The sequence below is a fragment of the Thalia democratica genome, chromosome 4, assembly GCF_965202585.1.
Source record: "Thalia democratica chromosome 4, ktThaDemo2.hap1.1, whole genome shotgun sequence".
Lineage (NCBI taxonomy): Eukaryota > Metazoa > Chordata > Thaliacea > Salpida > Salpidae > Thalia > Thalia democratica.
The window spans coordinates 49697829-49822385 of NC_139168.1; the positions used below are offsets into that span (position 1 = coordinate 49697829).

The window sequence follows — 124557 nt, forward strand, 5'->3', positions numbered from 1 at the left end:
GAAACATATATTCTCCTTAATTTTTTAACTCATTTATAATATTTAAATCTATAAAATGTAGAAATTATTTTTTTTGAAAAATAAAACTTTTATTTAGAAAACACCTTTTTTTTTTGTTCTTCATCTTAAATTTATTTCCTAACATTTTCAAATTAAAAGTAACATTCAAAGTCTTTTAAACTATAAAAGGAACGTTTTCTGAAGATCTGAGGTCTCTAGCTCAAAAAATGAAGAAGATATATTTTTAGTGTTTTTTTTTAATTTCTGATAAAGTTGACAATGAACAAATTGTGGTCCATACGTATGAGTTTTTTTACAAAAACATCTACATCTCTAAAGCTAATTAATCTTTTTTAATTTTATAAAAAATAACTTATAATTTATACTTTTAGATTTAATACAAGAATCAATGTTAAATTTAGTATAAAAAATGTTGGACACCCCTATGCCCTCAACACAGAGTATTTATTAGATATTCAAACCTAGTCAAAGTTTTTTAATCAAAAAACTTTTGTTCACGAATGTTTGAACTTATGTTGACGAATGTACAGAATATTTATGATTTAGTCGGAGCGACCAAATCAGATTATCAATAACAGAGGATGAATATATTTAGACGAAAGTAGTTTTGTGAAACTTTCACAAATTAAGCTGTTGGATTGTATATAAATTAATTCAGTTATTCTTATGCTAAGTTAACTAATTAGGTAAAGATAATTTTCTATTTAGCTTCAATTAAACAAAACTATTATTATACTTATTATACAATTATATATCATAATAAATTATATACATAGTTGCAAATGTTTTTTTAAGATTTTCTCCAGGTTTTTAGAAATACACATTTTTGGGTCTATTTTTAGTTTAAAGTTAAGTTTAAGCTAAAAATTGTCAAAAATAGTATAAAAACATTAAAAAGGCACTGTAAAGCTAATTTAAACGTGTTTTTTGATAAAAAAAAATTTTGATTGAAATTTTTTTATTCTATATGACAGATTTTTTGTGTCAAATCGAAACTTTACTAATGAACATGTTATATAGTTAAAAGTTTCAGGTTTTCTTTTCAAAATTTCTCAAACTCCAGGTTCTTTTTGCTACCCTGATTTTTAGAATAAAACTAAAGTCAAGGTAAAAAACTAACTTTAATAGTATAAAACTATTGAAAAGATACTGTAAAGCTACTTTAAATGTATTTTATAAAAAATTAAGTCATATACGATACAAAAACTATTGTATCTGATAGACTTTTGGTATCTTAATATAATTTCATTATTGTGCGTGTAAAAATTGTTTAAAACTTCAGTCTTTTTTCAAAATTACTCAAATTCCAGTTTTTTTTTTTTGCTTAAATTGTCGAACTTCAGGTCTTTTTGGTAGCCCTGCATTTTTACATAAATTTTATATCGTTAGTATCTGTTAATTTAATGTTTGATTAAAATGTAATTATAAGGAAATAAATTATCTAAAAACAGAATCACAACAATATTTTAAAAATATTACTAAATTTATTTCGCCTAAACAAAGAAAACAATATTTAAAAGCCGACAAAAATTACAATACTTCTTTAATCTAAATGTTTAGTGCAAGTGTGTCACCAAAAAGTGTTGATCTTTATACCATTTCCACTTTTCAGGTCATGAATTTGCATAAAAAAAATATGAAAAAAGAAGTACTTGCGTAAAGCTATTCTTTATTTTGAATATCTAATATAGCTTTGTTGAAAAGTTCAACTACTTGTTCTTTAGTAGGAAACTTAAGCCTACGTGGTGGTCCCTTCTTTAAACCAGTCCAAAAGCACATATCTAAAAAACAAAGTGAAACTTACTACTTTGAAAATTTCAAACATTACTATCAAAACTTTTAGATAAATGTGATATCAATATTAACAATAATATTTAATTTTAAGACATACTATGTTCAAAAAAAGATGTGCTTTGTTGATAGCTAAACAACACTTTTTTAGATAAAAGAAAGTTTTAAAATAACAGTAAATCAATAAAAGTTTAAATAACTTTTTTGGGGTAAAAATTTTAATAAAAAATGTTAACAAATTCATTGCATTGTTTTATTAAGTAGAAAATATTTTTTAATACACACTTATCAACTACTGCTGTGTTTAACTTAGCTATAAAATATAATTATAACATGTATAAAAGGTAGATAATGGATACGTCATAATGAGTTTAATAAAAAATGTGGAATAGATACTGCTTAGAACTAAACTTCTAAACAGTATTTATTCAACATTAAAAAATATATATTATTTTTGAGATTCAAATATATATTTTGATGATGACAATTTTTTTTTATCTATATGATAGATTTTATGTGTCAAATCGAAATTTTACTACTTAACATGTTAAAAATTCCAGGTTTTTTTTTTCACAATTTCTAAGATTCCAGGTTTTTTAGCCTAAATTGTCAAATTCCAGGTTTCAAGGTTTTTTGGCAACCCTGTTTAAAATTAAGTTTAAGGTAAGAAACTGTGTTAAATAGTATAAAAACATTGAAAAGATACTGTAAAGCTACTTTAAATGTGCATTTTAACGAAAAAAATTTCGATGATAAGAAAATAAAATGTCTATATGATAGATTCTTTGTGTCAAGCCGAAATTTTACAACTCAACATGTTTAAATTGATATAGATTCCAGCTTTTTCCAGTTTTTTTTTATATCTTAAATTCAAGGTTTTTTGTAACCGTGTCATTTCTAACCAATCACTTCTAACCCAATCATTCCTAACCCGATCGTTTTCAACTCGATAACTTCAAACCTGATTATGTATTATCAGACCTTTTCTGACTTAATAATTTATACCCCGATCATTTCTAACAAGATCATTTCTAACCCGATCATTTCTAACCAGATCATTTCTTACCCAATAACTTCAAACCCGATCATTTCTAATCAAATCATTTCTCACTCAGACAGTAATGTTTTATTTTATTTCTTTAATTATAATTTATTTATAAACAAAATAAACTTAACAAAAAAAAATTATTGAAATTTAAGTTTTCTGTCTTTAACAAAACTTAGTGTTTATGCGTATCTATTAGAAACATATTTTCAATATTAATTTCATTTCAAGTTAATTATTAAACATTAATAAAAATGTTGAAATATTTTTCTAACATGCTACACAAACTATGAACCACACAAAGATCTCTAAATATTTTTTTTTAGTTTCCGTAACATTTAAAAAATATTTATCTGGCATTTTTTTTTTGTTACTTTGTAACAAAAATATTGTTGATTATAAGTGAACTTAGATTTTTTTTTGAGGAAGTGAGAAAACAGTAAGAAAATACAAAAACTGAAAAACCAAAAATGGTATAATAAATATTAAACTTGAATAAACATTAAGTTTATACAAAAACAAAGACTATTGTAATTAATTCACGGAAAAATACTGAAAAAAAAGTAAAACTTTTTTTTATTGAGATATGCTAGACAGACTAAAAAAATCAAAAATGTCCGACTTTTTCTATGGGCTCATTACCAACCCAAAAAACTCAAAATCAAAAAAAAAGTAATTTGTTTCAGCTGTATTATTGAGCTATTAAATTCTGCACAAATATACTTTAAGATCAAAGAAACTGTTGAGTGTTGAAATTCTTTTGTGAAGATAAACATCTCAAAATTTCTCTTAAAATGATTGTCTTATTTAATAAACTGTTTGAATTTTTTTTTTAATTCTGCTTTGTAGGGTTCTCAAAGTAAGCTTTTATAACTCTATTTAAGTTAAATTTTCTTCTTAATTACAAAGCTAGAATAATTCTAACCCTAACTTAAAAGTTTTTCTTAAGTTAAACCTTTACAAATGTTATAGTCAGATACAAAGATTTTTATATTACAGTCTATAAGCTATGACATGGTTGCCACTGATCAAGCTGAGAAAAATTTCCTGACTTTTCCTGACATTTTACCAAAATTTTCCGGACTTTTTTAAATCAACAATCTTAAATTAAACTTATTCTAAAATACATAATCTAACACTTGAAATTATATAAAGCTTTCAATCTAATTTTAATACAGGTTAAAAACAACAGTTTTTGCCGAATTCTATCATCTAATTTCCAGTACATCACTTAAACCATCTGTGTATGATTGATGTTTGTAATAAACAGCTCTATCAGCAAAATACTTGTATTATTACCTTATAAACACAGCTTGTCTGAAAAAAGACACATTTTTAAAGCATTTCCTAGCATAAATGTATCTAGATAAACAAACGACATATAAGGAACTTTTACAATTAAAACCTTGATTCTAAAATTATGCTAGATAAACTTTTGTGTATATATCACAGTTTCACTATGGAATTGTCCTTGCTACAGATCATCAATACTAAAAAGTTTATAAAATCTGCTTGTTCAAGTAGAGTATTTGTTTAATATGTTAATAGAAATTTTTTGCAGTTTTATAAAGGATATTTTACGGATATTATTTATGATATTAAATATTTTTGTAAATTTCTAGGAAAATTTCGGAATTTTTTTCTGACTTTAATAGACTTTTAATTAATTTTTACCATTTGAAGGCTTTGGAAAAGAAAGAACTTTGTAAATTTAAACTAAAAAAATCTGACTTTTTTTTATAATTTTATCAAATTTCCTGACTTTTCCTGACTTTTTTTCAAAACCCCCCATTTTTTCCTGACTTTTCATGACTTTTGTCATTTTTTAAATTTTTTCCTGACTTTTCCTGATTTCCTGACTTTTCCTGACCGAGTGGCAACCCTGCTATGATGTAAGTCTAGTACAAGCATTGTAAAGTTGTTGACTAATCTGTTACTACTTTGTAGTCAGTTTATTTCCATTTTCAGATTAAAAACTCGCACAAATTGTTCTACAGCTTACACAGAACTATTTAGATAATGGAACTAAAACAAAAATTAGTCAAACCTGTACTTTTTTTTTATTTATAAAATTTTTTATAATTTTTAGATTTACCCTTTCTAAATAAAGCCTATAAACAGGATTTTCATTTAACAAACCGAAAAAGCATGTAAAGTCGGCTGACCGTCTAACTTTTATTTCATTAATAAATATCAACCTAGACCTAGAGCGAAAAAATCAATGACACTTAAACAGACTTGTTTGTTAATACAACACGTGCGAGAATGATCAAATCTCGTCTAGTTTATTTTTTTAAACTTTCAGTTAAGTTTTATGAAAAGTATTATCATTTGGGTCACTTTATTTGTTCTAAGTACATCTAAATTAAAACTTATGTTGATATATTTACTATTTTATATTTACTTTATCTAAAACAGTTTTAAAAAATGTAAGCAAAAACTAAATACCAACAAAAAAAGAACTTTATAAAAATTAAAAACAGTTATAGTTAAAATAATTATAATTACTAACAAAAGATCGTAAAAACTCTTTTTTATAAAGTAATGTAATTTTTAAAAATAAATATATCAACTTAAGTTCTAAATTTTAATTTAGCTACAAGATTAGCTTCCCACTATGATTTGAAGAACTTTCTTTTTTATTGTAATTGAAAATTTGTATTTTTTTAGCTTTTTGATTTTAAAACAATTTTAAAACACTTTCTTTTAATTTTATAAGTTTCATATAGCTTTAATTTTTAATATTAATAGGGTTGCTATTCTCTGAGGCAAAATAGTCAGCCTGAATCGGTCTGAGTTTATGAAACATTTTTCTTTTAATATTATGAGGGAAAAAAAGAAAAAAAAATCAAGTTTAAATACCTATATATATATATATTAAAAAAACAAAAGAAGTTAATAAAGATTTATTTTTTAGGAAAAAATAAATGAAGACAAAAAGCTAACCAAAAGTTTAGAAAAATTCTCAAAACTACCTAAAGTTTAAGATAAACCAAACTAGCCTGAATTGGCTGGATTTTAATTTATTTCAAACTACATCTATTGTCAGGAGTAGCCTGGGTATGTGCAACCCTAATATTAATTACAGTGAGTAAAAAACTATTTTATAAGTTCTTACCTAATAAACTTGAATCTTTCATAAACAAACTTTCTAGAAAATCTATAAAACTTTTATACATTTCAACAAAGACAGACTTAAAATTAATGGGGTACTTCAAAAAATGTATTAAATATGGTTATCATAACAAACCAATATACAATACTTACCTTTTTCTCCAGGCTTTACAATAAAAAGCTCAAAGGACTTGCTTCTTGGTTTGGTAGTGTTAATTAAAACTTCAATTGCTGGGTCTATTTCTTGCACAGCTTCAGCAGCCAATTTTGCTGCTTTTTTATAGACATGTCAAGATTTGCTGTAAGAATTATAACCTTATTTAAATATTTCTGTAAAAATAAAATTAAAATATTTACTTATAATTTCTGTAATTAAAAAATTTTTTTAACTGTGTTAAATTTGTAACAACAATTTTCATACTTTGTAAACGTTTGATCATACAATATAATCAACTCTCATTTTAAGTAAATGTACAAGGCTGAAACTGTGACATTATAAATATGGAAAAATTGTCACAAAATACTATCATAAACAAGTTTATTTGTAAGTAAAATTTAGTGCTTTTTCTTAAAACTTTAATTATACAATGAATAAACTTATAAAATATGGGAGCCCTACCTGGTGTAAAATCTAGTTACAAACTTGATAATATATCTATTTACTGGTGTTTAATCCCAAAAAAAAAATTATAAATAACTTTCTGTTTTTTTTTCAGTTTATCTAGTTCCTTTAAGAATTTCTGATTTTATAAGATATATTTTTTTTAAGTACAAGTTTTAATACTTTGCAGCAATTGGCTTTTAATATGTTAGGTAAATATTTATTTAATATATAATTCAATACTTTAATCTTTATACAAAGGTTATTTGAAACTGTAATTATGTAAGCAACCAGTAAATTGCACGTTTACAAACTATTATTAAGCGCTTGATTCAAAAATTTATCTAAACTGTTTTGGATTTTATTTACATTTAATTTTGTTTCCTTTCATAATATATCTCTGATTATATCAAAAAACAATTTTAATATTTTATTTTAGTTTTTATACAACTTGTTTTTTGTATATAGTGTTTTAAAACAAGATAGTTAATTTTAAAGTCTTTTTTCTAAACTTTTTTTAAAACTATCATCAAAGACTTTTATTTTTTAGTTTTAAACAAAACAATTTGTAAAAGTTTTAGTTTGAACTAATAATAAACACACTTTTTAAAAAACAAGTTGTGTTAAAATAAATATTTGAACAAAATTAATTATTTTTTTTGCAAAATTAGAGGTATAATATCAAATTAAATAAAATAAGTATATTAAATGTAAAAAAGCATGAGTGAACCTTTGTATTAAGCATATAATTTGGTTTATAATTGTATTGAGATATTTACTGGTTGCTTACATAACTACAATTTTTTTTTTAACTAATATTTTACTTTTTTTTTAACTAATATTTTACAATAAATATTTACCCATGAAAAGCTTATTACTGCAAAAGAAGTCTTTGAAGATAATTCTAATATAAAAAAATGTAGATAACATTTTTAAGTGGACTAATTAACTTCATAAATTGGTAAAAATTTTGACTGTACGGTTTGTCACATGTTTGTCTAATGTTTAAAAAATTGGGTCAATTATTGCAGAATTTTCAATAACTTTTCAAAAAATAACTGTAAATAACTCTAGGCTTTTCCTTTAAATTACAAAGTTTACAACTTTCCATGTTTTTTTTTTCAAATTTACCTTTTTTTTGTAAAGATTGTGATTTGAACATGTCTGTTTGTTATAGATGTAGTTTAGCTTGTAAAGACTCAGAAAATTGTTTAACTTGTTTTTTATGTAATAGAAAATGTCATTTTAAATGTACAACTAGTAAAAATGTTCTGTACCAATTTAAAAGCAATAGTTTTAGATTTTATTGTGATCTATGTGAAAAATCTGTTTTTCCATTTCAGAATGTTGATGATCTTGACTATGATTGCTTTAATAAACCTATTAAGATGAATATTAGTAGAAAAGATGACCAATATTTAGACTTAAATTAAGTGAATTTTGGAAAAGAAAATACTATTAGTGTTGTTTACATGAATATTAGAAGCATAAATGCAAATCTACATAAAATTGAGGAATTTTTGAATTTAGTGAAAAATCTACCTGATATAATCTGTGTTTGTGAAACTTGGTTGACTAGTCTGAGACCTTTTATGGGTAAACTGCATGGGTATGATTTTGTAAATAAACTGTCTAATAGTAATCAATCTGGTGGTGTTGCATTTTTTGTAAGAGCTTGTCACTCTTATGAGGTTGTAGAAGGTATATCATTTAAACAGTGTGATGTAGATGATTTGTGGATCTCTATTAAACTTGGAAACAATAAATATCTTATACTTGGTAATGTGTACAGACACCCAAGCTCTACATTTAATACTTTTAAAGAAAATTTTGTTAAAGTTTTAGATAAATTAAATGAAAAGAAAAGAGATTTTATAATTGGTGGTGATGTAAATATAAACTTATTTAGTAGAGATCAGCGTACTTGTGACTATTTGAATTGTGTTTCTAGTGCTGGTGCTAAACAATTTGTTGATTCCCCAACTAGACTTTCTTCTGATTGCTCCTCTAGTTCTTTAATTGACCATGTTTATTCTAGTTTTGGGCGTGAGAAGCTAAATGTTAATGTTGTAGATTATGATATATCTGACCATATGACTGTTGTTTGTGAAATTAAATGTTTAATGAATAAAAATGAATTGTGTTATCAAAAATCAGTTCAAGATTTCAGTAAGTTTGATGTTGGAGTTTTTTTAAATGATCTTAGAAGGAACTTGGGTAAATTGAAAATGAGTATAACAAAAGGTGAGGATATAAATGAGTGTTGGAATGAGTTTGAGAGTGTGTTTGGTAGCACAGTGTTTTATCATGCACCAATTAAAATTTTAAATAAAAAAGATCAAAAACTAAAAGCTAAACCTTGGATTTCAAAGGGGATTATTGTTTCAATTAAAAAGAAAAATCTAATGTTTAAGTCTGCCATCAAAGATAAAACTAAAAAATTTTCAATAACATTCAAAAAATATAGAAATATTCTGAATCGAGTTATTGAACGATCTAAAATACTTTACTTTAAACAGGTTGTAAACAAAAACAAAACAAACAGTAAAAAGTTGTGGAAAATAATTAACAATATTGTTGCTACTAAACCTATCTCTCATTCAAAAATCAATGTTGTGCTTGATGTGCATGGTAATGTTGTTGTTGAACCAAAAAAAATTGGTAATGTTATGAATAAAAATTTTGTGTCAATTGCTGATGATTTAATAAAAAAAAGAACACATGTTGCTTGTGATTATGATAAGTTTTCAATAGGTTCTGTAAAAAATGGTTTTGTTTTTAAGAATATATCAGCGAGCGAAATTGAAAATTATATTAAAACAATGAACCCTAACAAGAGTGTGCGTTCAGATGTCCCTAGTATTCGTTTTGTGAAGCTTAGTGCAAAAATAATTTCTCCCTATCTTTCTATGTTGTATAATAGTTGTGTTGAGTATGGTGTGTTTCCTAATTCTCTTAAACATGCTGAGGTAGTGCCGATTTATAAAAATGGTAAAAAAAACAATGTAAATAATTATAGACCTATTTCTCTTTTGTCTCCTTTTTCTAAAATTTTTGAGTCATTGGTGTGTGAGAGACTGAGTGATTATTTTCTGTCAAATAATTTACTGCACTGCAAACAATATGGGTTTAGAAAAAATAGTACGACTGAGTTAGCAGTAAATCAGATTGTTGAGGAACTAATTGAGGCTGGTGAAAAAAAAAGGTAAATTGTTCTGTTTTTTTGGATCTTGCTAAAGCTTTTAACACTGTTAACCATAAAATTCTAATATCAAAACTTAAATGTTATAATATAAAATGCTCAATGTTAAATTTTATTGAAAGTTATTTAAAAGATAGAAGTCAGTCTACTGTTGTAAATAATGTTGTTTCTGAGCGTGAAATTTTGAATGTTGGGATACCTCAGGGTTCCTGTTTTGGTCCACTGTTGTTTCTTGTATATATAAATGACATATTTTCAGCTACAAATATTAAATTGAGATTGTTTGCAGACGATGCTTGTCTGAGTTATCAACATTGTGATATTGACCATGTTAATGTTGTTATAAATATGGAGTTGAAGAAAATTGATGAATGGCTGTGTAAAAATAGATTGTTTATTAATTATTCAAAGACTAAGTTTTTGCTGTTTAATAGAACTGCAAAAAAGAATGAATTCAGTGTTAAGGTAAATGGTTTTGTGATTGAGCAGAGTGAAAATATTAAATACTTAGGTGTGGTATTAGACAATAATTTAAATTGGAAGGCACATTTAAAGTACCTTAAGTCTAAGCTTTCAAGAAGTTGTTTTATGATGTCAAAATTAAGATATTATTTGGATACGAGTACTTTGAAAATGGTGTATTATAGTTTGTTTTATCCTCATATCCTGTATTGTATATCTGTTTGGGGTGGTGCTGCTAGTTGTCATTTGAAACCAATTGTTTGTATGCAAAAAAGAATTGTAAGATATGTTTGTCGCGTACCTGCACTGACTCCTACAAATTCATTGTTTTTAAAAACTGGTATACTGAAATTTAATGACGTGTTTAATTTGCAAGTTTGTAAGTTGATGCTGAATACTTTGAGAGGATTTGAGGTTGACCACAGTTGTTTTACTCCAGTAAGTATGGTTCATACACACTATACAAGACATTCAAAAAATAATAATTTTGTTATTGAAAGACCTAGAACACAACTTGGCCTAAACTCCTTCAAGTATTTGGGCCCTAAGTTGTGGTCTAGTGTTCCAGAAATTTTTAAAAACCTAAAAAAAGATCAGTTTAAATATAGTTACAAAAAATTCTTGTTGAGCCAGTATACTGAGTAGGTTTAGAGTGCTGTGGTTGAATATTTTGTGTTGCATGCAGATTTTGATTAATTGCTTTTGGTTGTTATTTTTATCTGTTTCTCTTATTATACGTATGGTCAATTTTGTTTGTGTCTACTCTGATCATGATTGGCTGGTTTTGGTCTGTTGATGGGTATTGTATGGTTGTGCGTGATTGTTTTTTTTTTCTGCTACTATCCAGTTTTTATTATATTTTTGTTATATTTATTTGTTAGCTGTATATATTAATTATTATTGCATAAATATAATTTTTTTCTTTTTTTTTTTTTTTTTCTTACTTTTATTAGACTAACTAAAATTAATTCCACCAATAAAGTTTCAGAAACTACATTTTTCTTAATAGTTTTTGTTTAATTTTTACATATTTATTTTTATTTTTTTTCTAATTTAGCTTAATTTTTAGATTTTTTTTTTTTCTGAGTACCATTTCAGTAAATTAGTTAATTATCAAGCTTTAAGATAGTTATTTAATGCTAATGTATTCATTATAATACTAGTTTTATGCATTTGCTCAACAGCTGATTGTGAGTTCACTTTGGTGGCGGTGATCACATGATTGGATTGTTGGTGTGATTTTTTTTGTTGTAGCGCCGGTGAACACTTACTTGGGGATTTGAGCTTCATGATTTTCCCACACTTTGTGGTTTTTAGTGTTGAGATTTTAGCCTTGTGAGTGTTCTCCAAATGGCGTGTCACCAAGGGCTTTTTATTTGTTTAAAAGATAGTTTTTTGTTTATTTTATTTTTGGATAGTTAAAGTTAAATATTAATGGGGCAGGTAAAATTACATATGATGTAACACACTCACTTTTCCCCAGAAAACGTTTATCTTTGCAAGGGGTAGAGTTTGAGACTGATGTTTTTTTACCATAAAAAAAAAAAAAAAAAAAAAATTCAAGGTTTAGTGGCGTGGCCACTCTGTCTCATATAACAAAACTACTTTGAATTCTGTTAGCTGAGTAAAAAATTGATAACATTTAAACTAAATTAAACTTGTTTTTTAAACTTATGCTTAACAAATATTTTCATGCTATTTTTAAAAAATTTAAGTTTAAATAAATTACTTTTGAAAACTTACCAATGCTCTATTTTGAGTATTTTTTCACTTGTAAATTTACATTTCTTAACAGTAACTTCAGTAGCCGGATCTTTAGAAACCTCTCTACTTTTGTCCTCCTTTGTTTTCCTTTTCCTCAAATTTGGCATCCCTGTAGAGAAGTGTTAGAAGAAAATAAGTTTTAATAGCTTTGTAACAAAATTTGAAAAACAGTTATGCTTGACTAACTAAGTTCAAATTCAACATTAGTAAAACTGTCAAGTTTTAAGAAAAAATAATGTAAATGGTATATGCAGCTATTATTGTATTAATTTTTATGTTAAAAAAACATCAGTCTCAAACTCCACTCTTTGCAACGATAAAATTTTCAACGGGTAAAAAGGAGTGTGTTACATCATGTTTAATTTTACCTGTTATAATTCAAATTCTCGTAGTGTTGGTTTTACTTTTTTGAAAAATTGTTAAATAAAAATCAAAGCTTATTTCAAAAAAAAACATGATATTTATTTTCAAACTCTGTATTTTTATTTTTTTTTTGTTGGAAAAATAACGTCATATTTCAAAGTTATTTAATTATTTCTCATAACCATTCATTAAAAAAATCATTAATTAATAATTCACTTGCAGTAACAATAAAAGACAGTAGCGATTAGCGATACGTTTAATTTGCATTTATTATTTAATCTTCAGAACTAAAACCTATAGCAGGGTAGAGGGTGTCAATTTTGCACGGCTTTATTTTTGCATTTAAAGTACTCTTGATTTTATAATATTTTTAACTTCCTAGACAAGACATTAAAAGCTATCCCTGCCGTGGTGTGCGACTCGCTCGATAACCGAAAAAAATTTTTGTACACCAGGTCCTAAGACCAAATAATTTGAGCGTCTTTTTTTTGTCGTTCAATAAAGTATATATATGAGTTCAATTGATAATTAACAATAACGTCAACAAAATGACTAAATTTACATATATTTTTTGGACTTAATACTTACAAAAACTAAGTATTAAGTTTTTCTATTAACTTATTTAGTTTTTTTTTTTCGCTATTTTTGTTTATAAATTCATTTATATAAGTAAAAATTTATAAACTAAATTATTTATTTATTGAAATTTCTTTAAATTTATTCTAGTTTTTTTTTTAATTAAAGCAAGTAAAATTTTGTTTAGAATCTTTTTTTAGGCAGGTGTTGTTTATTAATTGAATTTTCTTAAAAAATTTGTCAGCTGTAATTGCTAAAAAAAAACTAATATAAAAATGTTTTAATTTAATTTTGTGATTATTTACTATAAAGAACTTAATGTATATTTTTATGTCTTATTATTTCTATATGTTAAGTTTTTATTTTAAGATTTTACCCTAAAGTTTTCAATAATTTAATTTTTAATGTTTTCCTTAGGTGCATAATATTTAACTGCCGCAGTTTATATTTCAACTGTGTTTTTTTAACAATTAAAAGTTAATATGAATGAGTTTCTATTTTTCGATAAGACTCGATATTTTTAACTTAGTTGTTAAATTTAGAATTTTTTAGCAATTCAATATTTTGAATTTTTCTTTCTTTAGAGTTTAAGTTTTGAGAGTTAAAATATTTTTAGCTTATTGTAAGTTTAAAATAAGTTTAGTGTACGACTCGATGACCGAAAGGTCCTTTTGATCACTAGGTTTTTAAACCATATTTTTTTGAGCATTTTTGTTTTTTTTTAGTTGTGTTTAATAAACTTATTAACATAACCACTCTTCTAAAAAACTAAGTTTATTGAGCAAAAAGATACAAAGGCTAACATTTTGCATTTAGTATATGTAAGGTTTATCTCATATTTTTCTTTTTTAATGGAAACTTATATATATTATCTAATTTATTTTATATTTTATGGATAGTAAATAATAGCGGCGGCGAGTGGTTTTTTTTAGAGGGCGTGGTGCTGAAAGTATACAAAAACTTTTAAACCCCTAAATTTGATGACTTTTTAAACTAATTTAGTAAAAAAATTACAACAATTAGATAAAAGTATTAAAATTACAACAAATCGTTTGTAAACAAAAGTTTATTTGAAAAATAACAACTTTAACAGCTTTATAATATTATGGTAATTTTATAAATAAATTAGGTGGAGCATCTGCACTAATGCTCCACCCCACAACGCGACACCCATGTAAATAATATTAATTTTAACATTTGAGACATTTTATTTTAAACTAACAGTAGATTTGAACTTATTTAAAATAAAAAAATATATATACTCAAATTGATTTTTATTGCAACTACTTAACTTTTGAAAAAATTAAAATGTGTTAACTTTTATGTTAAACTTTTGAAGTAAAAGTCTATTATAAGGCTACTAAAATAAATTTTTCCCTTCGTTTTTAGAAGTTTACGTTTGTTTAAAACATTTATACTATAATTTATACACTAGACTGTAAGTTAAGCTTAAACTTTCAACACACTTCAAACTTGTTTACTTTTAATTTCTACACTTTTCATCAACTTTTTTTCGAAATAAAGCTGAATTTTTTTTTAAAACTTTTGTCTGTAATTTGTGCAGGGCCTTAAACTTAAAGTTATAGATCTGTACTTTAACACTGTCCTGGACAAGACCATAGTGTACAACTGTATCCATAGTGTATGACTCGATAACTGTTTTTTTTTTTCTTCCATCAAATACTTGGACTAAACTTTTTGAGCGCTTTTTTTTGTCGTTTAATAAATAATAGTTATTTAACAGTTTTGGTTTAGATAGTTTATTGATATGAAGTATTTGTTTCTAGTTAATTTGTGTAAAATATTAGGAATTTATTAGTTAACTTGTGTGTGTGATGTGCGGCTTTTAGTCTGATATGAATAGCATTAGTTATTAGTTTTATAATAATAAATTTAATTTATCAAAAATTGTTTTAACGTTTTTTAATTAAATCAAACTTAAGGCTTTGATAAAAACTTAATTAAAAAAGAAACCCAAATTGTGTAAACAAAAAGACTTTGATTATACTGTTTCTTTATTTTCATAAACTGTTTTATAAGTTGTTACGTATGTTTTGTTAACTTTTTAGTAGCATTTTAATTAAAAGTACTTATGTATTTTTAATTACTCTTTGCTCTATTGTTATTACTTTTACATTGATTACACTTTCACTATATAAGCTAGATTTGAAACTTTATTTTTATTGCTTAGTAAACAACTAAGTTAAGCATGAAAAACATATTGTTATAAAGTTTGAGCTTTGTTTATTTTTGAAATAAATTATTGAAATTTCAAATAAATGTTTAATTTTCTCAAAAGTAAAAACTTTATAGCAACTTTATTATTACGAAAGTTGCACAATTCAATAAGAGAAACTTTTTATTCAAAATTTGCCAATCAAAAGTTTAAAAAAAAAACTGCTTTTGAATGATTTTACAACTCGAAGAGTTTCATTTTTTACTTTTGTAACTTTTGACTAAATCCTATATTGAATTTACTTTACAACATTAGAAAATCCTTAGTTTTATTTTTATTTTTCACCAAGTTGTAAAGTAATTGTTCACGTTTCCTATTATTTTGTTTATAACAACATAATTAAATTTTTATCTAAATTGTTTTAAGTGGAACTGTTTGACTACGTAATTTGTTTGTATATCACTAAATAATTTAATCTATCATTAAGAAAAGTTAATTACTAATTTTTATTAGTACTTTACTTTTAGTTTCTTGTGTATAACATATTTTGTTATTCATGTTAACTTCACAATATATATCAAAATATTAACATTGCCAATAAAAACAATACTTGGTTTATATTTAGATCATTTTACTATAAATTAAAGAGTTTCCTTTTAAGACTTTGAATTCTGTTTTACTCGTATTTTCAAATTGTTTAAAGTAAAAAAAGAATAATGTACCTGAGAAATTTTAGACAGTTATGTAGTAGGCAGCTATGTAGTTTTAGAAATTGTATTACTAAAAGCTATCACAAAAAATACTCTATTACTACAGTAGTCTATCATTTGATTTTGAAAATTCTTGTAAAATATTATATAAAAAATTAGTAGTTTAATGCACAATACAGTAAAGTTTTTTTATTTATCAAAGCTAGTTGTTTTGATATCAAACTAAACTAATAGTATTATGGAGTAAAAATATAATATCATATATTTGGCGTTAAGAATGAAAATGAAAGTATTTTACAGTAAATTTTAATTTCGTTTCTTTAAATAATAAACTTCAACAAATTTTAGTTTTCTGTAAAAATGATTCATATAAGATTTATTTATTTAAAGAAACGTATGAAATTATGTGTTTATAATAATTTAACGTTGAGAACAAATTAATTTTTCTAGAGTTCATAGGTTTTTTATCTATTGCACTTTAATAAAACTGGTTTCGCTAACAAAACATGTTTTTTTTTAAATAAAAATTATAGAGGTCTTTTGATAAAATCTATTTATTTTCTATATACTGTACTACTGCTTAATAATTTTTTCTATATCATTTTGAAATTTTTATTTTATTACATTATGAATTATAGAAACTTTTGACTTAATTACTTTAAGTTAAGTTCAAGCTTTTTATTAAACCGTCATGTAAATTATCGTCAAACTATTTTTCAATAAACAGTAAAAGATATTTTAACAAACTAAATTGAATATTATATGTAATCAGTAATTTACTTTTAAAAAAAGTTAGTCTAAAACATTAAGCTTAAACTACACACTTAAAGGATTTTAAACAAGTTGTACATTTAATTTATTAAAATTAAGTTCTTCATGTAATCTAATATATTATTGTAGTTTTTTTTAATTTTAAAGTCTTAATTTTAAGTAGGTAACTGTTTACGTGTACTAATGGACCACTTTGTTTTCAATAAGTAGAAAAAATAATTCTAAGTTTTTTCTTTCATCTGTATAATCTTTGTAATACCTAATCTTTGTCATTCAATATTTTGTTTGTTTGTTTCCTTTGAAATTATTTATACATTTATGCAAGGTAAAACGGATTATTCAACAGTATGCTCGTTGTAAAGAAATACAATTCGGATTTCCTAAAGCTATATTTAAGTTATGTAAACACACAAATAAATAATAAACAGAAACCCAACTCGTTCACTTAATAGCTAGCTTCCTTTTTCTAAACTTCCCTATATCATATTATTTATAAAAAAAAGGAGAATTTCTTCGACAATATTTCAAAGCTGAAAGTTTACTTTTTATACGAAGCATTAAGTTAAACAAAAATTTGTTTAAAGTTGATTGAACATAAACAAAAGTTGTTATTTATTTTCTAATTTATCACTACGTATTATTTAACGTAAACATATTTAACTTTATCTATTGTTTTATTCGTTTGTTAAAATGTATTATAAGATATAAAAATTGTTTTGTTATTGATTTGGTTTAAATATTTTTTAGATTTCTTAAATTTTATTTTATTAAAAATATAAGTTTTATTGTATACTACTTATCATAAAAATGTTAAACATTTTTAGAACAAAAAATACTATAATTCGTAGTATTACACGCTACTTAGTTGAAAATAAAATACTTATTTGTTATTTAACAAAATTAATAGGTTACTAATTTTTTAAAAGTTTAACCTCTTTACTACCTTTTTATTCTTATTTTTCTCATAAAAACTTAGTTTTAATTTTAAAGCACAGCTTTAAAGGTTCTACTTTAATTAAAATCAACAAGCGAAGCAGCTAAACAAAATTTATCTATTTAATAGTTTTAATTTAAACGCTAAATCAAGTAAATACTATTTCAGACAGTATTTTCAACCAACACCCATTAATAAAAGTTATGATTGTTAAAACAATCGGTAGTTTGGAAATATATTGTGTAAATTTTAATTAGTTGAAAACTAAGATAAAAGTATTTAAAACTCTAAGTTATCGTGTAAGAACTAGACTACATAAAAAGTGATAAGATGTAAAATCGACGCATAAGTTTCGTCCTATTTTGGTATTATTTTAGTTTTAGTGATTGTCAACGCAAACAACTTTCAGCCCTAAACTAAAATAGATCATTCTAACAAATAGTGGCTTAAGTAACGAATAGATTCTATTCTTAACAACACTTAACCTTTTAAAGTGGCTTATCATTTATATTAACTGAACATTAATACATTAAAAGTTCTAAACAAACATAAAACTTGCAATACGCTTATAATATCGTATTAAACAATCAATGATTAATTATGATAGTCTAAAACTTGCAAGCCTTTCAATGAACACAATCAAATTAATTAAAATTTATAAATTTTAAACTAAATATTTTGAAATACAATCAATAAACTTACTAATACAAGTAAAAACCAGTAATAGTTTAAAAACTAGTTGTTATGTTATTTCAACTATTCCTTATTGAAAGAAACTCAAAAATAATTGTTAAAAAAAAATTATTTAAACTGATACCTCTAGAAAAAGCCTTTATAATAAAATACAATTATAAAAATGACTTATAAAAAATAAATTTTTTTGCAGTAATTACATACGAAAACAAAGAGTCTTATTATTTAGATCATCTACTAATCCCTTATCTTTTATATCACACTTATACTTTTTATAGATGTATATAACTAATATTTTTCAACAAGATACTATAAAAAAAGTACATTGATATATCAAAAAATATGTTTAAAAAGCATCTTAGACTACTAGTTCACTAAATAACACTTATGGCCTAGTAAGCTTTTCAAGATAAACAAGGATATAACGTACACAAAGCCTTAAAACTCCTAAAGTTGAAACTATCGTCATTTTGTTTACATATAAACACACATAATCTTGTTTTATAGTACGCAGCACCAATATCATAACAGTTTCTTTTATTTTCTTGCCAGTAATTTATGAGTCCGTTTTTGACAGGAATCTGGCTTGATTTAAAAAACCGTTTTGATCTAATGAAAGTGTTGACAAAACACAAGATTTTAAGAACGTAAAAACTGTTCATACAGTAACATTTTTCATGACTACTACTTTTTGTTAAAACACGTGCCTAAAGTTTGCTTTTACTTTTAATTGATATATTCGTTAAATGATTTGGTCGAAAGTTACAGTAATTTTTGTATATATTTTAGCAAAAACTGTATTTTTTCGGTTGAAAATAAAGTTTTACATCTAAAAGACTTTAGCTTTTTACACCAAATCTTTTAATTGGCTACAACAAGTTTTTACAATTTATGATAAAGTGTTCAACAGTTTTATAAAATATAATATAAACATAAAAAATATCTGAATACAATAACAGAAAAGCTTTAAAGTCTTAAAAGATTACAAATGGGACGTGTATAATTTCTGTAAGTAATAAATCATAAACAGCAATAACACATTGCAAAAATTTAAAGATAAGTTCTTAGAAAGTTGTAAACACTTTACAATTTTAATAAATAAACTATAAAACAACAAAAATTAAAAGTTGTATATAGGCAGAAGCTTATGCAATACTATCTATTTAAAATTTAGTACACGTTTTAAAAACAAACTTCTGACTTTTTAATGTTTGTTTGTTTTTAACAAAAGCTAAATGAGTGCTTTAAATAAATGACTAACAACTTAAAAAAATGTATACAACTGTGAAATTAAAGTGATATAAAATAGTAATGTTAAAATTCGGTTGTAATTATTAGTTTTGCAATGTTTTAAAAACATTATTACTAACTTTTAGTAGTAGTAAAAATCACAATGTTCACAACCAATAAATGTATTTTTTCAGAAATTGAGTCTTTTTTTTATCAATTAAAATAACAAAAATTACCAAAAATATACAATCAAATTGTTTTTTCTTTGATAGTAAAATCTAGAGGTTTAGCAGTTTTTAGTCTTAACTTACCGTTGGGGGCATATGAGAGCAATATTAAAAAAGCTTGAAAAAAAAGAGAGGAAACACTGCCAATTTTGTAAAAAAAAGTTTAAGGGTATATTACCGTGTAAATTTTAGATAGATCTACTATTCCTGATGAGTCTAGGTAAATACATAGTTTATTTAAATCGTAGTTGGTGAAAACTAATAAAGGTAGGCCTTAGACTAATTAACTATAAATATGGTTATTTTAAATGTATAGTTTATAAGTCTGTATTTGAAAAGTAGTTTTGGTTTATATGAAGTGTTCAGACAAAAAACCTATCTTTTAAAAAGCGTTTAAATTAAGTTTTTTATACATAAATAAGTAGAATTAGTCAGCACAATGATAAATATTTTTTAAGAAAGTGACAGTTTATTTTCATTTACTCAGGTACTTTCCAAATTTAAAAACATTATTACATGTTACTTAGCTGTTTTTACTTAACACTTTTACTTTATTATAAAAAAAACTTATAGTACTGATGAACATTAAAAAAACACGAGCATAATAACTTAACATTTGATTAAAACAGTTCCGCCAAAAGTTGTTAAAGGTGCTTTCGTTGTTTATATACAAAAACAGAAAAGTTTTGCAATTTTTTTAAATCATTTAAACTAGTTTTTAAATTAAATAATATAAAATTAAATGTTAAAATCTTCATCTTGAATCGATTCCTCTGCTAATTTTTTTAGCCATATACTTAAACTAGCATTTACTTCTATTTTAATAGTATATTCAATAATTTGTATTGTAAAATGTCTTTAAAAACATTAGTTGTTTGCATACATTATAGATAGTGCTTTGAAAAATAAATAAACTTAGTAAAACATAATACTTACAAAAAATTGTTAATTGTTAATAATAATACTTAAAATTAATAAAAATTAAATACATAGAATGTTAATAGACCTATAAACATGTTTTACAAAACTTGACATTACTAAATTATTATAACTTTTACTATCAAAGGTCAATTTAAAAAAATAACCTTATCAAGGGTTGCGAATTTTCTCAAATGAAAAACTAAACTTTGAAGCACGTTTTCTTGTAAACGTAACTTTGTAAAGCTGTTGACAGATGCGCAATTTAAATTTTAAGGTTTAGCTTTTGTTTCACTACAAGAAAATAACAATTTAGTTCTGTTTCACTCTTATAAACATTACTTTTATAATTACGGTAACTAACTTTTTAGGTTACAAACTTATCAAAAAATACTTCATTTGTCAAGTACAAACACTGAGAAAAGTGAAAGCTTCTTAAAAATGATACAAGCAACAGAGCAACATCGAAACCAGTTTTTTGACGCAACTCGACATTCTTACCCTTCAAGCGCTTACATGCAACATTCGCATAGTCCTGTAGTTCAGTTGCAGTCAACAAGCAACCATGGAAGCCAGCTTAACCAATTTTACAACCACATGGCAATGAACCATGCCGACTTTAATGGTATGTTATCTCAAAAGTACCAACAGTTTTCTTCTTTTAATAACAACGGCCATGCCTCAACGGCAAACAACATGTCAGCAGTGCAAATGACGGCGGGGTTTACAGGTTCAGCCACTGGAAGTATAAACTATCCAGCAACTGCAGGGTACCCTGTCATATCTAATGGAATACAAGGTAGAGGTGCGATTAATCACAACATGGCAATTATGCACTACAACCACCAGCAGCATGAGTACAATCGTCGAATGGCTGTGAAAGCAATGTGCAATAAGCCGCCGCTCAGCTACATATCGCTAATAACTCACGCGCTAGAACAATCTCCTACAAAGATGTTAACACTTAGCGAAATTTACAATTGGATTATGAACATGTACCCCTATTATAAAAATGGGCAACAGCGTTGGCAGAACTCTATTAGACACAGTTTGTCGTTTAACGACTGTTTTGTTAAAGTTCCTCGAAGTGCTGACAAGCCAGGAAAAGGGTCTTACTGGACTTTGCATCCAGACGCTGACAACATGTTTGAAAATGGTTGCCATTTGCGTCGAACAAAGCGATTTAAAGCCGATCGTAAGCAAGCTTTAAATAAAGTGAAATCTAGAATTGCTCCATACACTAGTCGAGAGAGTCCTCATACTTCTGTTGGTGGATCTTCACCTTCTTCAAACGAAAACGATCAAATAAGTGTTACTTCTCAAAGTAACCAGAGTGAAACACAACAAGTACCTAAAATTACAGATACGCATAATAATTCGGCTAGCCCACAAATGCAACATGCTTCTAACATGTCAGGATATAGTTTTGAGTCAGAAACCCATAATAAAGATCAAGTTCCAGTAGACATATCTGAAGAAAATTCAAAAAGCCTCTCTACCCAAAGTGTTTCACGTAATGGTCAGTTTAACAATGACATTAAATTTTCAATTCAAAATATTATGCACCAAGAAACAGCACAAAACTGTCCAATTAAAAGCTTAGGTAGCAGTTCAAACTATGCTATAAAACCAAATTTGCGTAGAAATTCACCTAACGTTAGTTATGACACTAATCGAAGAGTTGCAACTACTTCTGCTGCTGAGGTAGGTTTAATTACTAAAGATAAGTTTAAAAACACATCGGCAAGTAAATTATTTGTTGAAGATGTAATGTCTAATTGCAGTCATAGATACGAAGCAGCAACAAGTTCTGGTTATGAGTATGCCTTTCATGGAAATATACAAGGGCGATTTGGACATGAACTATACAGCAGCCACTCGACCGATAACGTTATAGAAAATAACACTTTGCCGTCAGTTTCAGCTACCTACTGTGGACAAAACTACAATCAACATTATACAAATGTTAGAAATCTCAACCAAGAAATTAGTGGTGAGACAGTTCAAAACAACCTTGAGTCTTATGGGCACAACAGTCTTCAGCAATGACGAATCGAAATGCGTTAGAAATAGTTACTAACTCATAATAAACAATCAAGTAGTTTAAAATTAAGAAACGCTCAAAAACTTACTTACATAAAAATTTTGTTGTCAGCTTAATACTTTTATATCTTTAATTTATAAAACTAAAAGTTTGCCACAAGAATATTTGAATCAAAAAAAATTAGAGAAATATTTTTTACTTAATTTTTTCAGAAGAATACATGTGTAATAGCTAGCTTTAAAATGCTGCCACAAAATACTTAAACGAAAAACTTTAAACCGTTTAGATAACCATGACGGCTGGTTTACTTGGTTAAAATGTTTGAGCTTCTTACCATTAAAGTTACTTTTGTAAGCATGCAGACTTTTTTTTTTGATTTTTTAAGTTGCGCTGTTTTTTTAATAACAATGTTAGTAATTTTACTTACAATATAATTTTATTACCTGTATATTATTTGGTTCATGAAATAATACTTGCTGCTCGATTTATTAAAACTCAGACCTTTTTGATTATTAATTTAAGAAAAAAGTATTTAAAATTTTTTTATATCAACATGTGTGTAGTTTTTTTTTTTGACTATATTATAAACAAATGTATTTAAAATTGTTGTTTAATAAATAATTTTAAATTAAAAAGAATATTAGTTAGAATTCGTATCAGTTGTTTGTTTCATATAATTAATCACCTCTAGCAAAAAGTGTTTCATTTGTAAAATGCTTTAAAATTACTGCTGAATTTTTCGTTCCTTTTCATAATAAATGTTCCTAGAAATCTATTAAAAAATATTCTAATCAAATACTAGTTAAGCTTAGTTCATATATTTAGAAGAAAATCTAGCACATTATACTACAATAAAAAATTAACTGTTGCTATGAAAAAAAAAATTATAAGTGTAATAGCGCCATTTTAAATTAAACTTTCATTAGCTTTACTACTTTGCGAATTTTTCAGTGATAATGCCTTTATATAAAAAGAAATTTAATATTAGGCTCAGTGTCTTGAAATTTAATAGTAAAATCAAATAGATAAAAAATAATGAATACATTCTTTCAAATATTTATTTTACAAACTAAGTTTCGGTCAAAGACCTCGTCAGTGCTTAAATAAATCTTATTCAAACAGAATAAGTTAAAAAATATATTGTAAATGGAATTCTTAATTTAGTAAAATAAAGTAAAAATTCAGTTTTTAAAACTTGCTAAATTTATTAAAAAAAAAGCTTAGACATTAATAAAATAAAACATGGTATGTATATTTAAGTATGTTTACACTTTATTGTTAAATTTGGAGAAGATACTGTTTATATCTAATAAAAACATCATTTGAAGGTTGCAAAATACAAATATATAGTATTCTAAGTTTATAAGTTTAATAGTTTTATCGGAACTGAAGACTAAAGCGTATTAAACAAATCAAATAATTAAATACAAGGTTTTTTCAAAAAGAAATGAATAAGTAAAATGTAGCAAATGCCCTGAGATCTTATTTCTTTTATTTACAACTTATATTAAAGATGTTAACAAAAAATTAGTTGGCAAATTTGTAAAGAATTTAAAGTACTTTTATCCGATATATAAAAGTTTTAAAGAGAACTTTTTATATAGAAAAGTAATTTAACAACTAACCATGCTTAGCTTTTAACTTTCAGTTTTACATTTTAAGCTGTCTGAATGTTTAAACTGTTCTATTTTTTTTTAATTTAGTTATTTTTCTATTGTGATATTATAATTTATAATATGTGCTAATACATGCGAATGATAGTAAAAACTAAGTTAATTAGAAAATTTTGATTTAATGCCATAACTTTTTATTAATTTTTTTTTCTGACTATAGATATGTTTGATACTTAGAATGTTTAGTACGCAGAAACAAGTTTCGAAGTAAATAAACAAAAAAAAGTTAAAAAATATGCGAACTGTTTTTGTCGTACTCATCTTTGATGATTACAGATCAAATAGTTGTTGGTGGTGTGAATGTACAGTGTACACTTAACTTTTCTATCTTTTGCACACTCTTGTTGGTCGTATAGACCCTGGGTGACGACAAAACTGCAGCTGATCTTGGGTGGGCTAAACTCTATTCATTAGCAATGAGCCATGCTTTTAACTGTTATTAACTCTGGCTTCCTCGTGACGTAACTTTATTTGTAAAAATTAAAACCAAAAACACTTTGCTTTGTAATTGCTACTTTAAATACAAATTTTGTTTAGATGTAAATTTAAACAACACAACAACCGAAGAGCATAAAGCTTGTCAAGTATGGTTATATGAAAAATTAAGTTAAAATCATTGTCTGAAAGCAACGATTCTTTGAAATAGTATTTCAGAATAACTGCTTTTGTAAGAAAAGGTTAAAATTTAGTTAAAAGTATACTAGAAAGGTTTCTACAAAGCTTTAGAAGAGAAACTTATTGCTTTTTGCTGACTAAAAAATAAAAACGATTTTGCTTTGAAGTTTAAAATTTAATCCATCAAGTTATGACGTTGTTCTTTATCAAAAGTAGTTTCAGGTAGTCATGACATTTTAACCTTCAATAATTACAAGTATGTGATTCAAGACTAGTCTTAAACTACTAAACTTTTTATCAAAAATCGAATTTAAACAGTTTTCAGTACGAATAGTAAGCATTTTACGATTAAAACAACTGTAGTGATATGATTTCTAGGGATTTATATTACAACCAAACAAATTTGTACTTCAAATAACTCAAAGCAATTTCATTTTCAAACATATTTTGCGAAGTTTGACGAGGGCTCTCATGTGACGTCATTAAAACTAAAAAGACTAAAATTTGTTCTACAACTACCAGTGCATCATCCACTTTCTTTTTTAATGAGCCCTTCAAGCTTATATCTATTGTGATGTCACCACCAAAAAACTTTACATCGATTTCTATCATAAAACTGTAATGTACTTTGTGTTTTCAAACTAAGTCAAAACAAATATATCTAATTTTTTTAAATACATAATCTCTTTACTACAACAAAAAAAAAGAGAATTCAATACCCTTTACTTGGGCCTTTAAAAGTATAAAAATTTCTAATAACATAATGTACCTTTTATTAAACTTTCAAATGACTTTGTTCAAAATATTTAATTTAAACTTTTATTTAAATCTAAGAAACAAAGAATATTTAGATATAAGGGACTATAAGACTCAAAAAGGTGTTTTCAGTATGTTAGGTCATTTTATAAAGTTTGGATAAAAAACACTAATGTAATAGTTTCGATTAAAATTATAATAACTTTTTATTTAATTTAGCATATAGAAGATCTTTGTTTGTGTTTTAAACGTATTTACTTATTATATTTATAATGCAATTGCTGCAATTAAAAAAACACTTTGGTAATACCTACAATAATTTTCTGAACTACAAACACATTTTAACTTTCATTTTCGTAGTTTAGTCAAAAACTAGTTAAAGTGCTTTCAATGGTGCTTACTTGGGGAAAATAAAACTATTTATCCCATACTGTAGGTTTTTAATCAACAAATATAAATCAGCTTTTTGTTTCTTTAACATTGTTGAATTGTTTGCTTGTTTTATTTTTTTAAGTAATCTGGTAATACTAAAGTACTAATATCTAGAATTATTAAAAATAAAAAGTTTTACTTTGTAGTATATATATATATATATCTAAATTTTTTATCTTATACTTGATGACTGTTTAAAAACTTCTTTATATTAATAATTTTAAAGAAAAAAAATTTAAACTTACTACCTGATGTAATCGAATTTTTTTTGTACTTTTCCCAAAATAAAATTTCTTATAGCTTTAACTAAGGTATTTTACTTAAAGATAGTACGGTTATAAGTTTTTCTAATACAATTCTTTAAATTGATTAATACTTTTAGTTGTTGTTTATTACATATTAAGTAATATTTTTTCAGTTTAATATCATTATAAAAGATTTATTCTATAAGGAAACTAAGGTTTAATTATTATAATTTTTGATAATCAACGTATAAATTAATTGAAATATATTGAAAAAACTGTTATTCGCTTATAAAATTGACAGATATAAAGCTAGATTTTGCATGGCTGAACGAGCAGAAAGTATCTATCAAAATCACATTACACCTGCACTCTTGAGTTAGACTGTAAGATTCGCTTTAGCTGAACTTAAGCGTTTAATTTTTGAGGCAATCGTTGCGTGGGGTATGGATAAAATTTATCAAAATCATTAGTATATTTTTTATAGTAATTTATATAGCTAGGTCTAATTTGATAAACTATACCTCTAATACTTTATTTTCATGACTGACAGCTAAAATATGTTTGTAAATTTAAAACCCGTCTTTATTTTTTTTGTTAAAATGCTTCATAAGTTTACAATACTAGTCTTTTAAAACTATTTCACAATGTTAAAATACTGTTTTGAAGTTTTTAGATTTTAATACTCGACAAATTTATTTAACAACTTATAACAAACTTTAAATAAACTCGATATCTAATTTTTATCTGAAAAATTTATAAGTTTTGTTTTTTAAAGTATAAAAAAAGCAGAAACTTTTTTCAATCAATAAGGATCAGTGCTAATAAATTAGTGCAACTTTATGTACATGTACTAAAGTACATACATATTTGAAAAAAAAGAGTGCGTTAAACTCTTTTGTATGACTTTATATAGTAAATAATGTTATCATTATTATTATTATTTTTAGATTTTTTTATATCTTAAAAAATTAATATATTGTTTATAAAATTTCAATGCACAGCTTATTGGTATAAAATGATAAAATTGTTCATGTAAGTAGAAATAGTTAATTAGTAATAATATTAAAATTCCCAGCTTTAATTTTCACTTTTTACCTTAAATTGATAATTTTTTAAATCACAGTCCATACATAAAAAAATTATAAGAAAAAAAAAATTAAAAAGTAAATACATCATTTGTTCAGCTAACGAGCAATAATAAAAACTAAAAAAAATCTTGCTCACTAAGTTACGTAGAAAAGTATGCATTTTTGTATAAAGATAAAAGTCTAATTATAAAACTTTTAAATCTAAAGTTATTTTAATTTATTAACAAGACTTTTTCTGTGAATAAAAGTGTAAAATTAAAAGTTAGAATACATTAGCGCTATAAAAGCTTTGCTTAAGTGTAAAGTTCTGATGAGTTTTACTAATACACAATTATAAATACTTATGATCTATTGAATTTGATAAAACTTATAAACAACTTTACCAATTAATAAAAGTTAAGAGAAATTTATTTACAAGTATATTACGCAAGCGTTATTCTTATTAAAAAACAAAGCACTTCTACATCTAAAAAATATATTTAGGTTTGAAATATTTGTTAAAACAATTTTTTTGAAGTGTTTAATAATTATATTTTAATTTCGAAACTTCTTAATGACAGAAAAAAACAACAAATTAAATAAGAAACAATTCTAAGGACAAATTATTCATAGACATCGAAGTTTTCAAGTGTATGCGTTGAAATGTGTTAAGTTTTTGTTTGTATAGTAATTTTTTATGTATAGTCATGTTTTCCATCTCCCTATTATTTACAAAAAATGTCAGTTCTAATAGTTTCATATTTAGATATTTATGTTAAAAGTACTTTTATAACTGTTTTACAACTTAAATCTAAAATACAATTATTCAAAGTATTAAAAACGCTCTGAAGACTATTTTATTGAAAACTTACGAATGTACTAATAAAAAAAAACTTTATAGTAGAAAATTAAATTATATCAATGAATGATATAATTTAAATAATTATAGTGATTTTAAATTGTAACTCTATTGCTTAAAAATAATTGTTAATAGCTTTTAAAAAATTCTATAATCAAATAAAGATTAACCAAGAGTTAACTGCTTTATAAAAATAATTTGTGTTTATATTGCAGCAAGATTTAGAAAAACTAATAGTTTTGAATATTATAAAAAATTTTTTGAGTTAAGACTACTAATAGTGACTAATTTTCAAAACAAAAATATAAATCAACAACTATCTTTTGCGCAAGCTTTCTTCATTACACATTTTAGTCGTTACACCTTAAGTTTTAAAAAATTACTCGTTAATCTATGTGAAATTTTTTATTTAAACCTGAAGTCAAAACTGACTTGAATGTTTAACATTTCAAAGCTATAAAAATTCAAAAACTACCATGTATATAACTTCTAACATATTTATTATTAATTTATTTGAATAAAAAATGTATTTTTAAATTTGCATACTTTGGATATTGTGATAGACTTGTTTTCATTTACACATATCCAGCAAATATATAAAACTCTTCAGCGTAAGCTAATTTTAATCGTAGATTATCTACAGTTTTTTATTTAATAAATCAAAGTAAAAAGTAAAAATAACTTTAAGAACTTTTATACATAGAACAAACTACATTATAGACATTCGACGGTTTGTAAGTTAAAAAAAAAGTATTCAAATTTATAAACATTTAGGTAAAAAAGTTTTTTTAAAGATTTCGAAAACTAAAATTCTTTCAAGCGCTCATACAAACGTCACAGTAGTCAATATTTCAATGAAGGTATGACAAACGAAGAGATGCTATCACACTGGAAACTGATGATCGATCGTTATAACACCTAATGGTCCTTTGTCCGAGCCTATAGCACTCGTTATACTTCTTCCTTTGAGTTTAGATAGTGACAATTTGGCAAACAGGCGACGTTCGAGGACAAACACAGCCACCAGCCACCCACGAAGAGCTAAAACGGGCCTAACAAAACCACCAAAAAGATGTTGTGCAATAATCAATCAACAATAAGCTTTCATTTGCAAACATGAGTACGTCACAATACCTTTAAAAGGAGAACTTGCCCCAAACCATGTCAATATGAGCGATGCTTTTTGTGAGCACGTTTCGGTAATCTTGTAAAATCGCAGCTTTTCTTACACATAAGACGGATTTTAGTGTTGATTCAATTTTTTTTTCAATATTTAGTTATTTTTAACTTTGGTTAAAGAATCAATCATTTTCGGATTAGAAATTTTTATAGCTACGTTTTTATTTTAAGTTTTCTCAATTATCATAATTTATGTAAGTATTTACTTATTGTAGTTATTAAAAAGTAATAGAGTATAATTTTCGAAGTATATAAACATGCGTTTATGAATATTATGGTATGTTATTATTAATATTGTACATAGTAATATTTTTTACATACTTATGGTTCAATATTTTAATAAAAAAAAAATATTTTTTTGGTATTAAATTTCTAAAAAACTTTTTCAGTTTAGTTTATGTAAATAATATTGTTTTATAAACATTATTTTTTTATTTGAAATAAATAAAATTCATTATATGTCAAGTACTCGTAAAACAAAATATTTACTTTTAAGAATAATTAACAAAATAAGTCGAAATTGGAACAAAAACAACGGTTTCATTTGTGCACCCGCACATAACGTTTGAATCTGATCAAATGAACACACACAATAGCTTTAAAGATCGCCAAATTTCTAATTAAAATCGCTCGCAACACTGAAAGAGATGCTAAGTCGGCGATGTGTAAAAAAAGAAAAAAAAAACATATTAATAGGATGATGAAACAGTGCTAATGCCGGTTTAAACTACGCACAAAAAAACCATACTATTAAAACCGTAGTGGCTACTGCATCTACTTCGAACAACAAAACTTTGTCTTGTTCGGTGTTTTTCGTTAACTCACTGCAAATTTTAATTTGTACGCAAAAGGTATAATTGCCATGTTTTAGCGCGCCCTTCAACCTCTTGCTTTGTTAGGACAGTTTTCGTGCCAGATATTTCTGCCACGCGCACTGACAATCACTTGAACTTTTTTTTCAGCACGTTTGACGAGCAGCAGATGATAAAAGATTTTTTGACTAATCTCATTTTAGAACACTTTTAACTATCAGTTCAAATTATGGAAATTTCAATTTGATAAGTGATTGTTTTTATAATAGATTTAAATTAGATTTCTTTAGTATTACAGAGGAGTTTTTTTTGTACATGATTTTAATGTAAAATTATTAAAAAAAAAGTTTAACTCAAATCTCTCTGTTTCATATTTCTTTAAAAACATACTCGTTAAAATAATTTCTATTTAATTAAGAGAAATAGACCTTTATTTTAAATATGATGTTTTTATTACTTAAAAAAAAACATAAAATCTTAATATGATTTTTTTTCAAATAAAAACAAAATTAAAACAAAACACTAAAAACCAATTTCATACTAACAAACTCTTAAGTGGTAGTTTTTATCTTCAAATACTGAAGGGTCAGGTTTCTTTTAAATCAGTATTTTTTTAAAGTTTATCCACAAACATAAAGTATCTAAAGTATTTTAAGGTATCAAATTAAAATTGTTTTACTTTTTTTTTTAAGTGCTTTACTTTAATGTTTTAAAATAAAATTTACCTTAGTTTAATTCAGTATTATAAAACTAAACATTTCTTTTTATTTTAACTTAAATTTTCGAATATCTTAAAATATTTTCAACACGTCGTGTTTTTAAGAATCTAAACTTATATTAAAATTTTGTACTTTTAAAGATTTAACTACTATGCTTTTATTGAAATCCTAGAAAATCATTAGATTCTTAAAAACTTATATTTAATTCAGAGTACTAAAATCTATTTACTAAAACTAAAATGATGGCTTCATTTTAAAAATATATTTTCTTAAATTTAAAACAAGATATCTAAAATATTAATTTTAGTCTTAATTTAAGTTAGAGCTATGTAACATGACTTGGTGTAATTTCTTATGGAATACTTTGAAGTTTATAAAACTAAGTACAGAAAAAGCGAGATTAGTCTTTAAAAAACAAATAAATTTCGGTTTAATTGAAAATTATAAACATTAAAAAGTCGTGTTCAACTATTTATAAGATAGAAAAACAAAATTAATATTGTATAATAAAGTTCTTCTGAAACTCTTTTTAACACAATTTGAGTTATTACAGCACTTTTAACAATAAGTTTTGATAGTGCATTATCAAATAGATAATATAAGTTTGACGTGCAGAAGTATGTATTATGCTTTGCAAACTTTTCAAATATAAACCACTTATAAAAACTATTAACCATTTGTTAGGATGTATAACTGTGTATATATCTTTTGTTATGTAATGAAGTTAAAGTTATGGTAATAGCAAAAAATTTTAAAATATGTCTAACCTTTTGCTATGCAGATAATTTTTTAAAGTCAACTTAAGTTTTAGCCCAAACACCAAACCTTTTCTTTGTTTTGACGATCAGTAATCTAGCCACTGGTGTCTAATTTGAGGACCACCAAGAATACAGGTGGCTGTATTGTAGCTTGCACGTGCACTTAATACTAGCTAATACTTTTGTTTAAACCCTTTACTAATACCAGGCACCAACGTTTGACAACATCGACATGTTGGCAATGCGTAAAACATTCATCGTTTATTTTAAAATGCTACAAAACTACTTAAACAATTTTTGTTTTTAAATACTTTTTATTTATTTTATGCATACCATAATATTTCAACGTAATAACCTTATGAATAGATTTTATTTTTTTAGTAAGTCAATCTATCTTTTCAATTCTTTATGATTTACTAATTTATTAGTATAATTTCATTTTTTAAGAGTACTATTTGATCATATTTATCGTATGTGTATTAACTTTTATACGTATAAATAAGACAAAAAATATTCAGCTATCATGGAATAAAGTTTTTCACGCAATTTAACGAACACAAAATTTAAAGAGCAAAAAACAACTCTTCTGTTTTAATTAAAATTACGTTGAAGAGTTGAATAGAAGCAGTTCAAATTTCGACCATTTTACTTATACACTGAAAAATTTCTACTTTAAAATGATAGTCTAATACCAATCCAAATATTTTTTTTTCTTTTTAATATTTAAATTCAAGAATTTAAACTATATATATATGTATATGTAGAATAACAAGTTTCTATTACAATCTTTTTATAAATTAATTATTGCGTTTATTAATTATTGCTTATTTTTATACAAAAAATCAAAATTAAAACTATATTGTTTAAAATTTAATCTGTAGTAAGCATAAACATATTCTCATATAATACCAAAGCATTTAGCAATATATTTTTTCAATTTGTCGTTGTTAAATAAAAAAAGTGATAATTGCAAAGTTAGTTTATTTTAAGTTATTTTTTATAATATGTAATACTTGTTACTTACTAGTGAAATGTTGATACAAAAAGTTTAATTAAGGTAAAAAAAACTACTAGTACTTTTTTGAAATTTTTTTAGAGACTTAAATTTTTTCAGCATATTATGTTTAGTTTATTTAAAAGAAATGTTTGTAATGTTTTAAAATTAATTCATATATATTTTTTATTTTGACAAAAACTGAAAGTATCTTAAACAGAAGCTAATTTTTTTTCAATTATTTGTTTGAACTAAATAGGGGGTAGAATTAACCTAAAAAATATTTTTCATGTTTTCCTATAGTAAAATTTTACATTTGGATGATCTGTTTTGAAAATAAAACACATTTAAATTAATCAAAATTCAACGAGTAATCAATGTAAATACTTCTTTGTTGTTCTACGTTTAACACTTGAATGAAAATTGGCAACAAAAAGGTTAACTTATTTAGCGAGTTAATTGTCGGCTATCAGTAGCATTATGTGTGCTTTTTATATATTCTATCAAACAAAATAAAAACTTTCTTTAGAAGTTTAAGTATCTAATAAGCTTGTTAACTTGATTTATAAATAACCTAAAACTGAGAAAAAATGTTTTCTTCAAGTATTATGTATTCAAATGTTTATGTTTTAAAGAAAATTGAACTAACTTAACAAAAGATAGTTATTGCATATCTTTGTATGTAATATTTTACTAAAAAAAGTTTTTTTTTTTATTGTAATAAAATATGTATAATTTGTTTATAATAAAAATTCAGCTTTAGTTTATATTATTGTTTTCATTAAAAGTTCAGAACATTTTTGTCCATTCTTTATTTTTTTAATATTAAATTTTTATCTTAATAAATTGTGTATAAACTTAGCATAGTTTAAAACTTATTTATTGCACATGCATTAGTTCATTTTAGCACTCACTTATTGAGTCTACTTGGTTGAGTGACATCGTCGGAGTTACGGATCTTAAATCTACGTGATAGTACTTGATATTAAAATCTAGTTTTATAATTTTGAGAAAAAGCTTTGCACCATCTATCTCAGAAATTTAGTTTTAATATTTTATTTTATGTTTTTGTTTTCTATGTTCAGTCTTAAACAGGTTTATTTAATAGTGATTCTTTTAATTAAAATATAATATTTTGTTATAATATTATTTTATGAACAACTTGAACTTTTTAACAAATGATTTTAAGTAATTTTGTTTATCAGTTACCACTAACCTAATCAAAATTACTCAACTATGTTTTCAGTTTTCTAAACGCAATAATATTGTATATATAAGTAGACAAACAAAAATCTTAAAGGCAAGTGTAATAGATTTTATTTAGCGTTGTAATATATTTTTAGGCTTTTTAACTAAATATTTTTAACATATCATTAAAAATTCTCATAATGAATATATCCACTAAGAAAAAGGTTAGTTATTTGAAATAAGAATTTTAGTGTTAAAATTAAGTTAAAAAACAAACATAGAAACAGAATGAAAGTTTGTTGTGTCAACCAACTACGCAACAGCCGTTTAAAAAGGCCGACTGCTTAATTTGCCAGCAACGTTCCTGATAATTGGATAGTTTTCGGACCAGTGGACACGTCTTGCCGTTGATTGCTGTGTGTTAGTCGTCATCTTTAGGGACTTCTTTGTTGTTTTGAGGCATACCGCTGAAAGTTTGTAAGCTAGATTTGCTTTTTGTTTAACAGCAAACAAACAACAGCTTTAATTAACTGAATATTATGTTCTAGTATTTCAAGCGATTCATGCTCAAAAGTTGTAGCTTAAAACCTTATAACTTAAGAAAAAAAACCGTAATATAATAATTGTTTGAAATATACAAACTTTTTTAAAAATAAGTTTTATAACGCATGATTATTTTTAAAACTAATAAGTTTAGATATCTTATGTAGTTTTTGTTTTTGCATAACTTTTTTTTCTGATTATCTTAATATGAAAAAAAAACTATTGGTTTTTATTATAAATCATGTATTTTATTTTTAACAAAAAGTATACTTCTTCACCGATTAGTTTTGTTTTCAACATTTGTGAAAACTATTTTTTTACGAAATACTTGGCCGTGAAAACTTTATACAACTAAGTATTAAATCAGTAAGAGTTCATAAAACTAACCTTATATATTTTGTATACACATATCTACAACTTTAAATGTATTTTTTTAACTTTTGTACCTATAACAAAACCTTTTTTTGTTTTTTGTGACACTTTATGAAATCAATCTTAAAAGAAAGATGAAGTATATATAACAGTTATGATTTGGAAAATGTTGTTACTTCTTTATTTAAGTAAAAATTTAAAAAATATTGCAGAATATTTAGGACTCTTATTTTAGAGTTCCACTTAATTTAATCCTTTTGCAGAAGACAAATATGCCTTACGCATTTATTAAAACTTTTTTCCTTGATTATTCAAATGTTTTCATTCGTAGCGTTTTAAGCTGATTACTTAAAAAAAGCACTAACTTAATATTAAATAAAAAGTTTTGAAAAGACTTAAAGTTAATTTTTTAATTTAAGCCGTAGTTTCACGCACTCTAAAACCAGTGCATTTACATATTATAAAAAAAAAAAAGCAAAAAAATTAACTTCTACAAAAGTGTAAAATTTGTACTAGCTTTCTTACCGATTTAAAAATAAATAATTTTAAAGTTATAGTTATTTAAATTTAGATTTACTTCTACAAACCTAAACATTTATACCTCACTAAAACCCTTGCTAAGACAGTTAATCTAAAAAGAAGTGTATTATCATTTTACTTTTGTTTTTGCACTTTTAGTGTCGTATTTAAGTACTACTTGTCGTATTTAAGCATAACTTGAATAAAGTAGTCTTCAGTATATCGTTTTTTATAAAACAGACTTGAACTTATATAGTTTTTAGATATAAAATTGAAGGTTTAAACTAGAATTATTGATATAACACTAAAAATTTACTTGAGAGCCGTGATACGCCCTTAGTCGGAATAAAGTTTTAACACAAAAACATCTGTGGTATATTTATAAACAATATACACAAATTTTGAAGTATAAGGTTTATGCAAAACCAAATTTTATACCAAACTACCCACGTTAGGTGGTTAACGGTAATATAAAAAATATAAAATGTACTTTTATAGTCAAAACTGTTGGTTCATTTAAAATAGCGTTCAATAAAACTTAAACAAAACTTCTTATTTTTGTATAGTCCTACTGATATCCGTTTCATTTAAAAATTGTTTAAATATAATTAATAAACTAAAATTTTAGATCTATGTACAAGTTGACAATATCTTTATTTAGTAAGTACTGAAAAATAAAGTAATTTAAGTAAGCATTATAATTGTTTTTTAAGTTTAAACTAATTTTCTGTTAATTATTTTTGGTCCGAATTTCTTAATTAAGTATATTTTCTTTACGTTAGTAAAACTTAATTTTTTAAAGGCAGTCAAGTATAAAAATAATGTTGTTACTTTAACACTATCAGCCTTTTAATTTACTGTATAGCTGTGACTTTATAAGTAATTTTCATACTTATTTTTAATAAAACTGTCTTTTAAAGTTTTTCGACAAATATAATTAAAAGCTTTTAATGAATAACTTTTATGTTATGAATCATAAATAGTAATTTAGTTGTACAACTTTTTGAAATGAAGTGATATAGTTAGTTTTAAAGTCTACTTTTATCACTTTTTGAAAAATTAATTAGTTTTATAAAGTAGTATTAATTAAGGTATTAATTCTTTATTTTAAGCTTTAGATAGGTATATGTTTTGATAAAAAAATAGCATTTTTTTTTAAAGTTCGTAAAATTTTTACCTGCATCTTAAATTTGTCTTGAAATTAGTACTTTAAATTTTTTTAAGACTTTTTAAAAGGCATGTTAAACAATCTTATAACAAAATATTTCTACAGGTGTTATAAAAAAATCCTTTTTATATTTAGTTTTCTTCTTTATATTTGTCTTTGTTAGTAATAAGTAGTTTAACATTAAAACCAAATCTTTCTACACTGGTATCAACGTCAATTTTGGTTATTTGTTTATTTAACCAGTGTAATAAAAAAATAACTTTAAAGTTTTTTCAATCATATATATTTTCCAATTTCTATTAACTTTTTTTGATTTTTGTTATATCTTTAACAATAACTGATAAAAAACTATAAATTTGTTTTTTAATAATAACAACAATTTTCACAATACTTTTTTTTTATTCAACTGACAACTTTTTCTCTGTTTTAAACAACTAACACATTTCTATGAAGTTCTGAAAAAATAAGTAATGCAAAAGAATAAACGATAAAGAAGATAAATATGTGTATTTACTAAATATAAGCCATAATTATTATAGATTTACTAATGGTAATTACAATATTTTTTTAATCAGTGTAAACAAAAGTAAATTTATAAGCATCAACAAACTTAAGTTGTAGTTAAATGAAAAGTAATTCTTTTTGCAATACTTATTTTTTCAAAACTCCGTTGAAATGTGTTAGTTGTTTAAAACAGAGAAAAAGTTGTCAGTTGAATAAAAAAAAGTTCTGTGCATATTGTTTGCACGACAATTAAAATTTCGAAAATTCAAAATCTTAAATAGTTGTTTAAAAGGCCACAACTCAAAAAGTAATAAATATATCTTTCAAATTAAAAAAGCTCTTGTAGATCTAGTTGATACGTACAATATTTTTTTTTGTTTTTGAAATGTTTTCAATAATTTTTGAGATATTGGTTAAAAACAGTTTTAAAACATTGTAGTTCTTAGTATTTTTTAATTATAATTAGAAAAATACTTTTTGCAAATATTCTTTTCTATCCTAACGTTACTAATTAGTATTACAACCGCTTTTTTTCAAATATGTGTTACTTATTTGTTGTAGACCTTTAAATACTTTTTTAATAAATTGAATTGTCGAAATTGGAATTGTCATGAGACCGTGCATATTGTTGCTAATATTGTATTTTCCAACGAAATTGTTTCGTTAAGGTCTTTATTAATAAACTATTAGCAAGTATTTTTATATTATTTATATTTTTTTCTACTAAATGAATTTTATTTGGAAATGATGGCATTAGATAACCTGACTTGAATTTGTTTTAATTCTAAAAATTTAGTCTCTTACTGTACAAACACTTTTCAAAGTTTCGTTTTAAACAAAATTTAGTATTCGTTTAAATAGTTTTTAAAGAAAAAAGACATCAAAGATAAACGTTTTTTAAACAGTTTTTAAATTAATGTTCTTAAAATTTAACTAATAACACATGTTTTCTAAGGATTATTGTATTCATTTTTGATAATTATTAAAGGTTTAAAAGAAGTTTATAATTATAAAAATTCTTAATATAACTCATTTTATAAAAAATAAATACACCTGATTTAAAAACTTTTTTAATATTTCGATAATTTTTGCTTTTGTCATGTTAAAAAAATTGCTTTTAAGATTCTTCTGACAATATCAGTTTAGAAGAAGTTAGAATTTTTTTTAGATAACAGAATGAATCTAAGGTTTTCAAACAAAAATCTCAGTATATTTTAGGTTTCTGAAAAATAGAGAACAATTTAAAAAAAATAAGTAAGTGATTATAAAGTGTTTTAATAAGCGATTATATAGAAAAAAACATTTTTTGTTTTAGGTTTTTATACTCTAAAAGTACTTTAGAGTTGAATCGTTAATTAATGACAAAAGTTAATTAGTTTATTATTTTTATCACAGTTTAAAAAAAGTTGTAAAAAAAACTATAAATTTCTTAAGCTGTTTTTAATAACTGATAATAGATATAGGAAACAAAAAAAACATCTTTTTTGATTAATTTTATTTACACAACTTGTTCTACTTTTTTATTTAAAACGATAAAAAATAATAATAAATAACTTTTTTATATCCAATCAATTATCAAGAAAATAATAATTAGATATATTAAAACTTTTATGAATCTTTTTATTCAAACGCTTTATATAATTTTATTTATGAAACCACTTTTATATATGTATATGCTTTCATTGAACCACAAATGAAATCGCTCAAAAAGTTTGGTCTGAGGATCTGATGTGCGAAAGAACCTTTCGGTTATTAAGTCGTACATCACATTATTTTACAGCCTATTAAGAGAAAACAAAAATTAACTTTTTAAGTTTTAAACTTAATCAAATAAAGCAAACGATAAAAAAAAAACTAAAACTAACTAAGAATAATACTTAGACATAGATATATTCGTAAATAATGTAATAAATTTAAACATTCAGAACAAGTATGAGTAACAATTTTTTTTAAATTATTCGTTGTTAAATGCACATATATGCATAAATTATATATAAACAAGTTTTTTTTTTAAGCAAGTCCCTAATTACTACGGTATGGGCAACATCTAATTAATTACATGATTTTTTCGTTACGCGTAGGTAGACGTTTTGTCGTGTAGAAGATAACAAGATTAGCTGGTTTAGATGGTTAAATTAATCCGAAATAATTTTCTACTCTTTAAATTGTATCTCTACTTTAACTTAAATAACTTAAAATGTTTTATAAAGAACGAAAAGAACAAAAATCTTTTATTTTAGAATTTCTGAAGTTTTGTAAGTTTACAACTACATTTATTTTAAACTTCATATACATTTAACTTAAAAAAAAAGACTCGAAAAAACTTCTTCAGAATTATTTGTTGGTTGATAATTATCAACGTTATTTATTCTTGGTTTTAGCACAAAAAGTTGTTAAATTTTGTTGGTACTTTTAAAAAATAGTATATAATACAAAAAAACATTAAACTTTGTAATTAAACTTTAATACCAAACTACTTACTTACAGCATACTTACTAAAGATAAAAAAATATTTTATACAACTAATAATACATCTTAAAATCTTAGGTTTTTGTTTTACTTTAAAATACTATAAGTTTATGCTATATATAGTATACAAGTTAAACAGGTTTAAGGTTATTTTTATTTAAAAAAGGCATTATAACCTAAATACTATATGTAGCGTAAACAATCAGTTTTTGTGTTGATATGTTATTAGACTTGTTTACATTTTTTAAACTTGTTTGAAAATGTTTTAGATATTTTTGAATTATATGAAAAGCTGCCAAATCTGCTCCGTATATCTTTTGCAGATTAGGAGTTGGGAATTACCGAATGAAGTCCAAGTACTTTAACAAACGTTTATTTTTAATTCTGAATACTGCAAAATCAACTTATTTTTGATAGAACTGGAACTTCTTTGGATTAAGAATTATATTTACTTCTCCAGGTTTTGACAAGAAATTTGTTGTTTACAACCAGTGACACTCTAACTCAGAATCATAAACACAGTGTCGTCTAAACATCTTTTATTCTCTCAAAAACAGATAAGATAGCAGCAAAACGACGATCTTAGGCATCACCAGACTATACAAAATCTTCGGGGGCTCTAGTTTACAACACAAACTATAAAACGGAGTGATAAATGTTGTAAGATGTTTAAAACTTTCTCTCAGGAAACTCCATGATACCTGTTCCAAGTATCTGTAACAGTTTTGAACGTTCCTTTTGGAATTCTGAGTGCTAATTTAAACGGAGTTTCGAAAGCACATTTCTCCCTCTTGCAATACTTGTTAAGGGGTGAGAGATCTACAGTTCTTCTAGGTGATTGGTCTTGTTTCCTGGTGACAACCATACCATGACACCAAATTACAGGCTCACCAAATAGGACACCCAACTTCTTATCCCTGATGAGATCTGCTTTAACCTAATTTTGTCAATAAATTAAAACACGTGCTGGATTTTGAAAAACACGAGGTTTAACATTATCCTACAAATGGATTTCAAGTGGAGGTCCACTAATTTAATTGAGTTTGTAAGGACATATATTAAGTGTAGATGCTGCATATTTTTGTAGAAGCCACGCCCGCATTTTACTAACATTTGCACTTGTAGCCTTGAATGAAAGCTTGCTTGGTTTGTCTGAAACTTCGCTGCTTGATGGGTAATTGCAGGTTTCATCATGCGAGTTCAGTTTAATTTAATTTTTCTCATTTAAGTTTGCAAAAACTTAGAAGACTGTTAAGGCATCTGAGAACTATTAGTGGTAAAATATATATTGATAGTTAGGAGGCCAATGATTGTTTCAAACAAGAGAAAAAACCAAGTCACTGAGTCACAGACATATATAGTATTTTGGAGATGATTACCCCATTCTTTAGAAACGGTCCATTATATAAACTTAATCACTTTTCATAGAGCCAACTAGAAGGGTTTTGAAATGATTTATTAAGAAAATGCGTTTTAAAAAAAACGGAACAGACCTTTAATATAAACAATAAAAATGATTTTTATCTTCAGCTAGTACGGTTTGTTTTAAATAGCACTTTGTTAAACAATGATACAAAAGTTATACAAAAAAAAAAAAAAAACACTCTTTGACGTAATTATTAAATATTCTATAGTATATATAGTTTATTGAACGATAAAAACGCTCAAAACATTTAGTCCTAGGACTTGGTGCACGAAGAACCTTTCAGTTATCGGTAGTACAAAATTTATAGTACAAATATTCAGTGCAAAAATTAAGCTTTTATCTAAACAAACAACTAAAATTCACTAAACTATAACTAAGTGATTATGAAATACTTAAAGTTTTGCTCTATTTTAATAGGAGGTTTTTCATATGTCGACAAGACGATATGAATTCTTTCTCTTATTTAAGCAACCCTCTTTTTTAACGCATACACAACGGCCGTTGATTCTTTTAAGCACAGCCTATAAATAAGTTTATTACCATCTGCTATTGGGTGTGCTCTTTTTATTATCTCCAAAGTTATTCTAAAATCAATGTTTTTGCGATTTAGGTCACAAACGTATTTTGAAAGCTCAGTATCTTTTTTATAAACACCACCTTTAAAAGATTTTTAATGTTTAACAAATCGGAAACTGAACTTACTTGAACATAGGCCGATGTAGAATTTCTTTTCAAAGTCACAGTTAACTTATGCCTTGTAAATAATGTTCTCCGAAAAGCAATTATCCCCTTTTAATTTATATTTGCAGTCACCAGCGCAATTACATTGATTCTGGATTAGATTATTCTTATTTGAGATCCTTTGATTATGTAAATTAATTAATCACTCCTAACATAATTAATATAATTATATAAACACTAAAATGAGCTACAGTTGAATATTTTACACTACACTTTTGTTTTTTATTTTAAAAGCTAGCGCTGTAAAATCACTTACGTATGTCGATTGTAACTAGTTTAAAAAAGTATAAATTGATTAAAGTAAACTTTTTAAACTGTTAGTCTATAATATTTTTATTTCAGTACAAGTAAAGATCTACATAGTTAACTACCTACGCACTTTAGTGGCCAAGTATTCCCATTGTCCAGGTTATAGTTATTATTTTTTTCAAACATTTCTTTTTAAACAAAATTGATTTTATATCATTGAAACTTGAAGTATAAAGTATATATTTTAAACTAGACCAAATTCAATCAGTTAACAATTTAAAAAACTACAATCGCTTCGCTTTTGCTTTTATTAATCGCTCACAAATTTATTAAAACTAGTTATGTATAAGACATTTATTGCATACTTACGCAGTATCTAAAAATTACAACAATAGGGATCGTTTGTGTTAATGAACTTTGTAATTGATTTATCTACTATAACATTTATTAAAATAAGCTAAAGTAGTGTTAAGAAAAAAATGTTCTTATACTTAGAAAAGTTAGCTTAAGTTTATAAAGACTAGCTTGAGTCAGCCTTGATGTTTGGTTTAGAAAGAAAAAAGTTTTTATTCCTAACTTTTTTCATTTAGGTTTAGACCAAGGGTCTTGAACTACAGCCCATGCGCCACACTAGACCCGCCAAGAAAATATATTCTACTTGCGATATATCTTTAAGTTAAAACAATTTTTTGATAAAAAACCAAACTAATTTTCTATACTGAACATTATAAAGTTTTTATTAATTTTATTTTGACTGTTACTGAAGTAGATGTTATTTAATGATTTTATTGAAAAATTTATTAATATTCAGATAACGCAACAGACTTTAAAAATTAATTTACTTACTTATAAAAAACTAACAAATCGTGCTCAAAAGACCTATAGTTAAATTAAAGTTTGTGAACACTTTAAAACTATTCCAGACATATGAGGTAAAAATAGTTGTATTTGCAAAAACCTTAAAAACTAATATTTAAATAGGCAAAAAATATCATAAACTAGATAAAAGCTTTACACCTGCTATTGCCTAGTGTTTCAAATAAGAATGTGTATCTTATTACTGCGTCTGAACAGATATCTTTTCTTAAAACAGTTTTGATAAACTTGCTAAAAACTTCTTTTTAAGCTTATTCTGACATCTTTTAATTACTAAATACTTTTAAAATAAAGTAAATGTAACAAATATATTTAAATGTTTAAGCAATGACAAAAGTTTTTAATTTAATTACTTATTAAGGTTGCTACTCTATTAAGCAAAACAAAAAAAGAACCTGAGTTACATACAACTAGTCTGATTAATACTGAGTCAAGAATATCAAAAAAATTAAGTAGTAAAAGTCAAACACTCGAAAACTTTACACTTAATCAAGTTTGAATACTTAAAAGTATCATAACAGTAACAAAAAGACTCTAAATTTATAAACTAAAAACGTAAAAAAAATAAAAAACTGTTTGAGATATAAGATAAACATTCAAACAAGTCCAAGTTTTTCAAAAATATCAAAATACCCTGAGTTTTTAAAAACTTTCGAATTAACATGAGGGTGCGGGAACTTTGAGTTATGTATTGTATTTAAATTTTCATTTTTAAATTTGATTAAAAGTGCATACCAAAATTGTGTTTTTAAAATAGTTATTAGTAAAATCCTTACAATTAATGAAACATAGTAATCAAGTGTTATTTTGAGATTCAAGTCCCACGAATTCTATTTTTTTTAATGTTATGAAGGGGTTAAAATCTCGTTGAGAACATATTTTAAGTTCTATCGTACAAGCTAGTTACATGACAACTTAAATTCAAACAAGACAAAAACTGACAATTAAAACTCTCCAAAAAATGTTTAACAGGCCATATCTCAAAAAGTGTTAAATATTTAAAAAAAATAAGAAAAGCGGTTGTAGATCTATTTAATAAAAATCTGATATCAAAAAATAAAATAAATATAATTAACAGAGTTTAAAAAATTACTATACTTTAACGGTTGTTTTGTCATATCTCTTAAAAAAAAAACTTTGCAAAAAAAAGGTCTGTAGGCATTAATTAGTTCTACATGCATTCTTTTTATTTTTTTCAAATATATTTAACTTTTTGAGTTATGGCCCTTTAACTTTTTTTTGAAATTTGAATTGTCGTGCACGCGTATAGGCTAAACTTATTACAAGCTTATTATTATAATTCTATTTTCACTAGACAAAACTGTAAATACTTTCCAATAGTTTTATTTTCTCTCGTCACTCAATAAATTATCTAATCGTGATATGATTTTTAAGAAATAATTTGGTTGTTTTAAATTTATAAAGCTTTACATTTAAAATAAATTTGTAAAACAAAGTTTTTAAGTCTATTTAGCTATTCTATATTTCCTTGTATTTAATCTATTTAAATTGATAATGTAGGTCAGGCCTACAGCACCAAACACTCTAAGCGTTTGGATGTTAAAAAAATTAACAATAAAAACAAGAGGAGCTTTAGCTCTTTATCTAAAAGTAATTCCTAAACACAGGCCACTGTTTAACAATTATTCTAAATTTTATTTTTTATTAGTAAATAGTTTGGAAATTTTTCAAACCAACACTAAATTATTAAATTCAAAACTACTTTCCTAATCATACAAGATTTTTAAATGCTTTAATACTTATACTTTTTGAAAATACTGTTAAGACAGTTATTTAAAGATTATTCTAAGCTTTATTCATTTAGAAGTAAGCATATTTTAAATTCTTTAAATCAAAACAAAGTGGTAGCTACATTAACAAACACTAAATACTTCAATGTAACAACTATTTTCCTAACTAAAGCAAGTTCTTAAAATGATTTAAATACTTGTACTTTTTAAATTATATTATATAAAGTTGTAGATAAAAATATTTAACAGTTATTACAAGTTTTGTTAAATTACTAGTAAACACTTAGTAATTTTTTTTAAACCAAAACAAAGTGTTTGCTACAATAACAAATTTTTTCGTATGTATATCATTTAAAGGTTTTTAGCATTTGGTCAAGTATACCATAAGTTTACTAATTAAACAAATCAGTAGGTTTTTAAGGGTTTCCTTTTATGAATCAAAGTCAAGTAGAACCCAAGAAGTTTAAGGCTTGTTTGGTCCTTGAATGAATAATTTACAATCAATAAGTGTTGCACATAACTGAAAATTAAACATTTTTAACCGGCATTTATAAGTTTAAATAAAGTTATTCAAATTAAAAACAAAAAATATTCACAACTTTATTCTTCTGTATATTGCTTTAAAGGTGACCCATAAAGTTTAAATATTTATAGCATTTCCTAAAATAGGATACCCAAAAAATTACTAGGTGTTTTTATAGGTTTGGTAGGTCTTTCTATGGGTTCCCTAGTTGTAGCAGCAAAATTTTTGCAAAAACTGCTAAACTTTTTCTTTTTATCTATAGTTAAAACATATAAACACTTTGGAATTTTTTACTTCTCTAAACAAAACAATGTGGTTGCTACATTTACAAAACATAAATTTATAACTATTTTCTTAATCTAAGCAAGTTATAAAAATTCTTAAAAGTTTTAATATATTGAATACTTTTACACAAATTAAAATTAAAAAATTTTAGTAGGCATATTCAATTTTTTTTAAACTTAAACATAACAAAAAAAATTATAATTATTTTCTTCTTTTTATTATCAGAAAGGAAACCCATAAAGTTAAAAGCTTAACATCATTTGTTAAATTAAGGAACCAATAACTTAACAAATTATATACTTGCAAAAATGATGTCATGTGAAAACAAAATTAAATAACTTTACTAATTGTTTTCTGAAAAGACCGCACCAAAATAAAATAATAATACAAAAAAGTTCTAAAAAGCACGTCACGTGGATTAAAATTGATTAATTAAAAAAAAAAAAGACACCAATAAAGACCTTCGGTAGGTCCTTTTATGGGTTTCCTTTTGGTGCAACTGGGAAACCCATAAAAAGACCGACCCAGTTTGAGATCAAACTAATCACTACGTTTTTTATTATGATCAGTCTAATATAAAACAGTGACGTATTTTTATGTCTTATTTATTTTTTAGACTATTTTTATGAAGCTTATTAATTTAAGTAGGTCTTTAATTAAATCTAAACAAAAGTTTTTAATTAAAAGTACCAAAAAACAAATCTAGTAATAGACAAGACAACAAACTGGATCCGTGGTGTGGGTAGGTGTCAAATTTGCACGAGGGGACAAAATTGCACGAAGATACTTTTGTACGGATTGAATTATATTTTATAATTTTTTTATTAATTTTAACTTTTTTTTTTTTAGTTTTTTTTTTACTATCACTGTTACCCCTAACCCTTACCCTCGGTCGGTAGCTTTTTTTATTTTAAATTAACTTATTTTTATTTATTAATCTTTGTTTTTTATAATAATTTTTATTAGTTATTTTATTTTTACTACCACTGTTACCCCTATCCCTTACTTACCCTCGGTTAGTAACTTTTTTTCTGTTTTTATTTTTACTCTCGTGCAAAAATGACCCTCCGTGCAAAATTGACCCTTGGTGCAAAATTGTCTTCGTGTAATTTGACTCGTTCCCCCTTGGTTATGTCTCGATAATCAAAAGGGTTTTTTCGTACACCAGGTCCTTAGACCAAACTTTTTGAGCGTTATTTTCTCTTTCACTAAATAATACAGCATATTTTTCTAGGAATGCTAAGTGATTAATTTCTTAAATTAGTTAAAATAAACTTTTTTTCAGTTTTCATTTACTTTACTCAAGATATTAATAAAGTAAAAACTAGTTTAATTACAACCTGTTAAGAATCATTTAACTGTTTACATGGTTTGCAAATGAGTGGCAATTAAAACTTTGTAAAATTAAAAAACAGCAATTAAACTTTTTTTATTGACTATAAGCGAGTTAAATTTTTTGTTTTAAATTCCTGTTTATTAAAAAAACACTACTTTAGCAGTTTATGAAATACTAATTATTTATCTATCAACCGTTTAATTACAAAACCTATTCTTTTCATAAATCATTTTAAATATAATTAATATACACAAACATATTATACTTAAACAATGGTAACTTTTACTTTGTTTAACATAAACAAGTAAAAATAGACATTAGACTAAAAAAAAATTGTTATATTTTAATAGTTTAATATAGAACAAAAAGTTTTAGAAATAAAAATTGTCATCAAGCTATTGAAAAAGAATTCGGTTTAACTTATGGATAAAAAGCAATATACTTTTGAGAATTAAAAAATAAACTTCTACAAACATTTTATACATATTTTTCTAAAAATATATTGCACCAGATATTTTCATACTAGGCCAAAAGCTAGTTATAAGCTCAAAGAAAAATGTTTTAATTAAACTTATTGTTCAAAAAATTAGTTTTTACATTATATAATATATCAAAAAAAAGTTGTGTCAGAAGTTACAACCGATGCCAGCTTAAACTCTGAATTTTGCATTAGGCATGCGTACAATCTTTGTGGTAGTACTTGTGAAAAACTGCTTGGATTTCGCGATTTACATCGAAGAATAAATTCTTTACCGGCTGGGCTTGGAAACGGGTTGACTCTTGGAAAAGGTAAATCAGCTTCTCCTTTACTTTCAAAAATTTTTTCAAGTTTTTCTTGTTCCTGAACAAGAAAATACTTACGCAAAATTTTTCCAATTTTTCCCTGTGCTGCACCATCCAAGTGAATTTCAGGCTGTTCAAGCAAGTTGCGGATGAAGGAGGATAGCTCTTCATTATCACCAATCTCTTTGAATTTGTGCTTCAAAGAACGAGCCCTCTCAACCATAGTCTCAGCGAATCCGATCATCCGTATCAAGTCATTAACACTGCCGCTTCCATTCGCAGAATTATTGTTACTCCAATTCCGCATTAAACTTGCACATTTTTCTTTTGCTTGGTCGCACAGAAGTGGAAGGCTTGGTATAACGTCACCAAGTTCGTCGCAGTTTAAACGAAGAGTAATCAGCGCATCGTGAATACAAATTGGAGTGACTAATCGCGCCACATCGCACGGCCTCAAGTTATTAAGGTAATGTAGAACTTTTTCAGCTTCTTTAGTGTCATCAAATAAGCGCTTCTGTTTTCGCGCCGGAACGCTCGGAGAATTCTCCCAAGTTGTTACCCACAAATTATCAGATATTTTCATTCTGCAGCTCAGTTCGTTATTTTCAAAATCGCGTGGCGAGTACCACCGGACGAAATCTTCTAAAACACAATCCGGGTTGGCAGCCTTAAAACTCGACATGTCGGACTGTAAACTCAAGCTTTGCATTTTGGCCCGCACCTTGGATCCTTCTTGTGTGTCTCCCAAGTTGGAAAATATTTCAGCTTGTTCTTCTAACTGATCCTCAGTAAGAAACGCATGATCCTGGCATATTGGAACGTACAGTGATTTTGCGGGGTTTTTAAAAAGTTTAGCATCTCCAAGTTTCTTCAAACGTCCTTCTGGCATAATTGTTATATTTTTTTGACTAATTGATATATTTGAACTTGTTTCATCTACAACTTCATTGCACTCAACTTCAGTCTGTTGCACGCCATCAACGGTTATAGAACTTATTGTATCTTCTAATGTTTTGTGATAAAAATTTTTTAAATCAGAAATTCCGTCGTCAGATTTGGTTGGCAAGACATCTGGTTTTGAAGCTTCTGTGCTGTTTTTACTATTTGAAACAATACCTTCATCTGATATTTCGTCAAAGTTACCATCATCACACTCAAAAAATTCATCCGAGTCAGATTCTGACATTTTATTATCTAAAACATTGCACAGCTGCTCTTTTTCTGCTTGTACTTGAACATTTTCTTTGTATTCGGTTTCAATTACTATTTCTTTTTTTTCAGCTAAATTTGATTTATTTTCAGGTTTTTCTTCAAGTTTTGTTGTACAACTACTCTCAAGAGCTTTACATTGTTTGTTTTCATTTAATTCTTTTTCAACAATGTCTTCACTACGACATATTTCTTCATCTATCTCCTTATCATTGCCTAAATTTTACTTGTTAAGTTCTTTTTTAACTTTTAATAATACAAAAAATATAGTGATAAAATATTTCAATTGTCTTTTTTTAATAAAATCAATAAATTTTCTAACCTAAAATAGAAGTTGAATAAACAGAAGCAAACGATATACAACATCAGAAATTTAAAATTGATCATAAGCATATAACAATATAAATTTTATTATCTTAATACTATATGTGAAGTTAAACTAAGCCAGTTAATACTCATTTTGTTTGAAAAGCAAGTAAAAAAGAAATAAAATCCATTTTTAAACACCTCAAAGAATATGAAATATAACAATAACATTAAGTATTATATGCATACTAATTAAAACTCTAATAGTAAGTTCATCAACCGTTTTATTTGTATTAGAGTAATAAATACAAAATCATTACAATAGCAATTTTCTTAATTTAAAAAAGTATAATATTTGTTACAAGTTTAAAAATATAGTCTTACAAAACTAATTAGTTTAAATTTATAAGTTAAAAGCTATGATTTCCTCTAATTCTAATAAAGCTTCAAAACTCTTACAAATAACTGTTATTCAAAAATGGTACACTTTTAGAAACGGTTAATTTGATTACAAAGCTTAGAGAAATATTTTGTTTGAAACAGAGATCCGAAAATTTACAAATTTCTCATGTATACCAAGTACAAAAACGTTTGTTTGTTTTATAGAGTATAAAATGTCATGCTCCAGTTTATGGCAACACGCTCAAAGCTAATCTGGCAACTATAGTTCAAAGCATTAAACAAGTTTTCATTAAGAAATTATTCAAAATAGGTAAAAGAAATTCAACCAAAGATTTAAAGAAAATTTAAATCCTTTTTTTTTTTTTAATATTTGACGGTTTAATCACAACACAGTAAACCTGTATTTATTACAACAGGAGTAACACCTGGTTAGCAAAAATCGCTCAACATAACCTACTTCTAATTAAAACAATCTTCTTTTCAAAAATTGATATTAAAATTTAGTTCTAAAATCATTTATTTAAAAATTTATAATTAATCTTATTTTTACCTTTTTCCCTTTCTTTTTTTCTCCATATACAACAGTTAAGCATTTGAAGCTTTTGATTTATTAAACAACTTCTGTGATCAGGACCATCCACACCAAGACCTGGAACACATCGTCCATTGTCTAGCCTGATTCGCAACTCTAACATAACTTCATGCCACAACTGTGCCAACGCCCAAATTCCACCGTGGCATAAATTGAGAACGGACACAAGTGTGGCTAACCTGTAAAATTTAATTGACATGAACTATTCTAACATTTATAAAATAACAGTCGGAACTACTTTTTCAAATAAACCTACTTATAAGGCAAAAGTATTAGAAAAACCATAAATGTTAATAATAATAAATTTAAATATGTAATATTGCTGAACACGAGAATGTATAAAAATTTACCTGTATGTAAAACTTCCTCTAGGAGCAGATTTCAACTCAGAACATAAGTCTATATTTGTTAGAGTTTTCTCCACTTGTTCAGGTGAGAATAAAAAACTTAAGAAGGAATGGATTACACTACGTGGAATTCTTTCTCCATTTGCTGTAATACGACCCAATGTATTTGCCCCTTTCTTTAGAAAGTTCGAAGAGTGGTTGTAAACTTTTGAAATTCCTTCTGCCAGTCGAGGTGATACAAGACCTGTAAAACAAAAAATCCAGAAAATAATAATTGTTCTGCAATCACAGCTCTACAGAGGTATATTTGTTGAATTAAATATATTATTGGTAGTCGAAGTAATGATTTTTTTCATATTGGGCATACAACTGTAAGATATTTTGACAGTAATTTTGACGAAAATTCAAATTACTAACTTTAGAAAAAACAATTATTATGATATTGATATGACAAAATTCAAAAACACACCTATCAAATACGTGTTATCGTGCACACAAAACTTGTTCCCTAGAGTTGCTACTAAGTGAAATCAAACAGATCAAGTTACTATTAAACAAAAACGGTTACCCACAAGAGCTAGTTTTAACAAAACAATTCATTTACATTTTAAAAATTTGGACAGAATAAAGACAATAGGACCGAAAAATGTGTAGTAACTTAAAAAGTTCCATTCATTAATAAAAGCTCAGAGATTTTAGAAAAGAAAATTAGACAATTAATAAGAAATACTTATTATGCAGCAAACCCTAGAATTGTTTTCACCTCTATGCCACTATTAACACAAGGTGGTAAGGATCCAGTACCAAACTTAAATAAAATTATAGTAATATACCAATACACCTGCTGTTGTACAGCAAGTTATATTGGATTAACGACAAGACATCTAAGGAAAAGAATAAAAGAGCATTACCAAAAAGTGTAGAGAATTTTTGCTTTTCAGATAAGAAGGATGATATACCGGTCAAGGTTATAAACGCATCTAAACGTTCATCTATTGCAAAGTTAATAATTCAACTAGTGCAAACAGTTATAACATAAATAGATTTAAAATTATTAAAATTTGTAGTAATGTTTTCGATTTGATTAAATTAGAAGCCATTTGTATTTTTTTAAGATAATAAACAATGAACTTTATCGCAAGATCATCAACAACAGCATCCGAGACAATTCTACGACCGGTTTTGTCTTTATTAGGATTCATCAGGCAGGAATAGTTGAAAGAAACCGCTATTGTGATCTTAAACAAGCGGGCTTAAGTACAAAGTACTGAAGTGACCGTTTGTGGGTAAAGTTGAAAAAATGACATAGCTAAATCATTCACAGCCCAACGTCTCAGACATTGTCAGCTTATTGTGAGATTATAGTCTGCGCTCGTTTGATCAGTTTTAGCCAGTATTCATTTCGGCCATCATCAACAAAGTTGAGATATTATATGCCATCGATAGTAAACAATGAACTTTACCGCAAGATCGACAACAACAGCAAACGAGCGCAGACTATAATCTCACAATAAGCTGAAAATGTCTGAGACGTTGGGCTGTGAATGATTTAGCTATGTCATTTTTTCAACTTTACCCACAAACGGTCACTTCAGTACTTTGTACTTAAGCCCGCTTGTTTAAGATCACAATAGCGGTTTCTTTCAACTATTCCTGCCTGATGAATAGTAGTATCCATAGTAGTACATAGTAAAGATTTTGAGATAATATTTCGGTTAAAAAAAAATGTAGGATAACAAAAATTGTTAACCTTACCTGGTAAAACCTTATCAAATTTTGTTGTATTTTCAGTTAGTTTTTCTAAAGCATGCCCAACATCTTGAACATCATTTTGACTAGACCTTGTAAAATGTGCCATTAAATCTTTCATTGTGTCTAAGCTATCGTACACTTTAACCAACTCTCCCAACGAGTACTCAAGCAGGCAAGGAAAATCATCTGCATACCTATAACAATATAACAATTATATCATAGAATAAAAGTATTGACTATGAAAAATACATCTATGCGCTTTTAATTGGCTGACTTTTGTAAGAGCTAAAAACTTTTGAGGAGTTTGTTGTAAACTTTAGAGAAGATGAAGTACTTTAGAAAATAGCAGATCAATTTTTTTACAAGCTAACAATCAATATAAAATATTTTCTACAAGTAAAATTCCTTAATCATGTCACCTAGTTTTAAACTAACCAAGTAAATTGAATTTTAAACTTTTTAATGTTTAAAATAAACCTTTACTCAGTATTTAATACTAATACAAATGATAAATAATCTTCAATAATGTATGTTTGAAGTGATTATAACAATTGATACTATATAATAAATCACCATACTATTTTGTAACTGTTTTAGTTTAACAATTCGAAATATTAAAAACACTGTGCCAAAGATATGCATAATTTTAAATTTTTGAGAAAGAATTTATTCTAAAACTATAAACAGCTAAAAAAATTAATATTCTCTAAGCATTCTAAAAACAATTTTCCCAGTTCCCAAAATAGCTTATTCGAAGGACTAATATCTTTCCAATACGTATGTATCGACGTTTTCTTTCAAATACGCGTTAGTTACATTTCGTTTCGCGTTTAAGATCATTATATGAAGTTCAAAAGAAGTAGGTATCAAAGTTAATAACAATCGACTGAAAATAACGAGCATCTAATATCAAGCAACTAGTTGCGAGCATCAAGAATATCTAATAGCGAGTATTGTTCGTCTAAATCGATAGTATTTTATAGAACTTTACGATTGTTATTATTTATTCATAACTTGTGTAGTTATTTAAAAAGTTTTTTTAGACTTGTTGTAATAAATATAATAATAATAAGTACATCGATTCTTAGTGTATTTTAATTTATAACTTAGGGAAAAGTTACTTTTAGTAAGACCAATATTTGTAACTTAAGCATTGTAAGCTAAAAGTAAGTAAACCACATAATTTAGCTTTAGTGCTTGGAGACCACGTATTTAAGACCTAAGTATACTTAAGACCATAAACATAATCATAAATATATCTATCTGGTTATAACTAGTGATGTACCGGACTCACTATCCGGATCCGGCCGGATATTGCTTTTTTTTGTCTGATATCCGGATCCGGCCGGACTCTAATTTGAAAAAAAGTCCGGATCCGGTTCCGGCCGGATTCTAATTTGAAAAAAAAAGTCCGGATCCGGTTCCGGCCGGATTCTAATTTGAAAAAAAAGTCCGGATCCGGTTCCGGCCGGATTCTGATTTGAAAAAAAAGTCCGGATCCGGGTCCGGCCGGACCCGAAATTGTGGGTCCGGTACATCACTAGTTATAACACGTCTCAAAAATAGCATATAAATGCTAAAACTCTTGTTATTAAAACCATATAAACCAGATTTATATATTAAATCCGTTTAGATACATTGATGATATATGTAATTTAATTTACTTTTCATGTCTTTTTATTCAGTTTTAAGAAAAAAAAAATAAATAAAACAGATATTTTTAACTAGAATAGTGGCAACAATGGAGTTTCGTGTATTTATATTTTATACTTAATCATGATTTCACAAAATGGACAGTATTTGGCAGATTTTGGCTATCAAGGGGCAATTACTGGTAAGAAAGTGAAAATTAAACAGTTAAAAAACTAGTTAAGGGGCGATATATAACGACAGAACAATTATTTTTCTTAATCTATGCAAATGGAGGATCAAGAGAATAATTGAGTATAATTCAAAAAGCTTAAAGTGATCTACAGGATCCTTAGATTCGGATATCGCTTTTTTGGATTCAGATTCGGATCCTAGATTCAAAATGAGATTCGGATCTAGATCCCGCCAGATTTTAAATTTTAGGATCCGGTAGATCACTTTAAGCTTTTTGAATTAAACTCAATTATTTGTCAAAAGTTAAATGAAATGTAAAAATGTTTGTAAGAATATTAAAATTAAAATTGAGTAGGACGTAAAACATACCAGGTTATAAAAAAGCAAGCAGTTTAACTTTTGATACGAATGTAAGTATATATAAAGTTAATAATGCTATTTTTCCACTTGCGGCTACTTGTGTGTTGAACTTAGATTTTGCTTTTTTGATTAGCATTGAATCTAAATTATAAAGTTCACTTCGAACACACCTCTAAAAAGTTATTCTCAATGTTTGAGTTTTAACTCGGTAAAATTCATGCAAGTGATCGAAAATGGCACTAAAATACAGCAAATCTTTGAAGCATTTGTCCCAATATCTTTACTACGTAGGAGATGCTCTGGCCTACAGTGCAGGTAAACTTGAGTCTAATATTTGTGAATATTAGTATTCGAACTCTTTTTTAGTAATAATGCTTGTGGTGACATTACTGCTAATGCTAAACCGCGGTGAAGGTTTTCTGCTAGGTAACTTAGCTGGGAACAGGTCAAAGTTGCACGGAGACAAAATTGCATGAGGGGACTAAATTGCACCATAGGTCAATTTTGCACGATAACAATTTTTCACGGAGGGCCATTTTTGCACGAGAGAAAAAAAAAATCTTAAAAATAATTCAAAAAAAAAAAGTTACTGAACAAGGGTTAGGGGTAACAGTGAAAGTAAAAAAAAAAAGAATTAAAATTAATAAAGAAATAAAAATTAATAAAAAAACTCAACCCGTGCAAGAATGTCTCCGTGCAAAAGTGACCCTTCTTGCAATTTAGTCCACTCGTGCAAAAGTGTCTTCGTGCAATTTTTTCCCCTAGTGCAAATTCGATTTTTACCCAACTTAGCTACATCTAGGCTAGAGATGGGCTTATAAGTAGGGTCCATTTTCTAGGCTTATATTTGAATTCAAATATGTGAAAATACTTAAATACAATGAAAATGTTTAATATCAAATTTATTGCAGTAAAGCAGCTAGAAAAATTGGGTAGCTGTCAAATTTGCACGAGCGTACAAAATTGCACGAGTGCACAAAGATACTTATGCACGAAGAAAAAACTGCACGCAGATATTTTTGCACGAGCAGACAATTTTGAACGGAGACACTTTTGCACAGGTTGAATTTTAATATATATTTTTTTTATAATTTTTTTTTCTATTGTTTTTTTTATAATAATTTTTATTGTTATTTTTTATTTTTACTATCACTGTTACCCCCTTACACTCGGTCAGTAACTTTTTTATCTTTATTTTTTATTTTTTAATTATCTTTTAGTTATTTTCCTACTTTTTTTTAAATTTCATTTTGTATTTTTTACTCTCGTGCAAAATTGAACCTTGGTGCGAAATCATCTTCGTGCAATTTTGTGCACTCATGCGATTTTGTTCTCGTGCAATTTAGTCCCCTCGTGCAATTTAGTTACCTCGTACAGTTTTGTCTTCGTGCAATTTAGACCGCTCCTATAAAAATCAGTACAAATTGTTAAAACCCTAAAAAAATTGGCAATTAAACAAATATAAAAATCAGCAATACAACAATAACTTAAATTAATATGAACCATAAACAATTTGAAATTTAAAAATGTTATCTAGTTCAAACTCAAAACTGTGTGACCAAAACAGAGCTGGGACTGAACTGCAGTTGTACCAACAAGTCAATCCAGAATAAACTACTAAACAAACTGATCAGTACCAATATCACAACTGGTTGACAAATTAACAGAAGGACTCAATACCAATGGTTGGGAGTCAATAACCAATGAAGAATTATATCAATAAAAAAACATTTTTATTGTTAACTTACAAAAATACAAATACACTGGTATTATCTTTTCACTGTCACTTATAATGAAACAATCGTCTACGTATCTTACGTACTTACACCTTGAATTAAAATGACCTGAATTTATTATGGGTCATTTGGAATATAAAATATTACCTGTATTTAATTCAAGATGTAAGTACGTAAGATACGTAGACGATTGTTTCATTATTAGTGACAATGAAGAAGTTAGCTCTTTATTATTTAAGAAATTAAATTTCCTACATGGTGCTATCTAGTTCACAAATGAAACTGAAGTAAATAATCAAATATCATTTTTGGATGTCTTGAGCAAAAGAAAGGATAATAAATTTATCACGTCGGTATTCAGAAAACTTTCGTTCACGGGTCAATATCTTAATTTCCAACCTTGTTTTAATAAGAGTTAATTAAAACTTTATTCCACAGAGCTAAGAAAATATGTCTCCAGAAGTTTTTGAGATCGAACTTAATGTTATTAAAGAAATGCTAATAGAGAACGGATATCCTAATCCTTAAATTGATAGAGTTTTTGAAAATGAAATTAATAGACTAAATTACACAAAGTCTTACGGTCTCTGAGAAGTGTCAAGCTCTTTTAATTTTGCCCTATGCAAGTGAAAAATCAACTCAGATTGAAAAAAACATAAAGAAGTTAACGGAAAAAGTATACCGTGCTGCCAAGCCTAGGGTTATTTTTACATCAAGTTCGGTTTTGAGTCCCAAATGTAAAGACCTAATATCTAAAAAACATAAAAGTTGCGTGGTTTACACGTTTGAATCGGTCAAACCTCTAAGCACCTTGAAACCATAATTAAAGAACACATTCCAAAGTGTGTTAGTGATCATATTAGCAATCAACCAAAGACAATTAGTATAGAACTTCAAATGCAATGAAAAGATCTTCAATATCAGAACATTTAACTAAAAATCCTAATTGTGGAAAAAGTTACAGTGAAATGAAATTTAGAATATTAAGAAGTTGTAATAATTTTTATGACCTGATCAAAATTGAAGCCATATACATTCATTTAAATAAACCAAAATTATGTAAGCAGAAAGAATTTGATTAATCGTTATCCTTCTTTAGTTAATTAGAGTTCTCATGTAATGTTTAATTGTTTGTTTGAAATTTTGATTACTTTTTTGTTTTGCTTGATTAACTAATATCTGATGCAATTATTAGGCAATATAAATTAAATATTTTCTTTATTTTGTAACAATTGTAGCACAGTGATGAAAATGTTGAATTATATTTGTGTTTAGTAAAAGACCTTGTTTATTTTTACAAAGTATAATAGCAGAATAATGTTTAAAATAATATTTTCTCATAGCAATGCCATTAAGCTACAAAGAAACCTATTCTTGTTTTTTCAAGTTGTGATGAAGAAATAAAAGTTTTACGACGGTTTTTGGAAGCAATCGATACCGATTTTGTTTGTACAAGTTACCAGCTAGTAAAAATAACCTTTCAGAATAAACAAAAGATGGTGGTGTCGAAAGATAACTTCTTTCAAACCTGGCAAGATGTGTGTTTTTTTTTTCTTGTTTGAGTTCCACCAAGACAAGACTTCAACTTCTTCAGCAGATAAAATTTCTTCAAAAAAAAAATCTTGCTCAATTTCCTGATCAACTAAATCTTGTTGCTCACTTTCGTGAGTGTTAGCATTTCTTTCCGATTTAAATGTAGAACAGAACGGCATAAAAAAATTGGGAATTTTGTAATTGAGCTTTAGGCTTATTAGGCGGTACTAGGGGAATTTGACAACCTTGACCAGTCTCACAACAACTATGATTTTTTTTGCTTGCGTTTCAGTAGCTTTACAACCTTCTGTTTGAGATTAGCAGGGAAAAAGTCAAGTCGATACCTTGGATCAACAGCTGTTGTGAGTAAAAACAAATCATTATCATGAAGGTTTATTCGTGTGATGTTATTAGTAGCATAACAACTTCTTTCAAAAGCCTCTTCTATATTTTCTGCCAAGGATGTAGAACTACTTTGATCGAGACCTGGTAGATTATTAGCTTTATGATTAAAAAACTTTTTTAAGACTGCTGCATGCGGGATTACACTTGACAGCAATGCGTTGTTTTCATTACACTTATGCGTTACTATGTAAAAAGGTTCGAGCAGTTCATTAAGGAGGCTAACAAGTTTCCATTCATCAGCTGTAAGAATATTTTCGGGTTTAAATTTGTTGTTAGCCACGTAGTTCTGGACACTTGTTTTTAATTTTTCCAATCTGTTTAGCATTAGGTAGGTTGAGTTCCACCTTGTTTCAACATCTTGCACAGTAAGAAGGCTTTTTGCATTGACACTTATGAACCTAAAGTAACCTTGATTTTTTTTAGTTTCTCGCACGCTGTAGAAGAATGGTTAAAGTGGCCCATAGTTTGATGGGCCTTGGCTATTAACACACTTATGTTACTTTTTTAAAACAGTGAATCTTTAATTATCAGTTGAAGCGTGTGAATGAAACAGGGTGCTGAAGAGCATTCTAACATCAACATACCAGCCTTCATGTTAAATACATGAAATTCTCGTTTATGTTTTCACAAACATTAAAGCCAGTGTGAGAATCTTCTACTTCCTTACAAGCTCGGTGTTTATACTCAAAGCTTTCATTTAACCAATGCGCTGTTAAAGAAAGATATTGTGTCTTTGCCTTCGAATTCGCCCATATGTCCTTTGTAAATGACAAAAACGAAGCTTCTGAAAACACAGTTTGTATTTTTATCTTTAAACTTTCATAAGTCTGAGGAAGCATTGTATCAGTGAAGTACTTAGTGATAAAAATTAAGTAACCTGGCTCTAAAGCAGCCAACAGGTCTTTGGAACCTTGATCGCTAGTAATTGAAAATGGTTGGTTGTCCATAGCAATCACGTTCATAACTTTTTTATGAATTTTTATCGTTTATTTTCCATTGTTTAACAGGGTGATAACTCTCAATAGTAGCTCGGTTCATTGCTGCTAGCTTCCTTTGTTTTGGAGTTGGGGACGAACTATCGCTGACCGCTTTATTAGATGATGGTATAATTTTCTAGCGTATGAAATTTCTCTTGGATGTTTTGAATTCAAATACTTTAGTAAAAAAGAAGTGCTGTCAGATTAGGATTACCTTTTTTAAGCAGTTTATTGCAAAGACCGCAAATGATACAACAAGGGTCTTCCACAATTACGTTGAAAAATTTTCATGCAATTGACATTTTTATTAAGGAGAAATAAACTATGTAACTGTTAGAAATTAATAAAAATAAAAATAATATGATTGTTCTTATATTTCTATAGGGTTGCCCTTCTTTTGGCAATGAAACTGTACTGAATCTTCTTGAGTTTTATCAAATACCTTAAAATGCTTTTCAAAATTATTAAAACTTAAAAACTTATTAAGCCTTAAAACTTTTCAAAACTATTAAAATCAAAGTTTTTATCAAAAAATATGGTTATAAAAAATTGAGTTATAAGAAATTGAAATCAATTAAATCAGGGTTTCCCAAACTTTTTTCAAAGGGCCCCTTAAAAGAAATTTAGAAAAACCATGGCCCCCTTCAACAAGATTACTCAAAAACTACCATAAAAAATACCCAAGACCTTTTTTTTTGCTCTTCATCAGCAACTCCAGAATATCTAGTGTAAGTTTCATAACTACCATAAAAAACAACTAAAACTTTTTTTTTTGTTCTTTATCAGCAACTTCAGAATATCTAGTGTAAGTTTCAAAACTACTACAAAATCACTTAAGACCTTTGTTTTTTGATCTTCATCAGTAACTCCAGAATATCTAGTGTAAGTTTCAAATTATGACCTCATGCCCCCCCCCCCCCTGTGGCTCCTTTACTGCTCATGGCCCAACCTTTGGCGCCTTTGCTGCTCATGGCCCCCTGAATTTTGTCACTTGGACCATTTTGGGAAACCCTGAACTAAATCTTACTTAAATTAATATCTCGAGTATATTTTTTTCTGAAACTTTAAAATTTCTTAAACTTACAAAACTATCCTTAATTACCCTGACTGTGTGTAAACCCTGTTTCTATGTACTTATTAAGAAAGCCAAATCACATCTCCCTTAATTTATTTTAACGGAACTTAAAAAATATTTTTTACTCCAAAACTTTGTCAAACTTGCATCAAAAGTAGATTAGATAATGTTCAAAACTGAGATGAGAACTTAATAACTTTTTGATAAACTACTGTACTGCATTTTTATAACAAATGATTAATTAACTAAAGCTTAATTAGTCTGTTTCACCTGACTAATTTGATATACATTAAATATTCAAACCACAATAATATAAGTATATAAAACTGAAAGAAGCTGATCGCGAAAAACAAAGTCTTTCCAAACTAACTGGATCCAACTAAATATCAGCTTGGATCCGGCCGGATCTGGTTCCTAGCAAAAGATGGTCGGTTCAAGGTCTTGGATCTGGTAGATTACTATGTGACCTGGATTGAAGGTATATATATATTTTTTTCCTATATATTTTTTTAATTTACCATGTTATTGTGTCGTTTTAGGAATAAAAAGATCAGTTTTAATCAGTATGATTTTATAAGTAATTATATAATGCATATTTGTTATTTGTAAGTTTGTATTGTATTACATTAGAAGCAACTTAAATCTTTAGGATTCCAATTATTAAAATTATCGGTTTCGGATCCGGCCGGATCCAACATTCAAAATGAGTAGTAGTACTGCATTAGAAGCAACTTAAATCTTTAGGATTCCAACTATTAAAATACTTGGATTCGGAAATGGCCGGATCCTAATTTCGAAATAAGATTCGGATCGGGAACCGGCCGAATCAAAAATTTTTGGATTTAGTAAATCACTACTTTATAATATATTTTTCGTATATAATAGAAATTTTGTTACTTTACATGTTAAAACAGTTTAAAATTCCAGGTTTCTCAGGATTTTAGTAATTTTGTTCATAATTTTAGGTTTTCAGGTTAATATTTGCCTAAATTGTCAAATTAAATGTTTTTTGGCAACCCTGTAAAACATTTAAACTTTTGGTAACTAATGAATAATCTTATACATATTCCTAAAAATTGTATAAAACTTTGTAAATCTAACCTCAATCTCACAGACCATTCATGGGCAACAAGCGCATCAAATCCCCTTGCAACATCATTGTCATGAATTGCAGCATGACTTGTGGAGTTCCAGGTTGCATTTAATTGTAGTTGTGAAATTGGATCTTCAACACAACCATTGGCTATCTGACTAAAATTTGATGCCATTTCATTGAAATCTTGCTTTACAGGCCATTTTTTATCCTTTCCCCAATTAGTAAGAGTATAAGCAACCCTGGAAAGCAGCGTTAGTTGTAAATTTAGAATTTTTATACTACCAAACTAAAAAAAACTAGAAGTTAGCTTTTTATAATTTTCGTATAAAAAGCATCAAGTATTTTTTTACTTTATCTCATATAAACAGCTACATATTTAACTAAATAAGAACTTTAATGTCTAATAAATGAAATTATCAAAACTACAATATCTTAAAGACTCAAACAGAGTATTAAAACACAATAAAAAAAATTAAATAAATATAACGGTAAATATAGTTTAGTTGCAGATTTTTGTGCAAAAAAAATTGTAGTTTGTTTAAAATCTATTTCACACATTAAATTTTTTTGTCTCTGATTAGAAAGTTCATAGTATCAACTATTCGCGGTCAGTTATTTCATTTTTTAAATTTTATCAGTAAATATTTTCTTATGATATCTAACCTACATAACTTTATAACATAATTTTACAAACTTAAGTCATTAGTACTCAATATCTTCAACAATTAAATTTATTTACAAGTATAATAATAGTTAAAGCAAAATATAAATAAAATCAAAACAAAACAAATTATACAGTAATCTTCCTTTGTTGTACCAACATATTTTTCTGTGTGTTAACGAATCAACACACTTCAACTGGGTTCAGTAAAAAAATAATTACTTTAATGTAAGAATAGAAGCATAAAATAAAGTATGTGTATACATGTTTTCATTAAAATTAATATAAAATAATTTCTACAGATTTTTACAAGTTAGTAAAATTTAATTAAGTATTTTACCTATTATTTACTATTAACCTGTAAAAATCTGTAGAAATTATTTTATTTTAATTTTAACGAAAACATGTATACACCTACTTTATTTTATGCTTCTATTCTTACATTACAGTATTTATATTTTTACAGAACCCAGTTGAAGTGTGTTGATTTGCTAATACACAGAAACATATGTTGGTACAATAAAGGAAGATTACTGTATAATTTGTTTTTATTTATATTCCAGTGAACTTGTTTCACTAGGATCTTTTGTTAGCAAACGATTAAACCTATATTTTGAACAGTTAAATCAAAATATAGAATAAAAACGTGTTTTACAAACAAATTAAATGCTAATGCATTATTTTAAAAACACTGTTATCAAAACAGACAGAAACATTTTAATTTTTTTAGCTAAATATCAAACTAGCTTGATTGATAGCACCCCGTTATCCCTATGTTTGATTTTAAGAAGTTACAAAACTAGGACCATACTTTAATATATTTATACTAGAACTAAAACTAAGTACTTTAAAACTTAAATAGTTTGGTTTTAGTACTGGATTTAACTAGAAATCTAAACATAAGTCACTCATTTAAAAATGGTTTATTAATTAATTTCATTTAGCGCGTCATCAGAATAATCTTGCTAAAAAGTGATAATAATATAGTGTAAATTTAGATATACACAATGATTTTGAAATGTCTTGCTAAAAATAGTTACTTCATAAAGTATAAAAGCCTGTTTAAAAGGTTTAATTTAGAGTTAAGTTACACTTTGCTGGTATGAAGTTATCTATAAGACAAATTGTTAAAAGAAACATAGATTTTAGAAATTTTATTTGAAACTAAAATAAATAAAAAGTTCATTACAAAAAACGACAAAAATAATACTAAAAACACGCTATTTATAAAGTTTTAAACTGTAAAAATCTCTTTGTTTGCAAATTTTCTGCTCGCGAATTCTAATAAACAAAGATTCTAGAACCGAAAAATGGTAAGATTTTCTTGCTCTGGATAGAATTTTGAACCTATTATCCAGGTAGTTCTCCGCACAACTAAGGTTTTCAGGAAGTGTTCATGGATAGATGATTGTTCACCTTTTGGCTTAACGCGGCCATTAAAAATACCTTTTTAGCTTTTTCGTAACATGCTGCTCTCGCTTGACGTGAAAACGTTGATATGTTCGACCTACGTATTCATTTCCGCAATGACATTATAGGTAGGTGTGGCATCTTTCACAATTCCATTAAGCGAGCGGTTGATGTAGTACACAACATGTAGCAATATAAAATTCCGATATAAGGAAGGCGGAGGTAGACTGGGCAAGGATGTAGGCCGAAAAAGGGTAAGCGGTTCATTTTGGACTGAGTTGTCTTAATTGTCTTCTTGATGACTGTTGCAGGGTAACTTAATGAGAAAAACTTTGTAAATAGTGTCAAATTATAAATCCAAACAGTCGGCCGTGCAAATTTTAATAGCTCTGTTGGTTATGCATTGTATGTTTTTATTTAAAACTTAACAATTGAAGTTATTCTTTTTATACCAGGTTTTATAAACAGTTTATACTGTTCTTATACTTTTGTATTTAACTATGCAAGGGAATATGATTCAATTTTTTGAAAAAAAGTTAAAAGGAAGTGCAAGCAACAAACTTTAGTTAAGTAGAATCAATCGTAGCTCACCATTTGAGTAAATGTAGTAGTTCAACACAAACAAAACAAATTTTAATATTGATGCTCTTATATTTTTATAACATGACTATTTAGTTGTATTATTTTTATTATAACTCAGTAAGTGCTTATCATATACTTTTTGATACTATAGGTATATTATTTTAGCTCACTTTAAAGGTATAATATAATGGGCAGATGTCAAATTTGCCCGAGTTGAGAAAACTGCACGAACACTTTTGCACTAAGGGTCATTTTTGCACGAGTTGAGTTTTTTACTTATTTTTATTTTTTAATAAACTAATTTTTTTTTTACTATCACTGTTACCCCTAACCCTTACCCTCGATCAGTAAAATTTGTTTTTTTTATTAACTAATTTTTTTAATTTTTCATTATTTGTTTTGCTTTACTATCACTGTTACCCTTAACCCTTAGCCTCTGTTGGTAGCTTTTTTTTCAATTAATTTATTTTTATTTATTTTTCTTATTTTTTTGAATAATGATTTTTATTAGTTATTCTCTTAATCGTATTCTTACTATCACTGTTACCCATTACCCTTGGTCAGTAGCTTTTTTTTTTTAAATTTATTATTTAGTTTTTTTTTTGTTTTTTTTCTGTTTTTTTACTCTCGTGCAAAAATAACCCTCCGTGCAAAATTGATCCTTCTTGAAATTTTGTCCCCTCCTGTAACTTTATATCCTCGTGCAAATTTGTCATTGTGCAAAACTATCTTTATGCATAATTGACCTTTCGTGCAGTTTTGTCTTCGTGCATTTCTGACTCGTTCCTAATATAATAACGTCGTTTGAGTGATATAAATATAATAATAGTTTTTACCTTTTAAGTCGCTAACAAATTTAAGTATTCACTATGTATTTAGAAAACAGATAATAACTAGAAATAATTATTAAGAAAACATTATGTAATTAGTTAATAATAAGAATTAAACTAATGATGCGTAGCTTTGTTACTACAGTTTGAATAAATAAATAAAATAATAAGTGTGTAAATAAAAACTGCATTAAACTAATATACTTAAAAATTAAATGCTTACCTTGCGGATATTTTAATATCGTCAGGATTAAAACTTGCCAAGTTTTTTAGTTTAGTTTTAAACACCTGAACAAGGCCTGATAACGACGAGTATTGAGGCGGAGTTCGTTTCAAGCTTGCTACTTCAAAATTGCTTCTGATACCTTGACTTAAAGCAGATCCTAAAAGTAATACACTCTCTTATTAGATAAAAAAAAACCATTAGACTAAACAACATTTAAGAGCAGGAAAAATGACAAGAATAACCAAAAACACGTGAATGCAAAGGGATTATCAAAAGAAGTAAAAACTTTAAGAAACAAAACAGAAATACGAATTGGAAGGGAGAAAAAAAGATTTTTGTACAGAATTTTTGTAATGCACAATATTACGTAATACTGTTTTTTGTTTTTTTGTATAACTTTTGCATCTATGTTTAGCAAAAGGCTTTTTATTTTAAATTTAGCTGGCTGATGATTAAGGCGTCTAGTCTAATGAAACACGTATAACCAGTATTTTTTAAATCTTATTTTTCTAATAAATTATTTAAAAGCCCTTCAAGTGGGCTCAGTAGAAGGTGTTCAAATCTAAATAATAACCTTATTTAATATATAATATATTGAAATGTACGATTTAAAAAATACTGGAACATATGTTTCATAAAGACAAAAAAGATTGTTTTTAATCTTCAGCCAGTTCAAATTTAAAATAAAAAGCACTTTGGTAAACAAAGATGCAAAAGTTTACAAAAAACAAAAACAATATGACGTTAGAATTGGACATTGTACATCACAAAAATTCAGTACAAAAATTGATCTACCATCTAACTAATCAAACAACTAAAATCTACAAAAACAACAGTTAAGTGACTATAAATACTTCAAAATTTGTTGTACTCTAAGAGGAGCTTTTTCATATGTCAACAAGGCTGAAGATTAAAGACAATCTTTTTTTGTCTTTATGAAACATATGTTCCAGTATTTTTAAAATCGTACATCTTAATAAATTATTTAAAAGCCCTTCAAGTGGGCTCAGTAGAAAGTGTTCAAATTTAAATAATAACCTTATTTTATATATATATATATATATATATTAAAGGTTTTATAAAAAGTTCTGGTCGATAGTGCTCAAAAAATTAAATTGGAGCTAAATTTTCTAAACTTTCCTAAAATGCATAAATTAACAGCTACAGCGTATTATTTTCAAATTCAGCTAATGGTACAATAAACTGTATCATTACTACGTCACAACTATTATAAAATTTTCAAAATCTAAATTTCTGTTTACTATCATAATAAACTGTAACTTACTGAGGAGGACATGAAATTTTAAATTTAATGTGTGAGACAGCTGTATAAATTATAGTTTTTATACAATTAGATAAATAAATATATATATATATAAAATTAAAAAACACAAAATAAACTTTTGCTTGGGACAGCTGTTTCTGCGTTTAATACGCGTCTTCAGCCAAGTTTTATTCGATGAAAAGCAAACTTGTAAGTACAGCAATAAAATTATACAAAATTAGGTATTACGTAATAATAGATAGTTGATTTTAGACAAAATTATTAACATAGTTTTTAGATAAATTGTTTACGATAATGTATGCAGCCAGTTTGTAATTCGTTTCTTTTGTTTAGAGATTCTGATTTATTAACTTTTAAAATTTCGATTTTTTCCGCATTACACAATTTACATCCGTTTTTTAAACTATATTTATTTTTCGTGCTTGTTAATATTTCCCACTGAATTTTAAAATTAACTTCGTTATTTTTAGTTTCCAAATGTACTGCGATAATGTTGTCGTATTTTTATGTTTTCGTGTTTGAAGCTGTACTTGTGCTTTGTGTAGCGATTCTTGAACGATAGTCCAGTCGAGCCAACATAAAACTTGGTCTGGTTTTCAGTTATGACAATCCCTTTTTAGATAATATTTTCCATTAGGCAACTTCCATTTACCGGGCATTCTTGTTTTTTCCAGTCACACATTCGCCTCTTTTTGTCCTGCGTGTCTAACATCGTTCGATTGTGTGCCATTATAAATTCTTTTATGTTTGGCATGCAGGAATAGGACACTTTTAGTAATTGCCGGTCAGAGAACATTATTTACAAGGCAACAGTTAACACTGACCTTAGAAAGAAGTTCTACATCGGTTTATGCTCCACTCAATTCAGTTTTCGGTATGCTAACCATAAAAAATCCTTTAAAGGTGGTGTATACGAAAATGAAACTGAGCTTTCGAAGTATGTTTGCGGCCTTAAGCGCAAAAACATTGATTTTAAATTAACCTGGGAGTTGATAAAAAGAGCACAGCCAATCGCAGATAGTAACAACGCTGTTTGTAGGCTGTGCTTAAAAGAATCAACAGCCGTTATGTATGCCTTAAAAAAGGAAGGTTGTTTAAGTAAGAGGAGTGAACTCATATCGTCTTGTCGACATATGAAAAAGCTCCTTTTAAAATACAACAAATTTGAAGTATTTTATAGTCAATTAACTGTTGTTTTCGTTAATTTTAGTTGTTTGATTAATTAGATGGTAGATCGATTTTTGTACTGAATATTTGTAATGTACAATGTTCAATTCCTACGTCATATTGCTTTTGTTTTTTTGTAAACGTTTGCATCTTTGTTTACCAAAGTGCTTTTTATTTTAAATTTGAACTGGCTGAAGATTAGAGACAATCTTTTTTGTCTTTATGAAACATATGTTCCAGCATTTTTTAAGTCGTCATTTCAATAAATTTTTTAAAAGCCCTTCAAGTGGGCTCAGTAGAAGGTGTTTAAGTTTGAATATTAACCTTATTTTATATATATATATATATATATATATATATATATATATATATATATATATATATATATATATATATTAAAGGTTTTATAAAAATTTCTGGTCGATAGTGCTCGACAAATTAAATTGGAGCTAAATATTTATCTAATTATATAAAAACTATAATTTATACAGCTGTTTCACACATGAAATGTAAAATTTCATGTGCTCCTCAGTAAGTTCCAGTTTATTATAATAGTAAACAGAAATTTAGATTTTGAAATTTTTTATAATAATTGTGAAGTAATAATGGTACAGTTTGTAGTACGATTAGCTGAACTTGAAATAATATGCTGTGATTGTTAATTTATGCTTTTTAGGAAAGTTTAGAAAGGTTATTTTGGAAAAGTGTTTTAAGCTAACATTTTTCTAACAGTTTAAAAAAAAATTTCTAATAGCTTAAAAAAATATATTTAGATACAAATCTAACGTTGTAGTGTTATTTTACACAAGAGTATTTTATAAACTTTATTTAGTGATACAAATTTTGGTTTACAAAGCAAATGTACTAATAATTTTACTAAAATGAAATTAGAGCTGTTTATGCTCACATTAATAATTTAAGTAGTAAAAAAAAGTTTTATCACGTAGTTTCATTTGTTAGTTAAGCAATTTTGTTACAGTTAGATATCTAATTTGTCTCTAATTTGATTACATTTTACATTTGGTTTTAAAACTTATTCTTATTGTAATGTAGTAAAAATAGTCGATACCTCAATTTAGATATACACAGGTTTATTAAAACATAACATTTTAATTATATTTGGATTAGTTAAAGTCTAAATTAACAACGGCTTGTGGTAGAATAAGTTATAAAGTAAAAAAAAAAAAGGTAGAATATAGTTAGAATAAAAATAAATCAGATGGTAAATAATCTGGAATTGATATTGATTGGATGAAAATTCGTATTTTTATAAGTACACGCTAATATAGTATACTATAACTCTTAACTTACCAAATATAAACCACCAGTTTTAAGCTTGCATGTTTTAATTTTATCGTTTTACTTAAGTTGATACGTTAATAGTTTCTTACTTCAAATTTTAATTTGCCTTTAGGTGGCAAGTTCAAATCATCAATTTGTGAAAAAGTCAAAATTAGGAGTTTTGTTTTTTTAACCATGATCCAAAAAACAAAATTTTACAACCATATTCACAACCGTATAACATACTTTTAACTTTTACTTTCTTGAACTTAATATTAGTTTTTAAAACTGTTTAAACTAATTCTTAATCATTATACAACAATCTTGATCCCTTACCTTATTTAATGATGGTTGCAAATAATAATTTTTTTTATGACTTCTTTAAGCTTTTATTATTTCAAGTAAAACAGTATTGAAAAACAAGTCTAACTATTTTATTCTTAAGTTAAAAAAATGTGAAAATACCTTTAAGCTCTTGCTTTATCTAAAGTGCTTTTGTAGACAAAATAATTTTGTTTACAGATTAAGTAATCTTAGCATTTAAAAATTAATTTAACTAAAAATTATTGAAGTAAACTTCAAAAAAACTAAATGAACAATGTTCAACATAAAACTTCATTGAAAATATACTGACCCAGTGACAACCATAACTTTAAGTCTTTTATTTTGAAATTTTCTAACTAGTATACAAGTATTAATCTACAAACTAAAAATTCAAACAAAAAATACTATTTTTAGAAAAACAAATCTTTTTTTTTACATTCAACAAATTAAATTAATTTCAATTTTACTTATTTTGTTAGTTTTTTAAAAAATTTTATGTTTTAAATTTTGTTTACTCAACAAACCTACATACAAACGATGCCAGCTTTCTTTAACTTGCATAAATAACGGAACATCACATGAAGTGTTGTGTAATGCAGTATTTACTGAACCCATCAAAAGATTTATCTTGGTGTAATTTATGGATTCATTCTTTTCTGAAGGTTGAAGGACCATAAAGCACCGTAAGCCATACCACCTACAACATTAACATTTAATCTAAATATCGACTACAACAAAAATTAAATTATGAATTAAAAGAGATTCTATGATTAAGACCATGACGAAAAATATATTTTTACTTTAAGTATAACATAATAAAATTAGCATACTATATTTACATATGAAGAAAATAAGTTTTAAATAAAAAAAGAAACAAGGTGTACGTTTATAATTTAAGAGAGAAAAATAAAATACTCCTAATCAAAAAGGATCAAGTATATAAAACAGTAATAATATATTCTTAGTTTCCTTGGTTATAATTTTCAATTTTTTTTATATATGTTATGTCTGTTTTAGTAATTAACCATTTTTTAACCAAATTAAGAACTTAAGGCCCGTTTTATAATAATGCTTTAATCTTTCATAAAAGATTAAGTGTTAGTTTTTCTAAAAAAAAGTCCAACCCCAATATAATATAGTTTATGCTAGCATTTTAAAATAAACAAACTTAAATTTCTTCATTTATTAGAAAATTAAACACAGTCTTTTAATTATTAAATAAATTATTTAAACATTCACCTTACAATATCAAAAACAAATTAAACTAGCTAAAATTATCAAACTAGTCATTTCATGTTTGTCAACAAATTAAAAAATATATACATATTGCATTGGTAATGGCAACTCTATTTAATAGAGAGTTAGGCAGAAAATATAACTAACATTTTTAATATCTTAGTATGTTTATTAAAAGCAGCCAAATTTAACCTGGCTAAACAATGGGCTCTTGGTGGAAAATCATTATCAATATTCATCATATCATCAGCATACTGAGGTAAAATTTTTTCATCATCTAAATCATCTGTTTGGTACTGTTCAGTGTTCTCTCTTTGCTTTAATCTATGAAGTGTTAGCTGAAACGCAACTGATGCAAACCTTTAAAGAAAAATGTTTTAGTAATTTGTTTTATTTACAAAAAATAGTTATTAAAAACAAATTAATAGAATTTTTTAACGCTTAAAAATTATATTTAAATGATTTTTTAAAATACTGATATAGCTACAAAAGAGAGAAATATTTTTTTTTTTTATATTACATAAAAAAACATATTTTACTATTAATAAGTTGATATTACAAAAAAAAAACTTTTCACAAACTTTACAACTGAGGTCTTAACTTCCCAATCTCCAGTAGCAAGTTCATTTTTTAAAAGTGGAATAAACTTAATGTAGTGATTTAATTGCCATTCTCCAACAATTTCTTCAATTTGTGCTGAGAATCGTTCCCAGTCTGTAACAGTTGTGAAATCTGTTATTTCAAATACTTCCTCATCTTGCTGAGTTGGATCATAAGAGGAAGATGATGATGTAGATATTTGGCTAGCTGTGAGAGCCTGAGATTTGTACAAAATTTCTTAGTTAAATGACAATAAAAAAGGTACTACTATAAGGATATAATAAAAAAATAGATACACATATACTTAAATAAGTTCATTGAAAAACTTAAAACACTCAGCTTATTTCTATGGGTAAGTTTAAAAAAAACTATTCTTTTTACTGGACTTTTCTTTAACTACAGTTTTTATTAAAATTATTTACAGGGTTGCCACTGGAGTCAAAAAAATTACACTGAATGATCTTAAACTTTCCTGAGTCAAACTGATATTTTTTTCTAAATTCTTTAAAAAAAAAAATTTCTAGCTCAAACCACTTGTACCTCTTAATCATTCTTCTTTTACGTAACAAAGAGAAAAGCCTAATATATATGCTTCTATATATAAACAATGAACTTTACCGCAAGATCAACAACAGCATCGGAGACAATCCTACGACCGGTTTTGTCCTTATTAGGACTCATCAGGCAGGAATAGTCGCAAGAAACTGCTATTGTGATCTTAAACAAGCGGGCTTAAGTACAAAGTAATGAAGCGACCATTTGTGGGTAAAGTTGAAAAAACTTCTATATAACAGTTTAATAAAATAATGTGAAATATTGTTTTTAAAGGTTTAACATTTAAATTTTAAATCTATTTAACTGGTTATTTAAAGCTTGTTAATAACTTAATGTAAGTATGGTAGTAAATTAGATTTACAATAAAACACAATTTAAATTTTTTTTTTTTTTAGAGTAGCTAAGGGCTAGCCACAAAACTAAAAAAAATAAACAGGCATTTCAAAATCAAGTTGTTGAACAAATTTGGATATATAAACCAAATATTGAAACTACATCAACTAAATCTCAGTTAATATCTACAGATCTTCTTGAATTTTTAAAAAATCTTAAAACTATCTTGAGTTTTTTATAAAGCATCAAAAATATCCTGAGTAAGCATTAGATTAAAAAAATCATAAAATCCTGAGTTTTAAAGGTTTCGAAATATGTGGCAACACTATAAGTAATGTATCTAAACTTTTGAGGAACTAAAAATAACATTTGAAATAAAATTTGGATAGATTTTTAACTTCTATATTTATCTACTTTTAAGTCTTATCAAACCATCTGGGCAAAATTATTTTTTATGTACATTTGGACCACATAATAAAAACCGGGGTACTATAACTTAAAGTGCAGCAGTTGTTCAACAAAATTTAGAACTTTTCATGGATTTTTTTATTCTTATACTATTCCAAAGCTAGTTTACTATTTCCAAAGTGGCAGCACAAACAAGTTAGAATATTCATAAACTAAAGATTAATGTTTTTTTTTTCAAAACTGGTTCAATAAAGCAGCATATGAAGTATATATTTTTTTTTATATAGATAAACATAATAATATTCTTTTAATACTAGATTTAAAAGGCATCATCTTTATTATAAGTTTAAATACTTTTTAAATATTAAGTTAACTTTCCTTAGAACTTTAAAAAAAACTTATAAAAAGCTATGAGATATTTTATAAGTATATATTTGAACAGCTTTTTTCCGGTGCATAACTTACTAAAAATAATTCTCGGCGATTGGGCAACATTTGTTTGTCCTGAGTGTGTTAAAAAATAATAAAACGGACAATTTTTCAGTCTTAGTGAGAGCGGAGAACTCTTTTCAATTGCATATTCTGGAAGCCTTATGTATTCAATCTTTAAGGCCCAGCTTATGTAAGCAGAAAAAGTTTGTTTACCAAACTAGACTTTTTAAATCCTTATATTAGTAATTTTAAAGTAATTAGTTTCTTGTTAATCTTTATTTTTAAGCATAGTTTTAATTTAAAATTTTTATTGCTTCTTTAATTAGATTGTTTTAATTCTACCGAGTTTTATTAGTATACCAAATTTGTTTAGCATTAGAACTTATTTAATTTTAAACATTTTATTATTACGTCATTTTATATCTTAAAACTGCAGTATAATTTTATTTCAATTTGTATTCATTATAATCCAGTAGGAAACAATTTCTGACGAGTCCTATTTGAAAGTACTTAAATAAATTTAAACAAAATGAAATGCATTCTGTTATATATTTTTAGTAAGTATATATTTATTACATACTTTCTACCTGTATTTTTAGATTTTGGTAATTAACTAGGATGATGTTTCACCATTATATCTAGTATAAGTTTCAAAACTACCATTAAAAGTACTTAAAGACCTTTTTTACCCTTCTTTATCAATTGTAAGTGCAATATCTAGTGTAAATTTCAGTTTATGATTATTGATAGAAGGCCACTATAAATAGTTATAGTTATTTAGTATTTAATAAAATTCACAAAAACACTAATAAATAATAGGACAAGTGTTCGTGCATTATTTTGAAATTATTATCATTATTATTCATAAATATTATAGATAAATGTGTTATTAAAAATTTAATGAGTACCTTATGCAGATGCAAACCTTTACGTATGTGTTTTTTTAAAGTGTTTACTTTATAGATGTATTTATTTTGTTAAAAGCACATTCTTAAGTTATGATTTAGAGCCTAAGTTTAATGAATATGAATACAGTTCCAGTTTGATAATGGTGCAACATCATCCTAGTTAATTACCTAAAATTTTTTATGTATGTGCTGATCTTTAAGTGTTGATGAAATAAAACTCAAAAATTTTTCAAAGTAATCATAGAATGTACACCTACAACATAAGGTCTTACATACTTAAGGGCATGGGGAGGTTAAATCACTTTCTCACAATTTAATCTTATTTTATTGAGTTTTAACTAAGCTACAAGTTGCTTTTTACATATTTTTTAAACTTAAAATAATTTTTGAAATATTGCTGGTCAAAGTCAAAGACAACAATAGGTTCTTTATAGGAGGCGCAAACTAAAACAGCAAATAGTTATAAATGACTAAAAATGTATCTAATCCTATGTTTTTGAGATAACTACCTCAAACTTTCAGAAAATGTTCCTTGCAATATTTAGAAAATCCTGTTAGAACAAAAATTTTAAAAATTAAAAACAAAAATTTTACAACAAAATAAAAATTGTTAATTTTTTTTACTATCCTGTAAGGAGCCTATTGTTGCCTCCTACGTTGACCTGCTATACCTCAAAAACTACTTTGAACTTTTAAAATCTGTAAAAAACAGTATCTCAATATAGGGGTTCTTGAGGGTAATAGAGAATTGAAAGGGCATATAGCGTATAGAAACATACATTTTAATACACAAATTCAATGAAAACTAATCTTTTATTTACATGAACTAAAAAAGCACAAAGATACATTATAACTTCATCACACTTTACTAAAACTACAGTTAAATACAAATGATCATAGAACACTAATAAGTATCTTAGAACTTAAGTAGAAATCATTAATTCTTCAATCTAACGTGTTTATAGCACAACATATTAGCACACTAGTTACTACCAAATGCCAAAAACTTTCAAAATGTTGTTTATTTTATATTAAAAGAAAATAAAATTTATATTTTCTTAAGTATTCATTGGAAAGAATTTAACTCCTTCGATCAAACATTGTTGTTTTTGAAATTGGAAAATTGTTTTGAGAAATCTTATAGAATGTTTATTTTTACAGAAAATTCCATATTTATTCACATGCTTTAAAAAATATAAAATAGCATGTTGATTTCATTACAGCATCTTGTAGTTTAGTTAAAACTCTATAAAATAAGATCAAATTGTGAAAAATGTGATTACCCCCTATACCCTTAATATTTTACACTTCAAATTACTTTAAATATGTTCCTTCTTAAACAAGATTGTAACGCTTTTAATTAAATTTACTTTAAATGAGTAGTGAAATTGATTAGTGTGGCTTGATCACATTGACCCAGTAACTCTCTTATCTGAATGTTGCAATATCAAAATCCAGCCACACATATACAAGAAATTATACTTAAAAAGTCATTTTTATCTACATTTTCAAAACTTATAAAACTTACTCAGTAAACAAAATACTTTATAATTTTTTCATCTTAATGAATTAAAAACATTAAGGTTGTGTTCAAAAAAGATAACTATGTTACAATTATTACAGATTCTTACACATTTTATACTAAAAATACACATACTTTTATAAAAATTTACTAACCATCTATTTAAGCTTGTTAGTTATTTTAATAAATAAAGATTTCTTTTTATACCCTGTAAATAAATACTAGTCAAATTAAGATAGATTGTAAATATATTTAGACTCATATAAAAAAATTTAGTTAATAATTTTAGGTACATACTAGCATTTATTTCTTCATATTAAGATTACTTAGGGGATTTTTTAGATGCCAAATATCACCCTATTGGGAATTTTTAATAGTTTCTTAAAGTAAAGGTTTTACTTTTGATTACGGTGTTAACCCAATTTAAACTAAGAACTAACTAAAATTGACTTTTAAAATTTTAATATTTGTTGAAAAAAAAACAATTTTTAATGATATTTAGTTTGTTTAAACAATAACATTTCAAAAAATAATTAAAAACGTTCAACAAACAATAATGTACATATAATGTGTTCTTTTTGTTTAATACACTACTTTTTGTTGCAAAGCTGGGTTGGAACTTGGAAGTATATTTGCCAGCAGGGTTTCTGAGTCTATAAATAAAGAATTCTGATTACTTAATGACCGTTTCTTTGAAATTTTAGCTTCAATTTTCTCGTTTAAATCAGACAGCTAACTTTTTTTTAAAGTTGCCTTTTAAATGCATTTGCAGATTTAGATTCAAATCACGCTATAAAGATTCTGAATGTAGTTTGTATTTTGTTAGTTCGCACAGTCGGTTAAACTTGCAAAACATGAGTTCGCACTTCGCACTGCTAATTAATTTGCACTTTTAACCAAAATATTTTAAAATACAAGTCTTTCAAGTTTAAATTAAACAAGCTTATTTTAGATAATAAGTTTTTGAACAGATTTGTTTAATTTGAAAAGTATAATAAGCAACTAATAAGTTTTACTTTTTCAGCTGCAAAACCCAGAGTAATTTTTACCTCAAGTCTTATTTTGACACCTGAAGGCAAAGACCAGATAGCCACGTCTCACAAAATCATAGTTATATACTGATTTAAATGCTGTTGTGTGTGGGACAATAGCTATATCGATCTAACAACAAGACAGCTTAAAAACGATCGAAGAACATATACTTGCTTGCATAGGTAAGTTTTTTATATCAGCTGAAAAAGAAAAGAAATCTGAGAAAATTAAGAATGCGATAAAAAGATTAGCTATTTCAAAACACTTGGTAAAAAATCAAATTTTTGCGAAAAATTTAATTTGGATAGATGTAAGATGGTTAAAAATTGTTGTTACGTTTTTTACTTGTTTAAAATGGAGGCTATATGTATTTTAAAGAAAACCTACCAAAAGTAATTTAATAGAAAACTTATGCAAAAATAATATTTTACAACTGAAAATTACAAAATCACTATTGTTACCCATACTAGGAGCCTCGCTGATTTCCTTCGAAATTGCCTCGGTCTCAGGCTCAACAATCTCATCAGATTCCAGGTTAGCAGTAGTCTCGGAACAACTTATTTCGGTGCGAGAACGGGTTCGCGGTGCTTTCAAGACTAATGCCTTTTTTAAGGGTTTTAAGGACATAATTATATAATTTATTTAACTAAATATAATGAAACTAAGTAATGTTGGTTTATTATGTACAAATAAACGCAATGACAGCTCACAATAAGTATAGACACTTAAAGTAACATTTAGAAGGAAAACGTGCTCTGGATTCCCTCCTTGACGTGTCACTGGTCTCCGGTCGCTCAGCTTCTGGCACTCGACGTTGGTCCACCTCGTTTACAGAACCTTGATGAACGTTGCGTGGTCTGTTTTCTTTTCCTTTCCGTAATCGGAGCGTGGCGATAAAATACGATATTAAATAGGCACGATGATATAAATATGTATAAATATTACAATGCAAATACAATAATGAGTAGATATGATAACATGAATATGTATAAATACTACGATAGAATTAATGTACAGTACGAAAACAACTTGTTCGTAGAAGTGTAGCCAAGGTTGACGCTCAGTCTGTGTGGGTTTAATTGCTAAGATGAATGTTCAATTTTATCTCCTTGAACGCTGTGACTCAATCTCGGAATCCAGCATAGGGTATTTGATGAAAGAGTACTTGCAGTACTTAGATTCTCGATGCCACAGAATGCGTGGGCTTCTTCGATTAGGTGGTTGTTGAAATCTTCTTGCTTGAAGATTGACGATAGTATCTTCTACCGAAAGTGGCGGTAGCTGTTATTTCTTTTGCGGAGCAGAGTGTCGCTTCGTGCTTGTTTCGAGGCGGATTGCCCGCTTCATGCTCTGATCGGGCGTATTTATAGATTTTGAATTCTTTTTCTAGAATTTTCCATAAATCACGCGATCTCTCATTTGATTCTCTCATTTTCCTGGACTTTGGACTGTAGATCACTTGATCTCTCATATTATTCTCTCATTTTCCCTTAGCCACACCCATAAACAAGCTATTTCCAGTTCAGTCAAGAAATCAAAGACAACAATCATTTTAACTAGCACTTATTTTGTTTGTGAAAAATAGTTTTTTTTTGGGAATTAGTTTTACTATATTTATTTGTTGTTTTTTTTAAAGAAAAATATAACATCAAGTGAAAAACATTAATTCCTTTAAATTATCAAAATTTTGACGCAAGGCAAAAGATTTTGCACAAGTGTCCTACACCACAATAAACTTAAAAATATAGAATACATTGAACTTTAGGAGAATATTTTTATAAGTCGGCAGAAAAAAAAAATTGTTTCTTTGTTTAGGCATTCCTTTTAGTTCAAAGTATACATAACGGCGTTAGCTTCTTATAAGCACTGTCTACACACCTGGTTATTACCACCGGCTATATGCTGGTTCATTTTAACTTGTCCGAAAAACATTTCTTAGTCAATATTTCTACAATGAATTTAACTTAATGAAGGTTTGTTTAAATAAAAACTTATGGAAAGAACTTTTACAAACGTAGCTTTTATATTTAACCGCTTTTTTACGTAAGGTTTTTGACATGTTACCTGTGCATAACAACAAATCTGGTATGTTTTATTTAATTATATAAAATAAGTTGTATAAATATTTTGAGCCTTTCAACTCCAATAATAATAAATAAATATCGAGTCGCTAAACGAGTAAATTGCATTAAGCCATTATTGTTAAAAATAGACACAACCAAAAACTAATAACAAAACAAATAATGATAAAAGTCTATGTAACTGCAAATCTAAAAAAAGCAGCCGGTCAGCAATAAATGTTGCCTACTAAATGTAGTCTACCAAGCAAAAGTTTATATATCTGATATTTTTCATAGATCATATTTAGATTCAACTAAAAGAATGTTCAAAGCAAGATATCATGAGTACACAACTACTTTCTCTAAGACTAGTTAAATAACTGCACACTATTACCAAACTACTTGTGCACAGTTGACCAGAATCGCGCTGAACTAGATATAGGCTTATGCACCCTAAAAAACTTATGTAACCGTACCTTAATCTTGTTTAATTTGTGAATTATAATATATTTGAAGTACTAAAAAGTTGTTTTATACTTTAAACCAAAAGTCTGAAGATTTGATGGTTATTAAAGCTAAAAAAAGTGGGTAGCTGTCTAAATTGCACGAGTGCACAAAATTACACGAAGATACTTTTGCACGAAGGGTCACTTTTGCTTGAAGACACTTTTGCACGAGCAGACAATTTTTCTCGGGGACAATTTTTTTTTTTTTTAATAATTTAATAATTTTTTTTTAATATTTTTTTTTTACTATCACTGTTACCCCTAACCAGAGTTGGTAAAATGCTAATAGTTACTATGGTAATTCAGCAATGAAGCGTATAAACTTTGGTTTGTTTTAAGTTAGTAATTTCACGCTCGAGTAAACAAAGCAGAGCTTTTTAACATGTCTGCCCCTAACCTACCCTCGGTCGGTAGCTTTTTTTTAATAGCTTTTTGCTTTTTATTTATTTTTCATAATAGTTTTTATTATTTTTTTTTCTTAAAATCACTGTTACCCCTAACCATTACCCTCGGTCAGTATTTTTTTTTAAATAATATTTTAGTTTTCATTTAATGTTTATTTATTTTTATTTTTTCTGTATTTTTTTACTCTCGTGCAAATATGTAAGTGGTGAAAAATTGACCTTTGGTGCTAAATCGTCTTCGTATAATTTTGTTCCCTCGTGCAATTTTGTACCCTCATGCAAATTTGGCTTTGTAAAATTTTTTGCACTCGTGCAATTTTGTTCTCGAGCAATTTAGTCCCCTCGTACAATTTAGTAACCTCGTGCAATTTTTTCTTCGTGCAATTTAGACCCGTTCCAAAAAAAGTATATCACGAGAAAGTAAAACTTTTAGCTTAAAATGAAAATTGTTACCTATTTTTTAAGATATCATTACAACAAAATTTATTTTGATTAAACAAAGTATTTGTGCCATTTGAAACACTGTGTGACGTGTGTATATTAGGGTATTATGTAATGATTATATCTAAATAAGACATCAATATTAAGATCAATAAAAAGTTAGCAATAAAAATAGAAAAAATAGTTGCAAAAAAAAATTTTTTAATTATCAAAGACAACATGTCTAATAATTTATAACCTTAGTATTCTTATTTCAAGCAATCAAACATAATATATTTACTAAAAATTGAAGTATAGTGTAATGAAATCATTATTTCATTTTATAATTTTAAAGCGTGTGAATAGATATGGGGTTTTTTGTAAAAATAAAAACATTCTCTAAGCTTTCTTAAAACAGTTTTCCCAGTTTCTAAAACAACATTTTTAATTTGAAGGAGTTAAGTTCTTTCTAATGAATACGTAAGAAAAAAAAATTCTTTGATTTTAATATAGAATAAACAACACTTTGAAAGTTTTTGGTGGTTCGGCAGTAATTGGTGAAGGCGATGTGATTTAGTATATTTTATTACAAACAGGTTAAATTTAAGATGCTTCTCTGACTTAAGCTCTAAGATACTTATTAGTAAACTTAGATCATTTGTGTTCAATTGTAGTTTTAGTATAGTGTGATGTAGTTATCTTTGTACTTTTTAGTTCATGTAAATAACTAATTAGTTTTCATTCGAGTTTCAACCTATATGTTTCTATACCCTTTCCATTCTCTATTTCTTATAGAAAACCCCTATATTGAGACAATAGTACTTAATAAAAATATGTTACATCAAAATATTAATTTAAATTTTTAGCTTATATGCTAAAAAGCTGGATTTTCTTATTAATCTAATCTTCTACAACCAACGTTTTAAAAAATGCATATTTATACATATCAAGCAATTGAGGATGATACGTTAGTTGTTTAATTGCTACTGTAGTATTAACGGCAAAAAACAATGAAACACTACTTTTTTTAATGTAATTTATGTTCTTTTTGATTGAAACTTCAATTTAAACTGATTAAACAATATTTTTTTTAATTTTTGGCAAAATATGAACAAAAATTAGTTCATTTCCTAAAAAATCTATATTTTTATAAGTTTTTTTCCTTAGACGTTTATTTTCAATTTTTAAAGACATAAAAGTTTGACCTCTGAAAAATTCCTTCAGTTCGTCTAGCATCAACTGGCATAAATTATGTTCTAAACGGAGTTTTGAAAAAGGGCTTGAAGCTTTAAAAACGCTTGGGTCTCTGCTTTTTAAGTACTTATTCTTAAAGAAAAATTCAAAAGATATTATCAGTATTAAAAACATACATTTATCTTATATTAATGTACATATAAATATTGAGTTACTTTTTAGATCTTGAGAACTCAGTGGAAGTGTGTTAACTTGTTTAACACACAAAAACATATTTCAGTTTAATAAAGAAAAGTACTGTGCAAATCATTTTTATTACATGTTCCAGCGAACTTGCTTCGCTAGGATCTGTATTAATAAACGATTAGTTTGAAATTTTGAATATTTATTTTTAATATTTTAATTTTTAAAGTTTACTAGTTAAATTCCTTTGGTTTTGAGTTTATTAGTCATGTAATAATTTTTACAGTATTCCAAGTGTTTTATAATTTTCTCTACATTAATTTTAACCAACACATTTCCTGGATAAGACATTAAAAGGTGTCCGTGGTCTCTCAATAACCAAAAGCTTTTTCATGCACCATGTCCTAGAACCAAATATTTTGAGCGTCTTTTTTTCTCGTTCAATAAACTGTAATTTAATTTTTATGTTTAAAATAACGCTCAATTTTTTTAAAAATAAACCTTTTTCATTTCAAGCCATTTTATACTGCATAGTAGTAGAGTTTTAAACTTAACCATAACAACCAGTAATAATTTTTGCTGTATGTATTTGTACAATGATCTAAAACTCCACACCAACTTTTATTTATTGTTGCACAATAATCTATTTAGCCATTATAAAGTATTAAAAAAACTACCGTGTTTTTACAATTTTCTTAATCTTATCATAATTTAACGAGTAGCTTGAAAGTCATGCAAGTCATTAGCGTAAAAGTAGCAATTCATACTTGCAGAGTCAGCAAAAGAAAGCTTTTTTTCATGTTATTTTAGTTTGAGTTATTAAAATTTGTATATTTAATTATTTTTCAAGTTTAGGTAAGGTGGTAAGGGTATAAATTAAGGTGGTAATGGTACAAATAAGGGTATAAATTGAAAATAATTAAAAAAAAAAAAGCTAACTCAGCAAATATGCAAAATATTTGCTACTTTTATGAAAATATTTGCATGATTTTCAAGCTACCCAATTTAATTGCATCTAAATAAATTTTTGCATAATTTTTCATTTTATAATTTTTTCGTTACAGTATTGCAATTTGAGAATTCGCTCAGCGGTGAAACTTAGTAATTGCCAGAACATGAAATAAAAATTAATTTATATTATTATCTTCAACTTGCAATGATTTCTCCGTAATTTTTTTAACAAATATTTACCTTTCTATTTTTATAGTGACGTGTAAGTATCTAGGATACAAAAAACACTTCAATTTTTTCGACTTCCTTTTTTTACTTTTTTGTTGTTTAGTTTTAGTTTTTGTATAAGTTTGTTTATGTTTAGTTGTTGTACTTGTAAATGTCACTTTTTCGATGGAATACAATTATAAAAAAGGTAGGCCTAAAATATTTGCAGAGTATTCAATTCCTGGCCCGAATAAATACAGACTACCGGATTTAATCGGATATACAAACCACGATCAAACTTTTAAAACAGGGCCTGCTTATACTTTTAGAGGGAGAGGAAAAAGTTTTTTTTCTTCTACAAAATGTGAGAAACCTGGACCTAATATGTATGATTTAAAGTCTTATATGACTCGCTTTGGTAGGGTCAGTGCTCCTTCAGCTAGAATTACTAATAGACCTCAAAATGGAAAAATTAATGGTGGACCGAGCCCACTTTCCTATCCTCACGAAAAGCAGGGGCTTATTGGTTACAAAAATTCCCCTGCTTTAACTATGAAGTGGAGAAAGAACTCTGATAAACTTCAGCCGTTACCTGCAAATAATCAGTACAAACTACCACCGTTAGAACTCGGGCTTTCTTCACCTAATCGTGTAAATGTTCCAAAATATAGTATTTTGGGTAGAATCAAAGATGAAATAATCCCATACCGTAGTCCAGGTCCAGCTGCATATGATATTAGTTTAAAAAGAAATACAGCTCCAGTTTTTACCTTTCATGAAAGAACAAAAGTTATCCGAAATAGACCAGTCGGTCCAGGTCCAGCAAAATATAACTTAAGAGATTTACCTTCGAATATTTACAAAAGTTCGCCGAGGGCTAAATTTGGAATTCGACATTCTACATTCCAGTACTTGCCTCCGTACTTCAAAAACAAAAAAGAGGAGACTGTTAAAAGTATTCTCATTGAAGACTAAATCTTTTTTACAAAAAGTATACCAAGTAGAAAGTGAAAATTGTTTGTATGTCCAAGTTTTGTTAGTGCATAGCATTTAAATAAAATCAAAATCTTGAGTTTTTTAGTGATTTTACAAAAATATTGTAATTTAAAAGATAAAAATTAAATATGTGAAAATAGACATCTTTATGAAGCTTACATTATTTACTATAAAAATATAACTTTAAAACAATTTTACAGCTTGAACTAAAATGTTGTAGTAAACTATAGCTAGTAGCAGTAACTTAAAGTCCGTTTTTTACATAACAGTTATTAATAGCTTGCAAAAGTTTTACAGCTCTTTCATTATTAGTGAGTTCAAAAGTAAGTTTATAGAAAAAAAACGAAAAACGAAGACGCTCAAAAAACTTTTTGTCCAAGGATCTGGGTGCATTGCACAAAAAAACCTCTCGGTCATCGAGTCACACACCACATTTTAATAAAAATAATAATGAGCTAAAAAGTAAAGACGTAACAGACAAAATTTAAACTCTTAAGAAGGAAAATTATAAGGAAATAAAAATTAATGACCCTTAGTAAAAAAAACAAAATGCAATATCATATAAAACTAAGTCTGTTGTAGTACAAAGTTTCATTCTTCATAGTAACGCGAAACTATAAAAAAATTATTTTAAAAGAGTGTGGGATTTTTGTTAGAGTTATGTAAATAGTTCTAAAAACTTACTCAGATTAATTTTTATAAGTTACGAGTTCCTTTGAACAAACTTTTGTTTTAAAATAAACTTTGTCAAACTTAATGATGCAAAAAAAAAACAATATCAAAAGATTAAACTACTATTTTATTAGTGTGAGCTTTTCAGTAAATTAGTTTAAAAATATAAAAACTTAACCTGAGAGTACGTTTAGTTTATCTTATTACATTTAAATTTGTTTTGTACTGTAGTTTTAACAAAACACTTTGATTTCCGTTTTGATTTTTTCGGCAGAGATGACTGTAAATCGAGGTTTTCAAAATGGGAAATATTTTTGGCGAAAAAAATCAATTTGGGCGCATTTAGCAGGTCAGCTGACAATAAATGTAGTAAATATGCACAAGATTTAAAATTAATGGGAACTTTTTATTTTTCATTTGTATAATCATAATCTTATCACAATGTTCAGCTTTTTTTAGACACAGTTTGATAAAAAAGAATAAGTTTTACTTTTGTAAAAAATACTAAAACTACATAATGTTTCAATCAGTAGCTTAATCTTGAAATGTATATTATTCATACTAAAAGATTTTTATGTACTTAAAGATACTTCAGCTAACTAAAGTTGAACTGATTTTTGTAAATGCGTTATTGTTGAATACTATCTAATTAAACTCTTGTACGTGCTAAGTTTGTTATTGTTTTTTTTACTGAACTTTTATAGTAGTAATTAAAAATCTAAAGTCTATAAAGTAATCTAACCGTAATAAGAAATATTTCTACAAAAAAAATGCTACAAATTCTTACTGTTGATTATTTGCCTGTTTTGAGTTACTGTAAAAATTAGAATTATGTGTTTTTTATAACATTACTAAAAACAATTATAATAAATATAAACGCACAAGAATAATGTTTGAGCTGAAATATCTAGCTAAAAGTAGCTTGATAAAAAAAAAAATTTTTATTTTCAAGCCTTAAAAGTGGGTAATTTGGTCAATTATTTTAGGAAGTCCTACTTTATACTAGCACAGATAGTTTTAATGAAGTTAGAAGTTACGAATCAGCGATGAATCTTGTATTTAACATTATTATTTCTTTTAACTTATCGTGTTTACATAAACAACAAGTTAAAATTTTTTTTAGCAATATAACTATTATAATAAATTACAGTTAGAGATATTAATGAATTTAAAAATTGAAGAGTATTCGCTTGTGTTTATCTTTGTCTATAATTTTATGATTACAGTAATTTTATTATTCATTACACTTTCAAATTAAGCTATGGATATATATTTTTGTAGTAAGCAGAAGTACACTTTTTTATTTAAAAAAACGTGTTAAAAATTATAAATTATTGTTATATATAAAAAAAAAGATAATTAAAAACCTTAATGAAGCTACTGATTTAAAAAAGAAAAAAAATTAAATACGTTAAAACAAAAAACTAAGTAATTACTGCTTAATTATTTATTAAAGTCAGTGTTTCTCAAAGTGTGTATAGAAATCATTTTACTACGCACAGAAACTAAGATTGGTAGATTTTTTTTTAACAAGTCTTTATTATAAATAAATTTACTTTCAAAAGCTAGTTTTCGATAGTTCTTTATAAACCTCTGCTAAAATAATTGGGTCGTCTGATAACACATTGTGTAGGTCAGATGCTGTAGTTAGCTCGGGAATACTTGCTCGAGTAAGTTTACTAGCACTCGAAGCTTTTTCAGCTGTTTGTGCACGCGTTGCGCGCTTGGTAACCACTTTAGATATGCTACTATCTGACAAAGATAAAGTTTATTGCTAGTAATACATAGTCGATATCAACGGTTAGTCTACCGGTTATAATAAATTAGGTAATATTTACTTAAACTTAATCTACAAAAAACCTTAATATCGTCTAATTTAGTGGTCTTCACGGTAATTGAAATCTTTATACACTAAACTGTAGAAAAAAAATTTGTATACCCAAGCTCAAACTTCTAAAAAAAAAGTTAGTAATCTTTTTATTTCAGCCCTAATATCTGGTGTAAGCTTTGAAATACCTCTTAAATATGCCTGAAACTTTTTTATACCTTTTCACTTTTCATCACAAACTCCAGAACATCTATAATAGATTCTGCTCTCGTGCACTAAAAAATTAACTAATTTGGTGTACACTAGTGTGAACTGCGTGAAAACCACTGATCTTGTAAGTTTTTAACATTTTCCGAAATATCTAGTTAAAGTTTCAAACTTCCCCTCAAATATGCCAATGACTTTTATTTTAGTCTACATAAAAACTTTGGAAACCTGTTTAGAGCTGCTAAGTAGTTTAAATGGGCGTGTACGAACTGGATGTATTTGACCTAAATTCGTTTCTCGAGAACTCGTTTTGAAGTCGATGTTTAGATTCAAGAAAGCAAGCATTTAAGTATAACGACTAAAGATTGCCTGGAACGTAAACAAATATCCTTATTGGTTGAGTTTATTCACAAACTATTTACAAGAATGACAAAATCTGTACAACAAAACGTAATGAAAGCTAGGTAAATAGTTATATATCTTTCCCCAGATTTTATCTACAAAGAAGTTGAAATAACATATTTAGCTAGCAAAACAAATCATTTACAAAAATTGCAAACTTAAATACAGTTTTCAGTGCTAAAATCAACATAATTAAACTCAAAAAGAACATAAACCACTAAAATGTTACAGTTACGTAGTTTACAATTGAATAAAATCCTTAATTTAAACTTCTGTTTAAACAGGTTTATGTGTACCACTTTCGGCATCGTAAATCCTTCTCCGGGTTCTTACACAACCGGAAGGACGCATTTTATTCTCTGGCAAAACTCCATCGTCAACAAAATCTTTTTCAGATAACCTAGATTTATAATTAAGATCCAAACGAGACAATACACCATTTCTCTGCTTTGTAGAGGATTGGCTTTCATCTATGCAATTTGAGTCCTAGGGTGAAAGAAGGTAGTTTCAAAAGGTTTTGCGTTGCAAATCTTGCCAAAGTTATCTCCAGCTTTGAAACATATTCATTTCTGGAAGCACACGACATCAAAATTTTCCTTAGAATTTCTTTTCTCATCATTACCAGACAGTGACATGATCACTCATGACAGACTTCTGCAGTGGTATGTTTGCTTTTCTCAGATAAGGGATACTACTTCGAGATTTGCAACCTGGAGGATTAAACTTTATTAGAAACTTGCAATTTCGTACAGTTAAGCGACCTGATCCATCAATCTTCAGTGCAACATATAGATGTTAGTCTTTTAGTTCCACTATTACTCCACTTTTCCCCGCTTTTTAGGAAAGTTACCTGTTTGGTTTTGTATCATGACATGACCACCGCAATTCAGTGGGGTAACGATTTTGTGTGATAAATTAAATTTTCGAGAGACTTAACATAACGAGACCTAAGAGCTACTTCCTTTTTACTCCATGCGTTACACCACATGTTTAAGATTTGCGGGTTATTTTAAGCTATAACACTCTTTCTGATGTAAGGTAAATGAGTCCTTTAAATTTTGTCTTCTGTGCAGGATCTGTGCAGGGGATAGTTTGCATCCTGGATCAGGAGTATTTCTCTGCGTAAGTAAAGCTTGTACAATTCTGTCATTATTTAGTTTACCATTTGAACCAACATTTTCCATTAACAATCGCTTAGTGGCCTTTACTGCTATTTTTGCCCTACCGTTAAACACAGGATGATATGCAGATGACATACGATGGTGTATACCCCATCGTTTTAGAAAATTTTTGGTAAATTTTGCAGAAAACTCTGTACCTCCATCTGAAGATATTTTAATTGGAACACCAAAAGTGAAAAAATACAACACTAAGCTTTACATAGCCCTTTTGAACCAGAATCATTTGTACCTAATTTGATTCTTTGTTGTTCTGTCCAACCTGAAAGTCTGTCAGCAGCTACAAAATAATACCACCCTTTGAAACAAAATAATCACAAACAATTGACTCAAAAGGAATTTTTAGAATCAATAGTTCAATTGAAGGTAGGCGAAGATTGCTTAGTGCAATTAAGTTACAACTATTGCAATTTTCCCGACAACCTTTGTCATTTTTTATTCCCAGCCATGCAATTCTAACAGTTGGTTGTCTTTGGTCTCTTGAAAACCAGCTTGAATATAATGGATAAGTTTCATCATTTGTTTATCTTTCAAGGTTTATTTTTTAACTCGGTCGAAAGTCACAGCTTGAAAATTGTCACCTACTTGATTACTTGCAATGATACACTCACTGTCTGGTAAACGAGAACAAGTCAAAATTGCACAAAGACAAAATTGCAGAGGTTACTAAATTGCATGAGGGGTCTAAATTACACGAAGATACTTTTGTACAAAGAAAAACTTCCACAAGGGAATAAAATTGCACATAGACAATTTTGCACCAAGGGTCAATTTTTCACGGATGTTCATTTTTGCATGAGAGTGAAAAAAACATATATAAAATAAACAGAAAAAAAAAAAAAGTAAAAGATAAATTAATAAAAAACAAAAAGAAAAAAAAAGTTACCGACCGAAGGTAAGGGTTAGGGGTAAGAGCAATAGTAAAAATATAAATTAAAATGTATCTCATAAAAATTATTATAAGAAAAAAATAACAATTAACAAAAAAATAATTAATTTAAAAAAAAGCTACCGACCGAGGGTAAGGGTTAAGTGTTAGGGGTAATAGTGATAGTAAAGAAAAAAAAAATCACCCGTGCAAAAATGTCCCCGTGCAAAATTGTCTTCGTTCAAAAGTATCTTCGTGCAATCTTGTCCCCTCGTGCAAATTTGACAGCTACCCCTGGTAAACGTATCCCAGCTAAAATTTCAGAAGCACTTATCTCAACTTCATATTTTGTTTTATAAATGGTTTCCACTGGATGACGTGACATTGCATCTGGGTCAATATGAATTTTCAAAGGTGGACCTGTCGTTTCTGGAAGTAATTGGTGAGTAAATTTATTAAATGTAGATGATTCGTACCTATTTTAAGCCACTCTCTCAACTTTTGATTGTTTGCAGGAATGCAAGCAAATGGCAATTCCTTTGGCCTATCAGGGGGAGGAGTTCTAGGATAACAATTACAAGTTTGCAATTCTTCATGGACAGTACAGGATTCAATGGTCGCACCAATGCAAGGAAAATCACGCCTTATTATACCAAATTTTATGAAGGAATTTTTTGAAAGAAAAAAACCTGCCAATACATGGGCTGATATATACCATTTCTTTTACTATATGAACTTTCCCTTTTATATCTTTAGCAATCAATTCCATAAAGATACCTAGTTGTCCTAGAACCTGGTGCACGAAAAAACCTTTTGGTTATCGAGTCGCACACCACGGATACCTTTCAACGTCTTATCCAGGACAAGTTTATCTATAGAAGCCTTTAGTTGAATTGTTGGATGTTTCAGTGATACTGGTACTGATTCTTTCCATCCAATCAAAGGATTAAAGACGTAGTGATCAAATCGGTCTACATTGATACTATCATAAACAAAAATTACAAATCAAAATTTTGCGTATATGATCCACTAACCAGAAGAGTATTTGTCTCATCTGCACAATTTGTTGTCAACTTGATAATCTTTTTTCCTGGACTTTATCAGCATTGTTTACAGGTAGAACACTCAATGTGCTTATTATTTTTTCTACTCCAAACAAATGTTCTAGATATTTTATTACATACGTTACAAGTTATTTTACCACTTGGTATTTTTGTAGTTTTCCTTAAGGATTTGTATGAAAACTGAGACCGTATAGTAGGTTGTGTCATTGCATCACGTGCCAACTCTTTTGCTTCAATAAAACCAACTGTCTCGTTGACATCTTCCTCGTCTAGACTTCCCCTCCTAACTCCTCTTTGCGGATACCCACATCTGCTAGACCAGTTACCATAACATCTTTTAGGATAATGTCTATTAAATCTATTACTTGATTACAACCATCCTTTGGGTAAGTACAGGTGTAAGATCATGTACTGGCTTTTCCCTTCAAACGGGCAGCAAATGATCTAGTGCTTTTAGTCAAATCCTGACTTGTACTAAGAAAGTTTGATCTTCTTACAACAACTGAAATCGGAATGACTGCAAGCTGCTTGATCATCCTTAAAAGCTCTTGCTTACTTAAATTTACTTCATCTTTATGTCCCTTCAGAATAGCATCGCCTAGATCTTACTCACAGCACTGGTACAGTTGACCTCTGTCGTCTCCGTGCTGTCTTTTAAAATAGTCTACTTTTGCACAAACATGTTCCAACCTTCTTAGTTGCAGTCTCTCCCTATTCGAGGACGGTCCATCTATGAAGGCTTTGGTTTTGAAGATCTTGCATTAATGTTAACATAGTTGTAAATGATAAGCAATGATGCAGCTACAGAAGCATTGACATCTGGTTTTTCACATGTGCAACTCTCAAGAGGGCATTAAACCACAGACATTCTTGATTCCCTTCAGCAAGGTTTTATCATAAGTAAATATCTTTCTTGGTTGAGTTTATTTATCAACTAGTTACGAAAATAATAAAATATGTACAACAAAACATAATGAAAGCTAGGTAAATACTTATACAGGACAAAGTTGTTAAGTATAACTAGTCGTGCTCGTTCTTAAAATGTTTAACGGACAGTAAAATTTTATTTTTCAAAGTTCTCTTAGAACGAAAACAAGCAGCCGATCTTACAGCCTTAACTAGCTTGAGTAGAACACATACAAATATAAGCGATAAATCATATAAGAATAGTTTTAGTATTCAAATAGCGTATATTAGAAAGTCAAAAGTGCAAAAAATAGTAGTTTTACTACTAAAGATTTTGAAAATTTGGAGAACACCTGATACATGTCATTGGTTCATTTTTTGGTTTACAAAATTCTGTAAATACTCAAGTTATTCATATATTCAAAATAAAGCTACTAACATACGTGTAAAAAATTAACTTATTGAAAACATTTTTACATAGTAATAAAGCAAAAAAAAGTCTCCGCACACGTTATTTAAAACACTGCTGTAAATATTTACTCAAATTTTTATAAATGCTAGCAAAATAGTTTTAGTCGTAAAATTTATGCAGTCATAATTTAAGCTAATTAAATGATTTAAAAACTGATAAAGTTTTACTTAACACTTAAGTAAATTAAAAAATTCAATTCAATGGTGCAATAAGTAGTCTAATTTACTATATTAAACTATTATATAAATCATAAAAAAAAACAATATGAATTTTAAATTAGAGTTATATAATTAAATAATATTTTAGTAAGTTGAAATTATGAATTTATAGTTGGAATTACCTACTGTTTACAACAAATTTATATTTTTACTGTTATTAGTGCAATAAAGTTACGTTTTACGGAACGGGACACAAGTGCACGAGCGTCACTTTTACACGAAACATTAGCTTTGCACAAGCTTTAACTATTCTAAATCAAAATATTTTATAATTCAAAACTTTTTTTAACCGTTGTTTTCCGATAATGCAAAAACAGTTTGTTGTTAATTTTTAACTGAACTTTTTGACAAAAAAAAAGTGTCAGTTCGTGCAAAAGTGATGCTCTGCAAATTTTCGACACCTACCCAAAATTTATACATATTATAATTTAGTCAATTAGTTTTATTATATAAGTTATGTGGATTGCACATTTAAATCAACAATGATTAAAATCAGGAGTACCTACGTTTAATAAAAGCCCTTCTAAAACACCTTAAAAACATAGTTTAGATCAGGGACTACCAGCATTTTTGATTTGTCAGATTTACTGAAAAAAATTCTTCGCGTGACAGAGTATCTTTGAATTTTTTTGATGTGAAACTTATTTATGGCAGCAAATATAGTCTGAAATAAACGTAAAATAGGCAGTTTAGTTTACTCACAAAAAAAGAGGAATTATGACTACTTTTGTTCTAAGAAAATGTATAAGTTTTTTTATCAACTTGAATTGTTTTTCAACTAAAGACTTGTCGCGGACCAGTTTACCAACCCTTAGTACAGATTGACAATAAATTACATCATTGCAAACACACTTTCGGTATTTAGAAATAGTAATACTAACAAAAAAGTTAAGTTTATTTTCTAGTTGTGTTACAAAGTTAAAACTTTGATTAATGTTTTGCTATTAAAATACAAAACTAATAGCTACAAAAAGTACACAAGTAGTGTGTTAATAAAGCTAGCTTATACAAAAGTATAGTTTAAAGGTTCTTCAATACCTTTATTGTTTCATATTCAAGTAATTAATTAAAGTTCTACTTTTAGAAATAACTTTTAACTTTATAAAATAGAAACAAATTTTTAAATCTTCATTACAAAGACCGTTTTCTATTATAAGTTTTCCTCATATTTTTTGTTAATATAAGCTAAACACTAGAATAACTAAATTAAAAATGAAAAAACTAAATGTATAACCTTAATATATTGCATGATTTAATTGAGTTTGTGTCTATAAAACTGTTTAGTGATTTATAAAACAAATAAATAGTTTATAATTAGTTAATTATAGTATTTGATATCTTTTATCTGAGCGAACGTTTATTAACAAACTAGTTAAAAGTATTGGTTAACAAAGACATGGTGACAGAAAATTAATTCTTACAATTGGCATTTACAATATTAATAATGGTTTACAATGTGATTATCAGCAACAAAATACCACTATGAAAAAGATATCTTTAATTATATTTAAACGCCTTTACTATAAGTTACTGGAAATTGCTACGTATAGCTTAAGATTTATTAAAAATGTTAGTTGTGTGTTGATAATTTTTAGCATTGTATTATACTATTTACATATATAGTATCATATTCTCTCTAATGTGTTATTTAGTGATAGTTCATCAAACTTACTTAGTTGTTTTCTATTAATAAATTTTGATGTATACTAAATAAATGATTGTAGTGGTAAACACTTATGTTTGCCAAGACTAGCTTCAGTGGGAGAATTTTTAGAAATAGTGTTTTAAAAAATAGAAAAAAACTCAAGTGTATGAGATCAATGATATTATTTTTAGTTTTTGTTGAGATGAAATTAAACTCATAAATACTAAGAATTAAGTTCTAAAGTAAAATTAAATTCTCTGTATATAAATTTATTTGAAAGAAATAAGTTTAGGCATAGATAAACAATAAATAGAAAACAAAAGGAACCTTATGCACTAACAAAAAAAAAAGAAACATTTCTAAAAGTAGGAAACAGTTTAACTAATTAGCTTGGTCAGCACAGCGACGTATTGGAAATATATAAAAATTTACATACCAAAAAAAAATTTAATTTTTCCAAAAATTTAATACAAAAAGCACTTTTTTAAGAGTATTTTTAAACATTTCTAATAAAGAATTTATTACATTATATTCAGTTATAGAGAATTCTGATATGATAAAATGAAGTAAAACTATGGTTAATTTAAAAAAACATTTGTTACTTTATAAGGAAAAATTTTAGTATCAAAAGAGAAAATATTTCGTTATAATACCTACATTGTCCTATAAATATCATAATTGCACTTCTAAATTCCCATTATGGTGTTTTTGATAGCGCGAACATACTGAGCAGGCACCCAGTAGACCCAATACCTGTTTATTGAAATATGTCGGTTGTAATAATTTATAAATTTTGTACTAAACTAACTTATAAATAAATTGATTTCAAAATAAAACTGTAGTCAGCAATACAGTAAATTCTGCAACTTAAAAAAAAGTATGAAGTAGATAAACTTTGGTAGAGATACTTTAAAGAAATTACATAACAATTCAAATTCTCAAAAAAAAAAATATATAAAATACCATATCTTAAAAATTTATATATATATTTAAAAAATATAAAAAATATGTATGTAGGTCTTACTGATATCTACAAGCAATTTGTTTCGTTTTTGCAAAGTTTTAAATAATTTTTAAGATACTTAAAAACTACTTAAAATTGTATATTTAACTTGTATAACTATACATAAACTTATTTTAGCCATTTCTTAAAAAGTTCTTAAAATTTTGCAAAAAGTAAAAAAATGCTTGAAGATATCAGTAAGACATACATACGTTTTTTTGATTTATTTCAAATATATATCACTTTTTAAGTTGTGGCCCTTTTAATATTTTATCAAGAACTTGAATTGTCCAAATTTAAATAGTCATGCACCCTTTGAAAGAATAAAATATTTTATAAACTAAATGTTGAAAAAAAACAATGCTCATATGCTATAAAACACTACCTTGCTTTACGCTTGTTTGGTAATTTTTAAATAATGTGATATACTAAGTAATATCAGGGTTCGTTGGTCGGCGCACAGTTTAGCTTATAACTAGATGAAACGACCAGTGCAGCTTTATTGATACAATTTTTTAGTGTATTTTATTTTAAATTTATTATTACTTAATTAGATATGACCCCTGGAAAACGTCAAAAAAAAGTAACTTCTACAGACATATTTAAATTTTTATTTTTAGATTGCTAGCTCAACTATTCTTAATTATTTAAATAATTTTAACTACGTAAGCGAAACCATTTGAGCTAATAAAAACTGAAATTTTGCCATTTTTTTAAAATCAATTAGCCTGACACGTATTAACCCATAAGAATTAAATAAAATTCGCTTTTTGGCAGAAAAATTACAACCAATTGAACACAACGGGAAGACCGGATATTTAACTTGTAAAAAAACAAAATTAAAACAGTTTAGTCATAAAACTAGCATCACAGTTTATTAAAAAAATTATATAATACTGAATAAATTTTATTAAAACTATTTCTAAAAATTTGTTTACGTTAAGCTGAAATAACTGGAGTAAAGTCACAGAAAAAATGCTTACCACCTCTAATATATATATATCAACTATTGATATTTTCTAATTCGATTATATTTTTTTATATAAATTAAATTTACATGTCTAACAGGTTTTAAATATACGTTAATTGCAAAAACTTTTGAAACTTCTCAAAAACATGCTATAAGTGTTTTGAAATTTTAACAGACCTGCTGTTTTCAGTAGTTCCTAAACCAAAACCCATTACGTGATATTCTTCTCTATTGGTTACAGGTTCACTTATAACAGACTTAATACTTTTCATCTGAATTTTTTCTGTTCTTTCTTTAGTCGAAATCCAAACCTCATCTTGTTGTAGTTTAAACGTGAGCCTAACCTTAAAAAATAAAAACCTCTTACAAATAGCATAAGAAAAACAATTATTTGTCAATTAAAACTTTTATTAAAAAACAAAGAACAAAATTAATAGTATTTACTAAAATTTTTATAATTAAAAAATAATTACAAAAAATAGTTGTATCAAAATGTATTAATATAACTAAAACAAAAGTTTTACTGAGTTTACTGCTTAACAAATGTTTCTTCTTACGCGATTGTCACAAGCAAATAAACTAATAAGTAACAATAGATAAACACTTTATATAGTTTTAGCTTGGTAATTAAGGTAATTAGATAGTTAAGTGATTTTAAGTAAAGTTAATTAACATTAACATAATGTTTATGTTTAATTTTAATGTTTATGAAAAAATTAGTAATTCTTAATCAAAAATCCTTTTGGTACAGCACAAATGTTCATTTAGGGTTGCCACGCAAAATTTTGTAAATTTAGCCTGACTTTTCAAGATTTTGACCGATTTAGCCGGACTTATACCTTTCTCTTAGATACGCGTTTAAAGTACGTACTTCCAGTTAAATACGCATTCTGAGTACGCATACTTATTATTCAGTAAAAAATTTTGAACTAAAATAAAACTTCTGTCAAGTTTCTTTTTTATTTAGACTAGTAATTCTTAGCTACAAATTTTCTATTAAGTAGCTACTGTGTTTAAAATGTGTACTTCAGCGAAAGATAATTGTCATAATAAGTTTTTGGAATGTAAAAATAAATAAAAAAAACTTAGTTATTAACTTTTTGCACTGAACTAGGTATACATTTTTCTCAATGCTTACCTCTTTGCAAACAAACTACTGGCAAAGAATTTTTAATTAAAATACTCAAACTAAATCATAAATAAATCTGCCAAACGAAAAATGGTACTAAAACTTAAAAATTTCAATTAACTTCGTTAAAACTTAAAAAAAGTTATATCAGATACAAAATTATATATTGACTTTTGTCTTTTGTTTCACTATGGAATTGTCCTAGCCACAGATCAACAATACTAAAAAGATTTTATACAAAACAGTTCAAATATAGAAAAAAATTGCAATTTTAGTCTGACTTTATAATGGATCTTTTTATTTAATTTTATCATTTGAAGGCTTTGGAGTTTAATGATTTTGTAAGTAAATTTGTAAGAAGGTTTTGCATTTTTAGTCTGACTTTAAAGGCTTTTTGTTAATATTTTTCTATTTCAAGGCTTTGAAAGTTAAGGAGTTTTGTAAATTAGAACTGACAAATTCTGTCATTTTAATCTAAAAAATCTAATATTTGATCATTTCCACACCAAAAAAAACTGTCTTAGCCTGACCTGTGGCATTCAATAAGTACTGATTGTAAACTATTAAAGTATATCTTTTTGATCATAGTGCTAAAATTATTTAAAATACGCTAAAGCTTAAATATTATACAAAAGTCTCCAAATACTTTAAAAACGAAATTAGATTTAAATTTTCCCATATATTAATTTTTTATATATGTACTAACAAAATATATAAGTTATTTTGAGTATACAACAAAAGTTTATTTTCAAGTTTAGAAGTTTTAATTCAAAAAGGAGTTGTTTTGAAATTTAAACAAAATGAAAAAATGTTTAAAACATTTGACTCATAGCCTTAAGTCTTTTTTATATAAAATTTTTAAATAAAATAAATTTCTAAACAATATTAGCTCAAATTGGCAAACAGCTGAAGGATTTTTTGTGCTGCGTTTATACACAATTCCCCACACTGTAAGAAATAACCTAGCTCCGCTACAGTTCAAAAATATTTTATTGACTATTTTTTTAAAACTATTTTAAACTGATTGTATTTTAGTAATATCTATTGATATTAAAATATAATCAACTAGTCACTATCTTCACTTAAGTATTAAATACGTTACAAATGGTATATTAGTAAAAACCTTGTGTCCAACTTTATTAAGCATTCCAGTTAGAGGAACATTAGGCAAAGCCTCGTGTCCATTAGAGTATGCTACCATAACATCATCAGGTGGACCTTGACCAATCATCTATTAAAATTACATAAAGAATTTGTAATTGATATCATACTCTTAAAATACAATTTTATTATTTTCTTTCAAAAAAAATAAATCACTACTCTTCATACAAAAAAAAAACTTTTTTGTGCATTTTTTGTTCACAAAGAGGTTCTTTTTTGATGGTTGTAGAAGTTTTTGCAGCATCTTCAACTTTTACTTTTTTTCTAGCTGCTTCAATGTCAGCAATACTAGCACCAATAAGCATTACCTTTGTTCCTTTTACTATTTTTGCTTCTTTTAAACTTTGGTTGTCTTTTAATAATCCTAAAACGTTTAAAATTATTATATTTTCTTTAAAGCTATATGCAGTATAAAGCCTTTCATATACACACCAAATTTATTGTAACATGTTGTATCATGTATTTTTAAACATATTGTATCAGTTTTATTAAAATTTATTTTTATATATAATACAAAGAATCATCAGCTGATCCAAATTTTATAGCCTTTAAAGACCTTAGTATGAAAACTTCCTCCTATCTACAAAGCTCATGTCTTATGTCATCAACTATGGTCTTACAACCTGCTGAACTCACGCATATCACAAATCAGAGAAAAACAATAAATGATTACAATAATAAAACTTATTACACTAAAATACACTGCAGTAATAAAGATAAGACACCCCATGAATTAAAATCAAACGTGGTCTATGAGTATAAATGCTCTTATGATAAGAGTATCCAATATATTGGATTCACTTCACGACCATTAGTAGAAAGAATTAAAGAACATTTAAAAGGCAAAACATCGGTATCGGACCATATTAGCAATTGTAATGTTTGTAAAAATGAAAAAATAACTGTTAATAATTTTGGAATTTTGAAAGAATGTAGAAATAAATTTGAGACCCTGATAAGTGAAGCTCTACTAATTAAACGCTATAATCCAATTATTACACTAAGTTGAAGAAAGATATAAAAAAATATTTCTCTTATATTTTTTGCCTTAGACCTACAATTAAGAAATAATTAACAGCTACTGTAAGAGTCAACTAACTAAGTGGTTGAAAACCTATAATAAAAATATTAAACAAATTGATCAACCAAAAAAGTTGTTAAAAGTAGTTGTTGTTTTTCTGATCAAAACTTTTAGTTGTCACATTTGTATAAAATTTAAATTGATTTATGCAAACAGTGTTTTACTCAATGAGCTTATCAGTACAAATAAATTTGGAAAAACACATATATTGAAGCAGAGTTGCAAGAATGCAAAGGTTTCTATGCCAAACCTTTTTTTAACTTGTGCATGGTTGCCACTGATCAAGCTGAGAAAAATTTCCTGATTTTTCCTGACTTTTTTCAACCAAACTCTTAAATTAAACTTATTCTAAAATACATAATCTAACACTTGAAACTATATAAAGCTTTCAGTCTAATTTAAATACAGGTTAAAAACAACAGTTTTTTGCGAAATTCTTTCATCAAACTTCCATTACATCACTTAAACCATCTGTGTATGATTGATGTATTTGCAATAAACAGCTCTACCAGCAAAATACTTGTATTATTACCTTAAAACACAGCTTGTCTGAAAAAAGGCACAATTTTTTAGCATTTCCTAGCATAAATGTATCTAGATAAACAAACGACATATAAGGAACTTTAACAATTAAAGCCTTAAATCAATAAGGAACTTTCACAACTCAAACCCTAAAACAATAACGAACTTAATCAAATAATGTTTTTTTTACATGTATGTACTAAAAGTTATTTGTTCCGTTTTTTATTAGCACTTCAACCTCTTCATCTAATGAAGATATGGTTTCCTTCATCTGAACTGCATTCCGCTTCATTTTCTTGGCAATTAAAATCATTTGCCTCATTTTATTTAAATCGCTATCATCTGCTGCCCCTACACTTGTTGAAGAGAATCTTTTCTCTAAATCAAGCCACAACTTGTGGGCTTCATTTCTTTTCTTTCGGCACTCATTTATTTTTACTTTCATTTATAAAATATTTTCTCTTATCAATTAGTATAAAATTTGAAACAAATAAATATACTCTTATATACTTTAAAAACTTAAGTTACTCTACAAAAAATACAAATAAATTCAATCTTGGCATATACCTCTCTTTTAACTTATTTTATAAATTTAAACAACTTTGAGAAAATTATAAAGAGGTAAAGTATACACATTAACTTGTTACATAAAATACTAAACTAACTGCTTAGTTATAAAGAACTCAATTATTTACTTAAACAAAAAATACTTTGATTCTAAAATTATGCTAGTTAAACTTTTTGTATATATCACAGTTTCACTATGGAAGTGTCCTTGCTACAGATCATCAATACTAAAAAGCTTACAAAATCTGCTTGTTCAAGTAAGGTACTTGTTCAAAATGCTAATAGAAAATTTTTGCAGTTTTGTAAGGGATATTTTACTAATTTATACCAGATGAAGGCATTGGAAATAAAATTAGGATTTTTGTAAATTTCTAAGAAAATTTTGGAGTTTTTTTCTGACTTAAAATGACTTTTAATTAATTTTTACAAGGACTTTGGAAAACAAGGAATTTTGTAAATTTAAACTGATAAAATCTGACTTTTTTAAAATTTTATCAAATTTCCTGACTTTTCCTGACTTTTTTTCAAAACCCCCCATTTTTTCCTGACTTTTCCTGACCGAGTGGCAACCTTGCTTGTGTGACTTTTAACTGACTGAAATTGGGCAACTATGCATGAACACCCTTTAATAGAAATGGGACAAGTTTAAAATCCACCGGCGTTCAAAATCCACCCAGTCAAATTCGAGAACCGCTTACCGATCGAGGATAAGGTTTAGGGGTAACAGTGATAGTGAAAAATAAACAGAAAACAAATTTTTAAAATGCAAAAAATATATAAAATAAATGTAAAAAAAAAAAAATAATAAAATCTAATGGATATGAACGCAGGTGAATTTTGATAGTATACCAAAAGAAACACTGCTTGCAAAATAATTTACAAAAAAGTAAATGTTGACAATACGTCTCTTTCATTTTTAAACATAACTTTATTTGTTTGAATACAAATTGAACCTTAGTCATAAAATTTATATAACATCAAAACTGATTTAACAAAAGTACTTAATAATAAGTTTATTTCAAGCACTTATTTTAACTAAACTTAACAACATACTTTTAACACTAAATAGTATGTAAAAAACAAAATAAGTCAACAATAATTTAAAGCAAGACAAAGTCCAATTTTACGTTTATATAAAAAAATCAAGCTTTGAGTATAAACTATAAAAGAGCAATGTACCGCATGCTGCAAAAACTTATTTTTAGTTCTTAAAACTAATACATTATAATCTAGTTTTATTTAATTGTTAAAATAAATAGTAATAATTAGAAATAGTAACAAACGTGATGAAAACCTAATGTTAAGTAAGCTGCATTGACAATATAATATAAGTAGTTTAAAAAGAAACCTTCTGTAACAAATTGCTGTGGGTAAAAGAAAAAAAAAAATTAAATTTTTTATTTAAACAATTCTGTATTAAAAATAAATTCAAATCAGATAAGTATAACTTAGTTCTATTTTACACCTTTAAACATATTTTTACATTTAATATATTCCTTATGACAATTATTTTTAGCTAAATATTTAATAATCATTATACAAAAATAAAAACTTATACCATACTATTATCAGTTAATAAAAGTATGGTATAATATCAATTAATAAATTAATCATTTAAGTTCATAACTAAAGTTCATATAAAAATGAGTAATTTGTTTGTATTTAAAGTTTTTAATAAAAACCAGTCCCAAAATAAAACTTTTTTAAATGTACAAAACAACCAATAGCAAGAAAAAGTCTGTGCAATTATCTATCCTTTCAAAAACTCAATCTCCCTACTTAATACCAACTCTTATCTAAGTTTCCCTAACCTTAACTATCACAAGGACTTTTTTGTCCTTGAGAAAAAAAATCACAAAAATTAAATAAAAATTTTGAATAAAAATAAGAAAGTATTGAAGAAATTGTTAAAGAAGGTGTATATTTCCTACTAAGGTAAAAATCATCATAAGGAGCCTGTTAACTCTACAACTTTGAACTCATATAATTAAAAAAATAATTTAAATTGTATACAATAAGTAATAAAGATTATGAAAACAAGATCAATCATTTAACTGTATAACATCAACTGAAAAAAATATATAGATAAATTTATAGTAAATATTAATTCACTTACCTCTAAACATAAGTTTTTGGGTTTTAATTGGAACATCTGTTAAAGTTTTAATGTGCTCTTTCAAAGAGGCAATAGATTTTTCAGTTTCCCATGAAACATTATATATTTTTTTATTAAAAACAACTTTAAAGGGTACTACATCAGAATCAAGTTCTTTACTTTTTACATTGGTTTCACCTTCACATGTTATTTTGGTTTCTGTATTGCATTTATTATCATTCTCCATTTTTTAAGATTTTATTTTCTGTAATTAAGAACTAAGCAACTAATTACTACACACCTGTAAAAATAAAAAATAAAGAAAAGTTATGATTCTAAACATAGTTTTTTTTTAAATAATTCATCATACTATAAGCAGATATAAATGTTAGCTTATTAATGGGTACAATATTTATTAAACAATTTAACATTTTATAAATAAAATGTATCAAATAAATTCTTACATCAGAGTTCACTAAGCAAGGGGTTCCCAGTAAAATTTTAGAAAAAAATTCCTGGGAAATCTATGAAAATTTGAAAAATCCAGAGAAAAATATTATTAAAAAAATCTTTGTTAAATGGTGTTAAACAGTTACATGACACTTTAAACTCAAATAATTCAAATTCTTAATAAAATATTTTAGAAACCATATCTTAAGAGTAGTATATACTTAAAAAAATTAAATATGTATGTGTTATTAATATTTACAAGCCATTTTTCTTTTTTGCAATTTTTTTAATATTTTTGAGATATCTAGAAACTACTAAAAAATACTATGTTTTCAATACTTATTTCAAGCCATACCACATTTATTTATTTTTAATTTTGCAAACAATATGAATTTACTTGTATATATTAGTAAGAAATAAATACTTTTTTTTTAAATATGCATTACTTTTGGAGTTGTGACCCTTTAAACACTTTTTTAAGAACTTGAACTGTCGAAATTTGAATAGTTGTGCACTAGGGTACTTATTTTTACAGCTACTCTTGAATTACTGGCTGAAAAAAATTATGTTTTGGATATATTGTTAAAAAAACCCTGTGCAAAATTTTAGATAATTTAAAGAAAATTTTACCCAATTTAATCAACCGATTTTCTAACACCCCAATGCAAAATGTATAGATTTCAAAAAATGTGATCATAAAATTTTTAGCTGAATTTTTTTTACATACATGTGACCAATTTTCACACAAACACATTGTAAACAATTTAAAATGATTAAAAGAAAGTTTTATGGTGACATTTTTTGTTTTTTTGAAAAAAAAAAGATATTTAAGAAAACTTATAAAAAGTGACAGAAATTTTATAAAATCAAGAAATCCTACCTTAAAACTTTCTTTAAATTGTTTCAATTTGTTTACAATGTGTTTGTGTGATAATTCTACATGTAAAAAAAAATCAGCTTAAAACTCCAAGGTTGCATTTTTCCAATCCCATACATTTTGCATTGGGTGGTTTTTAAAAAATCAGTTAGTGCCAAGTTAAAAGTTTCTTTAAATCATATGTAACTTTGCCCATTGTGTTGTAACGATATTAAGAAAACATAAAAATTTTCCAACCTGAAAATAAAAAGTAGCAGTAGTAATAATTACCCTACTGTGCACCCTTAGAAAACAACTATATCAAGCTATTGATTCAGACTCTTTTTTAAAAGCATATGGAGGGATAAAATACTTTTTTTGAAATTTAGCCTTATTTTTTATATAATTAATAAAGTTACCAGTTACTCTTTATTGCTTGTTGAAACTCAAAGTAACTTTTGTGATAAAAGCAATTAAAGTTAGAGAGTTTTGTACTTTCTTTATTATGTAAGGTAGAAAAATAAAAACGCAATAATAGACTATTTTCTATTAAAAATCTATTAATTCCATCATTTTTAGAGCAACTGTTTTTAACAACTTGTAGGAAACAGATTTATTGATTTTTGTTCAATGTTTTAACAAAAAATTAACAAATAAAATTCAGTAAATACCTAGGTCCTAGAATGATGTTGCACCAATATCAAACTGAAACTATTTATATTTGATGTCTTTTTTAACCATAGTTTTAGGCTAAAAGTTTGTATTTTATAGATACAGAAATAAAATTAGCTTATTTATTATAAACTAATAAAACTTAAATATTAAAGTGGTAAATCAACTTTTTTACAATTTAGTCTAATTTAATTGAGTTTTAACTAAGCTACAAGTTGCTTTTTAAACATTTATTTAGTTCAAAATATTTTTTTAGATATAGCAGGTCAAAGTCCGAGACTATAGTAGGTTCTTTATGGAAAGCACAAACTAAAACTGCAAATAATAAGAAAACACTAAAAATCTATCTCCTTCTACGTTTTTTGAGATAACTACTTCAAACTTCCAGGAAATTTTACTTGCAATATTTATGAATAATGAACAATATGAATAATGAATGAATTTAGATAAATTCAAAAAATTAACTTTATGATATAAAACAATATAAAAACTGTTTTTTTTTGTTTTATATATATATATATATATATATTAAAGGTTTTATACAAAGTTCTGATCGATAGTGCTCGACAAATCAAATTGGAGCTTAATATTTATTTATTTAATTATATAAAAACTATAATTCAAACAGCTGTTTCACACATTGAAATGTAAAATTTCATGTGATCTTCAGTGAGTTGCAGTTTATTATAATAGTGAACAGAAATTTCGATTTTAGAATTTTTTATAGTAATTATGATGTAGTAATGATACAGTTTATTGTACAATTAGTTGAATTTGAAATACGCTGTAAATGTTATTCTATGCTTTTTAGGAAAGTTTAAAAAGGTTATTTTGGAAAAATGTTTTAAGCTATTAGAAAATTTTTTTAGGCTGTTGGGAAAAATGTTATAAAATATTATAAAATACTCGTGTTTGCCGCTTCGATTTTATTTTGTTTTAATATTTAGTTGGTTTTAATTTTAGAAAAAATAGAAATCGAAAAATCAGATAAGAACGTAACACTAAACAAGAAAAGCGAAAGACAAAACATATGCATCCATTATCAAAAATACTTTTTTAACAAAATTAAAACCAACTAAATATTAAAACAAAATAAAATCGAAGCGGCAAACACGAGTATTTTATAATATTTTATAACATTTTTCCCAACAGCCTAAAAAAATTTTCTAATAGCTTAAAACATTTTTCCAAAATAACCTTTTTAAACTTTCCTAAAAAGCATAGAATAACATTTACAGCGTATTTCAAATTCAACTAATTGTACAATAAACTGTACCATTACTACGTCATAATTACTATAAAAAATTCTAAAATCGAAATTTCTGTTCACTATTATAATAAACTGCAACTCACTGAAGATCACATGAAATTTTACATTTCAATGTGTGAAACAGCTGTTTGAATTATAGTTTTTATATAATTAAATAAATAAATAAATATATATATATATATAAGATGTAACGTTATAAGGCGTTAAATCCTGAAGATCCTGATAAGCTAAGCTTATCGGAATGTATACCACAGATGTTCTTGTGCTAAAACTTTATTTCAACTAACGGCGTTTCACTGCTCTCAAATAAATTTAAGAACAGATCTACGGAGTCTATAAAATGTTAACACACATTAGAAAAAAAGCAGAAAAAAGCATGTATAATTATGTATAGTATTTATCTAGGTATTAACTATAAATGGACTTTATGGTTTAAAAACAAAGTTTGGGATAAAAGCATAAAATTATAAAATTGTCTACAAAAAAAACAAATTTAATAAAAGTAGGCACTAACCTCAAAAAGCTCTAAGAATAGGCAGGTTTTAAAAATGAAAATTAAATTGAGTTGTGCAGAAATGTTACGTCATAATAATTTTAACAAATTGTTCAATAATTTATACAGCTTAAAAACATGAAGTATTAAACTTGCAAGTATATGTGAGTTTTGTGAAATAAATTAGTACATAAATAGACAGAGTTATTTTAAGTAGAATCGTCGGTTATGGGGACAGATATTCAATAAATCTTGCCGCTTATTCAGAAGTAGGTCTTTATCTTCTGCTGCAATTACTGCTCTTTCTGTATTGCAAGTTGGGCAAATTCTACTTACTCCGTTGGATGCATGTTTGATCTTTGAAACAATACTCCACTCCATGTTTGGCCTTTTACCGTACCTGTGAAAAAAGCTCCAGACATAATCCGATAAACGCGTGCTTTGTTTTTTATTTATATTTTTAAAAGTATGTTTATGATTAGCATATCTATCCTTGAAACTACCTGCTGTACTTCCGATATACTATACATAATTATAATATATTGGATAAATAGTATATTGGATAAATACTATACATAATTATACATGCTTTTTTCTGCTTTTTTTCTAATGTGTGTTAACATTTTATAGACTCCGTAGATCTGTTCTTAAATTTATTTGAGAGCAGTGAAACGCCGTTAGTTGAAATAAAGTTTTAGCACAAGAACATCTGTGGTATATATATATATATATTTTTTTTTTTTTTTTTTTAATTTATTACAGAATTTTCTAAATATTGCAAGAAACATTTCCTGAAAGTTTTAGGTGTTTATCTCAAAAAACGTAGGAGAAGATAGGTTTTTATTCAAATAGACTTTTTTTTTGCAGTTTTTGTTAGTGCCTCCCATAACTAACCTATTGTTACCTTTGACTTTGGCCTGCTATATCTCAAAAGTTATTTTTAATCATTAAGATATGTAAAAAGCATCTTGTAGCTTAGTTACAACACTATAAAACCAAATAAAATTGTGAAAATATTGATTTACCCCCTATTCCCTTAATCATTTTTATTTTACAATGTAAAAGAATTAATTTTATCAATACACTAATTTATTAATTAAAAAAACTATAGAATAAAATTGATTAATTATTTTAGTTTATAATAAATAATAAGAAATATAATAAATAAATTTATAAAACACAAACTATTTACATTATTCTACATAAAATATTGTTAAATACCTAGGATGATGTGGCACCAATTTCAAACTAGAAAACCAAATATAATACTTGATGTCTTTTTTAACCATAATTATATGCTAAAAATTAATGTTTTAAGCCTAATATGTTCAGTTTAAAAAGATACTCTTAAACAAGATATATAAGTACATAGTAAGAATTATATAATAATAACAATTTAACGACTTTATTTTACAATATCATAATCAATATAAATCATTAAAACTATTCAAAATATATATTTAAGCGTTTGTTAAGAAAAGATCCTAGCAAAACAAGTTCACTGGAATATATATAATAACACAATTATACAGTATACTTCTTTTATTACACTGACATATGTTTGTGTGTTAAATTATTTAAATTTATTATTATTTTTTGTATAATTTTTAAATTAGCAGGCTACGCCCTGCTAATATTTACATTTATTATCAAAGTTGCTATAGTACTAAACTATAAATACTTTGGGAACAGGTAAAAATTGCATTACTACAATATTGACAAGGGGACAATTTGCACGAGATGACAAAATTTCACAATCAAAATTTTTCACCAAGGGTCAATTTTGGTTATACGCACGAATGGGGCACACGATATTCAACAATATTTAAAGGAACTTTTTTCATATTTTTGAATGATATTCAATATATATTTACTACCAGGTCCGAATTTGTTCAATCTGCTTTAAAAAAAGTAAAGACATCGGTAAGGTACGCACTTTGAGAGGTACGCACTCAAGTAAAGTACGCAGTGCTACGTACTACGCACTATTTTTTCTTTCTAAGAACTAAACATTCATAAACTTTTTACATGTGTTATCAGTGACTATAACTAGCTTTTTAAACCAAAGAAAGAAAACTGTAACTACTAATGACATTTCAACTACGTTTGACATTATTACTATGTGAAAACTTTATCGTCTGACAAATCAAAAATATTAGTTTTATGAAAAATGTATTTGAGTTAAACTAAATAAAAATAAAAATTAGGTTTAAATTAAGTTTTGTTAAACCAAAGTTTAATTAAACCAAAGTTTAATTAAACTTGTACAAAATCTGTTTTAAATCAAAAAAACAATCATATTTATCAGTATATAAAAGTAAGAATGCAACTATTTCAAAGAAATGAAACTCTAACATTTATAAAACTTAAATTTAATAACTTTTTAAATTTAAACTACAGACCTCTTTTTAATAAACAAACAACTTGAATTTAATTTTCAAATTTGATTCATCAATTTTTATCACGAAAATACCTGATCACCGGTACAAGATTTAACTAAACAACTATAATACAAAAACTAATCTAATAATTAAATATAAGCTTACTTAACAAAAGTATATTTTTAACTAACACAAAATGAGTTTAATTATTGTTTTTCGTTTTTACACAATTAAGGTTTTACAATTTAAACCACTGAACCGTAAAACAAGTGAAATTAATAATAAAACAATATATAGCATAAATTGTTTAGAATCAAGTTTGATCTATTCTTAAAATGTTACAATTTAAATCAAAAAATATCAATGAAAATTATCTTACAATGCCAAAATCTGGATTGTTGAGGGCTGAGAGACCTTTTATTAACTTTTAAAAATTATAACTGATAAACTAATAAACACAATTATAAGATACTAAGATAGTGTGTACCTCTAGAATTAGAGACATTTTAATCAATTCCTTTTCTAAAGTACAAACTCCACATTTTTTTAATTCAATATCATTACCATAAATAATTGACATTTTGGTAATTTCTTGACAATATAATTTGCAATGTTTGTTTATTATTAATTTTTTTGTTACCATTGTCACAATTTTAACGTGTTTCAAACAAGTTATTCAAAATTGTTTTAAAAAAACGCAAGTTTTATTAAGTGTTAGTTGTACTAAATTTTTAATTTAGTAGTAGTCTTATGATTTTCAATAAAATTAATGTGTTGTTCAATTCAATAATGTATTGTTCATTTCAATAAAATTTGCATATTTTAAAAACATTATTTTGGCCATATTGATTACATTGAAGACTAAACTCTTTAATATAAAAGTTAAAAATTTGTAAAAACAATAAAAATATTTTTTTATCAAATAAAGTAACATTTATTTTAATAATATCAATTTTTGTTTATTGTGTTGTTTTTCCAATTTTGTTAGTTTAATTAAACGCTTTGCACCAAAGCTGACGAAGTGTTAGTTAGTTTTTTATAATAAATAGTTTTAAACTTGGTTTTCTTTTAATATGTGTGCCTGATTAGTACACTAATATTATCTTTAACAACTTTATTAAATTTTTTATGAATTTAACTAATGCTTGCATCGTTATAATTATTCGTGTAGTAATAAATAGTTTATATAAAACAAGTTTACCAAATTTTTATTGTTGAATAAAGAAAAAAACAATTATTTTGCAATAAAATAAGGAAAATGTATTGAAAGATTTATTGTTTTATAAAGCACATACATAGTGCGTGCAATAGTTTTTGAATATAATATTGCAATTTACCAAAACTTTATTTATATAAAATATCTTGATAATTTTACATAAAAAAAAATTATGCGTGCATAAACTTGTAGAGATAATGAAACAAGTTAAGCAAAATTGATTATCATATAAATAGTTGTTTTTGATATTGTTTCAACTTTTTTTAAATCAATGTTTTATTTTTGTTGTTCCTAATATAAAAAACTAAGAAGAGCGTCGCAGTTGCTTCTGAATTGCTATAAACCGGCCTTTTATAACTAAGCTTTAGGTAAAGAATCATATTTAAACAAAGGATTTCGAAATTTTAGTTTTTGACAAAGTCATCCCGTTACAGAGATGTTATTAGGGTAATAGGGATTGGTAAAATAGATTTGTACAACAATCAAAACAACACTTATATTTTATTTACATAAACTAAACAACACAAAGATACAATTACATCACTCTATACTAGAAATACATTTAAACACAAATGATAATACAATTATAATAAGTATCTTTTAACTTAATCAAGAAAGATTCTTAAAATTATCATGTTTGAAATGCATCTTAACTTATAGCACACCAATAACTCCCGAATGCTCTGCCGAAACTGCTTATATTTGCATTAAAAAACGCATTAGTTCTCTTAAATAAATAACTTATTGTGGGAAAGCTTTTCAAAATGCATTATTTATACAAAATATTTCCACGCCCTAAAATCATAAAACATTTATTACTTATGATTCCCGTTCTAAATAGATTATTTTTAAGAGTTCCCACACCATCGGTACATTTCCCTTTGAAAATTATCATTTTAATGATCTTTGTCAGCTTTTAAAATAAACACAAAACCTAGTTTGTTCTTTCCCTACAACGCTAGTAAACCGACGATTTAGGCGTGGCTTAAAAAAGATATTAGGCGAGAAATTTTTCGTCGCAGCGTTTAAGTGGATTTTAATAAATACGGACCTAGCTCACTTCCCACCTAGTTAAACAAAAAAAAAATCCATGCCGCGGTTTTTTTTTTATAATTAGTACTTATCCGAGAAATTGTATTACTTATTATCTCAAAAATTACATAATTTACAAAAATCAAGATAAAACACAACATAAGGACAATGTAACAATGATAGTCATTTATTTGTCTTCCGGCTTCTTGTCCTCGGGCTCCTTTTCCTCAGGCTTCTTGTTCTCGGGCTTCTTGTCCTCAGGCTTCTTGTCCTTTGGTGGTTAACAGAAGCTATGAAACATTAATCTTAGATTATGGACAACGTCTTGTTCTTTTAGGAAACTTTTTGAAAATAAACACAGTAAAACGAAAACTCAGAGTAGCATATTTAAAAAATAAAACAGTATATTTATTATACTTAATTAACTTCGAAATTAAATCTAAGTCGTTTGTTTAATTATTAAAAAAAAGGTCTGTAGTTTAAATCTAAAAAGTTATTAAATTTGAGTTTTATAAATGTTAGAGTTTCATTTCTTTGAAATAGTTGCATTCTTACTTTTATATACTGATAAATATAATTGTTTTTTTTGATTTGAAACAGTTTTTGTACAAGTTTAATTAAACTTTGGTTTAACAAAACTTAATTTAAACCTAATTATTATTTTCATATAGTTTTAGTCAAATACATTTTTCATAAAAATAATATTTTTGATTTGTCAGACGATAAAGTTTTCACATAGTAAAAATGTCAAACGTAGTTGAAATGTCATTAGTAGTTACAGTTTTCTTTCTTTGGTTTAAAAAGCTAGTTATAGTCACTGATAACACCTGTAAAAAGTTTATGAATATCTAGTTCTAAGAAATAAAAAATGGTGCGTTTTTTACTTGGGTGCGTACCTTACCGATGTCTTTACTTTTTTTATAACATATTGAACAAATTCGGACCTGGTAGTAAATATATATTGAATATCAATAAAAAATAAGAAAAAGTTCCTTCAAATATTGTTGAATATCGTGTGCCCCGATTCGTGCGTATAACCTCAATTTTAAAGGAAGATACTTTTGCTCACAGACAAAATTATACAAGGCGACTAAATTTAACAAAGACATAAAATACGCGCCCCTTAAAGCAGACAAAAAATCAAATTTTTTTTAATAGACACATTTATATACCTACTCTGGCTTATATTCTTTCGTCACAGTATTTATTTTTTACAGAACTCAGTTAAAGTGTGTTGACTTGTTAAACACACAGAAACATATGTCATTGTATTAAAATAAATATATTGAATAATTTTTTACTATTATAAACTATTGTTTTGATATAATCGCTTTATATTGTAAATTAAAAGCGCTTAATTATTTAAGTTGTAGATATACAAGTTTATTTTTATTTATGTATTTTTAAATACAAGTTAATTTGAATATACACACCATTGGGGCAAATCATATTTTAAATTATTTACAGGAACTTTTTTAAGTTTCATTTGATATTAAATACATACTTAAAACTAGGTCCAAACTTCTACAATGTGCAAAAAAAATAAAAACATTGGTAAGGTGAGCACTTTAAAAGGTACATACTAAATTGCAAAATAGATAAAATCAATTAATAAATGCAACAATGCAGGCACGTACCTTGGTACGTATCTGCAAATATGCAAAAACGTATACTTTTGTACGAAAAAAACTTGCTTTTGTTTCAGTTCTTCAGCTTAAAAAGGCCCTGCTTTTTTAGCTTTTACTATTCATTTATACTTAGTTTTGTACTCCTAAGAAATCTGCCATATACCTATTCTTTAGCACTTTAAGTGTCGTAAAAAATTAAAGAGTTAAATACTTTTATACATTTGTCACATATAGCATTTGTATATCAAAAAGCTATGCATTGCAAATTGATTCTAATAAAATCTGTAGCTTTTTCTCTAAAATCATACACCTTTATATTACAGAAATTTGCATAATCTAATGTTGTTTCTAATGACTACTTTAAATGTTCAGTTTTGAAAAATTCTACTTAAACTTCAAAAGTTGTAAAGTTAACAATTTTTTATTACTGTTTAAAATTTTTATTTTTAGTAAAATTTAGGCTTCAAAAATTAAATAAGACTTGATGAAGTTGTTAAGATGTTTTTAATATTATAATTTAAATAATATTTTTAAATATATTGAACTTTATTTTTGTAGTTTTTTTTTGTTTTTTGATAAATTCTTTTAGTTGTTAAATGTTTATCGATTAAAAGCAATAAATTTTGCAAATAATTTCTGAGTTGTTAAAAATATTAATTAAATTAAAAATTTTAGGCTTATAAATCAGCTTAAAACTATTTTGCTGACTCAGCAAATATTTAGGAAGACAGACACCTTTGAATTACAATCAGATCCAGACTCGATATGTTTAAAATGGTCAAAAAATAAACTTTTAACATTAAAAAATTATCTTGACAACTAATCTATTCTAGTGAAAAAAATTAAACTTTGCAATTATATTTAGCAAAAAACTATTTCTAAAACTACATTAGTTTTATTAACACACAAACTATTGCTTTAATAGAAAAACTAAAATTATAATCGTTCTACAACAAATAATACTTTTTATATACTGTTTTAAGTAAAAATACATAAACTTAGGTTAATAATTGTCTTTTTTTCACAAACGTTTTCGAAACTAAACAAAGTTTTTTTCAGTTATAACAGAGTTTGAAAAATAATTAGTAAGTAGACAGCTAAAAAAATATTTCAAATGTTTAACGTACGAATATAAGATTCAATAAACAATACGAATTTAAGAATTTAGCAAATATATAGTAATTAGACAATTGTCAATAATTTTTATTTTTAATTTAAAACTATTCGCTCGTTTAATTTAGGTCTTTCTTTTTAAATTGACATTGATTTCATGTTGTGTAGTTCGCTGTGCTTACATGGTTTTAAAAATTTTAAAAATCTTGCAGAGCAAGTGTACTTATAAATGACATCCGCTTTAAGTACTACCAAAGTATTAATTCTAAACCTTATTTTATGTGTTTTCAAAAATATGAACGCCAAAAATAATAAATAAAAGTACTAGTAACGTTGCTTTTTCGGTAACTAAGCTGATATTGGAACAATTCTACATTAAAAAATACTTTATAAAACAATTTCAAACTTTGCATTTGTGTTTTCGACATGTTTATCTTAAGTCTAATAAAGAAAAAAAACTTGAGTTTTTCTAGTTATCACTGCTTAAAATGTGACTAAAAAGGTGGAATAACTGTTTAATAAAATTTTAACAAAACTTAGAAATGTTCTGCAACAAAAAACTCATATAAAACTATTATAAACATGTAGTTGTGATTTTTAACTGTATGTCTTGTGCCTATTTCATAAAAAATGCTAGATCTTTTTTTAAGTTATCACTGCTTAAAATTGGACTTAAAAACAGCAGTATAAACGCAATAAAAAATTAACAAAACTTAGAGAATTCCTACAACAACAAAAATGTTTATATTACCATTTTAAACTTTGCAGTTGTGTATTTTAATTATTTATTTTATGCAATTTTAGTAAGTTTAATTTTAGCTTATTTATTTTTTAACTATAAACGTTTAAAATTTGCCTAAAAAACACTAACATATAAGCCTTAAAAAAAATTAAAAAAAAAAATATTTTTATAGTATTTTGCAGAAATCTTATAAAGAAAAATAATATCATAAGGTTAATTAGCAATATCTAAATCTATAACAAAGAAAACTTTATAAAACGCAATTGTATTTGGAAACTTCCATTTATGGAAGTCTATCAACAAAAAGATCTCAAAAAGTTTGGTCAAAGGACCTGAAGAACCATAAACCTTTTAGTTATAGAGTCTTATTAAAATAATAATATGGAATTTTATTTGATATTTTCCGAAATTTCATACTTTTTTTTAGGTTGGTTCAAGATAGGACACAATTAATTTTTATCTTGTGCTTATCACAGTAACTTGTGTTTCTAAGGTCTTATATTAAAAGAAACATTTCAAATAGTAGTTAAAAGAGACAATTTTGATTCGATTCGTTAAATTCTTATTATTTACATAGCTTCTAACAACGATTAAACAATGAAGCCTAAAGAATTTTACCATAAATTGTATATATGTAATAATTTGGAACTACTCTGTTCCAACCCGTGATCAATTTTAACCTGTGCACAATTCCTAGCCGACTAAATCCGAGAACCGCTTACTGACCAATGGTAAGGGTTAGTAGGGGTAACAGTGATAGTTGAAAAAGTAAAACAAAATAAAAAATAATTAAACAAAAGCTGGGTTAGAATTGTGCGCGGCCGGAAATTGTGCGTGTGGAATTTGTAAGTATACCCTAAAATTTTGTCCATTTAATTGTAACTATTAAAATAGTGGTGGCCGCGGGTAGCAAAAAGCCAAAGTTTCCACACAGAAAATGAGAATTCGATTAAACTTGTACTTTTAAAGTTTTTATTAGTTTGTGTTGTATTTTTTTAAATTAGACTTATAATTTTTCAAATAAATCCGATCAGAGAGTATTCTTTATGATACTTCTGGTCCGATCATAAAATATATTGCCTGACCGTAACTCATAATTTTTCTCAACAAATATCTTACAAAAAAAAACATCTTTCTTTTTATTATTAATACAGAAACAGCTTCGTTTGTTGTATCATGAATTTTGTAATTTAATTTCTCTTATTGTTAATATAATAATTAAAATATATATTGATTGGATTCAATATAAAATATGTGCATAAACATGTATATATAATAAGTCATTATGTATGAATGAACTATAATAAATAAAAAACTTTATAGTACATACATATTAATTTAATATGTATATAATTTTATACACATACTTTATATTGTATAAAATTAAACATATTTTGATAACTATAAAGGAAATTAAACTATAAAAAAAAACATGATACACCGAAAACTGTTTTTAAATTTGCAGTAGATAAAAAGTTTGATTTTTTTTTTAATTTTAGGACAATTTTTAAATAAATACTAAAGGATTTTTTTAAGAAAAAATATTAATCATTAATACCACTAAAATGTTTTTTTATTGTTTCTTATAAAACTTACGACCCCCCTTTTTTTTAATTTCTTAAATTCATTATTTTTTTCGTTTTTGTTAAACTGACTAATACAAATATATATATTTTTTTTATTTAAATGTTGTTTGCACTGCAGTATATTTTTTAACGGACTGTTATGAAATTTTGATTTTGCACTATATATAATTTACACAAGTCATTTTCTAACGTTTTATTTTTTAGATATATCTATTTTTATAGATTTCTATAAATATATGTGTATTTTTTAAACTTTTGATAGGAAATATTGAAGTATTCTCGCCTCGCCAACAAAATGATTTTTTTTAGAAAAATATTTTACTTTACTTGTAATGGATTAGGTGCTTTTTAAAGAAATGATAAATAATAATAAAAATACTATAAGGTAAACTTATAAAAAAACATATTATATAAATAGCTTTTGTAAATGTCAAATAAGCTTTTAGGAACAAAAAATAGAAATTAAATTTTTGACAAAAAAGTTACTATATTTGTTTGATGTAGCGTAGTTTCAAGTGTGGTCATAACAAAAACATCTTATTTTGTTCATATCTTAAAAGCAAGATTAAATTGAAAAAAAAAGGTTATGGTTAACTTTAGGTGAGCACCAATATCAAGCTGAAATTAGAATACATATGATGTCTTATTTAATCATAATTTTAGGCTAAAATTTTATCTTTTATAGATACAAGAATAAAATTAAACTTATATATCATAAACTAATAAACTTAAATATTTAATTGCTTTTATTTTACAATATAATTTGATTATAATTTTGAGTAAAATTGATTAAATATTTTAGTTTATAATATATTAATTTAGTTCTTTCTATGTATTTATATATCTTGTTTAAAGCAAAGTATTGTTTTCTTTAGCCTAAAATTATGGTTAAATTAGACATTGAGTGTATTATATATTTTTTCAGTTTGATATTGGTGCTCACTTAAAGTTAACCATAACCAAAAATCATTTAGCTTTCAAATGTAGTTTTATTAACTTTAATTGAATTTTTATGGAAAAATTAAGTAAATAACTAGGATACGTTTACCCCCAGAAAACGTTTATTGTTGCAAGGGGTAGAGTTTGAGACTGATTTTTTTTTACCATAAAAAAAAAAAGGATGGTGTCGCACTAGTATCAAGCTGAAATTATATTTAATGTCGTTTTTAGCCATAATTTTAGGCAAAAAGTATGTATTTCAAAATACATGAATAAAACTAAGCTTATTTATAAAAATCTAATAATACTTAAATATTTAATTGCTTTTATTTTACAATATAAAGGAATTATACAAATACAATAGTTTATATTGATTATGATATTGTAAAATAAAATGGATTAAATATTTTAGTTTATAATAAATAAAATTGATTTTGATATGTATTTATTTAGCTTTTTTAAGACAAAGTATCTTTTTAATTAAAGATATGAAACTTAGAACATAGATTTTTAGCCTTAAATTATAAATGTCATCAAATATAGTATAACTTCAGCTTGATATTGTTGCGATATCATCTTAAGTAATTACCATATATTATAAGAAGTATTTATTTTTATGAACTAAATTACTTAACAAAAGACAGCTAAAATGACTACTTTTTTTAAACAACCCTGCAACACTATTAAACCTTAATGTATTTTTTATTTCATTTTAAAGACAAAGGTTTATTCTTAAAAAAACTGCTATATCTATTACAATAAGCAACAATGTATTCTATGCTGATTCCAGGCATTTGTTTTTGTATTTGCACTTTTGAAAAAAAAGTTCAAAATAAGGTAAATTTTAGATGAATGTATTTAAAAATAAAATTAGATTGAATCCTATGAGAATAAAAGTTATTAAATTATTGAACCCTCAAGAGCTAAATAGTATATAGTAGTAGAATAATTTTATTCAAATCTTTAATAGTTGCAGGGTTACCACACATTCAGGGCAGTTTGAATTTTTTTTTAAATATAGCTAGTTTTAACTTTTAAAAATTTAGTTTAAACATTTTCCTTATTCACAGGGTGGTTTTATTGTTGTTTTTTTATGTAGTCATGTTTTTACAAAGTTTATGTTTTTTTTTAAGTGTTGACCACCAGGTTTTAATCTTGCTACAACTAATTGAGAGAGTTTTTAAAGCTATCATTAGAACCCCTACCCAATTAGGCCACACAGTTTGATATTTTAGCTAGATTAACAGCACTCTTATATTTATTTTTTTGCTCATAATAATATTTTTTTAGGTTTCTTTAAAATCAGGTTAAGATTGATTTAACTCAATCTAGTTTTTAGTAACTCAGGCTAAGTCTTTGTATCTCACAGAGTGGTGACCCTTTTTAATATTCATTATTTGTTTATATATAGTCTAATTATTAATAGTTTATAACTAGCAGTAAAGCAATCATTTTTCATGACGGGTTATAATGGAATTTGAAAACTTTATTTTAAATACTGGCATTAAAAGTAATAAAATTACTTAGTTGTTAATTTTACTTGTTGTGAATTCTGTTTTTCAGTTTTAGCATAAACTCAGGCTAACTTTTTTGTCTCAAAGAGTGGTATCAAAGAGTGGTAATCCTTTTTTCCAACAAACATAAGAAAATCCAGTATATATTAGATTTATGTTAGTAATTAACAAAAAAAATTGTTACAATAAAAAAAATTGAAAACTTTTGTATTTTTTAACTTTTTGTATAGTTTATTTCAAGTTTTAAGAATTCCTTATAAATATTTAACTTCATATTTTATTTATAATAAAGTAATTTTATTTTTTGTTTCGTTAAACTTCTTCCATTTAATCAATAAAAAATTGAGGTAATTTTTGTAAGCATAATGTTTTCTGAAAGTAGAGATGACAGTGAAAATTCAGATTTATCTGATTATGAGAAAGAATTTTCTGTAAAAAAAAAGTTACTTGCAAATAAGATGTTTACATTTTTCAAAGGATATGAGTCTTTAGCTTTATTTCTTCAAAGACTTCTAGTATGGGAAAATTTGACGCATTCTTCTATATTTTTAGTTCTTGTCAACTTCATGTTTTTCTATGTCTATGCAAAATTTAATAACATTTTTGGATTTATTTTTTCTTGCATTTTGACTGTTTTTTGGGTTGACTTACTCAAGGAAAAGATTTGGCCAGAAATCAGGGCAGTTGCACCATCTAGAGATAGTGAGTGGGGAGAATTAAACCCAAAGCTTTTATCATTTTACGAAATATGTGAGGCATTTTCCAAAATAGCCTTAAAAATTAAAGAGTATTTTAGTGTACTTTTAGAACTGAGATCTAAAAATCACACCAAGTTCTTTGTCAAGTCTTGTTGTTTTTGTTTTTTAGGTTGTATTGCTGGAATGTACATTTCAAGTGTTTTTATATTTCACTTATTGTTTTGTATAATTTTACTTTATCCATGTTTAATTTATCATGAACTTCTTGATAAAGTTTATGTTTTTCTTGAGTTGTATTTTGGTCAACTTTTACCAAAAATAAACCCTGAAAACAATTTTAGTACAAATACTAATTTAAAGCTCTCTCCAAGTAATGATGAAGAATATATATCAGAATTTATACCTCCAAACAATGATAATACTGCTGTTGTCCTAGCTAGGGCTTTATCAGGGAATAGTCAATTATCAGATGTTGATGAAGTAATTTTGGCTAAAAACCTTCCTGGATTTTCTAAAAAATCAATGAAGTCAACTTCAAATGATATTTTTGAAGATTCGGCTGTAAGAATGCCAACTCCAGATGAAATAGTTGAAAATAGTGAAAGTGATGATGATGATCATATTGGGTTTGTACCTTCTCCCAGTTACACAGCACCTTCAACGAAAGCATTTCTTTCACAAAAAGGTAACCAAGTTCTTAATAGTCTTATAAGTGGTATATCAGAAAACTCAGCTAATGACTTAAACAAAATAGTGAAAGACGGAATAGTAGCAAGTTTGACACAATTTAATTTAACTAGCAACAACAGTAATTTTAACAACTTAAAGAATAGTGAAACAAGTACACCGTCTGAAGATTTTGAAGTATTAAACTTAGTTGATTAAATTTTTTGTAGCCATGCTTTTGTTTTTATATTATTATGTAGGGTTAAAGGTATGTTAAACTAAACGTTCCAGTTTTAATAAATTTTTTAAATGATTAAAAGATTAATACTTTACAGCTTCCATAAAATTAAGTTTTTTTTTTTTTAATTAAAATTATCTCAAAACTATTTTGATAAATATACATTTTGTTTTTATAACAGTACATTTTTTTTATAGATTCAATAAAGTTTTGTTAGATTTCTGGTAGAACTAAACTGCCATTTTCGATAAACTGAGTAAAAATTGCTATTATTAAATAAAAATATGTTTGTTCATTTACAGATAAAATCTCTAAAAGGTAATATAAATTTCAAAAATATAAAAAAGCAACTCAAAGCTGTACAAAAATTTGAAAATATAAAAGTATTTTTCCAGTTATAACAACAGTTTAAAATACTTTACATGATGGTTAACTTATTCTTATAAAAATATGTATTGATATATTATATTTTAATTGTGCATACTAAAAGTTTATAGTTTTTGTTAATTTACTGCTTAAATTCAATAGCTGATTGCTTTTTATGATTAAGTTCAGTTTTTTAAGTGTAATTTGATTAATTTTGTACTATTAAGTTTTTTTTGTTTGTTTTTAAACATCTAATATTTTTTGATTTTTTTATCAAACTAAAGTTTATGTTGTGTATTAAAAATCCTAAAAATGTTTTTTTTCTAAAACTTGCTAACTAATTTTTGAATAGCTCTATAAATGCTAGATTTTATCTTTTTTAACATTATTCGATTAAGTTCTTATTAAAATGATTAAAGTAAAGCGAGTCTGTTAATAAAGCTGTTGGTAAAGTTCGATTTTGTCCAATGGTAATTTAAATAAGAATATTTCAACAAGATTTATTTGAATAAATAATAAAAATATGTTTTAACCTAGCTTATGTGTTTTTATTTTAAACATAATTATTTTAGCAACTACTTAATTTATTGTAGTTTTTAATGATTTATGAAAATAAATTTATTCGCCTTTATAAATAATAAAAAGTTTTTTGAAAATAATAATTAAATAGGTGCTTAGAATATGGTCAAAAGACCTGAAATATAGAAAGACCTTTTTCTTGAGCTTTACACCACTATTTAATTTGTTTATAACTATTTTTTGAAGATAAAAAAATCAAAAAATAATAACTAAAAAATTATGACAACTCAGAATAAAATAACAAGAAAAAAACACATTAGTAAAATTTTTGTGTAGTATAATAAACTTAGACGTATCAAATTAGGTAAACTCTAAAAAATCAAAAAAGTTATTTATGTCCTCCCATAAATTTTTTATACTTATTTTGAGCTCTTTTTACAACTGTAAATAAAATTAGCCTGTAAATTTAACAATATCAAAGTAAACCATGTAAATAGACATAAAAAGTACTTCGACTGTATAATATCTTATTTTTATAGGAAGAAAAATGTTATAAACTTAATGGTGAATCAAAAACTTCAGTCAATGGTTTAATTAAGTACATAACTTTTCTTAGGACTAAAATATATAGAACTTGATAAATTTGCTTACACAAAAGAAATTTTATTAAATTAAGTTTATAAATTATACTCCAAAGTATTGTAATAGTTGCGACAATCTAGCTTAGGCTAATTTTATTATAACTTAGTCAGCATACTAAGTAACGACCATAGACGGCTCTAGACTGAATTTTTGAACACTGCTACTCCTGAAAATAGATTTAAAAAAAAATTTTAATTTACCGAAAACGTATTTCATTTGAAACTTTACTTAGTTTTGCCTAAGCTTTTTAAATAACTTTCTAAATATTGAGTTTACAAGATGTAAACATTAGATAATCATAAAATATTTCTTATCACTTTGAAAACATGTGAAACTAGTTAAAAATAAATATTGAAAACCTAGATAAAATGAAAACTTGCGTTCATTTGCATAAGGTTATTGATGAAAATACTAGTACATGTAATAAGTTAAGATGATGCACTATTTCTAAGCTAGCAACTTTATAAATTTTAATTCTGTTGAGTTACAATACTTAACTTGTAAAAAATTATGTTGTTTTTTTTTTTGCATTATAATACAAAATACTTTTGAATACTTCATATTTTTTAAATATGAAGATATAAAATGGACTGGCCATATCCTAATTTTGTGGACTTGGTAGATCCTTTATTTCGGAAAATAAGTCAAAAAATCAATTTACTTAATATTTTATAGTTTGTGATAAATAGAAAAAAAAAAAGGTCTTAGCCGTTTTTGCAAGGAATTTTAAAACTTGCAATAGGTATTACGGGATTTTATTAAAGTTTACGTAAAATACCGCGGCAGATTTTGAAATTTACACTAAATGTTCCGGTAAAACTGAAAGTAACTGTAGGAATCAGATCTTGATTTGAAAACTAGATCTGGATCCTAATTTCAAACTGAATTCGAATTTTATGAATACGGTTGATCGTCATAATACATTAGAGATTGGCGAACTTTTGCACGCAAAGCAAAAATCTACAGTCCGTGATGTATTTTTCAGGTAAAGACTTGATTTTAAAAAACAATCATGTAATGGTTTGGTGCTTATAAGTTACAATTGTTTTCTTAGCTTTGTTTTACTTTTTTACTTGTGCATTATTTTTTTTATTATAGTTTAATTTAGTTTTTTATATTGATTGCTACCTTTATATTAAACAGCTTCGGCCCACGAATGACTTTTTTGAATTAAAACTGCAAAAAAATGATGGTGCTTAGTCTACAAGTAACTTTATAGAAAATTTGCCAAAGACTTTTAAACGGCTGTCTCCCCTTATTAGAGACGTGTCAAATATGTATGAAGGGTGAATTTTGCACGAGAATAAAAAAAAAAACCGACCAAAGGTTAGGGGTAACATTGATAGTAAAAAAAGTAACTAGTAAAGGGTTAGAAATAACAGTAATAATAACAAGTGATAGAAAAAAAAGTTACCTGCCAAGGGTAACGGTTAAAACAGTGATAGTAAAAAGAGTAAAAAAATAAAATAAAGATAATTTCAACCAGTGCAAAAATGTCTTCATACAAAAGTAACCCTTCATGTAAAAAAGTTTCTTGCTTTTTTGACACCAACCCCTGGTAAACATAGTTCACTTCACTAACAACTGACTACATAATTACTACTCGAATACAACTTTAGTACAATAACATTTCAATATATTCTCTAAATTTGGTATTTAACTATAAGTAAACGTTGCTTTACCTTTAAAAAAGTTATTTTCTCAAAAACATGTAAGTGACAATTTATGCAACATATCAATACTTTATTTATTCAATATAGTTAAAATTCTCTCAAATTAGTATAAAACCCTTTAAGGTATTCTTTTTAGTCACTAAGCGTTTCAGTCTACAGATTGTTTCCCTGATAAAATAGACTTTAAGTATACATTTTGTAAGAATATATTTTCAGAAGATCTACTTGGCTGGCTATTGGTTATGCATTACGATTACATCTGTAATTTTAGAATATCACTCAAAAGGTTCTTTTTGTAATTTATGCATGAACTTACCTAGCTCATATCTAGTTTGATAAATATATTTGTTGATAAATATGCTCAAATATGTTGGTTCTAGATTTATTTTTTCTACCCTAAAACTACGAACAATTTCTAATGTTGCTCATTAATAAGATTTAATAAAAAATTTAATAAAGAGTTTTCTAACTTAAAAGTACTTTCTTTTAATTAAAACATCAATTATTTTTTATTATTTACCTTTTTGGTTTCAACCTAATTATTCCAAAGAAGATTGCACTCACCTCTAGTGAATCTACGCACTCGTTTGGCTACGCATTTTAGAATTCTTCAAAAATACGAAAATTATTTAAAAATCTTTAATGTTGTAAATTTATTATATATGTTGAGTTAACTTAAAGTTTTTCCATTCTTTAAAGCACAGAAAAAAAACTTTACAATATTTAAAATAAAATCTAACCTACGAATAAACATAAGAAAAAATGGTCCGTTTATTCAGAGCAATAAATTATTACCTCAAAACTTCATTCATTTACATATTTTAAAAAAGTCACAAAAATAAAGACTTGTAGCAGTTTCTTTTGCACAATCATACTTATATGCACCTCAGATAGGCTCGAAACATAACTTTGATTTAAATGCAGAAAATTTGAATGTTTTAATCATGTGCTATTGCAAACTGTTTAAAATAGAACCTTTTTTTACCTTTATACAGACGTTCAATTATAAAACAAAAATTTTAGTTAATTTTACGCTGAGAACCTTAAAAAAACGTTGACATTTAAAACACAGGCTGTAGCTTTAAGCAACTTGCGAAGTTTAAATTAACCTAAGCTAATTTTAATCAACCATATACATGTTTCAAAAACTAATTTGTAAATTTGATCTTTAACGCAAAGCTCAAAGTATATTCAATATTAATTTTTAACATGATTTAATGTACCAATGTATTGCAAAAACAAAAAAAATCATTAAACAATTTATTTAAGCAGTGCTTTCAAAATTTAAATAATTTCCTTTTCAAAACAAAATAAATACTCACATAAGTAATTAATCAAACAAAATACGAGTAAACTAAAGAAACAATCAATATAAAACTAATCAAGTTTATCATAAAAGCTAAAAAAGAGAATTAGAACATAAATGGACTATTTAAAAATGTTATGTGTAATTTTAGATCCTTTATTAGGACCTGTTTCATAATTAAGTTTAGGGTTATTTTTTTAATCATAATTGCCTCTACTGCTATTAAAATATTTTGATTTTTACAAAGTTCAATTATCTCAAAACAATTAAAAGTATTATTTTGATCTTGACAGATTTTACATTGTTCTATATGTGAAAATGCTGCACTATTTTTAGGATTTGTATGTTCTTTAATTCTGACAAACAGTTGTCGCTTTGTTTCTCCAATATATCAGGTATCCAGGTCATCTAGACATTGAAACTTACAAACGATGCAATTTCTGTAAAATTTACTGGTCCGATCTTTCAATAGAAACTATTTATCATTATCAGATCATTATAACATCGGATCAATAAAAGTTACAGAAATTTTACAGAAATATTACAAATACTACATAACCTGGCCATTACTTTAAAATGTATCCAAGTAGAGTACGACTCGATAACCGAAAGGTTTTTTCGTGCACTAGGTCCTTAGACCAAATTATTTTTGAGAGCTTTTATTGTCGTTCAAAAAATTAGTATCAACACAGGATTTTCGAAACAACCGATTTTAACAGGTCAGTAAGCAATATGTACTACTTGAGAAAATACAAGGTGCTTTGAAGTAATTTGAGAACTAAAATTTTAAGATAAGCAAATTTAAGGACTGTTACAGCTACAAACAAGTATAAAATGTATTATAATTAAAAAAACTTGTTAACTAATCACTTTTTCTACTATTAAAATTTATGCTATACTGGATTATGACTTTGTTGACTGCAGACAATGTAGTTCTAAAATTTGTTTCATTTAGTTTACCAACTTTTTTTCATCTAAATTAATAAACATAAATAATTTGGAAAATCAAAACAATGATTTAGTTTTTTTAAATATGCTTTTGAAAAAAAAAAAAACCAAGGATGTTTTTCATGTCAGTAGCATATGATAGAACAAAAAAAAACTTACGTTACATTAGTGAATCCATAAATAAATCCATTTTCTATATATTGTTTATGTTGTTAAATAAATTAAAAATTCTTTCTATTTCTTTTGACTTCTTTCGCAAAAAATTAGTTTAAAGAATGTAGTCAATAAGCAATTTTAAGTGGGAACGGGTCTAAGTTGAACGAAGATAAATATGCACGAGATTACTAAATTGCACGAGGGGACTAAACTGCACGGAGCCAAATTCGCACAAAGCTAAAATTGCACAAGAGAACAAAATTGCACAAAGACGATTTTGCACCAAAGGTCAATTTTGCACGAGTTACATTTTTGCACGTGAGTAAAAAATAAAAATAAAAAGAATAAATTATTTAATTAAAAATAAAAGCTACCGACCGAGGGTAAGGTTAGTGGTAACAGTGACAGTAAAAAAAATGTTTATAAATAATCATTAGAAAACTAATAAAAAATAAAAAAGTAATAATAAAATTACCGACCGAGGGTAAGGGTTTGAGGTAACAGTGATAGTAAAAAAATAGTTAAACAAATAATAATAACAATAAAAATATTAAATGAAAAAATTTAAACAAATAATCAAAAAATTAAATAAAAAAAGATAATACATTACCGACCGAGGGTAAGGGTTAGGGGTAACAGTGATAGTAAAAAAAA

The 124557-nt window shown here is 26.2% G+C and overlaps 5 protein-coding genes and 1 long non-coding RNA gene across 6 annotated transcripts; 3 read left to right on the forward strand and 3 right to left on the reverse strand.

Moving 5' to 3' along the window:
* Positions 1 to 1529: 1529 nt before the first annotated feature.
* On the reverse strand, positions 1530 to 12120 carry LOC145835142 (uncharacterized). Its single transcript, XR_014369833.1, has 3 exons — positions 11980 to 12120; positions 6125 to 6270; positions 1530 to 1802 (listed from the first exon to the last, which is right to left on the reverse strand). It is a non-coding gene; the product is annotated as an uncharacterized LOC145835142 (long non-coding RNA).
* An 8859-nt stretch (positions 12121 to 20979) lies between these two features.
* Positions 20980 to 22483, forward strand: LOC145834063 (uncharacterized). The gene is made up of 2 exons (XM_082941395.1): positions 20980 to 22302; positions 22383 to 22483. Exons 1-2 carry the CDS (start codon positions 21040 to 21042, stop codon positions 22386 to 22388), a joined length of 1269 nt encoding a protein of 422 aa, XP_082797521.1. The 5' UTR covers positions 20980 to 21039; the 3' UTR covers positions 22389 to 22483.
* A 24550-nt stretch (positions 22484 to 47033) lies between these two features.
* Positions 47034 to 75112, reverse strand: LOC145833739 (rab3 GTPase-activating protein catalytic subunit-like). Its single transcript, XM_082940898.1, has 10 exons — positions 75014 to 75112; positions 70682 to 70917; positions 70293 to 70460; positions 69389 to 69561; positions 64805 to 64964; positions 61104 to 61337; positions 52096 to 52286; positions 50344 to 50584; positions 49952 to 50172; positions 47034 to 48909 (listed from the first exon to the last, which is right to left on the reverse strand). The coding sequence occupies exons 1-10, from the start codon at positions 75014 to 75016 to the stop codon at positions 47312 to 47314; spliced, it is 3225 nt and encodes a 1074-aa protein (XP_082797024.1). The 5' UTR covers positions 75017 to 75112; the 3' UTR covers positions 47034 to 47311.
* A 7087-nt stretch (positions 75113 to 82199) lies between these two features.
* On the forward strand, positions 82200 to 82790 carry LOC145833427 (ciliary microtubule-associated protein 1C-like). The gene has a single exon (XM_082940605.1). The coding sequence runs from the start codon at positions 82200 to 82202 to the stop codon at positions 82788 to 82790; it is 591 nt and encodes a 196-aa protein (XP_082796731.1).
* Positions 82791 to 92530: 9740 nt separating this feature from the next.
* Positions 92531 to 101096, reverse strand: LOC145834220 (ubiquitin domain-containing protein UBFD1-like). The gene is made up of 5 exons (XM_082941596.1): positions 100821 to 101096; positions 96714 to 96898; positions 96497 to 96604; positions 94422 to 94588; positions 92531 to 93024 (listed from the first exon to the last, which is right to left on the reverse strand). Exons 1-5 carry the CDS (start codon positions 101044 to 101046, stop codon positions 92958 to 92960), a joined length of 753 nt encoding a protein of 250 aa, XP_082797722.1. The 5' UTR covers positions 101047 to 101096; the 3' UTR covers positions 92531 to 92957.
* A 14882-nt stretch (positions 101097 to 115978) lies between these two features.
* Positions 115979 to 119096, forward strand: LOC145834076 (uncharacterized). The gene has a single exon (XM_082941411.1). The coding sequence runs from the start codon at positions 117057 to 117059 to the stop codon at positions 118272 to 118274; it is 1218 nt and encodes a 405-aa protein (XP_082797537.1). The 5' UTR covers positions 115979 to 117056; the 3' UTR covers positions 118275 to 119096.
* Positions 119097 to 124557: the final 5461 nt, after the last annotated feature.

What these genes read in the sequence shown, in the direction of transcription:
- LOC145834063 (XM_082941395.1), top strand. Translation starts at nt 21,040, where the DNA reads ATGATACAAGCAACAGAGCAACATCGAAACCAGTTTTTTGACGCAACT.
- LOC145833739 (XM_082940898.1), bottom strand. An exon ending in GAATGGTCTGTGAGATTGAG is followed by an intron (nt 52,287 to 61,103) that starts GTTAGATTTACA and finishes ATATTGTTATAG; the next exon opens with GTATGCAGATGATTTTCCTT. An exon ending in ATTTGATAAGGTTTTACCAG is followed by an intron (nt 50,585 to 52,095) that starts GTAAGGTTAACA and finishes TTTGTTTTACAG; the next exon opens with GTCTTGTATCACCTCGACTG.
- LOC145833427 (XM_082940605.1), top strand. Translation starts at nt 82,200, where the DNA reads ATGTATGATTTAAAGTCTTATATGACTCGCTTTGGTAGGGTCAGTGCT.
- LOC145834220 (XM_082941596.1), bottom strand. Translation starts at nt 101,046, where the DNA reads ATGGAGAATGATAATAAATGCAATACAGAAACCAAAATAACATGTGAA. An exon ending in AACAAAAAATGCACAAAAAA is followed by an intron (nt 96,605 to 96,713) that starts GTTTTTTTTTTG and finishes TAATTTTAATAG; the next exon opens with ATGATTGGTCAAGGTCCACC. An exon ending in GGAACTACTGAAAACAGCAG is followed by an intron (nt 93,025 to 94,421) that starts GTCTGTTAAAAT and finishes TTCAATAAACAG; the next exon opens with GTATTGGGTCTACTGGGTGC.
- LOC145834076 (XM_082941411.1), top strand. Translation starts at nt 117,057, where the DNA reads ATGTTTTCTGAAAGTAGAGATGACAGTGAAAATTCAGATTTATCTGAT.